Genomic DNA, 115,638 nt, shown 5'->3' on the forward strand with positions numbered 1-115,638 from the left:
ACAGTAGAAAGTGGCAAAATGTCACGCACGTATCTCAGTTGGGCGCTATTGTTACCATAACTTCACCCCAGGGAAAAAACACAGCATCGTCCTCAAAGTAAAACTCACACTTCAGATTTGATTTTCCAACAGTTTGTTAAATTCGGGGTTCTGAGTAAATTTTAGGTTTGGCCTCATGGTTTTATTACACAATAACATTTTACTATCTTTTTAAGTAAATGGTCTTTGTATTGAAATGCCCTCAGATGGAAAGCATTCCCTATCGTAAAACTTTTACCAATTTACTTTTACGATTTTTTTTTTTAACGAGGGCCGATGTTACCATGTTGCAAGGTACCACCTGCCCTGTAATTTATTGTAGATGGAGGTGGCTTCAAGCCAAAAGTCTGATTTTTTTTAACTTAATAAAGACATAAAGAAGTGACTTTTCCATTCCCCACTTTCTCAGGCTGCACTGATAGGAGAGAAAACAAATTATGTGAAAAAAAATTGGATTATCATTTTTAACATTCAGCATAAATTGTAATAACATTTTAATCTTTATTGTTTGAAATTCATCCTGAACTTGAAATGTTATAATTAATAGCTTTTTACCCCAAAATATCTACATATATTTGTTCTCTCTTGTCCGAGCACAATATTTACTTATTAAATGGAAGCTTAATTTTTTGAGAGAGAGAGAGCGCGCACAAGCCAGGGAGGAGCAGAGGGAGAGGGGGAGAGAGAATCTTAAGCAGGCTCCACACTCAGCATAGAGGCCAACATGGGGCTTGATCTCCTGGCCATGTGATCATGACCCGACCCAAATTAAGAGTTGGATGCTTAACTGACTGAGTCACCCAGGCACCCCAGTGGAAGTTTAATTATTATTATTATTTCAAATGTTTATTTATCTATTTTGAGAGAGTGTGAGCATGAGAGGAGGAGGGGCAGGGAGGGAGAGATTGAATCCCAAGCAGGCTCCTCCTTGTCAGAGCAGAGCCTGATGCAAGTCTCAATTCCACGAACCATGAGATCATGACCTGAGCCAAGATCAAGACTCTAACACTTAACTGAGTCACCCCTGGAGGCTTAATTATTAATACATAGCTTACTTTGATATCCACAAGCTACCTATTTCAAGAATAAAGTTTTGGATTTTTTATAAAGTCTGTCCTTTAACAATGATTTTTAATATTCATTTAATATGCTTACACACATCTTAGGGGTTGGGTTTTTTTTTTTAATGTTTTTATTTATGTCTGAGAGAGACAGAATGTGAACAGGGGAGGGGCAGAGGGAGAGGGAGACACACAATCCGAAGCAGGCTCCAGGCTCCAAGCTGTCGGCACAGAGCCCGATGTGAGGCTCCAACTGAGCCACGCAGGTGCCCCTACACATCTTAGAGTTTTGAAATCATACTCTTTCACTTGGCTTTCTGGAAAATTGCAAAGATGGGCACCCTCAGACTGCAGGGACGGGGGAAAGAACAACATGTTCATCAAGCCTTTGGTTGTTATGACAATGAGTCAGGAATCCATAAGTCACTGTACTGTCTATCTGAATACCTCTGGAGTATTATTCCACATCTTTGGATAGATAACCGCATGTGGCCATGATTCATATGTGCTGGGTGAGAATCCCCAGAGACACACCCTTCTGTCTCTGCCCACTTCACTGTGTTCCTGGGGAACATCTTGCACACTCAAACAGTGGCAGGGAGGTACTCAACCCCGTGCTGGGAGGGCCTCTCAACCCACATGACTTAGTCGAGTATGAGGATTTTCTGGGGGTGCAAAGCAGACAGTGCAATCCAGAGAGGGAGCTACGCATCCTGACACATACACAGCAAACACCTCCTTTTTGTTCTGGCTCCTGAACCGGGGGCCCCATCGTTTAAATGTGAATGGTGCTCCACACAGATGCCCTGTGCACAGTTAAGAAAAGAGACAATGTGATCAGAGCTGACTCCTGTTGAAACAAGTTGGGACCAGAAGCGTGAAACCCCATTTGTGGATCGGTACATCCCCTTCTTCCTTCCTGTCCTTGCCAAGGGCCCAAAACAACAAACATTCAAGCCAGCCGGCACAGCTATCTTCTCTGACTGAGGCTTTATCCTCTAGCTGCAGAGAGGCCCCACAAAGGAGGCCAGCGGGTGCCAGGGGAGCCCCGAGGAAAGCCTGAACCTCTACCTTGGTCTGGGACAGCGAGAGACCCCGCCCAGGTGGGGGCTTCCGATCAGAGTAATTCACACATTCACAGCTTTGAAATGGAAACCTCAGTTTCTACAGTGTGAGGCACTGTAGAACCTCACTGTTGAGCTGGACACTTTTCTAGCTTTCTTAATCTTACCACCCGTGGTAGGCTAAATGATGGCCCCCAAAGATATGTCCATGCCCAAATTCCTGGAAGCTGTGAATGCTACGCTCTATGGCAAAGACTTTGCAGATGTAATTAAGGATCATAAAATAGGGAGATTATCCCGGATTATCTGGGTGGACCCTAAATACAACCACAAGTGTCTGCTAAGAGGGGGGCAGAGGAAGATCACACACAGAAGAGAAGGCAATGGGAAGAAGTAAGGAATGATTCTCCCCTAGAATCTCCAGAGACGGTGTGGCCCTGCCGACGTCTTAATTTCAGCCCAGTGATCCTACTCTCAGACTTCTGGCCTCTAGAACTGTAGGAATACATTTCTGTCATCCTCTGTTGGTCAGAACCAACTCTGACCGAAGTGGTGGTCATTGATTACAGTGGCCGCAGGAAGCTGGGACACTACCCGTCAACCGGAACCCTGCATTCTCAAAGAAAACCACCTTGTGACCGAGCTTCTAAAATTTTGGTCCTCAACCCCGTTGGCTGGCGGGCAGGCAACTCCTTCTGTATATGATTTAGTGGTTATACAGCAAAATCAACCCCTCATAGCTCTGAGCTGGCAGGGAAGTATTGTACCCTTGGCATCCCACCAGATAAAGCTCCATGCTGGGGAGGCCAGGCAGCCTGTCCCTCTGGCCACACTCCATAATTGTCATTAAAGACACCCTATGTTTTCTTTTTAAATGAATATGCTATAAATTCTTGCCTAAATATGTTTAAGGAAGAAAGCTTACCTTCAATTTCGTATTCCACAGACACTCTCCTTAGTTTATAAACCCAGATTAATTATAACAAGGTCAGAGGGGACATAGTCTAGGATTACTTGTCAAGTGGTTGTGAGCAAATCAATTTCCTACCCCCTATATAGTTTGCAGCTCTGGGTGAACATTCATAATTTTTTATAACGAGCATCTTGATAACTACTTTTCTCTACCAGACATACAAGAAATAACACTTTTCTGTACTACACATACAAAATAAAACAAGCATTTCAGTTTCTAAGGCCTTAAGGTGAGAGGTTACATTCCCAAGAAAATTTATGGTAATTCTAGAGTTAAACTGTAGAAGATTACAGCACACTCCTGCAAATAAACTACTTACAGTAGTGATAGCAAGATTAGAATGAGCAGATAATTTAAAAATTTTTTTCTTTTACATGAAAGAAAACCAGTATGAGTTTTGTAAAAAGAAGGCATACATATTATAAATTATTCAAGCACTGCATGGAGGTTAAATAATTTCAAATGCCACTGCTCATAAATAATTAGCATTTACATTAGGAGGGTCTTCTCATGTGTGTGTTGCAGAAAGGCTAAATAGATACATCAAAAGATTTTGATAAATATGTGATTGTTTTATATATGCTATTTGTAATGTCATTCCATTTAATTTCATTTATATTGAAAACTTGAAAAAGAAATCAAAAGGAATCTAAAAGATTACATCTAATTCTAATTGTTATGCCTAATAACATCAAAATATATAATTATATACATTAGATATATATTTGAGACTAGGTTGAGAAATATATATTTCTCAGATATTAGATATATTAGATATATTTTTTATTAGCTATGTTAGATATTAGATTTTTTAAATTTTCTTTAATGTTTATATATTTTTGAGAGAGAGCATGAGCGAGGTAGGTGGCGGGGTGGGGGGGTGCTGGTGCAGAGAGAGAGGGAGACACAGAATCCGAAGCAGGCACCAGGCTCTGAGCTGTCAGCATAGAGCCTGATATGGGGCTCGAACTCATGAACTGCAAGATCATGACCTGAGCTGAAGTCGGACACTTAACCTACTGAGCCACCCAGGAGCCCCAATATTAGATATTTTTTTTAAAGATCTTTTTATGATTACAAAAAAGACTTGGGAGGAAAACACATTGAGATTACAGTAATTGTTTTTACATTCCATACTTCAATTTAGGCATTATCCTTTGATGCCTTGATATGAAAAATGGGGACATTAGATCCAGAGCCTTCTTTTCCCCTCCCCCACATCTTTACCTACTGTGATATTAATATTCTTACATAAATAGCATTTATATTTTATTTTGTAACTATAATTTGTAAAGTGTTTTGTAGTAATATTAGTAAATAGTTAAATGTTTCCAAATCTTACAAGCTTCTCTACTCCTGAAATCTTCATTTCAGTTGATGGAAATTTAATTTCAAATAAGATCTTTATACCCTCCCAGCTAATGATATTTATTTCTTGAATGTTTTTATTTTCAGAAATAGTTCTTTTCAATAGTATTTCGCCTTAAATTTTTTACTGTAACTTGTGACTTCCATTTTCTTGAATATTTAAATTTTTCCCAAGGCTGAGAGGAATTAAAGGCTTTTACCCAGTGTCACACAGCTAGTGTGCCAAGTCAGTATGCAAATTCAGGCATCATTTCTTTTTCTTTTCCTTTTTTAAATGTTTTTAAATTTATTTTGAGAGACAGAGCGCAAGTCTGGGAGGGGCAGAGAGAGGGAAAGAGAGAATCCCAAGCAGGCTCCATGCTGTCAGCGCAGAACGCAACACGGGGCTTAATCTCAAGAACAGTGAGATCATGACCTGAGCTGAAATCAAGAGTCTGACCTTCAACTGTCTGAACCACCGAGGTGGCCCTACAGGCCTAATTTCAAAGCACACCCTGTTGTCATCTATCCATTATCCACTGACACCGTTCAGTTATACATTCGCTCATTATCCATCACTCCTCACCTGTGTAGCTCTGTTTCTATCTATCTGTTACCTCTATCCATCCTTCAGACATCCATTTACCTGCTTCTTCATTATTCCATTCACACACATATGATACAAACTTACATACATATATATACATAGTCATTCACCTATCCAGACATTCTACCTGTTGTACCTGTCCATCACCCCTTCATCCTTCCATTCACCTATCTATCCATTTTTCTATATTAATATACTCCAACATCCATCCATCTACCTATACTTGGATACATACATAGATACAACCACTCATCCAGACATTCATCTATCCATCTACTCACCAACAAAGCTACCCTTTCACAAATCAGTCCATTCTTTTCTCTTTAAAAATTTTTAATGCTTATTTTTGAGAGAGAGAGAAACAGAGCACAAGTGGGGAGGGGCAGAGAGAGAGGGAGACAAGGAATCCAAAGCAGGCTCAGGCTCTGAGCTGTCAGCACAGAGCCCGATGTGGGGCTTAATCTCACAAGCTGTGAGATCATGACCTGAGCTGAAGTCAGACGCTTAACTGTCTGAGCCACCCAGGTGCCCCCAAATCAGTCCATTCTATCTCCTATGGATCCTTTTATTCTTTCTATTAATTCATCTACTCATTCAACCAGTTTATCAATTTATCCAGTCACCGACAACTCTGAAAACCACACCTTCCATAGAATAGGGAGCTGTCTCCTTCTAAGATTCTTTTCTGATCTTGTTCCATTTCCTAGCCACCAAGAGAAGACCACAGTATTCCATGAGCACAATAAGGAGGCTGAGCCCCTACCTGTCTCTCACTCATATGAAAATTCTTGGAACAGACTGTGGGTCTTACGGTACCCTGTAACACCCTAATAATTGAACCTACTAATCTCGTACAGTAACCAATCCTCTCTTTATTGAAGAGTCATCAGCAAAGATTATAACCTAAGACTATGAGGCAGAAACTTTGCCTACATTTGGAATCCTGTAGACCTCCTTCATCATTGCCCTAATATTTCTATTGCAGTCACAACCTTCTATCGATTGACCCACTGCTTAGCTCTCCGACCACCCACACCCAGTCACTAGAAGTGACTTGCCAATTTACACATACTTTAACTTTCCCCACCCCCATGGTAGGTTAAATATTAGGGACGCACCACTTTAATGGATCTCAATAAGAACTTGACATGACAGAAGCTCAATTGCTCACTCAAACAAGCGATTCACAACTAGAATGATTGGATCAAGGCTATTCATGACAAATACAAGTCAAAACAAATCAAAAGAGTAAAGAAATAAAAACAAACTTTAAAGACTCTCTTGCAGAGTATTTTGCAAAGTAGAGATAAAGAAACTATAATCAAACAGAGTAAGTAGAAAAAGAAAGACAAAGAAAAAAGAAGAGGACATTAATCATAATGACAAGGAGTTCCAGGAGAAAAGGTTGGAGGAGAAAGAGGGATAGTAGTGCCTTACAACATACAGAACTAGCCTTGTCTTCTGGCTGCTTCCAAAACTATCAGTGATAAAAAAATTACAGAAATGATGTCACACAACTAATATAAAAATTGTGACTGGTTCCTGGAGCGACTAAAGCTGGGGTGAACTAATGTGAAAAGTTAATAGCAGTCTCAAGTGGCGGTGGGAGGTACAGAGGTGGGAAGAAATACTCAGGAGGGGAGATTTAAAGTTCTGTTCATTCCTCTCTCCCATATTTCCCAGGGAAGGTGGCTGGTAGCCTCTGCCACTGGAGGAAAGAAGTCAGTGGCAATAGCTTGGCTGCTCAGGAATCGCAGAGTAATATTGGAGCCATGCTGACTTGAGATTCTGATAAAAACACATGCAGGCTGACCAGATGCCCAGGCATTTACTCTTCCATCCCAGTCTCCTCAAAACCCTCATGGATTGACACATGAGCATTTCAATGACAGTGAGATGATCTCCTTGTGAATGGTGGCTGACCATTCTAAAGATCTTGTCTTCTTTCAGTGCTGTTTTTTTTTTCAAAGAATTTAAGAGGAATCTCTGACTAGGGAAAGTTCTCTGTGACACGATGGCAAGAGGGATGTTGAGTAGCAATTCTGGAGTCCCTGAAGTTCTCCATCCTAGGGCTCAACTCCACTCTTTCCTTCATATTCACTGGAGGGACAACAGCAGACCTCTACCATATCCCTACCCATTATCAGACTGGGCAGCTGATAACCACAAGGGAAACAGAAGCTCACAAGCCACAATCAATAGAGACCCAAGGAGTAAAACCATTATACAAGATTATACAACAAACCAAACACAATGTAGGTCTAGGACAGATCAACGGTATAAGATTGTATAATAAATATAACAAATATATTCAAAGATATAAGAGAGAATATTGGTAAAATTAAGAAGGAACAAGAAGCAATAAAAGAAGACAAACCTGTGCCTCTTCTGATAGAAGGATAGGAAATTCATTCAGGACAACAAGAGGAACTAGGCACAGAGTTTTAAAAATATACTTGAAGATACTGGAGAGAGAGCAAAGTAGTAAAGAAGTGGCAGACCTAGGGGCGCCTGGGTGGCTTAGTTGGTTAAGCATCCAACTTCAGCTCAGGTCATGATCTCACAGCTCGTGGGTTCGAGCCCCACGTAGAACTTTGTACTGACAGTTCAGCGCCTGGAGCCTGCTTGGGATTCTGTGTCTCCCTCTCTCTCTGCCCCTACCCCGCTCATGCTCTGTCTCTCTGTCTCTCCATCTCTCTCTCTCTGTCAAAAATAAATAAACTTAAAACTTTGAAAAAAAAGTGGCAGGCCTAGATCTTGGAGAAAATGAGAATCCAGAAAAGTGTGCTCAACATTTGAACTACTTCTGCCCCAGAAACATTTACTGATTCTGGACAAGTCAGCAGTGTTGGTAATAACCAAACACTGGAAACAACCAAAATGTCCCTCTACAACTGATGGATAAATGAACTGATACAATCACACAATGCAATACTACACAGCAGGGAAATTAATCAACTGTAACTACATGCAACACCATGGGTGAATCTCAAAAACTCAGTATTTAATGAAAGAAGCTAGATGTAAAAGAGTACACATTGTTTTATTTGACTTATATGAAGTTCAAATATGGGCACAACCGATCCATGCTGACATATCTGAATAGTTATTTGCTTTGTGGGAGCAGCATAATGACTGAAAGGGTGATGGAGACTTCCAGGGTATTGGTAATATATACGTCGGAAGGTGGAGCACACACACTTTTCACTATTCCTCTTGCTAAATATAAGTGAATACTCTAGATGTTATGTAGAAAACAAAGCTAAGAAAACTGAAAGGTGGAGAGAAGAAAACCTGTTTTGGACCTTGGGACACAAGGAATGACATGGTGATGAATTCCCTATGTTTTCTTTTTACCTCATATATCCTAGACTTGGAGCAGAAGAAGCTGGTGACTCAAAACACCACTGAGGAGTGCTTGGGTGGCTCAGTTGGTTAAGTGCACAACTCTTGATTTCGGCTCAAATCATGAGATCAAGCCCAGTATCAGGCTTTGCACTAACAGCGCAGAGCCTGCTTGGGATTCTCTCTCTTCCTCTCTCTCTGCCCTTCCCCTCTGTGTTCTCTCTCTCTCTCTCTCTCCTTCCCTCCCTCCCTCTCCCTGTCCCTGTCCCTCTCCCTCTCTCTCTCTCAAATAGTAAATAAACTTAAAAAAAAAAAAACACATTGCCTAGTACAGAAAAAAATAAAGCCCCAACGAAAGCCTGCTCTCTCTAACCAATGGACCAAGAAAAGGAGAGCCTAGCAAGAAAGAAAACATTAGTCAATAACTGCTCTACTCTAGTCAAATACCACAGAAAAAAACTGAGATCTCCCCCAATACCTACCTATCCTGGCAAATGTCCAAGCTGTGAGTATGGACTTCCACCACCACCAAGCAATATCAGAGCTGCAATGGTGTGTCAAGGAAGGCCAAGATGGGAGACAATGCCTTTCATCCCCACCAGGCAGGACTGAGGGCTTCAACCTGTGCTATCAGTGGAGACCATGCAGGAAGTCTGGACATTCACCCTTCCCCTACAGTAACAGGGCCCAACCTTTGGCAAAGGTGCAAAAGTAATTGAATAGAGAAAATATAGCCTTTCCCAAAAACTGGTACTGAAGAAACTGGACATCCACAGCATAAAACAAAACAAAACCCTCCAACACACCTCATACAAATGTGATTCAAACTGGGTCATAGACTTAAATGTAAAACATAAACCTATTTTTAAACTTTTAGAAAAAACATAGGAAACAACCTTCGGGACTTAGGATCAAATGAAGCATTCTTGGACATGACACCAAAAGCACCAAAGGAAAAAAATCAGTAAGTGGGCTTCATCAAAAGTAAAAACTTTTACTCTACAAAAAAATGAAAAAAACAAACAAAAACAACCAACCAACAAAAACCCTGTTAAGAGGTTGAAAAGACATTCTGCAAAGTGAGAGAAAATATTTGCAAACCACATATCTGACAAAGGACTAGTATTTAAATATATAGAGAACTCTCAGAATTCAACATAAAAACTCCCCACAAACAATCCAATTAAAAAATGGCCAAAAAACATGAGCAGATATTTTACCACAGAGAATGTATAGATGGCAAATAAGCTTTGTTCAGTATTGTTAGTGGTTAGGGAAATGCATATTAAAACCACAATGACATATCACTTCATACCTCTCAGAATGGCTTAAAAAACAAATGAAAAGTGATGAAAACAAAGGCTGGTAAGGATATGGATAGACTGAATCCCTAACACATTGCTAGTAGAAATGTAAAGTGGTAAAGTGGTACAGCCACTCTGGAAAATAGTTTGGCATTTGATTTAAAAAAAACAACAACAAACAACTAAATGCAACATGCAACTATCATATGACTTAGCAAATGCACTCCTGGGCATTTATCCCAGAGAAATAAAAAACTTACAGTCACACAAAAACCTGTATATGATTGTTCACAGCAGCTCTATTGGTAGTGGCCAAAATATGGAAATAACCCAGAAGCCCTTCAATAGGTAAGTGCTTAAACAAACTGGAGTAATCCAGGGGCACCTTGCTGGCTCGGTTGAACATCCAACTCTTCTTTTAATGTTTATTTATTTATTTTGAGCGAGAGAGAGTGAGAGAGATTGTCCATGCATGTGAGCAGGGGAGGGGGGAGGGGCAGAGAGAGACAGAGAGACAAAATCCCAAACAGGCTCCACACTGTCAGCATAGACACTGACTCGGAGCTCAGCACCATGAACCAGGAGATCATAACCTGAACTGAAATCAAGAGTTGGACACTTCATTGACTGAATCACCCAGGTGCCCCATGACTGACTCTTGATTTCGGCCCCAGTCATGCTTCTGGGGTCATGGGACCGAGCCTCGTGTCCAGCTCCATGCTGAGCATGGAATCTGCCTGAGATTCTCTCTCCCTCTCCCTCTGCCCCTTTCCCTGGCTCATGCTCTCTATCTCTCTCCCTAAAAATAAAAAGTAAATAAAAAAATAAAAAACAAAAATCAAAATACAAAAACAGCTGGGGTAATCCATACCATGGATTCAGCCAAGCAGTAAAAAGGGAGCCAATAACTGATACACACAAACTGGAAGAATCACCACAGAATTATACTGAGTGAAAATCAACCCCCAAAAGGTTACATACTGTATAATTCCACTTATATAACATTCTTAAAATGACAAAATTATTGAAAAGAAGAACAGTTGGTTGGTTGCCAAAAGTTAGGAAGGGGTTAGGCCAGGAAGAGAATATAATGACAACATGAGGGACCCTTCTGACAATGGAAATTTTCTTTTTTTTTTTAAATTTACTTATTTAAATTCAAGTTAGTTAACACAGTGTAATATTATTTTCAGGAGTGGAACCCAGTGATTCATCACTTCCATATAACACCCAGTGCTCATCCCAACAAGTATCCTCCTTAAGGAGGGCATTAATGCCCATCACCCATTTAGCCCATCCCCCCACCCACCTCCCCTCTAGCAACACTCAGTTTGTGCTCTATATTTAGGAGTCTCTTATGGTTTGTCTCCCTCTCTGTTTTTATCTTATTTTTCCTTCCCTTAACCCATGTTCATCTGTTCTGTTTCTTAAATTCCACATGAGTGAAATCATATGATATTTGTCTTTCTCTGACTGACATTTCACTTAGCATAATACACCCTAGTTCCATCCACATTGTTGCAAATGATAAGATTACATTTTTTGATCACATATATATATGTACATACACATATATACATATACATATATACATATATGTGTGTACATATATATATGTGTGTGTGTATATATACACATGTATGTAACTATATATATACACATATATATGTGTATATATATACATATATATGTGTATATATATACATATATATACATATATATGTGTATATATATATATACATATATATATAAATACACACCATCTTCTTTATCCATTCATCAGTCAATGGACATTGGGCTCTTTCTGTAATTGGCTATTGTTGATAGCACTGCTATAAACATTGGGGTGCATGTGCCCCTTTGAATCAGCATTTTTGTATAAATGCCTTTGGATAAATACCTAGTAAAGCAATTGCTGGGTCATAGGGTAGTCCTATTTTTAATTTCTTGAGGAACCTCCATACTGTTTTCCAGAATAGCTGAACAACTTTGCATTCCCACCAACAGTGCAAAAGTGTTCCCTTTTCTCTGCATGTTCCCAATACCTGTTGTTTCCTGAGTTGTTAATTTTAGCCATTCTGACAGGTGTGAAGTGGTATCTCATTGTGGTTTTGATTTGTATTTCTCTGATGATGACTGATATTGAGCCTCTTTTCATGTGTTTGTTAGCCATCTGGATGTCTTCTTTGGAAAAGTGTCTATTCATGTCTTCTGCCCATTTCTTCACTGGATTATTTGTTTTTTGGGTGCTGATTTTGATAAGTTCTTTATACATTTTGGATACTAACCCTTTATCCAGTATGTCATTTGTAAATATCTGCTCCCATTCAGTTGCTTTTTAGTTTTGTTTATTGTTTTCTTTGCTGTGCAGAAGATTTTCATCTTGATGAGGTCCCAATAGCTCTTTTTTTTTTTTTTTTTTAATATCCTTTCCTTCCAGAGTCATGTTAGTAAGAAGTTGCTATGGCCAAGGTCAAAGAGGTTAGTGTCTTGTTTTCTCCTCTAGGATTTTGATGGTTTCCCATCTAACATTTAGGTCTTTCATCCATTTTGAATCTATTTTTGTGTATGGTATAAGAAAGTAGTCCAATTTCATTCTTCTGCATGTTGCTGTCCAGTTTTCCCAGCAACATTTGCTGAAGAGACTGTTTTTTCCATTGGATACTCTTTCCTGCTTTGTTGAAGATTAGTTGACCATACGCTTGTGGGTCCATGTCAGAGTTATCTATTCTGTTACATTGATCTGAGTGTCCATTTTTGTCCCATTGCCATACTGTCTTGATGATTACAGCCTTGTAATACAGCTTAAAGTCTGGAATTGTGATGCCTCCACCTTTGGTTTTCTTTTTCAACGTTACTTTGGCTATTCAGGGACTTTTCTGGTTCCATACAAATTTTAGAATTGTTTGTTCTAGCTATGTGAAGAATGCTGGTGTTATTTTGATAGGGATTACATTGAATGTGTAGATTGCTTTGGGTAGCATAGACGTTTTGACAATATTTGTTCTTCCAATCCATGGAATATTTTTCCATTTCTTTGTGTCTTCGTCAATTTCCTTCATAAGTGTTCTATAGTTTTCATTGTACACCTCTTTTACCTCTTTGATTAGGCTGATTCCTAGGTATCTTATGGTTTTTGGTGCAATTGTCAATGGGATGGATTCCTCGATTACTCTTTCTGCTGCTTTGTTATTGGTATGTAGAAATGCAACTGATTTCTGTACATTGATTTTATATCCTGCAATTTTGCCAAATTCACATATCAGTTCTAGCAGTTTTTGGTGGAGTCTTTCGAGTTTTCCACATAAAGTATCATGTCATTTGCAAATAGTGAAAGTTATTTCTTCTCTGCCAGTTTGGATGTCGTTTATTTCTTTTTGTTGTCTGATTGCTGACACTAGGACTTCCAGTACTATGTTGAATAACAGTGGTGAGAGTGGACATGCCTGTTGTGTTCCTGACCTTAGGGGGAAAGCTCTGTTTTTCCCCATTGAGCATGATATTAGCGGTGGGCCTTTCGTATATGGCTTCTATGATGTTGAGGTGTGTTCCTTCTATCCCTATTTTCTTGAGGGTTTTCATCAAGAAAAGATGCTATATTTTGTCAAGTGCTTTTTTGCATCTATTGACAGGATCATATGGTTTTTATCCTTTCTTTTATTACTGTCATGTTTCACATTGATTGATTTGTGAATCTTGAACCAGTCCTGTAGCCCAGGAATAAATCCCATTTGATCATGGTGAATAATTCTTTTAATGTTCTACGGAATTCAATTTTCTAGTATCTTGTTGAGAGTTTTGCATCTATATTCATCAGATTAGTGATCTTCTTTCAGTGGTATAATTCCCCCTTTTTAGTGGTATCTTTGTCTGGTTTTGGAATCAAGTTAATGATGGTTTCATAGAGTGAGTTTGGGAACTTTCCTTCCATTTCTATTTTTCTGGAACAGTTTGAGAAAAGGTATTAACTCTTCTTTAAATGTCTGGTAGAATTCCCCTGGGAAGCCATCTGGCCCAGGACTCTTGTTTGTTGGGAAATTTTTGATAACTAATCAATTTCTTTGCTGGTTATGAGTCTGTTCAGATTTTCTCCCTCTTCCTGTTTCAGTTTTGGTAGTGAGTGAGCTTCTATGAATTTTTCCATTTCTTCAAGATTTCCCAGTTTATTGGCATATAGTTTTTCATAGTATTCTCTTATAGTTTGTATTTCTGTGGTGTTGATTGTGATCTCTCCTGTTTCATTTGTGATTTTATCTATTTGGGTCCTCTCTCTTTTCTTTTTTATAACTCTGCCTAGGAGTTTATCAATTTTGTTTATTCTTTCAGAGAACTAGCATTTAGTTTCGTTTATCTGTTCTACTGTTTTTTGTTTGTTTGTTTCTATACTATATATTTCTGCTCTAATCTTTATTATTTCCCTTCTTCTGCTGGCTTTAGGCTTTACTTGATGCTCCTTTTCTAGCTCCTTTAGGTAGAAGGTTAAGTTGTGTATTGGGGACCTTTTTTTACTTCCTGAGATAGGCCTCAATTATAATGTACTTTCCTCTTAGGACTGCCTTTGCTGTATCCCAAAGGGTTTGGACTGACATGCTTTCATTTTCATTTGCTTCAATGTACTTTTTTTTCTTTAATATCCTGGTTAACCCATTCATTCTTTAGTAGGATGTTCTTTAACATCCATGTGTTTGAGGGATTTCCAAATTTTTTCCTGTGGTTGATTTCAAGTTTTATAGCATTGTGGTCTGAAAATATGCATGGTATGATGTCAATCTTTTTCTACCCATTGAGGGCTGATTTGTGACCCAGTTTGTTATCTATTCTGGAGAATGTTCCATGTGCACTCAAGAAGGTTGTGTATTCTGCTACTTTAGAATGAAATGTTGTGAACATATCTGTTAAGTCCATCTGGTCCAAGGTGTCATTCAAAGCCATTGTTTCCTTGTTGATTTTCTGCTTTAGTGATCTGTTCATTGTTGTAAGTTGGGTATTAATGTCCTCGACATGTTGGTATTATTATCAATGAGTTTCTTTATGTTTGTTACTAATTAATTTATATATTTGGGTGTTTCAGGTTGGGGGCATAAATATTTACAATTGTTAGATCTTTTTTTTTTTTTTAATTTTTTTTTTCAACGTTTATTTATTTTGGGGACAGAGAGAGACAGAGCATGAACGGGGGAAGGGCAGAGAGGGAGACACAGAATTAGAAACAGGCTCCAGGCTCTGAGCCATCAGCCCAGAGCCCAACGCGGGGCTCGAACTCACGGACCGCAAGATCATGACCTGGCTGAAGTCGGACGCTTAACCGACTGCGCCACCCAGGCGCCCCAGATCTTTTTTTTTTAAACATTTATAAATTTTTGAGAGTGAGAGAGATAGAGCATGAGCAGGGGAGGGGCAGAGAGAGAGGGAGACACAGAATCGGAAGCAGGCTCCAGGCTCTGAGCTGTCTGCACAAGAGCCTGACGTGGGGCTTGAACTCACGGAGTGAGAGATCATGACCTGAGCCGAAGTTGGGTGCTCAACCGACTGAGCCACCCAGGTTCCCCAATTGTTAGATCTTCTTGATGGATAGACCCCTTAATTATTATATAATGTCCTTCTTCATCTCTTATTACAGTCTTTGTTTTAAAATCTAGTTTATCTGATGTAAGTATGGCTACCCTAGCTTTCTTTTGATGTCCATGAGCATGATAGATGGTTCTCCACCCCCTCACTTTCAATCTGCAGGTGGCTTTAGGTCTAAAATGAGTCTCTTGTAGGCAGCATATTGATAGATCTTGGTTTTTTGTATGTTCTGATACCTTATGTCTTTTGATTGGAGTATTTAATCCATTTACATTGAGAGTGATTATTAAAAGATATGAATTTAGTGCCATTGTGTTACCTGTAGATTTGGTGTTTCTGGTGATGTTCTCTGATCCTTTGTAATCATTGTTGCTTTGGTTGTCTTCCCTTCCACTCAGAGAATCCCCGCCTCCTCCACTCAGAGAATCCCCACTAAACTTTCTTGCAGTGCTGGTTTAGTGGTCACAAACTCCTTTAGTTTCTGTTTGTCTGGGAAACTCTTTGTCTCTTCTTTTATTCTGTATGAACAGCCTTGTTGCATAAAGAATTCTTGGCTGCATATTTTTCCCATTCAGCACATTGAATATTTCTTGCCACTCCTTTCTGGCCTTCCAAATTTCAGTGGACAGATCTGCTAATCTTATGTGTCTCCCCTTGTAGGTTAAGGACATTTTGTCCCCCGCTGCTTTCAAAATTCTCTCTTTATCTTTGTATTTTGCAAGTTTCACTATGATATGTCATGGTGTTAACCTGTTTTTGTTTATTTTGAGGGGAGTTCTTTATGTCTCTTGGACTTGAATGCCTATTTCCACCCACAGATTTGGGAAGTTCTCAGCTATAATTTGTTCAAATAAACCTTCTTCCCCTTTTTCCCACTCTCCTTTTTCTGGAACTCCTATGATACAGATTTGTTTCATTTCATAGAATCACTAAGTTCTCTAGGTTTCCCCTCATGATGTAATAATTTTTTCTCACTCTTTTTTCAGCTTCATGATTTTCTATAATTTTATCTTCTATATCACCTATTCTCTCCTCTGCTTCTTCAATCCTCGTTGTCACTGTATTGCATCTCAGTTATAACGTTTTTAAATTCAGCCTGACTAGTTTTCAGGTCCTTGATCTCTACAGCAAAGGTTTCTTTGGTGTCTTCTATGCTTTTTTCAATCCAAGGTAGTAGTCTTATGACTGTTCTAAATTCTTGTTCAGATATATTGCTTATATCTGTATTGAGCAAGTCCCTAGCTGTGATATCTTCTTGACCTTTCTTTTGGGGAGAACTCCTCTGCCTTGTCATTTTGGCTAAGTTTCTGTCTTCTGCGCATTTTAAAAGTTGGTTAGGCTTTCTGTACCTGAGAGGACTGCTATATTAAAAAAGGGCCCTATACACTGTCCAGGGGCTGACACTTCAGGAAGTTTTTCTAGTGCATGTTGTGTGCAGTCTGCTGTTGCATCTTGGCTGCTCTTTCCCACTGGTCAGTCCTCTGCAGAGCTCCTCCTTGCTTGCAGTGGGGAGTGTTTGAACCTTTAACTAGGTGTGCTTTGATTTATTTGTTGAAGTAAGCCTGCCACACTGTCTCCCTCCAAATGTGGAGATCTTTCTGCCACCTGTGGTTGGTTTCCTGGGTGTTCAAAGTGATCTGACCTCAATACAGCTGTTTTTGAGAAACAAGGAAAACCCAGGGTCCCCCTACTTCTCCATCTTAACTCATCCCCAGTGATGGAAATGTTCTATACCATGACTGTGTGAGTGACAACACCCTAGCTGTGGCATTTTACTATAGCTTTGCAAGATGTTACCTTTGAAGGAATCTGGTTAAAACGATACACAGAATCTGTCTTATTTATTACAATTATTTGTGTATCTACAATGATTTCAAAATAAAAAGTTTAATTTAAAAAAGTATATATCACAGCAAAGGGCTGAGAATATCAAGACTTTCTTGAAGAAAATAAAAAAACATAGGTGAAGATGTAGAAATACATGACCTGAGGACTATCTTTGGAAAACAGTTTGGCTTAAAATCAAAGACATATTTCTTTTTTTTTTAATGCTTATTTATTTATTTTGAGAGAGGGAGAGAGCGAGAGAAAGAGAGCATGAGCAAGGGAGGGGCAGAAACAGAGAGAGACAGAGAGAGACAGAGACAGAGACAGAGAAAATCCTGACATGAGACTTAGTCTCACAAATTGTGAGATCATGACTTGAGCCAAAATCAAGAGTCAGATGCTTAACTGACTGAGTCACCCAGGCACCCTACATATTTGATTCTATACCTCAGTTCATCTACTTGATAAATATCTTGGAAAAACGTCTCCCAGGTGCATTAGGAAGCACATAAGGAACATTCATAGCAGCATTTGTAGTAGCAGAAAGAAACCTCTGTGTGTTTCCCAATGTTAATTTCCTTGTTTTACTAATGTATAATAGCAATGTGAGATGTTATCATTGTGAGTTAAATGTATGATGGTGATGTAAGATGTTATCACTGTGAATCTAAAATTATTTTAAATTAAAAAACACCCTTTTATCTGGACACATTTTACTGAAAATGATTTAAAAACTGTATTTAAAAACTGTAAAAAGCATACAGTGGAATACTAAACAGCAATGAAAACAGAAGAACCACAGCTATATGCAGCAACAGATATATCTTAGGAACATAATGTTAAGAAAAATGCAAGTCATGGAGAGACAATACAGTTTGATACCTTATATAAAGTTCAAAGGATGCAAACAAAAGTATTGTCGAAGGACATATCCAAATGTGATAAAACCCAAAGAAAAACCAGAGTTCTGCAATTCTGCTTTGAGGAGGGAGGAAGGGAAAAGGGCACAGGGGAGGGAAACAACTAGAGATCTCAAAAGTACTGTAACTTTGAGGGCTTGGAGGTGCCAAGACAGGCCTGTGTTCCATCCACCCCCCCCACTGCCCACCACCTTGTGTGCAGAGGACCAGGTGATCAGAGAAGGTATACGACTTGCCCAGGCTCACCTAAAAGATGGTACACTTCCTGTCACATCTCAGCTGCTTTGTCTCGCCACTGACAATGTCCCCAGTAAAGGCTGAGACGGTGCAGGAAGACAGCACCAGGTGGCAACTTGACTATGATTCCTCTGGAACCTTGGTGGAGGGACCACTCAGAGGTAGGAAGGGCTGCGGCATGGGAGCGTCTTCCAGAGCCTCCTTCAGCCCCATGCTGGATGCAGTCTCCTGAGAGAATGAGAACCCCAGAGCGGAAGTACAGTGGGAGTTTGGAGGGTCCCCCTGAGCCTGATGCCGGGCACAGTGGAGTAGATATCCCAGAGTGCTGGCCTGCAATCCCTGAGGCTCCAAACCAAAGGTGACTGAGAAATAGAACAGCTGTTCTGATTTGCGTTCTAGACATTAGCTCAAACGTTCTACAACTATTTAGTAGGCTCTCAGCTAGATCCTTGAGATCCTATAGTGGAGCTTCAACACCTGCTTTCATGGAACTCACTTTCTAGTTTTTAAACAAGCAATGAGAGAGGGAGGGGCTTTAGGTCAACAAACCAGGGAGACACCCCAGTCAAGCCCTGTAAGTCAGAAAGTGGGTAGCAAATGTTCCTTGGTAATACCTGGGGATTAAGATTGTTTCTCATTCTTTCTTTCTCTCTCTGCGCGCGCGCGCGCACACACACACACACACACACACACACACACACAGCCTGTTCCCAAATTAATGTTCTTTGAACCGCTGTAAGGAAGGAGGTGGTAGGAGAGTAGTAGGCAGCTTTGTGAAACCTGCATTAACCAGAATGCCTTACCATATGGCTGTCCTGAGAATGCTTCTAACACTTGGGATCCCTTGTTCTCACCCACTCACAACCTGTCCTTTGTGCCTCAGTGGGCCAGTGATATACAGGGGGTAATGGAAGGCCACCCTCCCGGCCTCTGGGAGCGCATTGTCCAGATACAACTAATTGCCAGGGCAAGCAGTAGTCTTGTCAGCCTGGTGGCCCCAGGGTCAAGAACTCCAGAGCACTGTCTGGAGTCGGCCACACTGATATTCCGGACGTCATTGCTCGTTCTCACCCAGGGGACAACAGACTTAGGGTAAAATTCTCTGTAGGAGAGGTTGGCTTCAGAAAGGCACACCTTGGACTGGTCCTCTTCTCTTGCTGGCCAGGTCTGAGGTGACACCTATGACCCCACAGAGGCACCCAGAGGAGGGATCTGGACCTAGAGAGGGGAGGGCAGGCTAGAGGCCCCACGGGGTGACAGTCGAGCCAGTCTACCCGCACATGGTCCACCACACAATCTGGCTCTCCCCCAACCTCCTTTCCTTTCTGTCTTCTCATAAGGCCCTGCATCTGCGGCGTCGCGGGACGTGGAAGAAGGGACTGGCATCTAGGTTTTAAAAGACCAGAAACAAACGTCCCCTGACAATTTCTCAGTTGCTCCTGTCATTTTTCTGGATTCAAAGGAGGGGCAGAGTTAAGAGTGGGGAAGACAGACGTAGTGGGGCAACGAGAGACGGCCCGATCCGGGGGTCCCCCGGAGGCCGGGCCAGGCGGTTCTCTCCCGCCGAGTGTGGGCTCGCGGTGGGCGGGCGGACGCCCCCAGCCCCGCAGCGCCGCGGGCCCCGCATGACATCAGAGGCTGGGGAGCGCGCAGAGCGCAGGCGCCGACCGAGGAGGGAGACGGGAGGGGGCCGCGGCGCGCGGCTCGAGAGAGCGCTCCTCCGCCCCGCGCGCCGTCCCTGCGCCCCGCTCCGCCCGCGCCTCTCTGTCCGCGCCGCGCCTCGGGCGTCCAGAGCGCGCCCCTCTCACCGCAGCGAGCGCCGCCCGCAGCAGCCCAGCCCCAGCCGCCTCCTCCTCCGCCGCCGCCGCCGCCGCCGCCGGACACGCAGCCGCAGGCCGGGGCCGGGACGCAGCTGGGGAGTCAGGGACGCGCGCAGCCAGCCCTTCCCCCTCCGGCTCCCGCACCGCCGGCCGCCTCCCCTCGCCCTCCTCCTCCCTCCCTGCTCCTTCGCTTCTCCTCCTCCTCCTGCACGGCCCGGCTGCCAGCACCATGTCCGCAGGGGGAGATTTTGGGAACCCACTGAGAAAATTCAAGTTGGTGTTCCTGGGGGAGCAGAGCGGTAAGTACCCCGCTTATTCTCTTGGCTTGGCGCCGCGCCGAGGCGACCCCTGCCGCCAAATCATCCGCCCCGTTAGGGCCCCGGCGCCGGCTCGGAAAGGCCCCTCCAAGCCCGGGCGGAGGGAGGGATGGGGATGTGGGGGTCGAGGCTGGCTCGGGCGGGGCCAGGCAGGGGAGGGGCCCGGGGTAGGGATGGAGGGGGCGCTGGGCCCCAGGTGGGAGTGAGGGTGGGAGGTGGGGTGCGGGGCGAGAGCTGCGGGGCCGGTGCGGCGCGGCGGGGGGCCGGAGGGCGGCGGCTCGCTCGGCGGCGCCGGCCGGGGCGTGAAAGCGCCGGGCTCGCGGGCTCGCTCGCACTGCGGCACCGGCTGCGGGCGACCGCGCAGGTGGAGGGGTGCCCGCGGGGGCCGGGAGAGGTTTGGCGCCCCTCTTCGGAGAACGAGGCGGGGCCGGCGTCTGGTCGGAGGGCTTCCTGCGGACCCTGCCGGACCCATGTTTAATGACGGGCACGTCCGGGCCCTGGAGCCCAGGGCCGCGGGGGAAGGCCAACACCTGTCTCCTGTGGAAGGAGCGGGCGCAGGCTGTAGCGGAACCGGGCGCCTACCTCCCCTGGCCTGCGTCCGACTGGGCACGGAAGGTTCTAGACGCTGCCCTGTGCCAGCGTGCGTTAGTGTCTCTCGGGCTCAGGGTCTGGGCGAGGACAGCTAGGGTTCCCTGGTGCGAGGCCGATTTGGGGGATGGTACAGGGCGCCGCGCACCAAGAGGCGGCGAAGCCTGGCGCTGGGCAGAGAAAGGACCAGGCGACACGCCCTGCCTGGCTTCCCAGCACCCCTCCTGAGAGCGTTGTCGGCGGAGGAGGCTTCCCACCCCCACCTCCCAGCTCACCGCCAGTCTTGGGGGAGGGGAGGTCACCGTGGCAGCCGGCCAGGGGCGGGGGGGGGGGGGGCGGGTTGGGGGAAGGAGACAAACGGCTTCCCTGCCGCCCAGCAGCCTCCCCAGGGAGAGCATCTCTGAAACCCGGGTTGGCCCCAGGGTGGGACGACCAGAGTGAAGAGTGTGGACCCCTCTGACACCTGTAGGAAGGAGTGGTTCTCAGTGCACCTCTCCAGAGGCCTCTCCCCTGGGGCTGCAGAGGCGCAGGCTGGGCCTTGCCCAGCTCACCTCAGGAAGAACGTGGTTGCTGGGGACAGCACCCCCAGCTCTTGTTTTGCAGACCAGTCCAGTTCACCTGGTTTGGTGCCTGTCTGTACAAGGATCTGAGACACAGGCAACCTTAGGAGGACATTGTGGGCTCAGGAAACAGTGCTACTGTGGTGTGTGTACATGTGGGTTGTGAAGGTCGCATGGCAGTCTCCTGTGTTGCTGCTCATTACCTGAGATGGATGGTTGAGAGAAGGATGTCAGACATGGTTAGACCCTAACACGGGGGTGCATCCTGGGGCCAAGCAGGGCATTTCAGAACAAGATCAACTGAGCCAGCCAGTCCTGTGCCCTGGACTCTGAGTTCCTGATTTTAATAGAGTCCAGTTTCAGAGCTCACTTTTCCCATGCTTGCAGGGATTTCAGGGGTCTTCACATCCCAGTGCTTATCCCAGCCCGGAGCCCTGGGAGAGAACTCTGAAGGGATCAGGCATCCTGGGAGTTGAATTCCTACGTGGTTTGCCTTGAGCAGAGTTTGAGGCCTCTCTGAGCCTCAGTTTCTGCCTCTGTGAAATGGTTGCTTGAGGGCACTTCTCTTCCTCCTCCGTGTTTCCCCTGTGCCTCTCAAAGGGCCTGGACCCTGGTAGGTTCTCAAGAAACATTTGTTTATCCCAAGTCTGAACTTGCTTCAGTAAAGGACCAGGGCTTTGATGAGACTGTCTCTTGTGAGTTTGAGTGAAAACTCTGGACTCACTCAGAATCTCTTATGGGTTGAGGTCCCTGAGGAGCCTTGCAAACCCCCTTTGTTCCTAAATCACAGAAATGAGAGTTTAGGGCCTTAGAGATAGAGCCCCCACCTTGCATGTGTAGATTAGAACTCTGAGCCCAGGGGTGGGGAGGGCTTGGAGAGAGAGAGAGAGAGAGCCCCCATCGGTGTGTTGCTAGCACTTCTGGGGCTAGAAACCACATCTTCTGTTCCCAATCACTAATGTTGGGAATCAAGATGACCTTGAATTGGGGAAACAAAGAATTGGGGAGCCTTCCAGAGTTGAGGTGAGGATTGCCATTCTCTGACCAGACTTGTGGCTGGGTTAGGTGACCTGGGAGGAATGCTGGGCTATTTGGTTGGGGGCAGGGTTTGTGGGCCCTGGGAACACAGTCATTAGAGACAAAAGACTGCCATCAGTGAGTTTGGCTATTGGCTACTCTGGTTCCTTCTGGCTGGGATCCCTAGGGCCCTGAGAAGCCCTGAGTATATCATTAGTGGGTTGTGTACCTTGTATTCTGCATGGCTTTTGGGACCCCCCAAGTTAGGTGGGGATCATATGCATCCCTGAGCCTGATGGGATGGGGGGGATTGCCTTCATAGCCGTTGCTTCTGTCTTGCCTGCACACAGTTTTGTATGTGTTGATCCTTTGTGCCACTGCAGTCTCTGCAGTGCAAGGAGCCCCTGAGGTCTGGCCCTCCTGCCACCCTGGCTCTCCCTCTCTATGTGACCTCGGAGGGCCCTCACCTTCTATGCCTGGGACACTTGGGCCAGCTGAGCTTGACAGAGCCTTCTAGAGGAGCATGCATGGGTCTTCCTATATGAGCTGACTCCCTTGGATAGAGGCCAGGGGAAAGGGCTGGGGGGATGTGGCCTTCCCTTGTTTCCTGTGCCTGCTATAGTGGTGGCATCTCCCTAGACCAGTAGATGAGGACAGCTAGATTCCAAAAAGGAGTACCCAACCCGGAGCCCAGTGATGAGAAGAACACCCTGAAATAGATAATCCCAAGAGGGCATCAAGCTTTCAAAGATACCAGGGCCTGGTTTGAGTGGGAAGACCTTAAGGAACCACTCTAGAGAGAACACCTCTAGCCCAGGAGAGAGCCCACTTCCTGGCAGCAGAATGACGCTGTCCCCTGGACCATGGACTACAGGCTTGCTGTCTGTGTCAATCTGGCAGGGCGTGGGGTTGTGGAAAGGGTGCTGTGGATCTAGAATGAGTAGATTCTTTGCAGTAGGAAGGCTGTGCAATGCTGCTGGTGTTCAGATGGCTCTCTCTGGGCCTTTTGGCCATGCCCTTGTGCTGATGGCAGTGGCAGGGTATGGTGTGGAGGGTGAGGCACACTAATCTCAACTGCGACTCTTGGTGACATCCAGAGAAGAGAGGCATGAGCAGGTGTCTTAGGAAAGAGAGGGGGCCTGGGGGACACATGCCTTCCTCCTAAGTTCAGACGGCATTCTGTGGGGGTTTAGGCTTCCTTCAGTGCATCTGGGTGTGTGGTGGGGACTAGGGATGTGGGATATGCCTGTTGGGTGTTCTAGCCTCTTCTGATCTCCCTTCCCTTTGACTCCTCCTGCCAAAGCAGGAAGATTGAGGGACACCACAAGTTGGGTCTGTGTTCCCAGGCTGAGGCCAGCAGGACAGCTTCTCTCTCTGACCTGCCTTCTCCTTGTCCCTGGCAGTTGTGCTCTGGAGGTGCCATCACAGTGAGCATGATGGGAATGGCATTCTCAGAGTATACAACACAGTGACTGTGCACACAGCTTTGGCCATTTAGTCATTTGTTCACTCATCCCTCTCCCCACCCCCACCCATCACTCTCTCCTTTCCTCCTTCCATCATCCATTTATTTATTTAGTCAGGCCTTTGAGTGTATCCCTGCCTCCCGGAACTTATGGTCCACTGGGGACTTCAGACATTTGTGGATATAATTACAGTAAAGGTCTGTGCAAGCGAAGACAAGAGAACAGCTGCTATGGAAGCACACAGCACGGCGTCCCACCCACCTTTGTCGGCAGGTGTCAGAGATGGCTTCTAAGGCTTCAGAGGAGGAGATGCTTCTATAGGCAACTGGCTGGTGCTCCTTTGGTGGGCTGAGTACAGGGAGTAGGTCTTGCGAGGGGCCCACCCTCTCGAGGGAGCTTTGTTCTCCCTGCTGTGGAGAAGAAGTGTGTGGGGGTGGGGAGCAAGAGGATGAGGGTGTCTGGCTTGCCAATGCTGAGGAGGGGCTATCCCCGACTGTCATCCCATTCCTCTGGGTTAAGGAGTCTTCAGTGCCCCTCCACTGCCTGGAGGGCTCCCTCCGCCCCTCCCAAGGCCTGGCTCAGCCTGACCCCTGCCCTCCCACCACACACCACCCATAACCACATAGGGCGCCCTTGGTTGGCCTGGGGATTGTATCTGAAGCCCATCCCGATGTCTCCTTCCCAACACCTCCCAGATCCCCTCCCTCTGCTGTGCCCAGCCCACCTGGGCACTCACCATGGAGTAGCTTTGGTTTCTTTCTGAGCATTTTAAAAAAACTATCACATGTTGCCCCATGACCTGTCTGTTGTCTCAGTTATTCTGGATTTTTAAATGTTTATTAGCTTTTTAAGAAACAAAACCCCTAACTGAATTTTAAGCCCCTCAAATGTGAATTTAAGCACCTGAGAGGACTAGATCTTAGTTCCTTTCCCCTTCTCCCCATCTGCAGGAGACTTTTTCTCATTAAATATCTGGATTTAAAAATGATGAGATTGGGGCGCCTGGGTGGCGCAGTCAGTTAAGCGTCCGACTTCAGCCAGGTCACGATCTCGCGGTCCGTGAGTTCGAGCCCCGCGTCAGGCTCTGGGCTGATGGCTCAGAGCCTGGAGCCTGTTTCCGATTCTGTGTCTCTCTCTCTGCCCCTCCCCCGTTCATGCTCTGTCTCTCTCTGTCCCAAAAATAAATAAACGTTGAAAAAAAAAAATTTAAAAAAAAAATGATGAGATTATCCTCACTGTTTGATATTTACTGATGGTCCATCAGTAGATTAAAAGTGAGGGGAGTCAAGGCAGTTTGAAGCAGGATTCTTCATCCTGACACCTGCTGCTTTCTCAAGCTAGGAGATTTTTACCAGAAACACTTAAAAATCTTTCACACTGGGTTGAAGCCTTTAGCCTTGGTTGTGCCCAACCCATAGTACATCTCACAGAAGGTGAAATTCACAAGGGACTCTTATCCCCACCACCTTCTCTAAAGAAATAAGAGAAAGCAGTAAGGCCACCAGAGGTGGGAAGGAAGGGATATGCCCAAATGGGATGTTGCCAGAGCTCACTGCGAGATTGGACATAAATCCAGTTGCTCTGTTCCTCAGTTTCTGGGTCTTGTTTTTGCTCCTCCCACTTTTTTCCTTCCTTTCCTCAGTGTCTGGAATGATGGCGGGGTACCTTGGATGTGGGCCCAGAATGTTGGCTTTATTTGTTTAAAGAGGTGTGCATGAGATGAGAAAATCAGATGAGACGCCATGATGAGAATTAACCTGTACTTGGTAGAAGACAAACGTGGCACCCTCCATGCTAAGGGTCAGAGACAAGAGAACTAACCAGAAGAGAGAAATGAGACCGTTAGATTATGTTCTGGCTATGCAGATGTAATAGTACCATCTTTTTTGTGATCCCATTATCATTTGCAGCCCCCAAATTATAATGAATCCCACTAAAATACAACAAAATAATCTCATTGTCCTTTTTTACTTATAACATCCATAAACTCAGCCAATGAATATTTAACTTGGTAGGTGTTACCTTGACCTTGCAAACTCCTTGGGGGCAAATCTGAGGGTGGTACCATCTGTGTCCCATCTAGGCTGTGAAGTCTCTCTGTCCTTTACACTCTGTGTCTTCCGCTGTTGCTGAATGAATGAACCATTGAATGTGCAGTGCTGCCTGATCTTAATGTAATGACTTAAAGAAATTATTGGGCAGAACCATTGATCAAGGTGAGAAAAGATTAGGGTAAAAAGCAAAATCCATAGACATCAGAGGTGAACTGCTAGAAAAACTGTGCTGTTGGGGCGCCTGGGTGGCGCAGTCGGTTGGGCGTCCGACTTCAGCCAGGTCACGATCTCGCGGTCCGTGAGTTCGAGCCCCGCGTCAGGCTCTGGGCTGATGGCTCGGAGCCTGGAGCCTGTTTCCGATTCTGTGTCTCCCTCTCTCTCTGCCCCTCCCCCGTTCATGCTCTGTCTCTCTCTGTCCCCCCCCAAAAAAAAAAAAAAAAAAAAAGTTGGAAAAACTGTGCTGGGCATTTTCTCAACTGTCCACTATCATCCTTTTCCATTTCTCAGCACAGAGAAGAGAAGATGGGGGAGGTTGCCAGGGAGAAGTATCAGACTCACGTTGAGATGGGCAGCTTTGTTAGAGCCAAAAAGACAGGCCCCAGGAAATGGGGCCCCAGGCAAGGCCTGAGGGCACTGAGGCATAGGCCAGTCTCTGCTGCTTGGGACTCAGAAGGAGAGGAGAAAGATTCATAACACCTATAAACTCCTAGGGGTTCTTTATTGTATCTCAGGGCTTGAAATTTCCAGCTTTCCTTCTTATTTTCATAACTTTTGTCCTAAACTAAGTGGGATCTTGTTTTAAAAGTAAACGTTCACTGCTATGAGTACTTTGTCATTTTGGTGAAGTGATTTATTTTTAGTAGAAAACAGATTTATTCTGGTCTCTTGGTAACAAGACCAGTGGGAGCCCAGGTGACTCAATCACGTGTTATGGGCCAGGCACCACCTGTTCCCAGGTGGGGGCCTACCCAAGGGACAGGGCAGGGTCCAGGAAAAAACAGATGATATCCTGCTCCTGAGGGCAGAAAAAAGCCTTAAAAGCAAAGGTTACTTCCAAGAAATGCATTAGAACACTGGCCACCTGATGCCCCATAGTTGCTGTGGGTAGTGGGCCAGGGAAGAAGGAAGACTTCAGTTGTGTGCGTTCTGTGATAGAAATCACAGCTTTCTTCCAAGAGCTGGATGGACAGTTTGGGAAAGGGCATGATGCCTTAGTGGGATTTCCCCCAGAGAAAGGGACTCCCAGCATTAGGTTAACCAGCTCACCCAGCTTCCCCTGTGGCTGGAGATGAGGTATGAGGGCAGGTCACAGAGGCTGGCCATGAGCTGGGGCTTTATTCTGAGGGAAGTGGGGAGCTGGTGGAGGATCCTCAGCTGGGGAATGGCTCAGTCACATCTACACCTAGGAAGGATTCTTTATTCTAAGGGTTTGGAGAGGATGATGGGAAATGGAGCTAACCTTCCTGGGTTTCCGTGTTCTTCCTCCAGTTAACCTCAGATGGCATTTAAGAATACACTCTATGCCCTAGGCTCCACACAGGGCACTTTTCTTTCCAGCATCTTGTGATAGATGTGAAATTCTCCCTGTTTTGCATGTCAGGAGACAGGGGTTCAGGGAGAGCAGGTCATGGCCACAGACTTACTGCTAGTGTGAACCCAGTCCTTGAACCCATAGTCCATGAACCCAGGTCACTATGAGAAGCACATAGTGATCTGTTAGACCTCATGCCTCAAAGGCAGGTTCAGGCCCTGTTGTGGGGAAAAGAGGACAGAACACTGAGGCCTTATAGACAAGAGGTCTGCCATAAATGTCTCCTCGGGAATCATGTGCCAAGCTCTTTGCTGAGGAATGGATCACAACATGGGGATGGGTGGGAGGAGGTCTTTGATTCCCTTAGGCTGGTGAGAGGGCACTGGGGCCCTGAACAGAGAGGAGGGCAGGGGGATAGCTCTAAGAAGCAAGCAGTCTCTCCAATCTGATTGAGCTGGATTGCATATCAGACACTGCATTCTTACATAGAATGAACTGCTTATTTGGGGTGGTTTGAAGGGAGTTGGTTGGAGAGGATGTGGGGCAGTTAAAGCCTTCCCAAGTCAGTCCTGCACACCATGGACAAGATGTCATCTGGGTTCTAGCTGAGAACTAAATCCTAGGAAGGGAAGAACCAATCAAACTAAGTGGCTGGTTCCCACCTGCTCTGGGGTAACCCTTCTCCTGGCCTCATCCTCCCTTCAGGCCTGGAGATATCAGGGCCCGGAGATCCTGATTCTGTTTGGGGTCAACCACCAGCAGCCTCTGTGGTTGGATAAGCCCACGGTGTTCTCTGGCTTTCTCAATATATCCTCAGAAGCTGCTGGATGGATGACCACTTAGGCTGATGGAGCTCTAACTCTGGTCCTGTAATTCACAGCTAGCTCAGGGTATGATGCCAAGCCAGTAACACTCTCAGCCTGGAGATTGCACTGCTGGCTAGAGAGGTCAGAGGAACTGCAGAGATGAAGGCATGTAATCAGGGCCTCTGCTAATTATATCTCCCCAAACTCCCCTGGACAGCCCCAGTGCAGAGTCCTCTCCAGTCTGCTACCTCTTTTTCTGGGAGGCATTGTTGGCCTTCTTCCCTGGTGTGCCCCAGGGCGCTGTGGCTCCCCTCTTCTGACGGTGTGTTTGACTCAGGTTGCCAGGCAATCGGGATGGGGCTATCCTGCCCTCCCTGCTGGCGGGCAGTTGTTCCATACCGAGGAGCTTTGGTGAGGACAGCAGAACAGGTGACAGCTCCCAGGTACCCCTACTCCAGGATACTTCTTTCTTCAGCCCGGTGGGTGTGTGGTAAGCAGAGAGGGCTGGGAAAGGGCTGGCACCAACAGGGGTGTGCAGTCACCCCACCAGACCAGCCCCAGCTCCTGCTCCAGCACCATCACTTACTGGTGCTCCTAAGCCCTGCACTTCTGTCCCAGCCCCACTTCTCACTCTCTGGGTGGTGCTGGGATATAACAGGACCACCCTCTGCTCATTTTTCTCATCAGACAGCAGGGCAATCCTTACCTTGTTGAGGTTGCATGAAGATCTAATACATCACTACATGGCGCACGGTGAATGCTCAAGTGATAGGTAATTTTGTTAATGAAACAGTGACAGCAATCCCCCCTTTTATAGATGAATGAGAGAGAAGTAGGGTGGAGGTTTTGAGAATCACCCATTGGTCCTCTTGTGTAGTGAGCTGCATAGCCTACATCCTTGTGATCTGATGAGTGGAGCTGTGTACCCATTTTATAAACGAATGAAAGTGCGTCTCGGAGAAGGAAAGGTTTTAGCACAGATTGCAGGACCCAGAACGGTTACTGCTAACTGGGAGGAGCTCCCAGGCCTCTGACTCCCTGGTTGGCATTTTTCCACTGCCCGTCCCTAGCCTTTCACCTAGCCTTGCTCTGCTGGGCCCCCACAGCTGCTCCCAGGAAGAGCACCTCATCTTCACGGCTCTGTAACTTCCCCAAGGACAAGGAGTGCAGTCTGGGTAGACCACAGGGGCTGAGGCTTTGCCATGTTGTGATTAGAACAGTGCTTGGTGAGGTAGGCAGGTGATAAATCTCAGCCAGTGTTAATGTGACTATTAAAGCACACAAGCAAGGCTGTGGGTGTGGTCTGCTGGGGGAGTCAGGGAAGGCTTCCCAGAGGAGGTTTTGCATAGTGAGAGGGAATTCATAGGCACACAAGGGAGGCATCTTGAGCGGAGGGCCCAACTATGCCAAGGTTGGGGGCTGGGAGGGGCTTGGAGCTTCTGGGGGAATTGGGTGTAGTTCAAGGTGACTGGACTCTGGCGTAGGTGTGGGAGGTGAGGTCGTGAGCGTAGTTAGAAAAAAATCATTGAACCTGGAGAAGTGGGCAGGTTCAGGCCTCAGAATCTTGCTTCCACAGGGTCTGTGTCTTCCCTGCAGGCAGTGGGGACCCCCGGGTGGTTTTGACCAAGGAGGGACATGCTCATGGATTAGAAGACAAAGATGAATCTGGCCCGATTGGAGGCAAGAAATGCAGGCAGCCTGAGCCAGGCCATGCAGGGAACAGTCAGAGAATGGAACACAGAGGAGGGTTTGTGAGCCTGAGCTTCCAGCTCTGAGATTTAGACCTCTGGGTACATAGATTTTATTGGTTCTTTCTCTATGTGGTGAAAACTTTGGGGCAATGAAGGGTTGTACAGGAGGGGCTCCTTTCCTTCTCTACAAGGCCACACTGTACTCAGATGTAACCAAACTGGCCTCCTTGAACTCCTCTGTCCTTCCTGCCTCCACAATGCCCTGGGTCCCCTGACTGCTTCTGTCCACCAAAGGGGTGCTCCAGGGCTTCTGGCTGCCCTTCCAGACTCTTCCCCTCTGCCACCTGCTCAGGTTGGTTATTAGATAACTGTACCCCTAGCCTCCTGGTCTTTGGGTATGTGAACTTGCCTGCCTCTCTGGTCATTGGGTGTGTATGCTCCCCTGGTCCTTTGTGCAGCCTCTCATCACTCCTTCCCTTTCTGGGTTCCTCTTCCAACAGATGCTTGACCCACTGTCTTTGCTTTCTCCCATGGATTCCCTTGCTCTTCTCTGATGAATTCTAGCTCCCCAATAAGCTTAGGGGCCTGTGAAAACTTGAGGGAGGGCAGCATTATATAAGGGAGAGCCCCTCTCCCTGACTTGGAGACAGAAACCCAACCTCACGTGGCTGCACAAAAAGTGAATGGCAAGAGCCAGGGAGCCAGAGTAGAGGCAGGGGACTGCCATCCTGAACCCAGCCCTAGACCAGAGAGGGCAGCCTGTTCAGGTCAGTTGATGCAGTCCCCCGCCTGTGGGTCAGCTCATGGTCTCTTCTCAAGGACTGAAACCTCACCCTGCAAAACCCTGGTGACCCCTGCTCCCTGTCCCTCCTGTCTTCTGCTCAGGCAGTGCCCATGCACATTACTAAGCACCCAGCTGGGTATTCCTTTGTCAGTGTGGCTAGTGAGTGAAGAATATCCTAATTGTCAGTAATCAAGCACATTTTAGTCACTGCCCATGGCCCCTCTGAGCAGTGCCAGATTAATCGTCTGAGGTCACAGTGGGTAAGGAGACCCGTCCCCTTGCTTGGTGCTCAGCAGAGGTGTCACCCTTGCCTGGAGTTGCTGGCCTGGAGAAAAATAGACCCCGAAGCTGGCCACAAGCAGCTCAATGCAGCTTTGACCATTTGAACCCCTTCTGGTTCCTCCATTGCCCCTACCCCTGGGGCAGAGGCAGGACCAAGAGACCCATCCCTGGTTCAGGACTGAAGAGCTGTGATGGTGGCCTCCACACGAGAGACAGGTCCCACTGAGGATTGTGTGCTACTTCAGAGAGACGTGGAGAAAACGTTCTGTTCTGACCCTGTTGATGAGCAGGGAGTAAACACTGTGCAGAAGAGATTAAGTGAAGCATTTAGAACAAGTGTTTCTTGTTTCCCCATCCAGTGAAGGGAGAGGGCTAGGAGGACAGAACGGGGAAGGGAGAGCCATGGAAGTGCTGAGATGGGGAAGGGATGTGCTCTCACCAGACACAGATGGACCTAGGTGTGCCAGTCACAGGGCTTGTGGGCCAGCATTGGTGCCTTGGGAAAACCAGGGTGGTTTGCAGCTCTGGGCGGCAGTGCCGTGCATCCCAGGTTCTGTCCAAATAGAATGGAGGGCTGGAGGTTCCCGTGGAGGCACTGGTGTGTGCTGGGTACAGGAGTGAGGGGACCCATTCTGTGTTCAGGTCGAGGACAAGGTGAGGAACCAGGACTGTGGCTGCTGCTGTGAGGAGGGTTGAGGACCGCCAGCCAGGTAGAGCCGGAGTGGAGAGAAGGGCTCTTACCTTGTCCTGGGGGATGAGAGAGGATGTTCAGCAGCACCAGTGCTCCAGTGCTGGGCTTCAAGGAGCAGACGCAGTTTTGTCCCTCCCTCCCAGATTCAGGTTGGCTCTGCCCCACTGGGACCCTGCAGTTCCCAGCTCAGGCGGCTGTGAGTAGGGTCAAGTCTTGGGACCAGGAGATCTTTGTTTAGTTCTGCTCTTCTCTGAGTAGAGAGCACCTCTGAGAAGGTTTCTTTTTAGGGAGAAAAAAGGCTCCTCCCAAATTAGTCAATTTTTATGATTGAATACCTGTAGCACCAGGATCCAGCAGTTCTCTGATTCCAGTTAAGTCTCCCCTCCCTTCCCCCACATCCAGCCAAAGCACTGCGGCTGCTGCCCAGATCGGAAGATAATACAGTCCTGAAAAAGTGCCCAGCTAACCTCCCACCTTGGTTCTCTCACATTTATGTCAGAAGAGGGCAGAGCCCAGCTCTCTCCTGCCTCCATCATGCAGCAGAAGGGCCACTCAGCCAGCGTTCTGGTCTGGAGAGCTTGTCCATCCACCTCAGCTTGGGGAGGGCTGGATGTGATGTGCAAGAACTGTGCAGAGCAGTGTGCAAATGCATGATGTAATCGACACAACAGGGGCCCGGCTTTGCCCCCATCCCCCCCAGCCTCTGTCCCAGGCCATCTTTTAGCTTCTGCCTTGAGGCAGAGAGACCCATGAGATTCTGCTGCAGGCGACCAAGCCACCTCACCACTATAGGAGAGGAAGCAGAGACTGAGTGAAGAGTAGAGGTGGTGTCTCTTAGGAACGTGTAAATGTGAGTGTGGCAGATGCGACCTCAGGTGACGCTGAATGAGTCATGCCCTTGCATAGCACTCCCCTTGAATGCACATGAAAACTGAGGCTTGCCTCTGGCCAGTATGGTATGGCAGAGGTGATGGGTGTCCCTCCCATGGTTATTTCTGCAGAAGACCCCTCTTGCTGGCCTTGAAGACATGAGCCGCCATGTGTGAGAAGCCCTGTGAGGGGTCATGTGGCAGAGAACTATGGGTGGCCTCTAGGAAATAAGAGTGGCCTCTGGCTGGCAGCCCCACCAAATTGGAACAAGCCACAAGGAACTGAATTCTGTCAACAATCACAGGAGCTTGGAAGAGGATGCCAAGCCCCAGAAGGAAGTGTAGCCTTGCTGATACCATGATTACAACCTTGTGAGTCCCTGAGCAGAGGACCCAGCTAAACCATGCCCAGACTCCTGCCCACAGAAACTGTGAGATAATCAGTGTGTGTTACTTTAAGCCGCTAAGGTTGTGGTGTTTATTACACAATAACCAATAACTAATACAGATGGGGCGAAGATTTTCCAGGGAGCAGACACCTTAGCGATGCCTTTGTTTTGCAGACAAGGAGTTAGAGCATCTAGGAAGGGGCCAGGACCTGCCCCAAGTTAAGCAGCTGGCTGAGGCCACCCAAAGCAGATAAGAGGGAGGCCCCTGGGAGTGGGGTCCTGTTTCCTGCTCTGCTCTTGCTCTTTCTTCATGTGGCCTTGAACAAGCCCTCTTGCTCTCTGGGCCCCCAGTTTTCCTGTCACATGCTGCATCATGTCACATGTCAGGACTGGATCAGACTTTTATCTAGCTGCTTTTTTGCCATGATTTGGTATTTTGCGGCCACTCAGATCTGTATTCCTTCTAGAACCCAGGCTTTTGTGCCTTAGTGCAGTTTACTCTGTGCTGCTCCTTGGCACTTCCTGTGTTGCGTGTTGCTACTGGGACTTTAGGAGGCTGGATCTCCTTGTCCTGAGCACACTTTGGAAAGCCTTATGGGCTCAGAGAAACCTCTGAAGTGGAGATCTGACTGTGAACCAGGAGAGATCCTGTCTGACCATGACCCTGGTGCTCTATGATTCTGGGCAGGTAGCCCCCTTCTCTGACCTCACATCTCCTCAGCTCAGTGAGGGACTTGAACAAGATTAAATCTAGAATCCTTGATGACTCATGCCACTTCTGGTGCAGCTTTTGAGAGGGCTTCTTAGGGAACCAGAGCTTGTGGGATGGGGACTGGATGAGCCTGGATACCATCTCCTTGTCCTGGTCCCCAGGCGTCCAAGTCCAGAGGGCAGACCTCAGTATTGACTCAGGTCCCGCTGTTCCCTCCCTCCAGCCTGGCCCTCTGGCCACCCCAGTGCCTGGCCAGCAGTTGTCCCTAATTCACAAGGGCTGGAGACACAGTGCACCTCTACCTGCTGGGTGGTCCTGTGCCCACTCCCAGGCCTAGGGTCCTGGAGATCTAGAAGCCTTCTCTACCTCCATAACAATGATCCCCATCTCTCAACTTCACCAGGAAGGCCATCCCCGCTTCCCAAGTGAATTGTGAGCAGGTGACCTTGAGTCACCTCCTAAGAGTAGGAGGAGGCTTCTTTGTTTTGACGTAAGGGGGAGTCTGCATGTCCAGTCTTCCGCCTACAGCTGGCTCTAGAGGTGCAGGGGCTGGGATTGTGCCTGGTTGCCCCCTTGTCAAAGCAACAAGGCGAGCAGCAGTGGGCAGGCTGTGTGAGAGTATACACAGGAGAGAAGAAGCCATGGCCAATGGGAGTGCCAAGAACAGTTCCCTATGCTCATGGAGACCTCAGAGACCACACCTGTGGATATCCAGCCCAGGGGCTTCTCAAGGGGGCTGGAGATCCAGGAAGGTTCCCTGCCTACATTAGCCTGCACTCTGAACTGCCACCTTCCATCTGCCTAAACAAGGTTGCTCTCTTGGCCAGACCATAGCAGTGCCGTCATGGATGGGTGCTGGGGGTCCATTGTCACAGGATCACTCTCATTAGTCCTCAGCTGACAACCTGTGAAACACACACCATGCCTCTCAGCACTGCCTGACCGTTCTCACTACCCCACCCTTCTCTCCCTGTTAGTGAGGCTTTTACCAGCAATATGCTTCAGGAAGAAAGGATAAACATGAGCATGTATACTACTTTGCCAAACTCCATGCTGTGGATGGGCCAAGAGTTCCTATCAGTTAAATAAACTACCAAATTGCATTAACACCAACCTTGTCAAAAAATCAGCTGCTGGTGGGAATTTAGCGTGTGCTCTCTCCTTCTCTCAAACAAACATACATATCCTCACTATGAATTCATTTTTCATAGCACCTGTGCTGCTGCTCGGGCATGTGGACATGACTGGCCTGTGTAGGGTCTGAATGGAGTTAGGCTGAGTTTCAGGCTGTTCTGCCTACCCCACCCTGGCTCTCCAGGGAAGCCATGCCAGAGGGTAACTGTGTGTGCTGTGTGGGGGCTGTAGCTGGCACTCAAAGCTAGCAGGTACTGGTGCTGCCGTTGGGACCTGGAGGGGAGACCCTGCACCTTTTTGAAGCTGATAGGAGTGTTTGAGATGCATCAGTGAGGCAGAGAAGTTCCTGACAGCAGGTGCACTAGTTGTGGTCTGGACCAGCTCTGCAGTCCACACAAGCTGTATGGTCAGGTCTCAGGTGGTTGTCAAGAGGTCCTGCAGATGCTGTCTTGACAAGGTTCTTAGTTTCACAGCTAAGTCACCAGGGGGATTGGAGAGTTCCCCCACACACTGCAGGATTGACCATGCTGGATTGACCATGGCACCTGCTGGATGGACCACGTGTGTGTGTGTCTCTGTGTATGTATTTGCATGCATCTCGGTGCACGTGCACATGTGGTGGTTACACATGGGCTCTGCCCACTGAGCTGATCTGTCCAGGATTTCTCAGCCTCCTGGCCCATGGTTAGAAGGGTTCACAGCAGCTTCCCAGCTAGGTTCTGGTTCTGTAGAAGACTAAGTTGATGCCAAATACACTTACATTCTGGTTTCTTAGGAAAGCATCATGTGGACCAGAATGTTTAATAAATCAGAACAAGCCATTTGCTGAATGTGCCAGGAATCTGAGAGTCATGGATGTGTGTGTGTATGTGCATAATTTTAAAAAAATCACCATATTTTTTTCTTTAACTTTTTATTTTGACATAATTTTAGGCCTTTAGGAAAGTTGCAAGAATAGTACAAAGTCTTCCCATGTGTGTCTTTCACCCAGAATGTTAACTTTTTACTGCTCTCGTAGAATTCATAATATGAGAGACGAGGGTAGGCATTTCTGCCCACATTATACATATGAGGAAGCTAAGCCTCAGAGAGGATAGTAACTAACCCAAGCAAATAAGTGACAGAGCCAGGATTAAAATCCAGATCTCTCAGATTTTTAAGTGCATGTACGCATGAGTGTGCAGGTGTCCTCCTCTGCCCAAAGAACTTTCTTCCCTTGTGTTGTGGGTCTGCTAGCAGTGAATTGTTTTGGCATTTGATTCCTTTTTTCACCTTCATTTTTATTTTTTTTTATTTATTTTTAAATATTTCTAAATGTTTGTTTTGAGAGAGGGAGAGAGAGAGAGCACATGTACATAAGCGGGAGAGGGGCAGAGAGAGAGGGAGACAAAGAATCCCAAGCAGATTCCAAGCTGTCAGTGCAGAGCCCAGTGAGGGGCTCAATCTCACCAACTGTGAGATCATGAACTAAACTGAAATCAAGAGTCAGACACTTAACTGACTGAACCACCCAGGCATCCCTCACCTTTTTTAAAAGACTTTTGCTAGGTATAGAATTCTGTGTTGACAACATTTTTCTTTTAGTACTTCAAAAATGTCACTTCATTTTCTTACAGTTTGCATGTTTCTGACAAGGTAACAAAAATTCTTTTCTTCCATGTTTTGTTAGGTCTGTGATCCAACCTACTGTTGTTATTTTTATTTACAAAGCCAATGATCTTTTAAAGATGTTTTTCAAAGATGATATTTTTAAGCCCCAACATGGGGCTTGAACATACAACCCAAAAATCAAGAATTGCATGCTCTACCAACTAGCCAGCCAGGCACCCTGAACATTTTTAAATAATATGAAAGAAATATTACATATTTCACCGTTATTAATCATTTGTTGTGTTCATCATTCCTTTGTGTAGATCCACATTTCCATCTGGTGTCATTTCACTTTTTCCTGAGGACTTCCTTTAACATTTCTCATTGTGAGAATCTGTTGGTGATGAAATCTATCAGTGTTTGAATGTTTGAAAAAGTCTTTATTTCATCTTTGTTTTTGACAATACATATCTGAAAGTTATTAACCTCGAGTTTTAGGTTAATAGTACTTTATGGATTTTGCTCCATTGTCTTCCTGCTTGCATTGTTTCTGAGGAGAAATTGCTGTCTTTTTATCTTTGTTTCTATGTACATAATGTGTCTTTTTTCCCTGGCTCCTTTTGTGATTCTCTACCACTGATTCTGTGCAAATGGGTTATGATGTGCCTTGGTTTCTTTTATGTTTCCTTTGCCTGGGATTCATTGAACTTTTTGGATCTGTGTGTTTAAAGTTTTATTCAAGTTTCAAATATTTTTAGTGATTATTTCTTCAAATATTTTTCCCTGTCACCACTTACATATATGTTACATATATGTTAGTCCACTTGACATCATTCCACAGCTCACTGGGCTTCCAATCATTTATTTCTATTCTCTTTTTTTCTCTTTGTTTCATTTTAAATATCACTGTGTCTTTAAATTCATTGATCTTTTCTTCTGCAGTTAATCTGGGATTAATCTCTTGTTAATCCCATCCAGTGTATCCAGAAGTTTGATTTATGTCTTTTTAAATGTCTTCCACATCTCTGTTTAACTTTTTGAACATATGAAATGGAGTTATAAAAATTCTTTAATGTCTTTGCTGATTTGTCAAACTGTCAGTTTGGGGCTGATTTTCATTGTTTTTTTTCCTCCTCATTAAGGATCTATTTTTTTGGTTCTTTGCATGTCTAGTTATTTTTTATTGGGTGGTAGACATTTTGAATTTTGCCATGTTGTGTGTTGGATAGTTTTCATATTCCTTTAAGTATTCTTAAGATTTGTTAGCTGGGACTGAAGTGGTGCTTAGTCTGGTGCTAATTACCACCCACTATGGAGGTGTTCTTTGCATGCCTGGTAATTTTTTTCTTGAATGCTAGATATTGTGAGTTTTGCATGGTATGTGTTGGATAGTTTTTGTGTTCCTATAAATATCCTTAAGATTTGTTAACTGGGATTGGAGTGGTGCTCACTAGAGTGGGGCTAATTATTGCCCACTACTGAGGCACAGCCCAGTGTCCCACAAATGATGAGGCTTTCTACTCTGACTGGTAGGAACAGGCACTATCCCCAGGTCTGTGTGGATGCCAAACAGTTTCCTTTAATCCATATGGGTGGCTCTTTCCCTAGTCTTGGTAGTTTCCTTACACACATTTGCTGATGCATCATCAGCTGAATACTGAGAATGTTCTGGAGTTCCCTCTCTCTCTCCCTCTCTCCCTCTCTCTCAGTGTGTGTGTGTGTGTGTGTGTGTGTGTGTGTGTGTGTGTGTCTCCCTCCTCTCCAGCACTGTGTCCTGTGAACTCTAGCTGCATTGTTTTCTCTGGACTCTAAGCACTGTCTCCTCAACTCAGGGAGTCCACCTGGCTCCACCCTCCATGTGCTATGGCCCAGATTATCCTCAGAGCAACAATTTGAGTTGTGGGGTTCACATACTTTGTTTTGTGTCTCTTAGGGTTTACTGTCCTTTATTGCTTACTATACAGTGTCTTGAAAATCATTGTTTCATATATTTTGTGTGCATTTTAGTTGTTTCAAGTGAGAGTATATATCTGGTCCCTGTTATTCCATCTTGATCATAAGCTTAAGTCCTGGACCTTGGTTTTCATTTAATCATTTATTTGTAGGAAACACTGGTCTGGGCCCATGACTATGAACGGTGACTTGGGTAGGGGGTGTTATTGGGGCTGGTTAGCATCTTTGATTTTCATCAGTGATGGTCATCCAGTTGATTATATAAGTATGTAAATTTCTGCCTCATGATTTCTGCCCTCCAGACTCTTTTCAAGAACTTTATGCTGCCCAGCTCTTATAAAAACTCAGTATTGGGGTGCCTGGGTGGCTCAGTTGGTTAAGCATCAGATTCTTGATTTTGGCTCAGGTCATGATCTCACAGTTCATGGAATCGAGCCTCACATTGGTCTCTGCCAATGTGGAGCAGCGTGGAGCCTGCTTGAGATTCTCTCTCTCTGCCCCTCCCTCTCTTGTGTACATGCTTTCTCTCTAAATCAATGAACATTTTTTATTCTTAAAAAAGCTCAGTATTAGCAACTAGTTTGTTTTTTCTCGTGAGTGCTGTGAATCTTACAGTTGGTCATGATTTTGGTTTTGAGTGTTTTTTGTTTTTTGGTTTGTTTTTTGTTGTTGTTGTTGTTTTGTTTGCTTGCTTGTTTTTGCTTTGACTGCCAGGGAGCTCAGATAATTTCTTAGTCTCACTTCCTGGCTGGGGTAAGATATCATAAGATGTATTTCTGTAAACAAACTCTTTACTCCAGCCTTCTCTTTTTAGCTTACTTATTTTTTGCCTTATATCTCTCTCAGAATTCTTAGTTAGAAACAAGAGACATCTGCTCTCACTATCCAGCTGATTTGAGCAAAGCCAACAGTAAATGTATTAGAGCAATGATTGGGAAGTTCAGAGTCTCTGGGAGGGTCAGAGAGCTAGGCCCAGAGCACCAGCCTGAGTCACACCAGGACTGGTCCAGGGGGAGACACGGTTCCTGTGCTGGATATGGGCAAGAGCTCTTGCTCAAACCCACATCAGGGCTACCTCTGTATGCAGACCCAGAGGGGGTACCAGCCCCCCCTAGATTCATGTTGGTCATTTTTGGTGGAGTCTCATGTGAGGGTCCAATGGGAGAGCCTAGGTCATATGTCTATAACATGGCTGTAAGAGAGGCTCCTATACTGGGGGGGGGGGGGATGGCTTTGGACCTCCTCAAACATAGGAGGGGTATTCAAAAAGATTGGGAGGCTATTTAGTATTGCTATTGATACATAGCTATGATATCCTAATATTATTTTAAACACTTATATTTTCAAAAGTAACCAGTAATCCTTTGGGAGGAAAAAAGGTAGGGGTGGTTAACCCCAGCTGTCATAAATGCAGGTACTCCTTGTATGTAACCAGTCACATGCCAGACAGCACAGACTCTCCCTCCATGCCAGCGCACCCTCACTGGCTCCAGGGCCCCTTGCCCCTCCTTACAGAGTAGACAGCCATAGCACAGCCCCATTTTGGGCTCTCAGGGCTCCAGGCCACTTGGGGGTGGTTGTGGGATGGGATGAAATGTTTGAAGGTTGGCAAAGCCCAAGGGCCAGAGGGATTCTGGCCAAGCAGGAAAGGAGCCCGTGTTAGTGCTTTCATCCAGCTGTATTTCAGGCTTGGTAAGCATTTGTCACCAGCTCCAAAGTAGAAGCAGGCCTTCAAAACCATCTAACCCGACCTCATTGGAATAGTGACCTCTTAGTCTACTGAGTGGCAGAGCTGAGATGTATGTTGGTAGGGGAGGGAGGCAGTGGATCACACCCTGTGGCCCCTGACTCAGAGCAGACTTCCCTAAGATCACTGGGTTTGCACAGAGGGGATAGGGATGGGTGGAGGACAGTGGGGAAAGTGAGAGGGTCAGGAACAGGTCAGGTTCCCAACTGGAGCATGAGGAAGGGCTTCAGCCAGACCAGCCCCTAGCACTGTCCTGCCGACCCCTCCTCCCAATTCCTCCTCCCTCCTCTGTCTGTCTTCCCTGGGTCCCTCAGTGAGGCCCAGGTGGCTGAGCATCCTTTGTCAGAGGGAATTAACACACTTAATTAAAGTGTCCAATGAAGAGCTTTGCATATTTCTTAATTACTGTCTGAGTCTTTGGGGGGACGGTTTGAAATGGGATTTTTCACGTTTCCTCATTTAGCCTACAGTGAGCCAGCTGGCCCCTCAGGGCTCCAGTAGGAGCTGGCAAAGCCCTGGTCTGGAGCTGCCTTTGTGAACACAGGGTGCAGGATCGGGTGTGGAGTGGGAAGCCTGGTCCCCAGCCCTCCAGGCTTGTCAACCTTGCAGGAAGGATAGACCAGGCTTTTCTGTTTTGTAAAAATAGCACAGAAGGAAACAAGGATCAGACAGATGTAACTGGTGTCTCACCAGTTCCTCTCATCACCATAGGGCCCAGGAGCTGTGCATCCCATGGTCAGGACAAAATGGGGGACCTTATGGGCAGGGGGATTCAAGGGAATAGTGGAGTCCTCTCCCCAGGCCCCTGCAGAGCAGGGACAGTGGCCTAGATGGCCTTGCCTCCTTCCTAGCTGCAGGGCAAGGACTGCGCCCTTTAGCAGTCAGGCCCTTCCCAGCATTCATACAGCTTTCCCCACTTGTGTTCTGGAAACTCAGCTGACAGAATATCTGAGTCAGCTGGGCCCACCCTAGGAACAGGTTATTATTGGCCTCACCCTTGGGGATGTAGATTTGCCTTTTCAATCCCGAGGACCACTTCTGACAGACAGCTGCAGACAGTCTCTGACCTGGGCCTGGCAGTGAGCCAAGGATGCAGAAGCCCTTTCCCTGGCTTGGGGACTGCTGTCCTAAAAACACAGGTATCAAAGAGATGGGTCTGCCAGGGTGGCCTAGAAATGGCAGGGGCTTCTTCCAGGTCTTTCCTGCCTCCCACTCTGGGCCTAGCTCTGTGAACCCAGGGAAGATCAGGCAGAACCCCACTGTCTGCCCAGCAGTGTCCTGTAGCTGGTGTGGGCGGTAAATGTGAATGTGTGGCCTAGAAAAGATTATAGGCCAAGGTTCTGGCTTAATTCGCAAGAAGGCTACCGTGGGGGTGGTTCATGCTCTGCCAGGTCTTTCCAGACCTTCCAAATTCTCCAGCTAATTTCTTTTGCTCTGCCTCATGTTCTGCCCCATTTCTGGCCCTCACGGAATCTCTCCACCACACCCACATCTACCATGGACATGACAGGGAGGAGAGGGGTCCTTCATGGAGGAAGACAGTGTTAGACCAAGAGTCTGGGGGCTTATGGCCCACTCAACTATCATTCAGCCTGGGCACAAGCCAAACCCAGGAGTTCTCATAGGCACTGACCCCAGAGCCCTGGGAGACTTTGGCTTCACGTGGCAGCTCTATGCTCAAGTCTCTAGCTCCATCCAGTCCCTCCCCTGGGGACTGTGTTCCCCCTGATGCCTCGTCCCCATCAATCAAGACCCAGCCCAAATGGCCACCTCCTTTAGGAGACCATTGCAGTTCTCCAGCAGAGCGGCCTTGCCTTTTCCTCGGCTCTCAGTAGCCCCTCCCAGGTTACTTCGTACTTTAGGTATCTGCACCTGAATGGCTCCACCACTGGAGCAAAGCTGCTGGGAAAAGCAGGGGTTCATCTGTTTTTCTCGCTGTGAATTCTGTGCCCAGCACGGGCCTGGCATAGAGTAAGCCCCCAGTGGGTGTTTGTTGACTGCATAGAGAGGCCTCTGCAGCTATCTAGAAGCCACCCAAATGTACAAAAAGCTATTTATTTGGATCGGCCACTGAGATGGGGACTGCAGCCCATGGGAGGCTGGCTGGTGGAGTGAGGTCCAGGTGGGTGCTGGTAGCTAATTGTGAAGGGCCAGCATCCAGTCTACACTGCACTGGTGGAATTTCCAGGGTGTATGGGACTGAGCTCATCTAGATAGGCTTGCAAAACTCATGGGCCAGCAATCACACTCAGGTAAGAAAATCACTGTTTAATGATCATGGCAATAATGAAAAATAAGCTTAGGTAATCATGGGATTGAAAAATTAGTATTAGTTCTTTTTTAATGGTTTCCTTTCTGAATTTAGTGCCGATATCTGTGCTTTGGCCTGACAGTTTTAAAGACCGCTTTTATGGATGACCTGAATCCAGGTGATTTTACTTACTTGGTGTTTGCTCCTCATCCAGTTTGCTTAGGGTTAAGGAATGGCTCCATCATCTGCTGGTCACAAAGCCAGGTGGCAGGGAGGTATCTGGGGCTCTCCTCTGCATCTGACCAGTCACTAGATCCTGCCACCCCCAGCTCTGTTTCTCTCCAGTGTCACTGCCTCTGTTTTAACTGAGATCTGCTGTCCGTCACTGGACTGCTGCCCCCGGTCTGGCTCCTGTGAGCCGTTCTGCCCAAAGCAGCATAATTTTTCTTCCTAAAGCACAGATCTCTTGCCTTCATAGAGGTGGGTAGCCTGCCAAGGTGGCCTACTGCCACCTTGGTATAACAAGGTATAACATACCACCCCAAGTGTGGGGTATAACATACTTGGTATAACAAACCACCCCAAGACTTAGTGGCATATGAAATGTGAATGTTTACTTTGCTCAGGAAACTATGGTTTGGGCAGATCCTGGCAGGAAAACTGTGTTTCTTTTTTCTTTTTTTTTTTTTTTTTTTTTTTTTTTAATTTTTTTTTCAACATTTATTTATTTTTGGGACAGAGGGAGACAGAGCATGAACGGGGGAGGGGCAGAGAGAGAGGGAGACACAGAATCGGAAACAGGCTCCAGGCTCTGAGCCATCAGCGCAGAGCCCGACGCGGGGCTCGAACTCACGGACCGCGAGATCATGACCTGGCTGAAGTCGGACGCTTAACCGACTGCGCCACCCAGGCGCCCCTGTGTTTCTTTTTCACTGGGCATCAGTGGCTGGCTCCAAGGGTGAGGGCTGGAGTCATTGGAAGGCTCACTCACCCACAGGTCTGCTGCTGTCAGGTGGGTGTCTGTGTGGTCCTCCCTCATGTGGGCTGCCATGGGTTTCCACACAGCATGGCGCTGGGCCGAAGAGACAGCTTTCAGAGTGTGAGGGAGGGGAAGCGCTCCAGACAGAAGCTGTGCCACCTTTCCTAACCTAGCCTTGAGAGTCACACGGACATTTCTGCCATAGTCACAGGCTCACCTGGCTTCGCCCCTACACAGAGCATCAGTGGTACATGGTAAAAAGAGCATGTAGGATGGGGAATATGTGGTGGGCCATCATGGAAGTTAGGAAGTGCCACACTTGCTCCCCCCACCTGTCTACTTAAGACCCTTCAGGAATGGCCACCACCCTTGGGAGAGAATCCATGCTCCTTGGTGTGTTCCCTGCCCTTCTGGCCTTGCCTGTCTCTGCCTTCCCTTCGCTCCCTCCCTCCGTAGCTGGCCCCAGAGATGGATTTTGGTTTAAATCAACCCACTGGCCACATGGAACTTCCTTGAACAGGCAGTGGGTTCTTGAACTTCCTTGAACACTTACCCCTCTCCTGACACACTATTTGGGCTGCATTTTCTCTGTGACAAAGCTCAGATGTAGAGGCTCTGAATGTATCTACCCGATGGCTCCTGGACACACCTCCACTCCCCCTGGTAACCTGGCTTATTGCCTCCAGCCCCTTGTCATGAGCTTTCTGTCTCTGCCTCTGTGCCTTTGTTTCCTCCACCTGGAACACCCACTCTCTCTCACCCTCACCCTTCCACAGCTGAATGAATGCCCTGCCTCCTCCTTGTGGTCTTCCCGACTGCCCAGCCACCTGGGCCCCTCCCTGCCTTTTGTGATCTCCTGCAGTGTCTCATGTACAGTGTTGCACATGAGACATGACTGTGGTGTCAGATCTGGGTCTGTATGCCAGCTCTAGTGCTTGCCAGCTCTATGACCTTGGTGACAATAGCTCACTCGTTGGATTGGAATGAGGATAAAATGAGCGAACCCAAGTTAAGCACCCATTTCTTGTCTGGCACCAAGTAGAAGCCTAGTAATAGGGTTTCCTTCTTTCTAAAGCCTCTGGCAAATGCTCAGTAATGAATTTCCTCACCCTCATTTGGTTGAAAGATTGAAAATGCATCTCCCTGCTTAATCACATGGGACTAAACTACCAGAAGATGTTGCTGAGCCCTGAGCAGAGAGAAGAGCTCAGTAACAATACACCTGCTTATTTAATAGAATCCTGCCAGTGGAGCTGAATCTTTGTCCTCAGAAAAAGCTCTGCTGCTGCAGTGGTGTCCAAGAGCTGCAGTCAGAAGGCATATGGGGCAGTGTGACCTTGAGAACAGAGCTGCGAGGCAAGGGCAGTTCCCAGAGGCCGCAGGGGCCGGTGGAGAGCAGGAGCTGGTCGGATGCCCAATGCTGCTGCCCCTCTCAGGCCGCCCCCGGCTTTGGCCCAGTGGTAGTGCCCTGTCAGGTGATGGCTGCAGCTGTCTTGCCATCCTTCATGGGAAGACTGAGAGAACAGGATGGCCAAGGAGGTGGGTGGTGCAAGCTGTCCATTCGCAGGTTCCCGTACCTTCCACCCAGGGCAGTTGTGGAGGATCTGAGCCACGTTATCCTGGCACCCGTGGACAGAGTATGAGTGGTCTTGGGGAAGCTCTGAGGCAGGGAAGGGTGGGGGAGCTTCTGCTCTGAGAAATGAGAAAGGCAGACCTAGAGGAATAGTAAGAAATTATTCCCCTTTGCAGCAAATCAGTAATGAACCCCTCATTCAGTCCAGGCCTCAGTTGGGGTGCTGGGCCTAGGTGTTCATGCCCACCCACCCTCACATTCTGATCCCCTCCTTGTCCCCCTTACTTCCCAGTTTCTGACCTTCCAGATTGGGTCAAACACGGCCTCAGTGCAGAAAAGCCCCCCCCCCCCCCCCGTCTGGTCCCAAGGAAAAGGGCTTGCTGGGGCCATTTCCAGAGTTCCATGACATCCATAGTGGTGGCAGCAATGACCTGGAAAAATCCTGAGACCCATTGTGACCCCAAGATGCTGAGGAGGGTCAGGGATAGGAGCTCATTCCCTGGTCAGACTACCTCAGCCTGGTCCCACTCGGTCTGACCCTGACAGCAAATGGCTGTCAATTCATTTCCCCTTGTATAAAATGAGGATGATGTGAGCACCTGTTTCAGAGTTGAGGCCCCCCCCCCCAAACCGTGTTAAGGGCTTCGTGCAGTGTTGCCGCAAGCACAGAACTCCTGAAAACTTGAGGTGGGTAGGGGTCTGGTCTCTCTTGTTCACTCACTGTTATCAGGTAAATCTGCACCTGGCACAGCTCCTGGCATGTGCCTGGAATACACTCAGTAGATACAGGAGGCACGTGCTATCATGGTTGTTGTGGGAACACTCAGAAAGACCGGCAGGACCCCACACCTAAACGCTCCTCCTGTACAGCCCCAATAAACAATTTGTTGTCTTGGGGCTTTCCTCCACCTGGAAGTCACCCTGTGAGCCAGTTCTAATCCACTGCCAGTGGCTATTGTCTGGGGATGGGGTGGCTTGGCATTCGAAGTCCTTGCAGGGATTTCTAAGTTCTCAGCCCCTCTGAGGACCTCCTGCGGCAGTAGTTGCTTTTTGCCATTCCACAGCCTCTTCCTTGTGTGCTCAGCTGCCCCGGGGAAACACCCCTTGCAGGGAGAGAACTGTATCTTCCTGCCTTCTCTCCATCCTGCTCTCTGATGCTCGCCCCTCCCCTCCCCCCCAGGTGTGAGATGGGATGTGTCACTACCTAGGGAAGTCACTAGCGAGTGAGCCCTGGATCCCCGTCTTCCAGGGGAGGCAGTAACTTTCCACCGTCTCTTGGAAAAGGAGGATACTGCGTTCTCTTCGTTCTCTTTGATTTCATCTGCCTCTTGCTGGCTCTGTGGTCCCCTTAGTATTTTGCAGCCAGGCCTTTCCATGGGGGAAGCCTCCACTTCTCACCTACATGTGAAAGTTAAGGGGAGATTTAATGCAATTGGAAAGCACTTAACAGATTAATACCTAACAGTTGTCAAGTAAGATTAGAAGAGATTGTGGGTGTGTTACTGCTCACCCCAGAGAGGTTCAGAATAGACATGTGGCTATTCTGATGCCAGCTCGTAAAGGATCTGGCACTACCAGGCAGAGCTGGCATCAGACCCCTGGTTTAAGGGCGTGCCCCCAATGAGACTGCCCCACACTTGAGATGCCACCACGAGTGGACTCCCCAAGGACACCACACTTCTGATCAACAGGTTGCAAATTCGAGGGGCCCTCATGACCCTCCTCAGGTTCCATAATTTACCACAACAACTCACAGAACTCAGGAGTGTGTTCTACTTATAATTATAATTCTGTTACAAAGGATCCAAATCAGAAATGGCCAAATGAAGAGACACAATGGGCAAGGTCAGTCCAGTAGCCATGGTAGTATTTTTTTAATCTGATATTCTGGAAATCGTCTCAATATCTCAGTTGCCTGCTGTCTGCTTCTACTTTTAAGCATTTCCTGTATGCCTGGCTGGCACTTTTATTTAATTCTTACCACTGCCCTTTGAAGTCTTTGAGGTTATTATACCCATTTTAAAATGCAGAACTGAGGTCCAGAGGAATGGTGACCACCTCAACATGACAGGGCCAAACAGCAGCCCAGCTAGGATTGGAATTCAGCTAAGCAGTTCTGAGTCAAAGATGGGGCCATCCCAGTTTGCCCCAAACAGTGTGTCAGATGTCCTTCCTGGCTAAAAGATGGTGGCCTTTCCCTTACAAATGTTGGCTGTTTGGAAGGTGGTTGCTCATCTCTTCTGTGGTGTATGACTAAGGCTTCAAAACCAGAGAATGACCCTTCCCAGAGGAGCCAAGTAGGGCTGCCTTGCTCCATCTGGGCAGTGACCAGCCACCCCAGCAGGCCCAGCCTTGTGGACATCCCGTCCAAGAGTCAGGGAGAGGCAAGAGTCAGGGAGAGGGCAACCTTCAGGTGCTGGCTCTTTTGCTTTCCCTATCAGGGTTGCCTGTGTCTAGCAGTCCAGAGCAGGAGGGCCTCTGAGCCAAGCTCAGCTGGGCCGGTCCCCCTCGGAGATTCCCAGGCCCATGGCGGAGACTTGATGGGACAGTGTAGACAAGCACTCCATGCTGGGCCTGACCCAACAGTTGTTCCTTCGTCACCCTTCCTCCCCTCCCAGATAATTAGAAATGCTGCCTGCAATAGGCATTTCTGCCACTGCCAGGCCCCAGGGGACCTGCACAGGGTTAGGTCAGAAGCCAAACCCCACACAGTTTGGGAAATTAGCATTTGTGGAATTCCCAAGAGATGGCCTGGGTTCTCTCAGCCATACTGGTAGGTGGCTCTTGTTTGGGGTTTACTGCCCCTTAGAGGGCATTTGCAAATATGGAAGGCGGTCCCGTCAGCATTTACCTGGTAAGATCCAATGATGCTAAACATTCTGTGAGGAGATAGACTGTCAGGCACACACTACAAAAAAATAGTCCTGCCCTTGAGAGACACTGGGGGTTAGCCCATTTACTTCCCCTGCACCCTGGTTCCTTGGAAAGCCACCTCCTTACTAGTCCCAGGCTGAGTGAATAGGGAAAAAAGAGTATGCCTCCCTCCCAGCCTGTGGCCAATGGCAAGGCAGTATTTCCAGGTGACCATGGGCCCATGCAAGAGGAGCATCTTGTCTTATGCACATACTTGCTCTGATTCTTCTATATGCTTCTTGCCTCACTTGCGCTCTTGGAGGTCAGGGAAGACCTGGATGCGGGTGGTGAGAATTCTCCAGACTGGGGAGGCCTCTTGCTTGGTGCTGGCAAGTATTCCCCTATAACCTACCCAGTGTAGACTTGGCCACCTCACCTTAGGGTCCATCTCCGAGGGTCTGGCTCCTGCTTCTGTTTCTGAATTTCATCCTTCCTCTAGGCTTTTTTGTTTCCTTATTTGTTTTTTTCACATGATATGTGTTTGGAGGATTCTAGTTTGCATGCCACAGCTGAACCCCTTTCTTCTTGTTGTTTTGCAGTCGGGAAGACGTCTCTGATCACACGGTTCATGTATGACAGCTTCGACAACACGTACCAGGTGAGGTCCTGCGTTCCCCTGCCTCCCCCACCATGTCTGCAGCCATGACAGCAACCAAGAGACTATGCTGGCCTGTCTCCAGGGCTTGCTAATGCTGGCCAAGAGCAGCATGGTCCTGGGTCCCCTGGGCATCCGTTTTGCCTTGGAGGAGCTTCCTACTTGTGCACAAGCCCCAGCCCAGTAAAGACCCTGAGCCCTTCTGAAAATCCAAACCTTGGTAAAGGAAACATTTTCTAAAAACAGAGAGGACACATTTCAGTCTCTGTTCTCTTGCTCCCGGTGGGCAGGTCTAAATCATTATAGTGTGTGGTTACTTGGAGGGTCATCATGTAGAGGAGGATGGGTAGGCAAGATGTAAAATGAGGGAGATGAAACTGAAAGCAGTAGGATAACTTGTTTCTCGAGCATGGTTATGTTTGCTGGACACTTATGCACATGCACGTGCACACACATGGTTGCTGAGGCAATTCCTTCTTGGAGAGGCTGGTGTGATGGGCTTGTACTGCTGTATGTGGACAAGAGACAGACAGAGTGACCTCTTGGCTCCTGTCTATGGAGGGTGGGCTGAAGTCAACTGGTGGCCTAGAGATGGCCACAGGTGGCCCAAAGACTGAGCTCCTGGGGGGGGTAAGTAACATTTCATTGTCCTGGCATTACTGGTGAGTCAGGAGGTTTGTGCAAATGAAATGAATTTCCCTTGCAACTGTAGCTTTTCACAAAAGGCACCAACTTCAATCATTTCAAATATTTTTTTTAAGGAAAAAAAAAGATACTTTCTTCCTTGACAAAGAGACAAATATTCTTCTAAACCATTGGGTTCTGTAAGATACTAGTTCCAAGAGATTATTAGCTGGTGTTACTTGAGAAGAAAAGGTAGGGAGGGAAGGTCAGTGCTTGTACAAAGTTAAGGAGCACTGGTAAACAGAATTCAGTCAACTTTTCTACTGCAGGGCTTCTCAGGGCTTTTACTACATCAGTGTATGGTTTTGATTTGCTAACAGGAATATAGTGTACAGGATCTTCCGCACGTATTTGATCAAAGAATCCTTTTGTTCCTGAGTCCTCAGAGGACAAGCACTTATAGAACGAACTGGGGAGTGCTATGCTAAGAGGCCCCCCTTCCCTGGATTTACAGAGGATGCAGAGTATAGCTAACTGTGGATTACAGTTCCGTGTCTGCTCTGTAGTCTGTCTTCCTCCCTCAGGACCAATCATCGTCTTTGCCTCAAATACAGCCCCTCTCTCTGCCTCCTCTAATTCCCTGTCTTTTTCTCTCCTGTGTGTGAAATACCAGATAACCAGTGGCCTTGGGAAGAGCTGATTGAAGGGTGAGAAGATGAGGCCCTGGGAGAGGGGCCCTGAGTACTCTGCACAACCCTGGGCATGGGCTATGGAATATCTTGGCCACACTTTGTCTTCGCTGTGTGCTTTCCAGGCCAGGGCTTTGTACTACTGCAGGCTTGCCAGAGACCTCCTCCCCATAAGGGAGTTCTACCACATTAGTCTTTGTTTGAGATTACAGTTCTAACAGACTTCAGTTCTGAAGTCTGACTTGGTATTCGTGTGTGTGTGTGTGTGTGTGTGTGTGTGTGTGTGTGTGTGTGATATGAATAATCTCACAGATACTATTTTGATTGATTTTTGAAAAATACTGAGTTATTTATAATGCCTCTTATTGGTGTCCCATTGAAAACAAGGGGACTTTGGGCTGGCTACTGTTCTTGGCAGTAGGTGGCAGCAGATACGGCCCCAGGGCCTATGCAGTGAAGAGTGATTCTCATGGGCATGGATCATAGTCTCCTGTCCTTTGAGTTTCTTGGAATCTCCTCCTTCGTCTCCAGGGTCCTCTTGTATTGCTTATTGCTAGTCCTGTATCCTGTGGTCCAGCAGGCCTCTCTGCTAGCTGCTCCCCACCTAGGCGACAGTCATGCCTCCACACTTGGGCTCATGGTGTCACCTCTGCTGGAATGACCTTCCCTCTCTTCTCTGCTATGAAAAATTCTTCTGACTCATTGAGACTCAGAGCACATGTTTGCCCTGCAGGTCGGGCCTTCCCTGTGTTCTGTACCACGGCCCCCTCCACCCTAGCACGTTGTCCTCAGGACTCCTTTAGCTCACCGCCTATGTGCTCTGGCTCCTTGGACGGGCTCTGAGTCTGAGGAGCCAGGATCCCTCAGATCCGCCGCTGCATTTGTAGGCCCGCACAAGGCCTGGCCATAGCTGGTGTCAAGTACCTACTGGTACCAAATTGGCTTGGAAAGGGCTTGGTTTTCGGACCCCATTGGGCCGAGAGGCCACAGAGGCCAGATGTCTTGGTGAGCAGGGGAGAAAGCCCAAAGGGAAGCAAGACCTTCTTGATGGTGAGCTTTTTTGACTTTGTTATTGCAGGAGATAGAATGTCTTTCCCAGTGCTCTTTAAAATAGTAATTAGGCTGGGAGGCCAGGGATCCAATTCTGTGCATACACAGGCCATTTTAATGAACTCTCTGGAGAAAGAGAGGGGGAAATGGTACTGTTTATTTTGTTTTTCTTAACATGGTGGCAGAGACATTTGGGAAGTAGACAAGATCCTCAAGGGCTCTGGGGAATGTTGGTTGTCCCTGACCACTCCCTGCCAACCCCCCCAAACATCCTCTCCATCTCACCATTAGCTGAGACACTCAGTTCCCAGGACAGAATCGTCCCTCCCTCCCATCCTTTTGCCTGCCTCTGGCTCTGTGTCTCATCCCTTCCCTTCCCCCATTCACTCATTCTGACAACAGATGTTTGTCAAGTACCTCATCTGTGTTGGAGGGACAATAGGAGAAAACAGTCTGGCTGCAGAATCTGGCCCTGCCCTCAGCTGGGGCATGGAGGGCAGAGGGGGTTCAATCTCATCCTGGGTGGCAGTGAGCCCTCCCTTGGTCTGGGGCTGAACAAGCCTGAGGCCCTGAGGGGCTCGCGTGAGGTCCCTTGAGGACCCTGATGGGCCCCCTGTCTTGGCTGTACATTAGCATCACCTACTGGGGAGATGGCCTGGAGTTTCACAAGCTGGCTCAGGCAGTAGCATTCTTTTAAATCTCTGAGGTGATTGAGATGAACGCCTAGCCGAGGCCAGAGCCAGTGGCCTGTCCCTAGATCTCCCACCACAGCACAAGTTAGGAGACCGCTGACCTACTGGACTGCTCCCGGGAGAGGACCCCGACCTGCTGGAGCTTACTCAGCTGCTTCGGGAGTGGAGGGCCATTTCTGAAATATTGGGCAGTTTGCCTGTCCTGGGTCACTCCCGGGATCCCATGGAGCCCCTGGGGGAAGGAACAGAACAGCTGTGTCCACTGTGCCAGCACAGGCCACGGGGTTGCCCCGAGGAACCCTTACCCCCTCAGTGACCAGACCAGATGGCACTGTCATTCCTGGCCACTCTGCCCTGAGGCTTTCGTCTCCCCTCTGGGCTCTGAATTCATTTCCTGGGGCTGCCATAGCAAATTATCACAAACGAGCAGTTTTAAACAACAGAATTTATTCTCTCACAATTCTGAAGGCCAGAAGTCTAGGATCCAGATGTGGCAGAGCCATGCTCCCTCTAAGGGCTCTGGGAGAAAATCCTTCCTTACATCCCCTGGCTCCTGGTGGTGGCAGGGCTCCTCGCCTCCTCGTCCCTTCACCTCCTCACCCTGGGGCTGCACCTCCTCATCCTCTCACCTCCTCACCGTGGGGCTGCATAGCCCCAGTCTCTGCCTTCATCTTCATGTGGCCTTCTCCTCTTGGGGTCTCTGTGTGTCCTCTCCTCTTCTTGTAGGGACCCCAGTCATTAGACTTAGGGACCTACCCTAAATGCAGGATGAGTTTTCATCTTGCAAAGACCCTATTTCCAAATAAGGTCACATTCTGAAGTTCGAGGTGGATATGAATTTGGTCGGGGGCGGGGGCATTCTTCAACCCACTACGGCACCTCCCACTCTGATCCCACTGGGGACCAGTCCTTCTGGCCTTGGGCCTCAGAACCATCAGACGAGGTAGTGATCAGTGGGCACCAAAGGCTTCCTGGAGGACAGGGCGGGAGGATTTAACTGTAGCTGCACTGGAGGGAGGGATGGTGACACAGAGGAAGGATGATGTCTGTGGAAGTCCAGAGTGTAACGTCCAGCACTGCATGTGTGTGGTGGGGGGGGTCTGCTTGTTGCAGTGGAGGGTAAGCGTGGGGCCTTTGGATGGATTATTGGCAGGCTGCATTTTGACGTTCATGGGTCTTTCCCCTTTTGCCTTCCTGGGTACTCTGCTCCTTCCTTCATTATATATATGTATGTATGTGTGTATGTATGTAATGTGTATATATATGAAATTATATTTTGCAAGTGTTGTACATAATCCAGACTAGATTCATTATTATATATTTATTATTATTATGTTCGTTTTTCTCTTGATTTTAAAAGACATTAAAATTTAAAAGTTAGAAAATATTTTCATGGCCCCCTGAAAGTACCACAGGCTCCAGGCTCTGAGCCTGCCATACCCTGTGGATAAGTGGGCCCAGAGGGTTGGCACTGGAAGGCCCTGGATGCTCAGAGGGGCTTGGTCTCGTGGGGCAGGAAACACAGGGCTGTTGAGGGTTCCTTCTGTGGGTACTGATGGGATCAAAGGCATCCGTTTGTAGGAGACACAGGTGGAGCACTGCGTTGGGGCAGGGGTGACGGCTGTAGGCGGGGTGCACACAGACCTGGATGCAGCTGTGTGTGGAAGGGCAGGGCAGGGGAGGGAGGAGCGTCACTGAGCATTTATGCAGGGCTGTGTGGGAGGTGAGTGAAGGGCCTGGGCCTAGGACAGAGACACCATAGGGCAGTGGAAAGGATGAGTGAACAGAGTGGATCTGTGGGGTACAGAGGAGGGAGAGGCCTGAGTGGGCCCTGGCTTTCTGTCCAGACACCCTGGAAGACTATCAGTGTCATCAACACACACACAAAATGAAGAGTCAAGTGGGAAGTAATGATGGAACAGCCAAGTGAAGGTGTTTGAAACTGTTACATGGGGTAGCCCCTCGACTGGTTGCACAAAATCTGGATTCCTGAAGCTCTAAGAACTAATGAGTCTTCTGGGTTGGAGTGTGGGAAGGAGGTGGAGGACCAGAAGGAGGGGCCCTTTTCTATAGAATCTAAGATGCCACATGTCTCCGTGTGGCATCCGGGGGAGACAGGGATAGGCTCTTCTGCCCCTGGTAGAGGGGGTCAGAGTGAGGTCACACACCAAGGAGAAAGGATTCGGCATGTTCCGTTCTATCTCAGCTCTCTTTCTCTTTCAAAATGATGCTACATGCAGAGGAGGCCTGGGTTCAAATCCCAGGCCTGTCACTTAGATTATAGACCCTGGACCAGCATCCCAGTTGCATTTTCTTTTAACCTGGAAATTATTTGGGTAGGACTTAACCCCTATATCACCTAGACCAGTTGCCTCAAATTTTAGCAGTAAGAATGAGGTTAATTTGTATTTAGACCATAGCTCACCTTGGTCTTAAAGTCTAGATGATGGAAAATCATTGGCCAAAAATACTGTTGACATAGATGTGCATTAGGATATACTATAGAGAGAAGCAGAACAGGATAAAACCTGGAAGACAACAACCTGCCACTAGCTCGGTTGATAGTGATGGAATGGAGCTAACAAGAGTGTGCTACCAAAGCGTCCGGCTGGAAACTGTGGGCCTCCCAACCACCCCTGCATTTGCACCTGGGCAGTGCTAGCCAGCTCCGCCAGATGACTCTGTGCTTCTAGCAGAAGACTGAACTTTAGTCCTCATGTAACTCTAGCAACACGATGATTTTATTACATTAATAGTGTGGAGTTCAATCTTTGCAGACATCAAGCTCTGTGGCCAACCTGTGAGGTGATGGTCTTCTGTAGTAAAATCCCCCTGAATGCCAGGTAGCTTGGCGAGACGCCCCTGCCCTCAGAGACGCACTGGGGCACCAGCATTCATCCAAGTGCTTCCTCTGGAAATTATCTGGTTCTGGACTGAGGGCAGACTTGCCCTTGTGCTAACATCTTTTCATTCCCTCCCTCCTCTCCTCTGCCCTCTTCTCCGTCTCCTTTGTGAAGCATGTACGAATTAGCAGTGTGGTCACCTTCTGGTACAGAAGGCTGACAAGTGGTGGCTTCAGAAGAAGGGTTGAGGTTTTCCAGGTGCAAGCAGTCACGGTGGGACTTCAGGTGGCACAGCTGCACAGTGATGCTGTCAGCTCCCGGGCTCTTGCTATCGCTCTGTTCCTCCTTCTGGTGTGTGGGTTCTTATCTGCAGGCAGGCTGGCTGTTGCTGCTCCAGACATCACTTCTGCATTCAAGGCAGAAAAAGAAAGCAAGAGCTTCCCTAGAATCCCCTCCCCTCCCCTCCAGCAGACTGTGGCTAGAATTGGGTCACCCGATGATCACCCTTAGCCTCTGGAGAGGCTGGGAAAGCAGAATTTCACTTTTACAGTTTTCAGGCAAACAAGGGAGTAAGAGGTGGTCAGTGGGTAGTGGGTGAGTCCATCAGCAGCATCTGCTATGTTTCATAAGTTTAAAGAGACTCATGATGTGATTCTCTGTCCCCAGATGTCCGTAGTCTGTCCTGTTCACTTTGTAGGATGCTCCTCAATGGCTCTTAGACACCCTCAAAAGTCCACCACTTGGGGCATCTTTCACCCTGTTAAGAAGAGGCCTTTCGTACTTGGATCCTTTCAAGGCCCTTCAGGAAGCCTCCCAGGGAGCATCAGGCCCCATATCTATGGGCCTCTGCATGGCTTTTGAAGGGATTGACTGATTTTGATGAAATTTAACCCCTTATTTAAAGTTGCAAGGTACATACTGTTTGCTTAATGTTCCAGACCACAGGAGATAAGAAAGCAATGGATATTTATTTATTTATTTTTTTTTTTTTTAATTTTTTTTTTAACATTTATTTATTTTTGAGACAGAGAGAGACAGAGCATGAATGGGGGAGGGTCAGAGAAAGAGGGAGACACAGAATCTGAAACAGGCTCCAGGCTCTGAGCTGTCAGCACAGAGCCTGACGTGGGGCTCGAACTCACGGACCATGAGATCGTGACCTGAGCTGAAGTCGGATGCTTAACCGACTGAGCCACCCAGGCACCCCTGGATAGGTATTTAAACTGGGTGGTGGCAAGCCCAAACCACTCTCCACTGGGAGGGAAGTGGCCACCAGGACTGTGTAGACTTTGAGGCTGAAGTACTAAAAGCACCCAGGTACCTGCACTGTGGCCTCCCGAGTCAGCATCCCCTCCCCCAGAGCTCATTGCCAAGCTGCTGGCAGGGACAGACCCTGCCCAGCATGTTTTCCAGAGGCTACCGCCTCCTTCCCCCACAGCGCCCACTTGCCAGCCTGAATCCTTAAGTTTTGCCAACCTCATTTGCATGCTAATTTGCATGAGTCTACCCTCTACTCTCATCTGATGGTTGGTGCAGAGCACCACAAACAGCAGCTTCATTGTCAAGGGCTTGTCATGCCCAGCTGCTTTCTGCCACTTATGGATGCTTCCCCAGCCATGGGCCGAGGCCTGGCCAAGGCTAGTAAAAGGCACACATACACTCCTTTTCGTGATTTCTCTTCCCGAGAAGAGTCTTGAGTCAATTTATGCAAATCACCATGCAAATTTCCACTGCAGACTTTATTACTGTGTCTTGTCAGAATGTGGATGGATGCAAAATTATATTTCATAATAAATGCACATAGCAAAAAAAATTTCAACAAGTGCCTCAGGAAACATCTTCTTTGGGGATCCAATGGGCCAATGGCTTTTTTGTGCAGAGGGAGGCGTGTAATGTACTGTCAGTCTGTGCTTTGTGTCTGAGCCCCTGTTGACACTGTGTAATACCACCTTCCGAAGAAGATGAATGTGGATGTGGCTGGGAAGTCTGTGTTTGTTAAGATTCTTCAGAGTTTGCATAAAATGAAATGCCTGCCATTTTTCATAAGCAGTGCTGTTTGTAAGCACATTATTAAAGGAATAAATAGCAGAGTGTAGAGTGCAGCCTGGCCTCCTGGGAGGGGCATCAGGCAGTACAGGAGGCTTGTGCAGCACAACTTAGGAGCAGGGCGGGTATCATGGGGATCATGGACTGGCTGGAGGGCCCCCAAAGTCAAGTCTGCCACTCATGTGTCTTGATATCCTCTTTACATTCCTATGATGTAGTTACAGGCAAGAATAAATTTACTTGTAAAAGGAAATGAAGTACAAGAGAATGAGTACTTTGACTCAGACTTCATGACAAACTAGAAGAGGGATGTGGTCTCCTTTAGAACCCAGTTAACCTTTCCTGAAGCCCTGGGAACACTAGTTTATTAATAAGGGATGTTAACAGGGATTATAAACACAAAGTTTCCTAGAGCAAGGAAGCTTGGGAACATTGGGTTCCATGAAATTATTCATGTTTCTTTAGTGCAGGACTTCTCAGAGCCTTTACTGTGCCAGTATGTTTTCTGGCTCTCCACTAGGAGCTAGAACATGCAGCCTTTCTCAGAAACACTTGATTATAGTTTACCTTTATCCTGTAGATTGCTTCATGGGGATGTATTTCACATAACCAGTCTGAGAAACATGTTGGAGGGTCTTCTATGGGTGGGTTTCTACAGTTTCTCTTGAAAATCCCCCAGTCAGTTGGTCAGTCCTCATTTTTGTTTATACAGGGTACCTTCATGTGGTCTAACTCCTGTGATCTGCAGTCTTTGAAGGAAGCTATGATTATCCCCATTTCAGAGAGGAGAAGCTCCCTATCCATTGTTCTTTGGAACCCATCAGAGTACTCAGACCTTGCCAAAGCACTGGCAGAGGTCACTGAAAACAACACGTGACCATCCAGGTCCATTTGATGATGGTAGGGCACTTTGCTAGTGGCATGCCAAATCTTCTGGGACTGATCAGCACCGGGAGACATTGAAGGAAGCCTACGTTTGCTGGCAGAAACCTGCCCTTCCCTCCTGGTCACCTCAGCCTCTTAGCCTTCTGGCATGGCCAGAGCTATGTGCATATCATGGATTTGGGCTTTATCTCCCTACCCCACACTCACCCACACAAGCATAGTATACCCACTCCTACCCACATACACATACTTGTACATGCAAATGAATACATAGCTGCATCACGTGTGTATGTCTTCACTTGTCCATGGGTCCACCCCACACAGTCATACACATGTTCCCATCAACACACACACACACACACACACACACACACACACACACATGCACCTTTGTGACACGTGCTGGCCTTCAAGAAGGAGAGTGGCTTGTGGCAGGTACCAGGGAGTCCCTGAGGTTTCTGGGGCCTTTTGTGGGAGGGGGTGTCCTGCCTGGGTGGCTAGTTGTTCTTTTTGCTTGGTGTCCCCATATTATCCTGTCAGATAATTTCTGTTGATGTGTTTTCAGGTTTGCTGTTTCATCTTTTGTTAAGCCTGTCAGTGATTTAAAAATTTCCGTTCTAAGTTTGGTTCTTCTTTCTAGTTTCTCTTTCTCTGCTGAGATTTTTTAAATCTGTGCCTTCATTATGAGCATATTTTTCTTTATATATTTGAGCATTATTATGCTGTATTATATCATATCATATATCATATCATATCATATCATATATATTAAACTGCTTGCTACTTTCAGTGTCTGGGTCACCTCAAGGTTGGTCTCCCTTTTTTTTTTTTTCTTGAGTATGGCTTTTACTTCATATGCTGAGCGATTTAAGGTTTATCCCACACATTGTGATTAAGACTGTGAATTCTCTTTGTCCCTTTGGAAGAGTATTGGTTGGATCCAGATTCTCTATTCTGTTCCCTGTGGTCGGCAGCAAATTAAAGTTCTTTTCAGGTTCGTTGGTTTGGTTTGCTTTGGTTTTCAGTTTTAGGTAGACTGCTTGGCAGAAACCTGCCCTTCCTTCCTGGTCACCTGCTTGGGTTGGTCAGAGATTTGGGAAGCTTTAATTTGTAGAATTTGGGGTGCCCTTCCTGTAGCTATCTCACGTTTAGGATTTTTCACACTTTCTGGCTATTGAGGTAGCTTTGGGATCTGACTTATTTCTCAGATAGGAAGACTGTGGGTTTCTTGCCAAATTTTAGCCACCCCTGATCTCCAGCCAGGGCTGCCCTCAGTCATAAAAACGGGGACCTCACTCAGGGCTGTTCCATTTTTTAAAAGTTGACATCCCTCCAGTTTCTGCCTGCTTTTGGTTACTTTCCAGTGCTTTCAGATAGTTGTTTTATTTTGTTAAGAGTTCATAATAGTAATCTGCAAGAGGTTGGTCTGATAGGGACTCTGCTGTTAAGGAAATCAGAACTGGGGCACCTGGGTGACTTAGTCAGTTGAGCATCCAACAGTTTATTTCAGCTCAGGTCATGATTCCAGGGTCATGGGATCGAGCCCCGTGTGGAGCTCTGTGCTGAGTGTGGAACCTGCTTAAGATTCTTTCTCTCTCTCTTCCTCTGTTCCTTTCCCACACAAGCATTCTCCCTCTTTCTCTCTCTAAAATGAAAAAAAAAAAAAAAGGAAATCCAAACTCTCCCATTCCCTCCATCTGGGCTTTTTTCCTCACACTTCCCATCCTCCACTACACCCCCATTTCCACCTGCTGGGAAGTTAGTATTCACTGGAGGGCTTGCAAGAAATCAATTAGAAACAGGGTTCCCCTCCTCTTAGAGTCCTTCTCACTATTCTTGTCTTTTCCATCCATCAAAAACCATACTTCTGTATGATAATCTTAGCTCCTCTACAAGGTTGGAAGTTCAGGGCTGAATCTGAAACTCTGACTAGGCATTAACCATGTGGAAGAGCATTCCAGGGGAGGGACCAGCTCCTCATGGGCAGGGACAAGGGCTTGTTCTGCTCAGTGACTAACACATAGTAGGCATTTGAGGATGTGGAAGTGAATGAGTATTAATTACTTATGGCATTTTCCAGAAAGGGCCTGCCCAGGGAAGACCATATCTAACTTCTCCTTGCAGATCTGGCCTGAGAGAGATGGGCTCCAGCTGGCAGTGCTGTGGGGCCAACTGCTTGTGCCTCATGTCTGGGAAAATAGATGATGCCAAGGAGCTAGAAATTTCCTGGTAACCAAGGCCCAGCCAAAGCCATCTGAAAAGTTCTTGTTTTTGCTCCATCCTTAGAGAGCTGACTTTTGTTGTCCTTGTTAAAATGCAAATGAAGTTCCTCTTAAGTGGGCTCTGCTGAGCTTTTATGGCTAATGACCGTAAGAGTCTGACAATAGGAAGCCAGACAGGATCTGACCCCCACGCAAACCCAATGACAGCTTCAGGGCACAGTGACAGCTTGAGAAATGAAGGGATTTCAGGGAGCAGAGGGAGCACAGCTGAGTAGTCCAAGTAGAGGCTTTGTAGTAAGGGAGACTTGGGTTCAAATCCCGCTTCTGCCACACAGGTCACGTGTGTGGCCTTGGTTTCTGAGTGACCCTTAGTTTTCTCATGAATAGCACCTTCTGTATACATGGGCATCTCCCTCTGTCTGTCACCCCAGGTAGGGAATCTGCCTCTCCTTCTGGATGCCACAGCCTCCTCAGACTGATTACAGCACAAGCTCAGAGTCTAGGAGGTTGTTTGCAAACTTCACTGCACAAATGAGTTATCTGTAGGCTTGTCTGGAATTCTGATTCCCTGAGCGACACCCCAGAGATTGTGATTCTGTGTGTCTGAGTGGGGGCTCAGGAATCTGCATGTTTAACAAGCTCCTGATGTGGCTGTAAAGCAAGTCGTCTGTGCACTGCATGTTGAAAAATCACTGAATCACTGGCCAGTTGGAGAGACTGATGGGTATGAGATCTTTCCAGTTCCATACAGAAACTTTTAAATGAGGGGCCCTTGAGGCCAACCTGAGGGCTCAGAAGATGACTTGCAGAACATGACTTACAGGGGAACTGAATCTGAATAAGTTTGAACCACATGGAAGAGCATTCCAAAGGAAGGAACAACATTAGATAAGGCACAGATACACAGAGTGACTTTGTGTGTGTGGTGTCTTGACCAGAGGATTACTACTAAAGGATTAAGTAAAAGCTGGACATAAGGGAAATGAGACCAGAGAAAGTGAGGGGCAGGCCCTGAACAGTTTGTAAGCCAAGCTGAAGTGATTGGACTATCTCCTAGGGACAGTGGGGGAGTGAAGTGGTCAGATTTATGTTTTAGAAAGAGCCTGGTGCTGGATGAAAGACTAGTTATAAGGGGAGAGCCTGAAAGGCAGAGAGATCAGTCAGGAAACGGTTGAGGTTATTCAGATAAAAGAAGTTGGAGGTCTGTACTGGGGCAGTGCTGGTGGGGGTGGTAAGAATGGAGAGGCTAAATGCTCAGGGGGCAAAGTCATCAGCTTGAGGATTCTTCTGATGTGAGGGAGTGGACGAGAGAGCAGGTGAAGAGCAGGGAATCGGGAGGGCTTCCAGAGGCTTCGGCACTGGAGTGGTGGAGTTGCCTTTTGTGGAGGGAGGGAAATAGAAGCTGGTTTGGAGGGATATGATGGGCTCCGTGTGGGACACACCGTGTCTAGTGAGATGTCTAGTAAACAGTAAACAGTAAAATGGATACCTGGATCTGGGGCTCAGGACAAAAGTAAGGCCTGGGATGTACATTGGAAAGCTGTCGGCACATCCTATTTGAAGCTGTGAGAATAACGAGGTGCCCTGACACAAGCAGGGAACACCAGTATTTTAGGAACAGGGAAAGGAAGAAGTTCCTGCAAGAGTTCAGTAAGGAACAGCAGTTAGAGAGGCAGGGAAGCCAGAAACAAGTCATGTCATGAAAAGCAAAGGAAGAAAGGGTGTCCAGGAAGAAGATTGGTCATCAGGGTCAAGTGCATCAATTGGGGATTGGCTCAACAGTGTCCTTATAATTTAGAGAGGCGTCTAGGTGGCTCAGTTGGTTGAGTGTCTGACTCTTGATTTTGGCTCAGGTCATGATCTCATAGTTGGTCAGTTTGAGCATGGAGCCTGCTTGGGATTCTCATTCTCTCTCTCTCTCTCTCTCTCTCTTTCTGTTTCTTTCCTGTTCATGCTTGCTTACTCTCTCTGAATGAATAAATAAATAAACAAACAAACTTAAAAAAAAAAAAAGAGCGTCCTTACAATTTGGAGATGAAATGTCACCTGGCAATGGTAGCAAGTGTACTTTCAGTGGGCGGAGGGCAGAAAGTGGACCACCCTAGTCAAGTAGGAGGTGGGAGGAGAGAAAGTGGAGACTGGGTTTGGGGTCCTTTTCCAGTAAGCCTACCATTTGAAGAGAGCTGAGAGAATGCCAGATGGCTAGGGAGCCACTTAGCAACAGGGACATGAGAATTTTGAGAATGCTTCTTGGACAAAAGGAAGGAGCAGAGCATGGAAGGTTGAAAATACAGAAAGGAGATGGCTGAGAGAGCATCACCTGGGAGGAGGGGGCCAGGAACCAGGGATCTGCAGAAGCTTGCTTTGAACAGGAAGAGCAAACATGCAGAGCCCAGAGGGATGTGGGGATAAAGCTGGACACTTGTAGACAACTTTGCAAATAACCTTTTCAATCCTGGCTCTGCTTCTTCCAGCTGTTGACACTGGGCAAGTAACTTAACATCTCTTCTACTCAGTTTTCTTATTAAAATTTTTTTTAATGTTTATTTATTTTTTTGAGAGAGAGACAGAGCACAAGTCAGGGAGGGGAAGAAAGAGAGGGAGATACAGAATCTGAAGCAAGCTCCAGGCTCCTAACTGTGAGCACGATAAGGGGCTTAAACTCACGAACTGTGAGATTATAACCTGATCCAAAGTCGGATGCTTAACCGACTGAGCCACCCAGGCGCCCCTTTTACTCAGTTTTCTTAGCAGTGACATACAAATACTAAAGAACATAACTCATAACATAGATATCAGGATTAAATTAAGTAAGGCATGTAAAGCACTCTGTACAGTAGCTGGCTCATGATAAGTAGTCATGTTTAGTCATTGTTACAGTGCTTACCAGTGTTGTTGTATTAAGGGTTAAATGCAAGGAATTGAAGTAGTTTATACCTAATGTTGTAAAGTAAGATTTGAGACCATTTTCTGAGAGAGAGCCATGCTGAGGATGGAAAAACAGGGGAGAATGTTATGAACTATTGCTGATATGGATGCAAATAGGAGGCAAAAGCAAGTCACATGTTTTTATATTTACCCATAGATTTACCATTTTTGGTGCTCTTATATTCTTTAAAGATTCAAATTTCTTTCTGTAAAAGTTCCCTTTAGCCTAAAGCATTTCTTATAATTAGGTCCCAATGGTGACAAATTATCACAGCTTCCCCTTACTTGAAAATGATTTGCCTTCATTTTTGAACAAAAGTTTCACTGGCTATTGAATTTTAGGCCAACATGATGGTGGTGGTGATGCTGTTTCCTTGAAAGATGCTTTTCCGTTGTCTTCTGTCCTCCATTGTTTCTGAGGAGAAATCGGCCATCATTTTTGCCATTATTCCCTTGTGTTCAACGTGTCTTTCCATTCTCTGGCTACTATCAAAGTTTTCTGTGTATCTTTGGTTCTGGCAGTTTGACTATGACATGCTTACGTGTGGTTTTCTTTGTATTTTTCATGTTTTAGGTTTGCTGAGCTTCTTGGTACCATAGGTTGATGTTTCTAATCAAGTTGCAGAAAAGTCTGGCTATTAATTTTTCAAAAATGTCTTTGCTGATTCTGTCTACTCTCTTTTTGAGACACCAATTGCATGTTAACAGATCACTTGATATTGTTCTAGAAGTTCTGGAGACTGTATTCATTTTTATTGTATGTTTTTTCTCTGCGCTCCAATTTGAACAGTTTATTTTGTCCTCTCAAGTTCACTGACCTTTCTTTTGCAGTGTTCTAGCTGCTGTTGTACAAATCCAGTGCATTCCAGGTATTGTATTTTGTAGTGTTAAGAGTTTTGGTTCTTGTTTTTAGAATTTCCATGTATCTCTTCAAATTCATCATTCGTCTTTCCCTTTATATGTTTAACATATTTATAACAATGATTTTGAAGTTATTCTCTGCTATTCCAACATCTGGCTCATTTAGGGATCTGTTTTCTTGATTATGGCTTGAACTTCCTGCTTCTTCACATGTCTAAACCTTTTTATTGTATAGTGGACATTGTGAATACAGGCATACCTTAGAGTCCCTGCAGGTTTGGTTCCAGGCCACTGAAATAGAGTGAATATTGTAATAAATGAATCAAATTTGGGGCACCTGGGGGCTCAGTCGGTTGAGCGTCTGACCTTGGCTTAGGTCATGATCTTGCAGTTCATGAGCTAGAGCCCCACGTTGCGTTCTGTGCTGACAGCTCAGAGCCTGGAGCCTGCTTCGGATTCTGTGTCTTCCTCTCTCTCTGCCTCTCTCTCTCTCTCTCTCTCCGTCTCTCTCAAAAATAAACATTAAAAAAAGAAATTTTTTTGCTTTCCCAGTTCACATAAAAGTTATATTTATATTATACTGTAGTCTATTAGTGTATAATAACATTATTTCTAAAAAAAATAATGTAGATATCTTAGTTTAAAAACCTTTATTGCTATAAAATGCTAACCATCATCTGAGCTTTCAGCAGGTTGTAATCTTGCTGGTGGAGGGTCTTGCCTCAACGTTGGTGGCTGCTGACTAATCATAGTGGTGATTGCTGAAGCTGGGGATGACTGTGGCAATTTCTTAAAATAAGACAACAACGAAGTCTGCCACGTTGGTTGACTCTTCCTTTCACAAATGATTTCTCTGTAGCATGTGATGCTGTTTGATAGTGTTTTACCCACAGTAGAGCTTCTTTCAAGAGTGTAGTCAATCCCCTCGAACTCGGCCTCTGCTTCATCAACTAAGTATATGTGGTTTTCCAAATCTTTTGTTGTCATTTCAGTAGTCTTCCTGGCATCACCAGGAATAGATTCCGTCTCAAGAAAACACTTTCTTTGCTCATCCATAAGAAGCAAGTCCTCATCCGTTCAAGTTTTATCCTGAGTGCAGCAAGTCAGTCCCATCTTCAGGCTCCACTTCCAGTTCTCTCGCTGTTTGCACAACATCAGCAGTTCCCTCCTCCACTGAAGTCTTGAACCCCTCAATGTCATCCATGAGTGCTGGAACCAGCTTCCAAACTCCTCATTAATACTTACGTTTTGACCTCTTCTGAATGACAAATGTCATTAATTGCATCTAGCATAGTGAATACTTTCCAGAAGGTTTCGATTTACTTTGTCCAGATCCATCAGAAGAATCACTGTCTATGGTGGCTATACCCTTACAAAATGTATTTCTTAAATAAGATAATAAGACTTACAAGTCAGAATTACAACTTGATCCTTGGGCTGCAGGATGGATGTTGTGTTAGCAGGCACAAAAACGGCATTAATTTCCTTGTACATCTCTATGAGAACTCTTGGATAACCAGATGCATTGTCAATGAGTAGTGGTAATATTTTGAAAGGATCCTTTTTTCTGAGCAGTAGGTGTCAACAGTGGACTTAAAATATTCAGTAAACCGTGTTGTGAACAGATGTGCTGTCATCCAGGCTTTGTTGTTCCATTTACAGAGCACAGGCAGAGTAGATTTAGCAAAGTTCTTCAGGATCCTAGGATTTTTGGAATGGTAAATGAGCGCTGGCTTCAACTTAAAGTCACTAGTTGCATTGGTCCCTCACCGAGTCAGCATGTCTTTTGGAGCTTTGAAGCCAGGCATTGACTTCTCCTCTCTAGCTATGGAAGTCCTAGATGCCATCTTCTTCCAACATACAGCTGTTTTGTCTACATTGAAAATATGTTGTTTATTGCAGCCACCTTCATTAATGATCTCAGATCTCCTGGGTCACTTGCTGCAGCTTCTCTATCAGCACCTGCTGCTTCACCTTGCACTTTTAGGTTATGGAGACAGCTTCTTTCCCTAGACCTCATGAACCAACCTCTGCTGGCTTCCAGCTTTTCCTCTGCAGCTTCCTCCCTCTCTCAGCCCTCGTAGAATTGAAGAGAGTCTGGGCCTTGCTCTGGACTAGGCTTTGGCTTAAGAGAACGTTGTGGTTGGTTTGATCTTCTATTCAGACCACTCAGACTTCCTCCATATTGGCAGTAAGGCTGTTTCATTTTCTTATTGTCCATATGTTCACTGGAGCAGCACTTCTAATTTCCTTCAAGAACTTCTTTGCATTCACAACTTGGCTGTTTGGTGCCAGAGGCCTAGCTTTTGGCCTGTGTCAACTTTTGACATACCTTCCTCACTAAGCTTAATCACTTCTAGGTTTTGATTTGAAGTAAGAGATATGTGGGGTGCCTGGGTGGCTCAGTCAGTTGAGCGTCCGACTTCGGCTCGGGTCATGATCTCACGGTTTGTGGGTTCGAGCCCCCCGTCAGTCTCTGTGCTGATAGCTTGGAGCCTGGAGCCTGCTTCAGATTCTGTGTCTCCCTCTCTGCCCCTCCCCCGCTTGTGCTCTGTCTCTCTCTGTCTCTCAAAAATGAATAAATGTAAAAACAAAAAGTTTTTAAGTGAGAGATATGTGACTCTTCCTTTCACGTAAACACTTAGAGGGCACTGTAGGGCTATTAATTGGCCTGATTTCAATATCATTGTGTCAGGGAGGCCTGAGGAGAGGGAGAGAGATGGAAGAGTGGCCAGTCTGTGGAATAGCCAGAGAATACACACAACATTTATTAAGTTCACTGTCTTATATGCATGCAGTTCATGGCACTCCAAAACAATTACAATAGTAACACCAAAGATCACTGATCATAGATCACCATAAAAATATAATAATGAAAATTTTGCAATATGAGAATTATTAAAATATGACACAGATATACAAAGTGAGCAAATGTTGGAAAATTGGCTCCAATATCCTTGGTCTACATAGAATTGCCATAGACCTTCAATTTGTAAAAAAACAGTTATCTGCAAAGTATAATAAGGTAAAGCATGGTAAAATGAAGTATACCTGTAATAAGTTGTAGGAGATTCTTGGATTGTGTTACCTTCCTCTGAAGAGTGTTGAGTTTTATGTTAATAGGCAATCAAATTATGGAGAGTTCATCTTTTGGGGGGAATGGGAGTAGGGGTTACTTACCATGTTTCAATTTTGTTAAGACAGGTCTCTTTGGGTTTTTCCCTTAGTCCTCTGGCATGACCCTTAGTCCTGAGATGATACCCTTTCTTCCAAAGCCAGCCTTTCTGGGTTTCTCATGGAAAGCCTGAAATGTTTCCCAAGTCCTTATAACTTATATAACTAGGCAGTTACCTCAGGGGAAAAATTGATGAAATGTAGGATCTCACTTTGTTCTCTTTCGTTCCTTCAAAGATTGTAACCCCTCCCATTTTATGCCTACTTTTGATCACTCTTCAGTGCTTAAAAATTACTTGTATTTTTCCACAGTTGATAATAGTTATCTGTGGGATGGTTCATTTGATAAAAACTACTCAGCCATTATTGGAAATAAAACATAGGAATATATTTTTGGGCAGAGCTAATAGTTCAATCATTCCCAGGGACAGTGTTTGTGCTTTGGCAAGAATCTGTACAGCTGTTGGAGGATCTGCTGTGGCTCAGTAGCCTGGCTTGGTGGGTACAGAGTGGTCACTTAAGGAACCAGATATTTCTCTGCTGTGGAAGAACCATGAGAGTGGGACTAAAGGTGGGAGAGAGCTGAAGAGGTAGGAAGTTGGCTTCTTCCAGCCTTCATTTCCTCAGTACCACTGATGTGGTCAGGCTTTTGTGAGGGGTGATTGGAGATAAACTATGTGGCTGTCCAATAGTGGGTGTTTATGATTGTGGAGGCCACTGAGTTGAGCTTTGCCAAGGCTTGATCCAAATGGCACAATTCTTGTCATGTCATCTGGTGACTTTTCAGTCCTTCATGGAAGCAGAAGTGCCTTGTTCCCACATGAGGTAAATTGGAGTTGTCATTGTTACACCATAATCAAGAATATCACCATCACATCCATGCTGCCTACCTTTGAGAGATATGTTTCCCCATGGTTCTTTGCTCTATTGGTTAGGCTATTGTTGGTGTTAAAAGAAACCTAAGATAACAGTAGCTTAAGCAAAGTAGAAGTTCTTTTCTCTCTCACACAGTAGTCTGGGTGTAAGCAGTCTAGGGCTATTGAGGTGGCTACTCTGGGTCAGGGACTCAGGCTTTCTCCATCTTGTTGGTCTGTTATCACTACTCTGTCACCTTCATCTGGATGGGCCAATATGACTCAACACCACCCACCTTCGTTCCAAGCCACCAGAAGAGGAAGGAGGGCAGCTGTGGGCATGTCAGCCTACCCCGCCCCCCCCCCCCCCCCGCCCCCAGGAAGGACCCATCCCGGAAGATGCATCCATCACCTTCATATCCCATTGACCAGAATTTAGCTCCCCACCTGCAAAGGAAGCTGGGAAATACCATCTTTATTTGGGGGTAGCCATGAATCCGTGTACACATCTAGAGTTCTACTACTAGAAAGGGAGACTGTAGGAGAGCCTGGGTGGCTCAATCGGTTAAGCATCTGACTTTGGCTCAGGTCATGAGCTCACAGTTCATGAGTTTGAGCCCTGCATTGGGCTTTGTGCTGATAGCTCAGGGCCTGGAGCCTACTTTGGATTCTGTCTCTCTCTCTGTCTCTCTCTCTGTTCCTCCCCCTCTCGCTCTCTCTCAAAAATAAACATTAAAAAAAACATAAGGGAGACTGCATATGGGAGGATAGCCACCAATCCAAGGTCATGTACCTGGGTTTTAGCTCAAGGGTCACTTTACAGAAGGAACCTGGCACTCGCTGGAGAGCCAGTGGAGCACTGATGAAGTGAGAGATTTCCATGTGGTCGGCACATTTCTCCTTAAGGGTATCGGAAGACAAGGACTGTCACTCTAATGTAGATCATTTAGTGGATATTGTGTGACTTAAGGAACATGGCTGGGTCCATAAGCCACTTGTCAATTCCAGACTTGTTCCCCAGTGACTACACCATGTAGGAAAGGTGTGCCAAGCTGAGGTAGAAAGAACCCAAGTGATACCAGTGTTTTAGTGCTGACCCTTCCAGCTTCACCCATGACTAGTAAAGTCACACCAGGCGTGCCCTGGTCTTTCATCTTCAAATTAAATTTGGGTTTGGATTGAATTGGGGTATGTCTAAGGTGTGTGGCTAGCACCCATGTTCTAGAATTGTAAGATTCCTCAACACTCCACAGCTTTGCATTAAAGCAACCTTCCATGGGGATGCAGCCACTTTAACTCCTCTGTAGAATTGAGTTGGAGGTCTGAATGTATGGGTACCTGGCATGCTTGCAGACCACCTGGGACCTGCAGACATGGGTTCTGTTTCCTTGGGCTTCCCTGGGTTGTGGTCTTTGTAATCAGAAGTCACTGCACAGCTTCCCATACAATTAAGCTTAATTTTTAATCTTTATTTTTGTTTCAAAATACTCTATTTCTGCCTTTAGAACTATTACATGTTCATTGTAGCAAGTGTAGAAAATAAAGGAAAGTATAACAAAGGAAGCAAAAAAAAAATTACCCACAATATTGTTACTCATACTGGAATTATTAAGGCTTTACTGTAGTCCCTTAATTTTAGTATCTAAGAAAATATGAAAAATACTTATGTCTCTATTTCAGTTCATCAAATTGGGATCATACTATTCTATATACATGATGTTTACAACCTGCTTTTTTTCATTTGACCATTTCCTCAAATCCTTAAATATTTTCAAGAATCTGATTTTAAATGACTGCCAAGGATTCTAATCACATGGATGTACCACACTGTACTTAATCAGTGCCGTGGACATTCAGGCTGTGTCTGAGTCTTCATTATTGTTAACTACATAGCAGTGACATCTCCATTTCACACGGACAACTTCTTAGCTCCTATCATAGATGCTATCATAGCTCCTATCATAGATGCAGGTGAGCTCAGAGAGGTTGGATGGCCTGCCCAAGGCCACAGCAAGTGAGTGATGGGTCCCTGCCATCTGGCCACAAGGCTGACTGCACCCTGTCCAACCGCCTCTCCCCAGTGCCAGGAAAGAGAGGGCATAGGTGTGGCATAGGTGTACTGGGGACGGTTGGCTCCTAATGTGTTGGTTTAGGTAGAAAAGAGTCAGCGTGGTTTCCCCAGGACATGCTGTTCGGGGTGGTTTGTGATGCCCCTGAGGAAAGCCAGCTGACCACACAGCAGCAAGTCGCCCTGCGCCCACTCCACTCCTGCCTGCTGGGGGCAGTGATGAACCCAAGCCTGGGTGCCTGAGTTCCAGGAGGCTGTGAGAGTGGGAGGCAGGTGAGGCCAAGCGGGCTTTGGCAGGGAGACCACTCAGCTCTTGCTTCTCGAGGCCCCCACCCAAGGAGGGCAGGAGATACGCCTGCCAGTGGCCTTGATCCTGGGGAAGCCTTCTCACCTGGATCTGTCGTCCCCTGCGCAAATACTTTTGTCATTTCCTGAAGACCCGTCCTCATTCTTACTTGGCACCAACCCGCTTCCTCTGAGAGGGACCACTGGGCTCACTGTCGAGTGCGGGGGTGGGGGCAGAGACAGCAGAGCAGGACCCGCCTTAGGCTTGGCATGGGTATCCCCTCTTTTGCTGGCTGTCACCGCCTGCATCACTGGGCTTTTGCCCTTACCTGACACCTTTGAATTTTAACCTTTCTTTGCTTTTCTCTAACAGGCAACCATTGGGATTGACTTCCTGTCAAAAACTATGTACTTGGAGGATCGTACGGTGAGTGCCAGACTTTAGAACTAGAAGGCTAGGGAGGGCCTGCCTCGGAGCCCGTCACCGGGCTCCACTGAGAGAGCCCACTCCTGCCCCAGAGTTGGCAGTGCCGGTGTCACAGAACCAGGGCCTCCCCCAGCCCCCACCCCACCGTGAAGACGGCACTGAACCCCTTGTCCACGGTCCCACCCCTTGTGACAGGTGCGGCTGCAGCTCTGGGACACGGCCGGCCAGGAGAGGTTCCGCAGCCTGATCCCCAGCTACATCCGAGACTCCACGGTGGCCGTGGTGGTGTATGACATCACAAGTGAGTGTGGGTCCTGGGGGCAGAGGGAGGGTGGCTCACAGAGGCTCCAGGGCCTGTGTGTGTGTGTGTGTGTGTGTGCGCGCGCGCGCATGAGCACACATGCATGTGTATGCCCACGTATGTGCTTGTCTACTGACTGCAAGAAGACAGGTCCTTAGTGGTGGGGTGAGTTGCCTTCCAACACCAGCATGTGTCCACCTCCCCCGACTCTCCTGTGTACAGGACTGAGCTGGCCCTGCTCAGCAGGGACCTCTATGTAGAACTGAGCAGAGATGCTCAGGAGGCTGGCCCTACTCCCACCTGCCCTCCTTGGCCCTGACGGCCAGAAAGACCCTTGTGGAGTGACTTCTGTGTGTGTGTGTGTGTGTCAGGATGGGAGCAGACACTGGTCTTTGGACCAGTCTGACCTGGCAGCCATGGTTTTACCAGCTGGCATCCCAGCTCCTCACTGGGTCTGCTGGAAGGAGAGGCCAAGTGGGGCTGGGAGAGCACTTCTCACACAGCGCAGCTCTCGTAGCCAGAACAGCTGTTCTTGAGAGCAACTGCACAGCCCTGAGGGAGGCCCGTCCCGGGGGGGCCCAGGGCAGGTGCAGAGCTGCAGCTGCCCGGGCGGGTGCAGCAGACCACACCCGGTGAGCCCTTGTGCTGTGGTCGCGCTGGTGGCGGGAGGGCACCCTGGGCGCCAGCCACAGCACTGAGATCATGTGGGGAAACAGTGTGCGTCCCACTGCTTCGAGTCGAGTCCGCGGTCCCTGGCTCCGCCCGGCCCCTCTTTCCATCCCTCCCTGACTACAGGCTCCCCACCTACCCTGAATACGGGTGAGAGATGGGGCCTTCAGCCTGGGTTTGTGCAGCCTGACGGGAGCAGGGGAGAGAGCAGGCTGGGGGAAACCGAGGCTTCCCGAGATAGGCTGCCTCCCCTCAGCCCCTCAGATGTGTGTGCCGCCGAGGGGTGGACATCACCCTGCAACTACTCCCCACGTCTTCTGACTGAGGAAGGGGCTGCCCTGAAGCGGACTTATCTCTCATTGCTCTTGTCTCTCCTGGGGCCGCCTTCCCCCTCCTGCTCACAGATCCTGAGGGTTCTCTTTGGAAATCTGGCCTTTCCCGAGCCAACCTGAGCTCCCCTCAGTGGGAAGCCACTCGGTAGGGCCTTCCTCCCCAGGGGCTCCTATGGTCCCCTGCCAACACACACGCTTCCAAACTCAGCCAAGTCCAGTGTACCCATTTCTCATGCTCTTCTCTGAGCCCCCAAAGTCAGTTCTGATTCTCAGGTGGGCCCCTAAAACCACTAGTCCGTGTAGCACATTATGACAGTGACCTTCCAACAGGGTGTCTTCCAGGGAGTGGGTCAGCCACATGAGGGTCTCTGCAGGGCCCAGAGGCAGCAACTCCACAGACGCATGGGTCCCCAGCCTGGAAGGCCCAGACCCAGTGGTCTGGGTATGAGGATGCACAGTCCCCCTCCTTCCTGCTGCCCCTTCCCACCTTCCCCCTCGCCCCGCTCGGGCTGGCTCTCACTCTGTTGTGTCCCCACTCCGCCTCCAGATCTCAACTCCTTCCAGCAGACCTCGAAGTGGATTGACGACGTCAGGACAGAGAGGGGCAGCGATGTCATCATCATGCTGGTGGGCAACAAGACGGACCTGGCAGACAAGAGGTAGGTGTGAGGGTGCAAGGTGCAGGGTGCTGGCGGGCCCGGCCCACCCTCCACTGCTCCGCAGCTCCTCCTGGACAAGGAGTTCCGGGATCGCGTGAGTGGCGAGTCTGTGCTTCTGATCTGTCCCCATGCGCCTGGGGCGCTGGAGGCTCCAAGAGCACCTGGTAGACCCTTGCCCCACAGTGTCTCAGCTCTGAAGCCCCACCTTCCACTGCCAGTAGAGACACTGCTCTGAGGGACGTCTGCATGGAGTGGTCTGGGGCCTGGCCGTGGCCACAACACAGCTGCAGACAGCAGTCCCTCAGGCCTCCGTGGGCTTCTGCTTGTGCTTTGTCTCTGCCCATGAGATGCCTGCGCTGGTGTGAGGGTTCTGGTCCCCAGGTGTGAACATGCAGAATTTCCTGTCTGTTGCTGTGTCTGGTTGGGTGGGACACTTCCTCCAAAGAGGCTGCTCCGTGGCCGCCTCCAGTGCACAGACAGGGCTGACTTAGGTGCCACCTATGTGCATTCGTCCACTTATCTCATGGGACCTGACTCAGTCAGATAAAGCAACGGGTCCTGGACTATGAGCTTCGTGAAGTGTGCTCTGACCATCTACAGAATTATCTGACTCAGAGCCTGCGTTATTGGGGTCCTGTCCTTGACGTAAGGGGAATGAGGTTCAAAGCACAGGTCTGTTGTTAAGTAAGCCCTAAGTATGAGGTTGAGGCAGTCACTTCTAACCTCACTGTCCTCCTGTGGAACGGGGACTGTTGACACCACCCCAGAGGCGATATGTGGCTCAAAGTGCTTTCTAGATGTGGCTGCACGGGATGGTGGACCCCTTGGGGGGCGGGCAGGTATGGGAAGGCCCGCTGCCCGCTGCAGGGCCTGCTGCTGAGAGGGAAGGCACTGTGGAAGGAGAAGGGGAGAGCTGGTGTCCGGCCGTGCTCTGTGCCCTTCGTGCTGGACGGGGGCCCTGGATCGGAGCCCTGTCCCCAGGGCTGACTAGTGGGCCAGGCCCTCCTCATCTCAGGGTGTTCCCTTTGCCTCTACCGGGGGCTCATTTCCCCCCCTCCCCTCACTCGCAGGCAGATAACCATCGAGGAGGGGGAGCAGCGTGCCAAAGAACTGAGCGTCATGTTCATCGAGACCAGCGCCAAGACTGGCTACAATGTGAAGCAGGTAGGATGCGCCTGGCGCTGAGTCCAGCCAGCCGGGCCACAGGGCCACATCACTCGTGGGCCTGAGGGGCTGGTGACCAGGCTGGGGCAGGCAGCCTGGGCACTATAAACCCCACCTAATGGGAAACAAGATGACAACTTTCAGAGCTGGGAAGGCACACGAGAGGGAAAGAGTGCTCGCTGTCGGGGGGTGTCTGCAAGTACGTCATCATTAGCCATTATTCAGGCAGCCAGTTGCGTGGCCCATGTAACATGCTGTGTGTCCAGCCACCAACTTCCAGGTGAGAGGAGCAACATTTCCCTGGCATCTTACCTCATTTGGGAAGGGGGTACAGGAAATTCAGTTCAACCAGTATTTTGGCGTTCATGGCCTCGTGCTCGGCAAGTGCTCCGGGCTGTGCAGGGCCGGGTGGGCTTGGAGAAAGGAGTCCGCCCATGGTGCGGTTGGAGCTTGCAGGAAGCGAGGCCTGGGAAATTGAGCCCATCAGAGAAGCCATAGTGGGGGGTTACTCGCCTCACAGCAGGGGGCTCCCTAGGTCCCCAGACCCCCAAGGAGTCCACCGGTGGGAATCAGCAGGTCAGTGGACTTGGGTGGGAAAAAGCTACTCCTCCGTCTTCACTGGCCTCTGACTGCTCTTCAGCCCTTCCTTCAGCAATGAATGCAGGCAACAGGACTCCGTGATGGGGGCAGTGCCTGTGACTTCATCACAGTAGACATCCCAGCCCTGTTCTTGTCACCTTGCGGTGTGACGGGTCCCTCGGCCTTTCCCCACATTGCCACTGCAGTTCAAGGGGTTACTACGGGACCTGCTGCCAGCTCTTGCTGTTTAACATGCTCATGGGGAAGCAGATTCGCTGCTGTGTAACAAACTTGTCTTTAGAGATTTTATAAGTGTATTTCAGTTCATTTTTAAACTCCTGTAGAATTGATGTCACACACTTACAAGGAGCCCATAGGCTTCAGCAGACTGCCAGAGGGGGTCTTTGGTTCAGGAAAGGTTAGGAGCCCCTGCCTTCAAGGAAGAGAGGGCTTGAAGAGGTGAGGAAGGAGAGTGTTGCAGACAAAGGTAACCCGTGAGCGCGGGTGCAACAGGAGGGGTGCTGCGGCATAGGGAGTGGGCTCAGTGAAGAGCATGGCTCCACAAGGGTGTCACTTCCACCCTGCCCCCCACCCCCCACCCCAGCAGTGCCTGGGAGCGCTACATCAGGCTGTCCATGCAGCAGCTGGTCTGGATGCGGTGACGGTTCACCCGACATGGATGGTGCCCGGAGTGCCCTCGTCATGGCTCTGTTCACGCCCATGCCCTTCCCAGCACTGCTGTGGCATCTCCTGGAGCAGGGGCTGCCTGTCCCTGGAGCATGTAGGAGGCACTGAGCTGCTGCTGTGTGTGGCCCTGATGGGAAGTCATGGGCAGCGGGGAAACCACAGGCAGCATTCCATAAGGCGGGTAGCTTCTGCCCCAGGGGTCAGGCGCAGGGAGATGCTGATGCCTCTGTTATCTTACCATGCTCTGGAACCCAGATGATGGTCTAAGCAGGAGTTAAATGTGGTCTGTCCAAACCCCATTTAGTTCAGGAGTCTTCATGCAGTGCAGACTCCTGGACTCTAAGCCTGATTATTTCTGCTCTCAGAGACCCCACACGGCACCCCAGGAGGTTCCTTCTAGCTGCCAGTTTGGCTGGTGGCAGAGGCTGTGACCATTTTGACAGGCAGAGCAGGGCTGCCTGGGGAAGGCCATGAAGGAAAGCTCCAGAGGAGCGACCGGACCCTTAGCACCCTCGCTCACTTCTTCCTGCCCGACTTGGGGCCTCCTCTGCGGCCTGCCCAGAGGGTCCCAAACACCGCCAGGCCCACCAGTGACTTCCCCACTCGGGTCCTCACCACTGTTGGCCCTGCTACCAACCTGGGTGCTCTCATAGAGCTGGGCTCTAGGGTGAGACCATGAACAAGACCTACCTTATCTCACTTGAGTCTCCGGAGTCAGTGTATGTGGTGGAGGAGAAGGGGGTGTTCAGAATCTTCCGGTGCCTTAAACTTCTGCTTTGTGCTTGTCACCTCCTAGGTTCCATGCCTGCCGCACCTGACATCCCCACGCACCCATCCCCATGTGCACACGGGCGTACACACCACACACACACAATTCTCCCTGTGCACTTACGCAGACTTACACAGAAGCCCCACATGTGCACACGCCCTACAGACATTCTCTCACACACTTACACAAATTCACAGATACCGCACATCCACATACTCCACACATATGCCTCCACATACAGCATACGCATCACACTAACACCCACACCCAAGCCCACAATTTCACGGTCTCACCCGTGTGCTCTTCTCTCAGAATTCTCTTTCCGATGTGACTGTGTGGCCCTGGCTCCCGGTACCCTTCTGCCTCGATGCCTGTGGACTCCTAGAACCCCCTAGGGAGAGGGTCATTTGTCTTGAGGGCAGGTTAAAAGTTGGTGCCCCACATGGCCAGTGGGACAGGAGCCCACCTAAGGGCCTAGATTTTCTGCACTGGGGTAGATCCCTCACAGTCACCATGACTGATACACAGCTCCTGGTGACCCATGGCCAGGCTGCCTGGGTGACAGGCCTGCCAGGGCCCAGACCTGTGACAGGTGCTACGGGCAAGGGAGAGAGGTTAGGTGCAGCCCCTGCCCTCCAGGGCACAGTTAGCAGGACAGACAGGAAAGCAAGGCCCGGGGTCAGGACAAGAAGAGGCAAGAGGGTAGAGACGTAGCTGTGGGGACAGGAGGGATGGGTTTCATGCTGCATCTCCCCCTCTCTCCAGCTCTTCCGACGTGTGGCGTCAGCTCTGCCTGGAATGGAGAATGTCCAGGAGAAAAGCAAAGAAGGGAGTATCCTTTTCCTTTGATAAGTTGTAAGTGAGTGAAAGATGCCGGAGAAGCCATTTATCCATTGATGTATTCACTTAGTATTTTAGAGCAGTGGGCGAGCCTCGCCTCGTCTCCAGCCCATCCTTCTCTGCTGGTGAGTATGATGTGGGGCCTCCTCTGTGCCAGGACAGGGCTGAACTCCAAGGGCTTGAACACCTCATCCAGCTCTAACAGCCTAAGCTTCTACTTGTAAAGCAGTGGGGGATTGGGTAACACAGGGATGTGAGTGACAGTGTAGGGCGGGGAGTGAAAAATAGTAACTCTGCCCATGTTTACAGTGAACATCACTTTGTATTTCATGGATACAAGTAGAGTGTCTGCTGCACAGGAAGGCCGTGTACATCCAGAACATGGTTCAACCTGCTCTACCCGACACACTTCCTACCACGTCCTGCCTGCTTCCTCGGCCCAGCCCTGCACAGCCCCATAGTGTCCACTGCTCTGTGGGACAAGGTCCGCGTGCCGCTTGCACGGTCTATCCCAAACCTCAGGTGACACTCAGAAGCTGAAATTGAGGTGCAGAGAGGTAGTCTTGACTTTTTCCCAGTGGGAAGGAAGGCAGTTATTTATACATACTCTGCCATGTTACAAAAAAAAAGTGTTCATGCGTATATACACAAGATAAACAAGATAAAAACGTTATTTGCGTACACACACATAAGAAAACTGAGGTGTAGGAAAAATCAGAGATAAATGAATACTCAAAATATACGCCATGGCCAAAAAGTGGCAAGGAGAGAAAATGTGACCTTTAGAAGAAGCATGGCTCTTTATAGTACTTAAAGCCAAAAGAGTCCCTCCCCTAGTCCTTAAGCAGGTGCCACAGAAACATCCCGGGACGCCTGCAGCAGGCCTCAAAGCGCTGCCCAGGAAGAGGCCTTCTGTGCGGTGATCAGGCCAGTGTGGGAGGAGTGGCAGCCTGACTGTGCATCTTGAACCCATTCCTCTGGTGGTTCTGATCAGTGCTCCTCCAGCCCACAGCCCCCGGGCACCCGTGGGAAGGGCTGGAGAGGGGGCTGTGCGGAGGCCCTGCCCTGGGGAAGTGGCTTCCCCCGGCAGCATCCTCAGAGTCTAAGTGACAGGCTCTGACTAGAGCCTGAGGGGTCAGTGTTGCTGCGAGGGACTAGAGCAAGGCACACTTAGCCCCGTGCTAAGAGATGGAATCCATGCCTGGCCAGCGGGCTGTCCACCTCCAGTGCACATCTATAGGGTGGGATCGATAGGTAAACAAGGCTGAGGCACTGGTCACCAGGAAGGCTTCTGAGAAAGGGCCTCTCTTGCTTGTGTTTACAGTCATCCCACAGCCCAAATGAGCTTTGCTTCAGGTGGGTAGGGGTGAGGAGTTGTATGAAGAAGAGGGGTGGGAACTGGTGACCCTGCATCCTTCCTCCCCAGGCCAAGCACAGAGCCAAGTCCCTAGGTGTTTGTGGAAAGACAGAGGATCTGTGTGGGGCAGCTGAGGGATGCACAGGGACATGAGCCAGGGTGGTAGTTTCTCTGTGAGTCATCTTCCTTAGCGCAGCTCCCTGCAGTGATCGACATCAAGCTGGACAAACCCCAGGAACCCCCAGCCAGTGAGGGCGGCTGCTCCTGCTAATGCAGCCTGACCTGCCAGCTTCCTTTGACACTACTCGCTTGTTGTGTTGCTTCCTATTGGTTAGCTTCCTAAGGGGGGTGGGAAATGAGCTTATCAAGATGGGAGGATTTTTCTTTTCTCTCTGTCTCTAGGAGTAGGGTGGGGTGGGGAGGGAGGCTGGGCATCAGGGATCACGTCACTCTTAACAGCTGTTACTTAAACAACTATTTTTTGGTTTGGTTGTAATATATTGTACTTTATTAAGATTGCCAAAAACTGTTAAAATTTAAAAAAAATTTAAAATCATGTGTATACAACTTTTTGCCAGATAAAAATGTAGTCATTTTTATTTAAAAGATGTGCTTTTTGTTTTTGTATATTTGTAAACTTACAGAGAACCTTTTCCACACACCTCCTCCTTCCTGTCCTCTTTGAACCGTTAATCACCTCTGCCCTCCTCCCATCCCAGCCCAATAAATTCCAACAATTAACTGGGCAACTTAATTAGGCTCCAATCCCAGACCCTACCAAACAGGCCCTACCTGGTTAAATCAAACACTGAACAAAACAGCCTCTGAAGAGGCAACTTTTAACTCTGTCCTTCTTCCGTGGCCAGAGTGGGACATTAGCCATGGCCCCGAGGTGGAATTAAGACGCTGTGGACAGCAGGGAGCCCGGCAGCAGGCCTCACTGGAATTACTCCTGCCTCTCCCCTCCCCTCTCTGAAAAGCCCTGAAGGGGGTGGAAGGCACTTGCCACAGGCAACCTGTGTTCTCTGTGGTCCACTCAGTTATTGGCAGATCAAGAGGTCATCGGAAGGAAGGATGAGGTGCTGTCGGCAACCGTGGGCTTGTGTCCATGTGTGGTTTATAGCCTTGGGGCACCGTGTGTGGTTCTGAAATGTTCTAACCAACCTTCCCATCATTCAGCCCACAAGTGTGGGTTGAATCTAAGGGAAAGGCAAAGAGAAACTCAGTGTGTGCCACCCTGAAGCCTTCCTCTTTGGACGTCTGGGAAGCTAGAGCCTGTATCACACAGTATTTGTGATTGGGGAAGGGAGGGTGGACTGCGGTACCGCCACCTTGAAGATGCATGTGCAGATCCTCGGTTGCTGATACTATTGAGTGCCGTTCTGGAAAAGCTGACCTGATACATTTCTGCCCCACTGGCATAATGCAGGTGTAATCTTTGTGCACTTACCTTTGTGGCTATCGTAGCAGCACTCTGGTTGCCTGAGGGTACTGCTGAGGCGGGGTCTCTAGAAGGCTGCCCAGAGCGCCGTCCTTGCCATTTTGACTCTTTTCTGAGAAGGGCTTAATCCTGAGAACCTGTAAAATCTCTGAAGAGAATTCTAAGTAATGTAACCCCATTTGGCCAGCATTCCAAATAGACCCACACTTACTGAACCTGTACCTGCACAGAGCCAGGCAGTAGGCAGAAACTCTGTCCCCACTTGGTAAACCCTATCCTTGAGGCTGGCATTGACTCTGCCTCCACTGCTGGGCGCATGTCCTAGGTGAGCTAAAGGACCATCTGGAAGTGGTAGGAGGGGCACCTCCACAAAGGAGAACTCTAAAGTTGTTGCATTAGAACTTCTCAGAAACTAATCCAAAATGGCAGCCGAATTAAGTGGAGTAGAGCCTGGCAGGACTCACTGATATTTGTCTCGTGGGCCTGCCACACACTTTCAGTTTAAGGAGACTGTATGTCAGAGCTGATCTTTAGAGAGGAATTGATCTTCAGGTGAAGAAAAGAGGAAGCAGGATTCACATTGAGCTCTTCTAGTAGGCAAAGACCGATGTATGAACGTAATTCCGATGTCATGTGTTTAGTTTTTATATGTGTGTACATAATTATATATAGAGATAGACTTGTGTATACACCTTCCACACATTCTCACAGAGATACATGTGCTCAATGTATATTCTTGTTTTTCCTGCTCTCAAGTTGGAACTTGCATTGTGATAACAGTTTTGGAAATTCAGAAGTACTGCAACGTGTTGAAATAAGAAATACTTAATATTGTCAAAAAACTTGTGATTGTCTTGCCATCAATAAACTAATGCATAGATGTGTTAAACTACAGGCAAAAACAGCCATGGGAATATGTGCACCGTATCTCTCTATACTTATATGCACAGGTGTGCACGCCCATGTGGGCCAATACCCCCCCCACTGTGGCACACCCCCAAGTGGTGCTTGTTGGAACAACAGAGTGCTTACTTACCTCGTGAGAATTTCTAGGAGTCCACATTACAGCACCTGGCCTGGTTGGCAGTGAGGGCCATTGTTTGTGGCCTCTGGGACAGCCCCATTTGCTGGGATCTGCATTGGGTCCCAGTGAATGAATGTATGGTGGATTATAATTTTCTTGGTACTAAAGAGTAGCTTTTCTTAAATATTACTGTAAAAACAGAGTAGAAACTCAGTTACCTTCTCAAGTGCACACACAGTTTAAGGCACCACGAACATTTTTTCTTTCCATCACAGCCTAGGAGCAGTAAGAGATGCAGATGTCATTTGGCTTGATGTGGCCTCAATGAGCCGTGCCTTCCTCACACATACACAGGGTCCTCTCTCGAGTCCAGGCTCTCCCTAGCCCTGGGTCTTCTGAGGCAGGGGCAGTTGTCTCCTCTTGTCCTCCCATCTTAGTGGTGCCATGCCATCCCATGACGCTCCCTCCCTCAGGCCTGGTTTCCACACCTCACTCTCTGGTCTCTTGGGGCAGCCAGATCTCTCACACAGACGTGGGTTGGTTCCTTGGCTCTAGTTTTGAGCAGGTGCCATCACCGTTCTCTTGTCTGTAGATGGTATCTTGACTTGGAGTTAAGGTTCAATCATCAAATGGCCAGATTCCCTTGAAGAAGAGGTGATGAAATTGCCTCTGCATCCCTAGTGAGTGTTACATCCTAAATCCAGATGGGCCAGCACGAGGCAAAGCCGTCGTTCAGTCCTCCCTGAGGACTAGCCCTCACCTGGGAGACGGCCAGGGTCATTGTGTTCAGGTCCCCTTTTTTTAATTTGGGGGTCTCAAAGAAAAGCTGGCAGTAAAGCTCCTATTCCACAGACATCTGAAAAGAGCATGAGATGCAGGAAGCAGAGAGCATATTTATAGATGTACACACATGCCAGAAATGAACGTGTGACATCAGCAGCTTGAGTGTGTAGTCCAAGGTTAGCAAGCTGGGTGATTGTGAGCAAGTCTCTTTGGGTCAAGAGGCCTCTCTGCCATCACTGTCCCCACTCTCTTCCCGTAGGCACCCTCAAACATCCTGAAACACTCCTGGGTCTGAGGAGCAGTGGCCAGATCAGTTCAAGTGTCTCAGGCAACAGAAACCAGGATTCAAATGTCAGCAGCTAAGTGTACAGACATATCTTGAGTGCAACAGCTCTGTCCTCCTGATGGCAAGGCGGTGCTGGGCGTCCCTGCCCTCAAGTACCAGGTGTGACAGAATGGCACCGCTGGCTTCGGTGTCCTGCAGGTAGAGCAGCCTCATTCCTTCACACGGCAGAAGGCAGGTGAGGATGTCAGGAAGTGAGAACAGGTAGCCAAGGACGGAGTCCGCTCTGAGCCACGTGAGGGGTGACCTAACAGAAGTATGTCTTTGTGCAGCGACCAAGCAGGGCCGTGTGCTCTCTAGTCTCCAGACTACCTCTCCCCAGGCATGGGAGGCGTCGCCACCCAGCAACAGCAGCATGAGGCAGCAGTCTCACAGGCACCCTTCCTGCCTCACAGGCAGGGAGACAGAGGCAAGAGGGCGACTTGCTCGTGATCACCCAGCAAGTCAGAAGCAGTCAGGGCCAAGGTGTCTCCATTCTTCATCACCAACTTGTGTGTACAAACGTGTGCACTTGCACGGGAAGGGCTGCTGTGCATGGGGGCTCCTCAGACCAGCTCTTCTCCGGTTAGCGTGTAAGGTTCTGTCCAGCATATCCGAGCAAGCTGGGAAAGAATGCACATACATTTCATGCTCCTCCATTGCCAACAAGGCCCGGTCTCCAAGTACGTTCTGATCGTCATGGGCGCCTGCAGACCAGGGCACCCTTTGAATTTTTGAGATGAACTATTTAGGTGTTCCAAAACATTGGGCTCTCATGTGTAAACTCTGCTCCAGAGCCCTACGTGGCTGACGCTCCCCGCAGGACATGGTTTCTCCTCACAGTGGGGTTTGGGAGCTTCCTTCCAGTGGGAAGGCTCCATACACGGAAGGCTAGCCAGCATCGCATGGTGTGTCGACTTGTCCCCTCACTTTCCCTCCCCCATCTCCTTAAAAGTGGTTGGCCACGAGGAGCACAGAGGGTGGCGTTTCCATCTTTTACTGGCTCAGCAGGCGTAAGTGGCCACATTGACTTTACATAAAACTGTGTAAAATGTGGAAGATTCAGCATGTTGATCAAACAATAAACTGTCCTGATTCTCAACACAAAACCTCTTGTCTGATGTTTCTAAGTGGTGCAGTCATATATGGGGTGTGGGGTGCAAAAACAGATTTCTTCAAGTGCCTGCTCCACAAAGACCCTCTTCTCTCTGGGCGCTGGGCCTACCACCCAAAGCCCACTGCTTCTTCCTCCTCTTGACCTGGGTCCTCCACATACTTGGAAGGGGGAAAAGCAAGGCACACTGATGAGGTTAAAGCCACACTCATTTCCATGATCTCCACTCTCCCTAAAGACTGATGGAAGGGAAAGCCCCAGGCAGCATTGAGACTCAGGGGTGTGTCACCCCTGGTCTTCACTTACCATGGCTGGGGGTTTGAAGGGTGGGTACAGGGACTGAATCTCTCTTCCTTCTGATCATTTCCAGAAAGCCATTTAAAGAATTTAAGGTGGGGCGCCTGGGTGGCTCAGTTGGTTGAGCGGCTGACTTCGGCCCAGGACATGATCTCACGGTTTGTGAGTTGGAGCCCTGCTTTCGGCTCTGTGCTGACACCTCGGAGCCTGGAGCCTGCTTCGGATTCTGTGTCTCTTTCTCTATCTGCTCCTCCCCTGCTCATGCTGTCTCTCTCTCAAAAATAAACATTAAAAATTTAAAAAAAAAAAAAAAAAAAGAATTTAAGGTGAACCATAATCATTCTTGAGGGGACACCAAGCAGCCACAAACAACCTCCCACTCCTCCTGCACTAAGTAGAGAATATCCTTGAGAGGCCCCTTCAGGGCTCAGTCATCTCCAGACTAAAAGATGCCTTGAAGGCCAGGACAGTTGTGGGACCAATCCAAAGAGGACACAAAGGCCAAGATCAGGCATAGAACTGCCCCAGTCCGAGAATGCTGGGATTCCTAGAGTACCGGGTCTCATTCTTGTTCGAGTTCAATTTCACTACATATCTCTTCCCTTCAAAAGTTCTAAAGTTTCTGGAATATCTTCTAATCTGCCACCTCAAGGAAGGTACCTCTAAATTAGGAGGCACAGGAAATAGATGTCTGTGCCCACTAAGCCTAACTTTCCTGGCTGCCAGATATAAAATGTGAGGTAGAGGAGGTACAGGGGATGTCAAGGGGCAGAGGCCTGACGACAGCCAAAGTGCACACACCAGATGAAAGCCAGAGTCCAGCTGTTCTAAGACCAGAAGCCATTTCCCAGGATTATAGTGCTCAGGGTGACAGGACTTGAGACAGCAAGGAGAAGGAATAATCTCCCTGAGGAGGACACAGCATCTACCTGCACGGCCGTCCGGCACCCCTCCCCTTGCCAGGTGAAGAGAGCACAGCTGGGGCTCCCCAGACACCAATGGGAAGATTACAGAGCGCTGGTGAACGACCTGTCTAAAGTGCCCCACATGGCACTGAGGGATGCTGCTCAAGGTGGCCTTCCTTATCACTGTAGCTGTATTGGTGTCCAGTGAGCAAGAGTGGAGAAAGGAGCTTTGGTAATCCTTTGCTAATCTCAAATGAAAAACTACCAAAGTAAGTATACTGATACACACAAATATACCAAAAATACCACAAACAAAAACACGTATTTCAGTTCAAACATAATCTTAAGTCAACAGAACGTCAGCACCTTGCACATTAACAGGACCACAGGGGGACATTGGGATCCCAGGAGGTGCCGAGACAGAGACCGTGGGAAAAGAGAAGTGGCAAACCCAGGCACTCCCTGCTAACAACAGCTGTTGTTGGCTAGGACCCCAGCAAACTGGCAGGTGCCTGGCAGTGGAGGGGCCCCCTTGGAAAAGGGCTTGAAAAAAGAGCTGGGATCAAGAACAGGATGGCCAGCCCCCAGAGCCCCCAGTCTGTAGTGTGCCCCATACCTTGTGGAAGACTGCATGCCAGAAGCAATGGTGGGCCGAGGGCGTATTCATCGCAGCCACCCCCCTACAATGGCATCTCCCGCGGCCTGCACCTCTCCCTCATCAAGGAACAGGATCATTCGTATCAGGTGGCAGCCAGCCTGGGGGCAGGTCTCAGTGCCCATACACACCCAGTGGCTCAGACACTGCTATGTTCCCAAGAAGGAGCTCTTTCAAGCCATGACTGTCTCATCTGTGACATACAGTTGTGCCTTGTCTGCCAGCCCCCGTGATTGACATCTCTTTCCACTCTGGCCACACTTGCCTCCCACCTCATGAAGAAATGGCTGCAGGGCCACAAGAGGATACCAACAGAGGAGAGAACACATGTCACCTATCAAAACTCCTACCCAGCACCCGAGGGAAGTCCCCTCCTGATCTCATCCTGGCCCAAAATGCACAAGAGTGGAATGACTGTAGCGCAGGAGTAGGAAGCAGGATGAGTGCTTACTTCATCCTGTTAGAAGAACTAAACAGGGCTCATGGCCCAAAGACTTAAAAACAAAACCTACTGAAGGTGCATGTGATACTCCAGGGCAGAGGACTTCTGAGGGTGTTCCTAGGAGCCCACGTACCTGGTAAAGCATATACTAAGTACGCGGATTCCTGACACCACACCAGATCTGCCACTGAATTGAAAGTTTAGGACCAGGATCCTCAGAAGGGCTAACAAGCAGCACGGATAGTTCAGACGCACACCAGCATCTGAGAATCAGTGTTTGAGGTACGACATTACTTCTTCGGAAGATCATCTTTCAGCCTTGAAGACAACTCAACCTTGCTCCCCTTGTCATTTTTTTGGTATATTGCCTCCTCCAATAAAGTATAACAATTTATTAACCAGAAAAAAACAAAAAAGCAAAACTGAGAGATTACATGCCTCTTAACAGAAGCATCAGGCCATTGATTTTTATTCACACAAGCACCTGTGATTATGTGAACATGTCACATTTATCACAACCCTTTTTGATTTCTGCTTCGTTACTCTTACCTATTTCCTTAAATCACTGCTAGCTAATAAGGACAAAAACCAAGAATCCAAAGGACAGAAAGAACACTAGCAGCACTGAGGCTTTAGGATAATAACTCTACCAGGGTCAAGGTCCAAGGTCTTCCCCGTGTCAGCCTGCACTTATTCCATATGCGAGCAGCGAGGTGTAGGAAACAGGGTTGAGGGCAGAGGGGAGCTGTAGTCTCACGTGGAGCTAGAATCACTCAAAGGAAGACGTGACGGCAGCCAGAGGCTTGGGCTGTAGCACATGCGGGGACCTCCCGCACTCGGATGTTATTGGCTCCGTGTTTATACAGACTCCCCCTGACCCCTCAGAGCCAGGGTGGGTGCCCGTGCTGCGTGCTTTCCGAGCACCCACACCCCCATCATGCTCTGACCACACTCTTCTGGGATTACCTTCTCACTTAGCCACAGCCACCCTGATCTCATCTGAAGCTTTGGCCGAGCTTGTCCCTGAGTGTGTGAAGTAGGGACAGCTGTTTGTTCCTGTGTATGCTGCAATCTGCAGGCCCTGGAGATGTGGAACCAGGCCTGCACCCTTCCTAACACATGCTCCCATTTGTACTCACCATACCGTTCCATTTCATTGCTTTGAGCCAGACAGGTTATTTTATTTGCCAAGAAACGCATTAATAATTTATAAAAGCCATTTAAAAAGCCAACATTCAAGAAGACAACAAAGAGCATCACTTTGAAGAGGCTGACTTTTCTTTTTTAAAGTGTATATTCACTGCTGGTTAAAACTATGGAGAACTTCTATCATTCCTATGTGTTCCACTGCATTCTAGCTAGGAGTACAAAACAGGGGCCAAACAGCACACGAACACATCCAGGAGCCCTTGGCCATCCAGAAAACCACAACAGTTTCTAAATCTCCACAGACTCCTCAATTAAGGGAAACCACCAGAACACACAAGGCCCTTGGCATTGGGGATTTAGCATTTACAGTTCTGTCATCTGGGAATGACTCCAAGGGTTCAGGGCATGTTTTTGAAACCTAAGTGTTATGAGGCTGGAGTGTGGACAAGTCACCAAGCTGATGAAAAACAGACCCGCTATCAACACAGCCTTGCTGTTTTCTACCTGTCTTCACACGTCAGGAGACCACCTTGTAACTACACCCACACATCTGAGAATTCACAAAGGACCAGATGATGTATTGACCGTGAACCAGCCAAGGACAAATGGAAATCAACTAGTTCCATACACAGACAGGGTTTGTTTTCAGCAAAAGGGACTAAAGCACAGAGGCAGAGGATAAGAAATTTTCAGATGATAATCATATTCTCATAATACCCTTCTAACCTTACGTCAAGCTTATGTTAAAGGGACAACACCTTAACAAAGGGAAGCACACAAATAAAAGCAAGCAATGAGGGAAAACTAAACTTAAAAACAAAAATTCCAAGTTACTTTCGACAGTAATTTGTTTCCAGAACAAGAAAATGTTTCTTATTACATTCTGTACCCCTTCTTTATCAACTCAAGGCTACCACACCCTTTTCCACACACATACAAGTTCAACTGTCCTGCACTTTAGCTCTGCCCCTCAGGCGATTTTAGCCAGCCATTTCTCCAGGTCCCGGATGTCAGCAGAGCCAGCGTCCCCTCTTCCGCCCTTGGCACTGCACTCCAGGAACTCCACTTTGAGGGGCAACTGTGAGAACTCAAATTCTTTGCCTTTCTTTCCCAGCTGAACAGGGGCAGTGCTGGAACTGTCCAGTGTGCTGGGGGCAGCAGAACGGGTGACTCGTAAAGTGTTGCTGTGACACAAAAGAAAAATGAGTCAGGAAGGAGAGAGTAACTTTTATATAGTGATTAAAGGCCTTTAGAAAACCACATTCATTCCTAAATATTTCAGTATTCATTTAAATACTTAATCATAAACCTGTCAATTACACTATTAAGACTGTTGAATAACCCTTTGCATTCATATACCGTTCTCAGCTAGGAGAGATGTGGGTCCGGCCTGACTTCGCTTGATAAAGAGTAGGTCAGTAACATCCCCAGGTCATACCAGTGTCCCCTTTATATATCTGCAGAAAATCAAGAGTCGGACAGTCAAATGACTGTGCCACCCAGGTGCCCTGAACACATTTTTTAAATACACGTTGTAAATGTTATAATAACTTAAGTCTCTGAAATTACATTTACATTTATCACAAGTCTATGTGGATACAGAGCTTAGAAATCCACAAACTCCAAATTCTGATATCCAGTTTGGGCCCAATCACTATTCTCCAACCTCTTTACCCACTAAAACCTTCCCAATTTAAGTTGTCTTACTGCCACCTGCTGGCCCCCAAAAAGAGTGCATAGCAATGCTCATTTGTCTACTTCTCCCACACTTTCTGCTATCCAGAAGCAGAGGAATACATGCTCCCCAAAGTGCTTTCTTAACAAAATAAAAAGCATTTCTTGAAGCTGTAAGGCTGCATGAAAATTAGTGAAGAATCTCCAAGAAAAACTAAGCAATACCTTGCTTAGAAAAAGACACATATGAAAAAACTATTTTTAAGAAACAATTAATACAAAATTCAAGATACTACTTACCTCTTGATGGAAAGGAAGAAAAACTTTTGGGGAGAAACCCCTAGGACCTTCTAAGCAAGGTGGTGGGTCCATGGATATTCATTTTAATATTCTTTAAAGTCAATATATGGGTCATATCTATCCCTTTATATATAAGATATTTTAGAGTAAAAAAAAAAAAACAAAAACCTTAGGGGAGGCTGGGTGGCTCAGTCAGTTAAGCATCCAACACTTAATTTTGGCTCAGGTCACAATCTCATGGTTTTGTGGGTTTGAGCCCCACACTGGGCTCTGTGCTGAAAGCATGGAGCCTGCTTGGGATTTTCTCTCCCTCCCTCTCTCTCTGCCCCTTCCCTGCTCATGCTGTCTCTCTCTCTCAAGTACATAAATAAATAAATTAAAAAAAAAAAAAGACTTAAAAAGGAAAAAAGGCCAAACATTAAATATGTACTCAGCTCTTGCCATAAAGCCACATGAACATAGTTAACCTTGTTATTCAGGAGACTATGAAATGCTTCAAAGCTGATAGGGCCTAATTCTCACAAACACAGGATTAATCTAAAGTTAGACTCCTGGGATGCCCCGCTGGCTCAGTTGGAAGAGCATATGACTCTTGATCTTGGGGTCATGAGGTCAAGCCTCACATTAGGAGTAGAGATTACTAACAGAAATAAATAAACTTTAAAAGTAAAATAAAATCAGGCTCCTAATTTAACTGATATTAACCTTCCTAACTTTTAACATTTTGCTAAGTTACCTTGTAATGCATTTTATTCTGTATTGCTTTTATATGGCTCTTTAGAGTAAAAAGCAAATGGACTAAGGAAAATATGTACTTTGAACACAGGAAGACTTGGGACTATACTGCTAAATAGAAAAAAAAAATGGGATACACAAATATGATCACTTCTTCCCCCAATTCCCAACAATTGCAACAGAGTTTCTAGAAAAAATAAACTAACTAACTGTTCCAATTTCCTTAGTCTAACAATAAACAATTTACAGTCTCAAGAGAGAGCATCAAGAGTAAGGGAAGAGATGAAAAATGTGCAATTTCAGAAGGGACAGAAACCACTAACAGTGACATCAGCAAGAGGGCAGAATAGCAATTTCCAGCACAAGTCTTGTCACAGAACCATCAATCTGAATAACCACCTATGCATGAGAGATAAGGGATCCAGGTCAAAGATCACAGGACCTGGGTATTATACAGAAATAAAAAAAGATGCACTGAAGAGAGTAGGAAGGACAGCTTCACATTACCCACATTACTTATCCTGCAAGCATGGAGAGATATGCTTCACTTGGGGGAAGGACAGTGAAGTAAGCACTCACTATCCCAGAAAACCCAGCACCAGGCTGACCCTCATGGCCCCAGCCCACGCATATGGACCCAAGCTCCAGGACCACCCCAATGGACCCCAGCACAAGGCCTGCCCCAGGAGACCCAGGCACCTGGCAAGACAGGAGAGATTCAGGTTCAAGCCTGCGTGAGTGGACCCTGGTTCCAGGCCCGCTTCCGTGGACCCAGGCAGTAGGCCCAACTAACCATGGATCTAGGAGCCAGGCCAACCTGCCCAAGGGCTCCAGCAGCAAGCCCACCAAAGGAACAAAATAAAGTACCAATAACTAACCTTAAAGAAATGGAGATCTACTAACTGACAAAGAATTCAAAATAATCCTTTGAAAGTTCATTGAGCTATAAAAGAAAAAGACAACTCAATAAAATGAGAAAAACAATATATGAATAAAAATGAGAAGTTCAGGGCATGTGGCTGGCTCAGTCAGTAAAGCATGTGACTCTTGATCTCAGGGTGGGGTGTTCAAGCCCCACATTAAGCATGAAGCCTACTTAAAAAAATAAAGTTCAACAAAAAGAAACCATGAAACTTTTTTATGATATTCTGGAGCTAAATAACACAATGACTAAGGTGAAAAATTCAGAGATCTTTAATAGCAGATTTGCCAAAGCAGAAGAAAGAATCAGAGGAGCTTAAAATCAGGAATTTGAAGTTACCTAGTGAGAAGAACAAAAAGAAAAAAAAAAAAGAGTAAAGAGAGCCTATATAAAGCACCTGGGTGGCTTAGTCAGTTAAGCGTAGACTTCAGCTCAGGTCATGATCTCACAGTTGGTGAGTTCGAGTCCCACCTTGGGCTCTGTGCTGACAGCTCAGAGCCTGGAGCCTGCTTCGGATTCTATGTCTCCCTCACTCTCTTGCCCCTCTCCCACTCACACTCTGTGTCTCTTGGAAAAAGAAGCAAACATTAAAAAAAAAAAAAAAGCCTATATAACTTATAAGACATCATTAAATAAACGAAGTACATGCATTATGGTAGTCCCAAAAGGAGCAGAGAAAGACAAAGAAACAGAAATCTTATTCAAAGAAATAAAACAACAACAACAACAAAACCCAAATCTAGAAAGGGAAATGAACATCCAGATCCATTAAGCCCAAAGAACCCCAAACAAATTAAACATGAAGAGAAATTTTTTCTCTCTCCTTCATGTCTGATGGACAGCTTTGCTGGGTATAATATTCTTGGTGGCATTTTTCTTCTTTCAGCACTCTGAATATATGATTTTACTCTACTGGCACATAAAGTATATGCTAAGACTAAGAAATCTAGTCTTACAGGGTTTCCCTTGTTTGTGACAACTGGCTTCTCTTGCAGCTTTCAAAATTCTCTGTCTCTGACTTTTGTCAATCTGATTATAGTAGATGCACAAAATAAAGCACCACAAACAAATAGCACCACAAACAAATAATTAAATTATAAAGAGAAGAAAGGGACAAAGGAATTATAAAACAAAACAAAACAGAGTAAATCCTTACCTACCAGTAATTACTTTAAATGTAAATGACTTAAATTCTTAAAACAGAGTGGATGAATGGATTAAAAAACAAGATTGAACTATGTTCTATCTCCACGAGAGACATACCAGATTTAAGGTTCTACATGAAGGGACAGAGATAGATATTCCACGCAAATGGTAACCAAAACAGAGCAGGGCTGGCTAGACTTATTTCAACAAAACAGACTTTTAAGTCAAAAATTGTCACAAGAGACAAAGAAGGTCATTATATAAAGGCATAAGTTCATCAAGAGGATATAATAATTGCAACCATATATGCACCTAACATCAGAGAATCTAAATACATAAAGCAGATTAACAGAACTAAAGGGAGAAATAGATATCAACACAATGATAGCAGGGGACTTTAATCCCACATTTCCAACAATGAACAGATAATCCAGACACAGAATCAGTAAGAAAACAAAGTATGTGAACAAGACTAAACACAAATATAACTAACAAATATAGAACATTCCATCCAACAACTGCAAGAACGCATTCTTTTTTTTTTTTTTTAAATGTTTATTTACTTTTGAGAGAGAGAGAGAGAGAGAGAGAGACAGAAAACGAGCAGGAGAGTCAGAGAGAGAGGGAGACACAGAATCAGGAGCAGGTTCCAGGCTCTGAGCTGTCAGCACAGAGCCCAACATGGGGCCCGAACTCACTGCGAGATCATGACCTGAGCCGAAGTCAGATGCTTAATTGAATGAGCCACTCTGGTGCCCCAAGAATGCATTCTTTTTAAGTTTACACAGAACAGTCTCCAGGATAGATAACATGTTAGGCCATAAAACAAGTCAACAAATTTAAGACTGAAATCACATCAAGTATCTTTCTGACCACAATGGTATGAACCTAGAAATCAGTAATAGAAGGAAAATTTTAAAATTCACCGGTTTGTGGGGAGTAAATAACATGTTTCTGAAGAACTAAGAAGTCAAGGCAAATAAAACAATATTTACACAAATAAAAATGGAAGCCCAACACACCAAAACTTACAGGATGCAGCAAAGGCAGTTCTAAGAGGGAAATTTGTAGCAATAAACGTCTACTCTAAGAAAAAAGAAAGATCTCAGAAAAACAACCTAACTTGACACCTCCAGGAACTAGAAAAAAGAACAAACTACCACAAACTTAGCAGAAGGAAAGAAAAAATAGACATCAGAGCATAAAGAAATGAAATATAGACTAGAGAACAATAGAAAATATCAATGAAACTATGAGCTGGTTTTTTGAAAAATAAAACTGACAATCCCTTAGTGAGGAGGAAAAGAAAGAAGACTAAAATTAATAAAATCAGAAATGAAAGGGCTAACTTACACCACAGAAATACAAAGGATAAGACACTATCAACAAATTAGACACCTAGAAGAAATGGATAAATTCCAAGAAACACAAAACACACCAAAGCCTAATCATGAAAAAACAGAAAATTGGAACAGACGGATAATGAGTAAGGAGACTGAATCAGTAATTAAAAGCCACCAATAAAGAAAAGCCCAGAACAAGATGGTTTCACTAGTGAATTCTACCAAACTTTTTTTTTTAATTAAAAATTTTTTTTTTTTTTTTTTTTTGAGAGATAGAATGCAAGTGAGCAAGGGACAGAAAGAGAGAGGTAGAGAGAGTGCAGAGCCCTGGAGCAGGGCTCAAGCTCACCTGATGCAGGTCTTAAACTCACAAACTGTGAGATTATGACCTGGGCCAAAGTAGGATGCTTAAAACATTGAGCCACCCAGGCACCCCTCTACCAAACATTTAAAGAAGAATCAATACTAATTCTTCTCAAATCTCCTAATTAAAGAGGAAGTAACACTTCCAAACTCATTTTATAAGGCCAGCATTACCCTGATATCAAAGCAAGAGAAGGACACTACAAGAAGAGTATAGGCCAACATCCCTAATGAACATAGATGCAACATTCCTCAGCAAAATACTGGAAAACCAAATTCAACAGTACATACGTTAAATGGATTGTACATTATGATCAAATGGGATTTACTCAAGATGAAAAGTTCAACATATCAATAAAGGTGATACACCACTGTAAAAGGATGAAGGATAAGAATCATATAATCATCTCAATAGATACAGAAAAATCATTCGACAAAAATCAACATCCTTTCATGATCAAAACTCAACAATAGGTAGAGAAGGAATGTAGTTCAAAATAATAAGGGTCATATATGACAAGCCCACAGAAAATACTCAACGGTGAAAAGCTGAAAGCTTTTCCTCTAAGATCAGGAAAAGGCAAGGATGCTCACTCTCACCACTTCTATTCAGCATAGCACTGGAAGTCCTAGACAGAGTAATTAGGCAAAGAAAGAAATAAAAAGCATGCAAATCAGAAAAGAAGAAGTAAAATTATCACTGTTCACAGATGACTTAATCGTATATACATAAATCCCTAAAGACCACTAAAAAGCAGAACTACTAAACAAATTCAATAAAGTTACAGGATAACAAAATTGATACACAACAATCAGTTATGTTTCTATGTATTACTAACAAACTATGAGAGAAATTAAGAATTAACAATCCTATTTACAATAGCATCAAAAATAAAATACTTAGGCACAAATGTAATGAAGTAGGTGAAAGATCTATACACTGAAAATTGTAAGACATTCATGAAAGAAAGTGAAGACATGAGTAAAGGAACAGATGTCCCTTGTTTCTGGATTGGAATAATACTGTTAAAATGGTTATACTATGCAAAGCCGTCTATAGATTCAATGCAATCCCTATTGACACTCCAATGGAATTTTTCACAGAAATAGAAGAAACAAAGGATGAAGGGACAAATAAAATGTGGAACATACATAGTATGGAATATTATCCAGCCCTAAAAAAGAAGGAAATCCCACTACTTACAACAACATGGATGAACCTAGAGGACATTATGCTAAGTGAAATAGCAGACACAGGCACAGTAAGACAAATACTGTATGATCACATTTATATGTGGAATCTAAATCAAACACAAAGAAGCAGAGTAGAATGGCAGTTACCAGGGGTGGGGGAGGGAGAAATGGGGAGCCTTTGACCATTAGGTCAAAGGTTATAAAGTTACAGTTATGCAAACAAGCATATGCTAGAGATCTACTATACAGGATAGTATCTATGGCTAACAATACTACCTTGTACACTTAAAATCTGCTAATAGGGTATCTTAAGTATTCTCATGAATCTCTCCTCTCACACACACACACTTAAGGGAGCAGGAGGAAACTTTGGGAAGTAATGGATATTTTGATGGCCTCAATGGTGGTGATGGTATCAAAGTTGGATATTTATCCCCAAATGCACTGAGTTGTATATATTAAATATGCACAGCTTTCTAAATATCATTTACACCTCCATTAAGGGGTTTAAAAAAATCTCTTGATATTCAACTTGAATATCTTTGATAAATGATATCTTTGATAAATCTGATTGAAGAGCTAACTTTACTCTTTATATTTTAAGAAGTTTAAAGCATATGGAATTAAATATATCATTCTCAAAGAAAAAAAAAAGAAAGAAAGAAACCACAGAAAATGGCAGACTAGGCCTGGTAAAATTTTTCTGTCAAGAGCCATAAATTAAATGTTTTGGGCTTGTAGGTGACATTTAGTCTCTGTCACATTATTTTTCTACTTTTCTTATTATTTTTTTTTTTACCTGTCCTTTAAAAATATAAAACTAGGGGCGCCTGGGTGGCGCAGTCGGTTAAGCGTCCGACTTCAGCCAGGTCACAATCTCACGGTCCGTGAGTTCCAGCCCCGCGTCGGGCTCTGGGCTGATGGCTCAGAGCCTGGAGCCTGTTTCCGATTCTGTGTCTCCCTCTCTCTCTGCCCCTCCCCCATTCATGCTCTGTCTCTCTCTGCCCCTCCCCCGTTCATGCTCTGTCTCTCTCTGTCCCAAAAATAAATAAACGTTGAAAAAAATAAAAATAAAAATAAATAAATAAATAAATAAAAATAAATATATAAAACTAAAAAAAAAACAAAACAAACAAAAAAACCCATACATACATACACACATACATAAATACATAAATAAATGTAAAACTATTCCTTGTTTGCACATCCTGAGCAGGAATTTGTCAACCCTAAGCTCCTGAGTACAGGAACCACATTGTATTTCCCCCTGTAGCTACATTCTAAATGCAGGGCTTACCATATACTAGATGAATTATAGGTGCCTGTTAAATGAATAAAGGAGTAATAAGTAAATCCTAGTGGGAAAAAATGTGCTCAAAGTTGAATTTATGTAATTTTTCCTCATCAGGTTCTTTTCTTTAATAAAAGAAAATCCTGGGGCGCCTGGGTGGCTCAGTTGGTTGGGTGTCCAACTCTTTGTTTTTAATTTTTTTTTAATGTTTATTTATTTTTGAGAGAGACAGACAGACTGTGACGGGGGAGGGGCAGAGAGAGAGAGAGAGAGAGAGAGAGAGAGAGAGACAGAATCTGAAGAGGCTCCAGGCTCCGAGCTGTCAGCACAGAGCCTGACGCGGGGCTCGAACTCACGGACCGTGAGATCATGACCTGAGCTGAAGTTGGATGCCCAACCGACTGAGCCACCCAGGCGTCCTGGTGTCCAACTCTTAATCTCAGCTCAGGTCATGTCCTCACGAACCATGGGAATCAAGCCCTGCGCTGGGCCCTGCACTGATAGTGTGAAGCCTGCTTGGGATTCTCTCTCTGCCCCTCCACAGCTCTCTCTCAAAATAAAAAAAATAAACATTTGAAAAAAAAAAGTCTTTATACACAGCAATAAGAAAACAAACTTGCTTCATTATAAGGTTGATGTTATCTCCTAGGTAAGCTAGCTCTTACAAAGTGGCAGAGTACAGATATGTTAGATTCCTTAAAATTCAAAAGGTTACAGCTCAATTTACATATGTTTAAACATTAAAATCAAGCTAAATAATGTCATGTAGCTTGAAAACAATAAAATAAGCTATAAAATATAGTATCATAGATGTTTAAATTCTTCCAAAGTGCTCCTTTCTTACTCCAACAACAAAAATTTCCATGGCTTTCAAAGTCTGTAGTTTCTAAAACCTTTCATAACTACTATAAATGAACTAGAAACAGTGGGAAAATACACTGAATTTATAGCCTCAAAAAAGCTGAGATCTTCTATCCATGTTTTTTTTAATTTTTTTTTTTTTTTAACGTTTATCTATTTTTGAGACAGAGACAGAGCATGAACGGGGGAGGGTCAGAGAGGGAGCCACAGAATCTGAAACAGGCTCCAGGCTCTGAGCTGTCAGCACAGAGCCCGACACGGGGCTTGAACTCATGACCGCGAGATCATGACCTGAACCGAAGTCGGCCGCTTAACCGACTGAGCCACCCAGGTGCCCCTATCCATGAATTTTTAAAGTATCCATGAACATCCCCTTGAGGCTTTTTAAAATTCCATTAATTTTGTCATTTAACAAATATATTTCACACTATTTATCAGACTATAATAATCATATACAACCAGACTTTAAGCAATATATCTGTATTTCCTAAGAGTTAAGATCTACATTAACCAATATGACTTATTCATACTTACAGTTCTTTCTCAAGCTGCTGCTGAATTAATTTTGCAGATTTTGCCATTGTAATGTCTGTACAGAAATAAAGACACTGTTATAGTTTAAACCAGAAAGGGTCTCTTCCCAAAACTTCTTGCACATATGGAAAATTCCTATTTAAACCAGTAAGTTTCTTTTCCCTTTAGTTTTTTATTTTTTTATTTTTATTTTTAAAAAAAATTTTTTTTTCAACGTTTATTTATTTTTGGGACAGAGAGAGACAGAACATGAACGGGGGAGGGGCAGAGAGAGAGGGAGACACAGAATCGGAAACAGGCTCCAGGCTCTGAGCCATCAGCCCAGAGCCTGATGCGGGGCTGGAACTCACGGACCGTGAGATTGTTACCTGGCTGAAGTCGGACGCTTAACCGACTGTGCCACCCAGGCGCCCCTCCCTTTAGTTTTTTAAAAGAGCTTTTTACCATTAGTAGCTCCACTATCAAAGTAATAAGCTTTATATTTGCATGCATGGGTTTTCCTACAAAAATGCTTACAAATGTATTAAGCTTGTGACCCTAAAATTGACTAGTTCTTTCCTGAAAGTTTTCTACATCTTACAGACCTTTTAAATTAATATGTACAGAAGTCCAGCCAGTGTAACAGAAAGAACACCTACCAGTTTTTTTATTGTAACAAGAGCCTTCACTCTAACAGAAAAACCCTGTCATATAAAAGTAAACTAAGCATATTTCCAGCTGATACTAAGATGGTATGTTACTCAAGTGCACCTTGGTAAGAGATAAACACTGGTTTGGCACATAGCAGAACCCAAACAAATATTACTTTCTCTCTTTATACTGAAGAGAAAAAACAGAGAGGTCAGGTAATGATTCTAAGACCGATTCCTGATTAGACATCATTAAGGTTATTACTACCTGATCACTTCTGAGAAATGCAATGGGCTCTTCATAGAATCAGAATTTTAATTTGAAAGAGGACCATAAAATCAACTAGTTTATCTTATTTTAGAGGTAATCAAACTGAAGCCTGGTTTTACTTGGTATGATGAAAAGTTTTTAATGGCTATGAGGTTAAAGAAAAACAACTTCTGCAAACTCTCCTTGATGAAATGTGCTGGAAGGTAAACTTGTTTGAAAGGAGAGACTCCCCCTCTGGCCCTCCACAACTGTGTGTGAGATGACATATTGTCAATCTACAAAACAGCTTGGTAAATAAAGTAAAATGATTTATAATTTTAAAAAAATGCAAAATACTGTATCAAAGAAAAACTGATCATAGTCACTCCTTTGTATGGTACAACTAATGAAAATGCAGATGTATAAACAATTTTAAGATTTAAAATTCTTCATAGTCCATTAACAATTAGCTCTCTTGCTCAATAATAACATTCACAGATAAATGTGTTAACTCTTAGTAGCAATCCCACAAAAATCTCAATTATGATTGCTGGAAAACATGACAGCACCTTGCTTATTGCAGGCGATTAAGAATGACGGTGTGTTCTTCAAACTCATACTGTCTATGAGAACTTGATAGAGAAACTCTGCCACATCTTTCACCTCTCGTTGGAAGGCTGCACTATCCACAACAAACACAATAGCCCTGGAGGGGGAGAAAGAAAAAGCAGCATGTGAGCATGCAACAGTGCAGCAGTGTGTTGAAAAATCATATCCTTAACCTCAGCCAGTTCAATGCTAATGAATAACACACAACAGACTCACATGCAGATATGCACACATGTAATCACACCACACAAATGCTTAACAAAGGACTGCTGAGGAGACGCCAAGTGAAGTGTGTGCTTTTTTGATAACTGTGTACTTCTGGTGACTGTACAGCTTGAAATACTATTTTTTATCGAGTTGTATAAAAATGCAAAAAAAAAACCCAACAACAAAACAAAGGACTACCAAGTGTTACTATGTATCAATGACTGATCTAAAAAGATCAGTGCCTGGGTGGCCCAGTCAGTTAAGCATCAGACTCAGTCTTGGCTCAGGTCATTATCTCACAATTTGTGAGACTGAGCCCAATGTTGGTTAACACACTGACAGTGTGGAGCCTGCTTAGGATTCCTACCGCCCCACACCGATCTCCCCTGTGCGTGCACGTGCTCTAATATACATACGTTAATATAATACATATGTATACGTACATATATACACATATACACACTTATGTATACACACGTATGTGCATATATATATATACATACATATATACCTATACATATATATACATATATATATGAAGACATTAATAGCAGAGCTGAATTTTAGCCAGACACAAAACTGGGACACAGATAGTCTGCAAAGTAGTGCGTGCAGAGCACAAAGGAGTGGAACAGCATGGCCTAGAGAACTGAAGGTGGGAAAGGGGAGGGAGGAAACCAGGTAGCAAAGGGGAAAGACACACTGAGCTACAAAATTTATGCTCTTCCATTACAAAGAATATTGGTGCTTAATGGAAGACAGATACATGTAAGAGGGTAATCAAACTAGAAGCAAAGTGACCAAGTAGGGCCCAACCTAAGGCAGCAACAGTGAGAATTCTCATGTGCTAGAAATAAAGAGGTATCAAAGCTTAAGCAAAGCAGTTCAGGAAAAATAACAGATAATAGACTGTAGGGACCAGGGTTTGAATACTCAGGTGTAGCTGGAAAAGAGCAATGGCCAGAATGCAGTTGGGGAGCTGGAAGTGAACACCTAGCACAAAGCCTAGAACTTAAAAGCAGTCTAGTGGAGTCTGATGTGGGAAAATAATCCAGGAGGAATTGAAGTATCAGGTATCTTGAGCCTCACACAGCAGGGGTATGAATTTACATTCTGTCATGGTGTAAGATTCTCAAGCAGAAAGAGGGAGGCTCCCAGAAGGTGGGGCCAAGATGGCAGAACAACATGAAAGTTTTTTGTGTGTGTCTTGTCCCTGAAATGTAGCCAGATCAACACTAAACCATTTTGCACACCTAGAAAACTGATTTGAGGATTAACACAACAATCTGCACAACCTGAATCACAGAACTCAGCAGGTACACGACACAGAGAGGTGAACTGGAGGAGAGAGAAGCCACAGAAGGCAGGGAGCTGTTTTTGCTTGTGGAGAGAGGACAGGGACAGGGGGAGACTATGGGAAAGCAACCCCCCCCCCCAACAAAAGCAGTTGGGGAGAAAAGGAAGGGTCTGCGAGGGACTGAACAAAGAAGGGAGAAAGGAGAAAAGAGGGGGGTTAAATTCCATTAAGACAGGGGGAGCACAGAGTCTGAAACTCCGCAGCTCAATACCTGGCAGTGCTCCAGTGGGAAGAGTGAATCCCCAGGAGCAGAGAGTGAGGTCCAAGGGATCCTCGGGCCACATGTGGAGAGGCAGTTCCCCTCCTGGGAGGACATTTGGTAGAGGCTGTACGGCCTCCCCACAGGCAAAGGTCCCAGCAGACCCCAGAGAATAACCACATTCATTGGTGTTGGGACAAGGGCATAAAGGGGAAAATCTGGTGCCAAATGTGTGTTGTGATTTACCATAATCCCTGAAACTCTGCTGCTAGATGATCACACGAACTTCTTCTGGGGTGGGATGGCACCCAGCCACAGTCTCTGGGCATCCGGCAGCAGCACGGTCTCCCGAAAGTTCCTGAGGGTGGGCAGGCACCCGGCCATTGCTCAATGAGACCCTCCCCAGACAGAACGGGTCAAAGCTGCAGTCCCTCAAAAGTGAGGGATTGGGAAACACAGCCCACCTTAGATAAAGCTCAGGAGGAAGGTGCCGCCTAGAAGCCTGACAGTTTGGTCACGGACAGTGTAAACACGGGAAGTGCACAGGAGCCAGAGATAAAGGAGGGAGGCTTAACTGATGGTCGGGGAGAGAACAGAGTTCTGATACTACAGACTGAGTAGCTGGATGATGCCATTTTCACTCCTCCCACGCATGCACATACACGCCTACATGCGCCACAACAATCTACCCCAGTAAGCTAAGCAGCACCACCTAGTGGAGAATGGAGTTGTTACACTAGGCCCCATCCAACTGGGCCAACTGGCCTCAGGAGGACCACCACAAGTCTCTGCATGCTTAGTTTACAGACTATAAAGTGCTTCCTAGTTTGACTTCTAGGGGAAACCAATGTAATTTCAATTGTATTTTCTTCACTGATCCATCTATTCAATTTTTTTCTTTTTTTGTTTTCTTATTCTTAAATACAGAAAGAGAAAATATTTATTTTTATTTTATGTTTTTATTGAAAAGATTTTTTCTTTTGTTTACTATAGTTTTGACTTTTTGGTAAATTTTTAAAATTCTATTTTCCTTCCATCATTTTATTGTATTCTATTTTATTGTGTTCATTTTTTCAAATGTTTTCTTTAATCTTTGTCTTTTTTTCTCTAATATACCAAGCTCCTTTCAACAACCAGACCAAAACAGATATAGCATCTAGTATCCTTTGATATTTTTGTGTTGTTTTTAATTTTTATATTTTTTAATTTTTATTAATTCCTTTTCTTCCTTCAAAATGACAAAACGAAGGAATTCACCCCAAAAGAAAGAACAGTAAGAAATGACAGCCAGGGACTTAATCAACACAGATACAAGCAAGATGTCTGAACCAGAATGCAGAATCATGATCATAAGAATACTGGCTGGGGTCGAAAATAGGTTAGAATCCCTTTCTGTGGAGATAAAAGAAGCAAAACCAGTCAGGATGAAATAAAAAATGCTATAACTGAGCTGCAATCTCAAATGGTTGCCATGGTGGCAAGGATGGATGAACCAGAGCAGTGAATCAACGACACAGAGGACAAACCTATGGAGAACAGTGAAGCAGAAAAAAAGAGGGAGACTAAGTCAAAAGAGCATGATTGAAGAATTACAGAAATCAGTGACTCATTTAAAAGGAACAACATCAGAATCATATGAGTCCCAGAAGATGAAGTGAGAGAAAAAGGGGTAGAAGGGTTATGTGAGCAAATCATAGTAGAAAACTTTCCTAACCTGGGGAAAGACACAGACATCAAAATCCAGGAAGCACAGAGGACTCCCATTAGATTCAACAAAAACAGACCATCAACAAGGCATATCATAGTCAAATTCACAAAATACTCAGGCAAGGAGAGAATCATGAAAGCAGCAAGGGAAAAAAAGTCCTTAACCTACAAGGGAAGACAGATCAGGTTTGCAGCAGACCTATCCACAGAAACTTGGCAGACTACAAGGAGTGGCAGGATATATTCAATGTACTGAACTGGAAAAATAGGCAGGCAAGAATTCTTTATCCAGCAAAGCTGTCATTCAAAATAGAAGGAGAGATAAAAAGTTTCCCAAACAAAAATTAAAGGAGTTCATGAGCACTAAACCACCCCTGCAAGAAATTTTAAGGGGGACTTTCTGAAGGGAGAAAAGAGGAAAAAAAAATAGACCCAAAGCAACAAAGACTAGAAAGGGCCAGAAAACACACCAGAAACTCCAACTCTACAGGCAACATAATGGCAATAAATTCATACCTTTCAGTACTCACTCTAAATGTCAATTGTCTAAATGCTCCAATCAAAAGACAGAGTAGATAAGAAAACGAGATCCATCTATATGCTGTTTATAAGAGACCCACTTTAGACCTAAAGACACCTTCAGACTGAAAGTAAGGGGATGAAGAACCATCTATCATGCTAATGGTCGCCAAAAGAAAGCTGGACTAGCAATACTTACATCAAACAATCTAGACTTTAAAATAAAGACTGTAACAAGAGATGAAGAAGGTCTTTATATCATAATTAAGGGGTCTATTCACCAAGAAGATGTAGCAATTGTAAACGTTTATGTTCCAAACATGAAACACCTAAATATATAAATCAACTAATCACAAACATAAAGAAACTCATTGATAATAATACCATAACAGTAGGGGACTTCAACACCCCATTTACAACAATGGTCAGATCAACTAAAAAGAAAATCAACAAGGAAACAACGGCTTTGAATGACACACTGGACCAGATGGACTTAACAGATATATTCAGAACATTTCATCCTAAAGCAGCGGAATACACATTCTTCTCCAATGCACATGGAACATTCTCCAGAAGAGATCACATACGGGGTCACAAATCAGCCCTCAACAAGTACAAAAAGATTGAGATCATACTATGCATATTTCAGACCACAACGCTGTGAAACTCAAAATCAACCACAAGAAAAAATGTGGAAAGATAACAAAACTTGGAGACTAAAGACTATCTTACTAAAGAATGAATGGGCTAACCAAGAAGTTAAAGAGGAAATTAAAAAGTACATGGAAGCCAATGAAAATGATAACACCACAGCCCAAAACCTCTGGGATGCAGCAAAGGCAGTCATAAGAGGGGAGTATATAGCAATCCAGGCCTTCCTAAAGAAGGAAGAAAGGTCTCAGATACACAACCTAACCTTACCCCTTGAAGAGCTGGAAAAAGCACAGCAAATAAAACCCAAAACCAGCAGATGACAGGAAATAATAAAGATTAGAGCAGAAATCAATGCCATGGAAACCAAAAAAAAAACAAAAAACAAAAAACAAAACAAAACAAAACAAAACAGATCAAGGAAACCAGAAGCTGGTTCTTTGAAAGAATTAACAATATTGATAAACCCTAGCCAGTTTTATCAAAAAGAAAAAGGAAAGGACCCAAATAAACAAAAGCAAGAGTGAAAGAGGAGAGATCACAACCAACCCAGCAGAAATACAAACAATAAGAGAATATTACAAGCAATTATACACCAATAAAATGGGCAATCTGGAAGAAATGGACAAATTCCTAGAAATATATAAACTACCAAAACTGAAACAGTTAGAAATAGAAAATTTAAACAGACCCATAACCAGTAAAGAAATACAATTAGTAATAAAAAAATCCCCCAAAAAACAAGAGTCCAGGGCCAGATGGCTTTCCAGAGGAATTCTACCAAACATTTTTTTTTTTTTAATGTTTATTTATTTCTGAGACAGAGAGAGACAGAGCATGAGTGGGGAAGGGGCAGAGAGAGAGAGGAGGCACAGAATCAGAAGCAGGCTCTGAGCTGTCAGCACAGAGCCCAATGTGGGGCTCGAACTCACAAACTGTGAGATCATGACCTGAGCCACAGTTGGTCGCTCAACCAACTGAGTCACCCAGGCACCCCTCTACCAAACATTTAAAGAAGAGTTAACACCTATTCTCTTGAAGCTGTTCCAAAAAATAGAAATGGAAAGAAAACTTCCAAACTCTTTCTATGAAGCCAGCATTACTTTGATTCCAAAACCAAAGACCCCACTAAAAAGGAGAGCTACAGACCAATTTCCCTAATGAACATGGATGCAAAAATCCTCAACAAGATACTAGCAAACTGGATCCAACAATACATGAAAAGAATTATTCACCACGACCCCAAGTGGAATTTACACCTGGGCGTCAGGGCTGGTTCAATATCTGCAAAACAATCAATGTGATACATCACATCAATAAAAGAAATGAGAAGCATATGATCCTCTCAATAAATACAGAGAAAGCATTTGACAGAATACAGCATCCTTTCTTGATAAAAACCCTCAAGAAAGTAGGGATAGAAGGGTCATACCTCAAGATCATAAAAGCCATATATGAACAACCCAACACTAATATCATCCTCAACAGGGGGAAAAACTGAGAGCTTTCCCCCTAAGGTCAGGAACATAACAGGGATGTCCATTCTCGCCACTGTTATTCAACACAGTATTGGAAGTCTTAGCCTCAGCAATCAGACAACACAAAGAAATAAAAGGCATCCAAATTGGTCAGGAGGAGGTTAAACTTTCACTCTTTGCAGATGACATGATATTCTTGTGGAAAACCCAAAGATTCCACCAAAAAACTGCTAGAACTGACCCATGAATTGAGCAAAGTCGCAGGATATAAAATCAATGCAGAGAAATTGGTTGCATTCCGATACACCAATAATGAAACAACAGAAAGAGAAATCAAGGAATCGATCCCATTTACAAATGCACCAAAAACCATAAAATACCTCAGGATAAATTTCACCAAAGAGGTGAAAAATCTATACACTGAAAACTATAGAAGGCTTCTGAAAGAAATTGAAGAAGACACACACCAAAAAGGAAAAATATTCCATGCTCCCAGATAGGAAGAATATTGTTAAAATGTCAACACTACCCAAAGCAATCTACAATGCAATTCAATGCAATCCCTATCAAAATAACACCAGCATTCTTCAGAGCTACAACATAGAATCCTAAAATCTGTACAGAACCAGAAAAGACCCTGAATAGCCAAAGCAATCTTGAAAAAGAAAACCGAAGCTCGGGGCACCTGGGAGGCTCAGTCAGTTGAGCGTCCGACTACGGCTCAGGTCATGATCTCGCAGCTCGTGAGTTCGAGCCCCGCGTCGGGCTCTGTGCTGGCAGCTCAGAGCCTGGAGCCTGTTTCAGATTCTGTATCTCCCTCTCTCTCTGCCCCTCCCCTGCTCATGCTCTGTCTCTCTCTGTCTCAAAAAAAAAAAAATAAATAAATGTTAAAATAAAAACAAAAAACAAAACAAAACAAAACAAAACCCGAAGCTGGAGGCATCACAATCCCGGACATCAAGCTGTATTACAAAGCTGTAATCATCAAGACGGTACACTACTGGCACAATAAGAGACACTCAGATCAACGGAACAGGACAACCCAGAAATGGACCCACAAGTGTATGGCCAAGTCATCTTTGACAAAGCAAGAAAGAATATCCAATGGAATAAAGACAGTCTCTTCAGCAAATGGTGCTGGGAAAACTGGACAGTGACATGCAGAAAAATGAACCTGGACCACTTTCTTACACCAGACACAAAAATCAACTCAAAATGGATGAAAGACCTAAACGTAAGATAGGAAGCCATCAAAATCCTAGAGGAGAAAGCAGGCAAAAACCTCTCTGACCTCAGCCGCAGCAACTTCCTACTCAACACCTCCCAGAGGCTAGGGAATCAAAAGCAAAAATGAACTATTGGGACCTCATCAAAATAAAAAACTTCTGCACAGCAAAGGAAACAATCAGCAAAACTAAAAGGCAACTGACAGAATGGGAGAAGATATTTGCAAACAATGTATCAGATAAAGGGTTAGTATCCAAAATCTACGAAGAACTTATCAAACTCAACACCCCAAAAAACAAATAATCCAGTGAAGAAATGGGCAGAAGACATGAGTAGACACTTCTCCAAAGAAGATATCCAGGGGCGCCTGGGTGGCGCAGTCGGTTAAGCGTCCGACTTCAGCCAGGTCACGATCTCGCGGTCCGTGAGTTCGAGCCCCGCGTCAGGCTCAGGGCTGATGGCTCGGAGCCTGGAGCCTGCTTCCAATTCTGTGTCTCCCTCTCTCTCTGCCCCTCCCCCGTTCATGCTCTGTCTCTCTCTGTCCCAAAAATAAATAAACGTTGAAAAAAAAAATTTAAAAAAAAAAAAAAAAAAAAAAAAAGAAGATATCCAGATGGCCAACTGACACATGAAAAAAGGCTCAACATCACTCATCATCAGGGAAATACAAATCCAAACCACAGTGAGATACCACCTCACACCTGTCAGAATGGTTAACATTAACAACCCAGGCAATGACAGATGTTGGCAAGAATGTGGAGAAAGAGGATCTCTTTTGCACTGCTGGTGGGAATGCAAACTGGTGCAGCCACTCTGGAAAACAGTATGGAGGTTCCTTAAAAAATTAAAAATAGAACTACTCTATGACCCAGCAATTGCACTACTAGGTATTTATCCAAAGGATACAGGTGTGCTGTTTCGAAGGGGCACATGTACCCCAATGTTTACAGCAGCAATATCAACAATAGCCAAAGTATGGAAAAAGCCCAAATGTCCATTGAGGAATGGATAAAGAAGATGCGGTATATATATATAGGATGGAATATTACTCAGCAATCAAAAAGAATGAAATCTTGCCACTTGCAACAAAGTGGTTGGAACTAGAGAGTATTATGCTAAGTGAAATTAGTCAGAGAAAGACAAATATATGACTTCACTCATGAGGAATTTAAGATACAAAACAGATGAATGTAAGGGAAGGGAAGCACAAATAACATAAAAACAGGGAGAGGGACAAAACATAAGAGACTCTTAAATATAGAGAACAAACAGAGGGTTGCTGGAGGGGTTATGGAAAGGGGATGGGCTAAATGGGTAAGGGGCATTAAGGAAGCTACTCCTGAAATCATTGTTGCACTATATGCTGACTAATGTGGATATAAATTTAAAAATAACTATAAAAAATTATCTTCTAGAAAGTTAATACTTATCAAATATTAGCTTCTTTCATATGAGTAACAGTATATGAGAAGCAAAATGTCAAGAAACAAAAGGGGGCCAGAACCATACAATGGAGGCAGAAATGCCCCCCCCCCCCCCGCCTTTCTTTAAAATAAAGAGGCTAATTGAGGAAAAAAAAAAAAAAAAAAAAAAAAGGGCCAGACTCCATAAACCCCTAGGGCTCCCAACAGGAGGAAATATGAATCCTTTCTAGAGAGAGGCTTTCATATCCTAAAGCAGTAAAAAAAAAAACAACAATCATAACAACAACAAAATATTAAAAACACAATACCATTATCATCCGCCCCCCCTCCCCCCCCCCCCCCCCCACCCCCCCGCAAATGAACCTTTGGTATAAGTCTAATAAAATATGTCAAGATCTGTATCAGGAAAACTACAAAACTGATCAACAGAATCAAAGTGTAACTAGATAAACAGAGACATTCCACAATCATGGATACGAAGACTAAACAGTTTCAAAATGTCTCTTCTTCCCAACTCAATCTATAGATACAATTAAATCCAATCAAAACCTCAGCAACTTATTCCATGGATACTGACACATTCTACAGTTTATATGAAGAGGCAGAAGACCCAGAATAGCGAACATAATAATGAAGAATAAAGCTGGAGGACTGACTCTGCCCAACTTACTATAAAGCTTTAGTTAACCAAGACAGCAGGTCCTGATGAAAACAGAGATCAAAAGAACAAAGTCCATTAATATAGTCAAGGGCAATACAGATGGTCCCTGACTTACAATGGTTCAACTTAACAACATTTTTTTTTTTTTTTACTTTACAAAGGTGTGAAAACAATACCCATTCAGTAAAAACCAGACTCCAAATTTTGAATTTTAATCTTTTCCTGGGCTGGCAATATGCAGAACAATTTCTTGTGATACCGGGCAGCAGCAACAAGCCACAGCTCCCAGTCAGGCACTCGACTGCAAAGGTAAATAATCAATACACAGAACCAGCCTGTTTTTCACTTTTACTACAGATTTCAACAAGTTACATTAAGATTTTCAACACTTTTATTATAGACTTTGTGTTAGATGATTTTGATGAACTGTAGGCTAATCTAGGTGTTCTGAACACATTTAAGGCAGGCTAGGCTAAGCTATGACATTCGGTAGGTGTATTAGATGCATTTTCAATTTACTATGGGTTTATCAGAATATAATCCTATTATAAGTCAAGTAAGATCTGTACAACAAAACAAAGATAATCTTTTCAACAAATGATGCTGGAACAGCTAAACACCCACATGCAAAAATATGAATACATACAATGAATAAATATAGGCTGTATACTTTTCAGAAAAATTAGCTCAAAATGGATCACATACCTAAGTGTAAACCACAAAAGCACAAAACTCCTCAGAGAGAACACGGGAGAAAATCAAGATATCTTGGGTCTGGCAATGATTTTCTAGATACAACCCTAAAGGCACAATCCATGAAAAAAGATCAATAAACTGATCTTTTATTGAAAGATACAAATTTCTGCTCTACAAACGTCAGCATCAGAAGAATGAGCCACAGACTGGTAGGAAGTATTTGCAAAAGATAGATCTGATAAAGGACTGTTATCCAAAATATGTAAAAAACTCATATAACTCCATTTAAAAATAGGTCAAGGAACTTTTATAGACACCTCCCCAAACAAGATTTATAGAGAGCAAATAAGTACATGAAAAGATGTTCCACATCATATCAACGTCTTCATGGAAATGCAACTTAAAGCAGTTAGGTATTACTACCTATGTATTAGAACAGCTAAAATCTATAACACTGACAACACTAAAGGCTGGTCAGGAAGAGCAACAGGAACTCTCGTTTATCGCTGGTGAGAATGCAAAATGGTGCAGCCACTTTGGAAGACAGTTTGGCAATTTCTTGCAAAGCTAAACATACTCTTACCATATAATTCTTCAATTGCACTCCTTGATATTCACCCAAAAACTAATGTCCACACAAAAACCTACACGCAATTTTTATACCAACCAAGAAGTCGTTAGGCAGGTGAAAGGATAAATAAACTGTTTACATCCAGACAATGATATACTATTCAGCATTAATAAGAAATGAACTATCACACAATGAAAAAATATGGAAGCAATGTGAATATATATTAGTAAGTAAAAGAAGCCACCCTGAAAGTCTACATACTGTATGATTCCAATTATATGACACTCTAGAAAAGGCAAAGCTATGGGAACTATAAAAAAGATGAGTAGTTTTCAGGGATTAGTGGACAGAGAGGGATGAATTAGCATAACACGGAGGATTTTTAAGATGGTGAAAATACTCTGTATGATACTGTCAATGGTGAATACATGTCATTACACATTTGTTCAAATCTGTAGAATGTACACCAAGAGTGAATCCTAATGCAAAACACAGACTCAGGGGCACCTGAGTGGCTCAGTCGGTTAAATGTCTGACTTTAGCTCAGGTCATGATCTCACAGTCCGTAGGTTCGAGTCCAGAATCAAGCTCTGTGCTGATAGCTCAGAGCCTGGAGCCTGCTTCAGATTCTGTGTCTCCTTCTCTCCCTGCCCCTCTCTCGCTCGCTCGTTCGCTCACTCACTCTCTCCCTCGTTCGCTCACTCACTCTCTCCCTCGTTCGCTCACTCACTCTCTCCCTGTCTCTCACAAAAATAAACATTAAAAAAAAACCACACAGACTCAGAATGATTACCATGTGTCAGTGTAGCTTCATCAATTGTAACAAATGAACATTCTGGTGGAGGGTGCTTATAACAAGGAAGGCTGTGCATATGCTGGCTCAGGGGCAGGGGGATGTAATACGGGAAATCTCTACATCTGTTGCTCAATTTTGCTCTGAACCAAAAACTGCTCTAAAAAAGTTTATTTTTTAAAAAATTCACACAACAGTCTCATCCATGATAGACTGCTCATCATCACCATCTTGTGGGCAAGGAAGAAACAACAAAATAAAAGTCAAGACATCTTCATAAATAATGAAAGAAATAACTATCACATTCCATCAAACCTAAGATTCCTCAATTAAAAGACACATTCTTATTTCAGGTACAACTAAGAAAGAGAAAAATACTGCCAATTAAACTATGACACAAACAACCATAAAAAGCATTCATTCTAATTTCATAGATAAAAAAATGTCTTAAAATCAATGAAATGTGGTATTAAAAAAAAAAATCAATGAAATGTGATATATTTCCCTCCTAAGTTTTCACCAGTGTGAGAGACAAAACAAGAATAAAGCATCTTCAACTACAGCACAAGAATTTCAGGAAATAAGAGTAACACTAGGACAATACTAAAAGAAATAAGAAAATATTGTTCTGTACTTTTGAGACATTAAATTTGGGTAATTTAAGAACAGAAATATATAATGTTGGATTTAAATAACTTCTAGGATTTCACCTAGCTTTAAAATTCCTTTTTCAGATTTTAATAGCTCTACATGTAATTACAATTTGTCCTCAAAGGAAATGAAAATTTTATTAACATGGTAAGTGTTAACACTTTCTGAACACTCTTGAGAAACACTTTCAAACATTATCTCATACAATCCTCATAAAAACTAGTAAAGGTGGGCTTGCAAACCAGAAATGGTTGACGCCAGGGTCTATGCTTTCCTTGGCAGGGCACCAGGCTGCCTCCTGAATACCACCAGAGCAAATATGGGTGACCTTGATATACAGATTCAGGCAAGTTCACTCTAAATCCTACTTACCTGGCTGAAGCCTTAAAACGCTCTAAGAATTGAAGTCTCAAGCTCTCATGGCCAGGGAGATCAATCAAGGTCAGGCTAGCACCCTAAGGATGACAGCAATAACATTAAATGAAAATTGTGGTCCTGATTCACATTCATAACATAAACTTTTCATATCAGATTTCAAGTACCAGAACAGTGTCCAATTCATTAATGAACAAAAAAAGGTTCACCATAATTAATGAATCAAACAAAAGTTCACAAAGCATCTTCTGTTTATAAATCATTAGTAGAGGCTCCAGGGATTTAACAGGGAGCAAAAACAGACATGATCCCTGTTCCAACAGGGTTTATAATATAATATATAATAAAAGATCAACACGGGGTGCCTGGGTGGATCAGTCTGTTAAGGGTCTGACTCTTAATTTCAGCTGAGGTCATGATCTCTTGGTTTGGGAGACTGAGCCCCACGTTGGGCTCTGTGCTAACAGCTTGGAGCCTGCTTGAGATTCTCTCTCTCCCTGCCCCTCCCCCACTCAAGTGCTCAGGCACTCTCGTGCGCATGCACTCTCAAAATAAATAAACTCTAAAAAAAGAAAGATCAACACAATGCAAAATTATACATAAATGTAAAATTACAACTTTGATAAATGCTCCAAGGGTACCTAAGAAACCTGACCCTGTGAGGGAGTCATGGAAGTGTGGTCCATCTGAGGCTGGAGAAATATACCAGTATGAATAAAAACAAAAACATGTGAAAAGAGTAGTAAATTCTAACAAAGTAAATAAATTAATAGGAGACCTACACTTTACCACAGCATGTTACCATTACAGGGATCCCCAATCTTCGTAACAAAACATTCCTTTACATTCCCACTATAATTTAATTTTTAAATATTTGTTGACAAGACACACCATTTATTTGTTCCAAATGTCAATATTTTGTGTCAATCACGGAAACAGGGGGGGGTTGTGTCCCTCCTGAGTTGACTCATTAAGCACCCACTTAAGGGCTATTCATTCCAGGTCTTCATTCTTGAGCTCAGGTTCAATATGGATATGGCCTTGCTCATAGACTCTCTGGTATAATCCTGATACACTTATCAGGCCCATGGAACCTTTCTCCGATGTTCTACCTTATCCACAGCCAGCCTTAACCACTGTTCAGCAGGAGGGAGTCAGTATCATGCACAGATCTGACATGATTACAGCTGGATTATGACCTGTCACTTTGTGTAGTCTTTTATGGGTAAAAATATGTGTGCTAGCTTAAAAAAAAAAAAAAAAAAAATTCTGTTAAGAGTCTAGGGACCTCAGGTTGGGACCCACTACCACATTTCATAATCAGCACTACACCACTATAAGCAATTCAGAAAAAATATTAATGATACACTGAGAGAGGGACTAGATCTAAAACATACTGGGGTGGGGGGGGGATGTGGAGAGAAGGATTGAAAAAGAAGGCAGGAATGTTCTACATTTTCAAATAAAAATATGCAGGCCTCATATGTAATGTTAAGTTTTCCAAAAGCTATATTAAAAAAGTAAAAAAAAGATATAGTAAATTTAATTTAATAAATATTTTAACCCAATATATCTAAAATATCTTTTTAACAAGTAAAAAACTCAAGAAATTGTTGCCATTTTACTTTTTTTTTCTCATGCCAAGTTCAAGATCTGGTGTATACTTTACACTTACAACAGCCCTCAATTTGGACTAGTCACATTTGAGGTGCTCAATAGTCACACATGGCCAATGGCTATTCTATTGGAAAAGCACAGGTTTAAAGTATACCCTGGGATATCCCACTTAAAAAATCTGGCCCAAGTGCCCCAAGAATTAAAGATCTCCCAAACCTAAACTTTCAAAACCTAAAATCTTGGGAGTTTAAAAATGACTGGGCTAGAAAGAGTGCTGTTATTGAAAAATGCAAAAAATACCTGTAAGACATTTAAAAGAATATTTCTTTATCTTTGTTTACAATGTTTAATTCTGGAGGCACCAAAAAAGCAGAAAAGGTCTCTAAGATAACCACTTTAATTCATCGATCTATACATCTACCCCTCCAACCAGCCACCTAGCCTTTCCTCCACTCACCAAATACCTATGCATTACAATCGACTTGGCAGTCACTTTCCACATTCTGGGGCTACACAGATACACAAAAAGTCCTTCTCATGATTCCTTACTGGTATTTTTGAAATATACTCATATATACTAAGGTAGCCATTGCAATATTGTAAAATAAAGATTATAACAAACTGTTCATTAATAGAGCTCTTACTAAATTAGAACTTAATTGAATGGTACAGCCAAATACTCACAAATCAACCAGGCAGACTATGTGTACAAATGAGGGAGAAAAACAAAACAACCCAACCACATCATATTGTTTAAAAAACAAACAAACAAACAAACAAACAAAACAAAACAAAAAACAGTGGGCAGAACAGACTATTAAAAAGAAAAAAAGGGGCACCAGGTGGCTCAGTCAGTTAAGCATCCAACTTTGGCTCAGGTCATCATCTCATAGTTTTTGAGTTTGAGCCCTGCATCAGTCTCTCTGCTGTCAGCACAGAGCCTGCTTCAGATCCTCTGTCTCTCTCCCTGTACCCTTCCCTCGCTCACACACTCACACTCACACACACACACACACACACACACACACACACACTCAAAAATAATAAATAGTTAGAAAAAAAAGAAAAAAAAAATTGAGGTGCCTGGCTGGCTCAGTTGATGGAGCGTGTAACTCTTAATCACGGCACTGAGTTCGAGTCCCAGGTTGGATACAAAGATTGCTTAAAGGGGCGCCTGAGTCTCTGAGTCGGTCAAGAGCCCGCCTTCAGCTTAGGTCATGATCTCATGGTTTGTGGGTTCGAGCCCTGCATCAGGCTGTGTGCTGACACCTAAGAGCCTGGAGCCTGCTTTGGAGTCTGTGTCACCCTCTCTCTCTGCCCCTCTCCTGCTCGCACTCTGTTTCTCTCTCTTTCAAAAATAAATAAATGGAAAAAAAAAAAAAAGGCTGCTTAGAAATAAAATCTTTAAGAGAAAATTAAAGGGTACACAGATATATCTGCATATACATAGACCATCTGAAGGGTACACAGAAAAATGGTAAGTTATTACCTCTAAAGAGAAGACCTAGTAGGGATGGGAAAGGCAAAATTACTTTTCATCTAATATTTTTTTTGTTTATTTGAGAGAGAGAGAGAAAGAGACAGAAAGAAGGAGAGCAAGAGAACATGTGGGGGAGGGGCAGAGAGAGAGGGAGACAGAAGACCCAAAGTGGGCTCCATGCTGACAGCAGAGAGATTAATGCAGGGCTTGAACTCAGGAACTGCGAGACTATGACCTGAGCTGACGCCAGACGCTCAACCGAATGGGCCATCCAGGTGTCCCAAACCGAATTTTCTTTTTAACCTTTTGAAATTTGGTCCCATTACATATATTACCTATTCAAAATATAAATGAAAAGGGTTAATGCTCACCCTTAAGAACTCATGGTAAAGTTGGAAAGACAAGAAACAAAAACTAGTAAAATGTGATGTAACATCAGTGTGCATGAGGTACAAAGCAGGGGATGGTATGATTAAATCTGCTGCTTGGATGACAGAGAGCAGAATGTGTTACATGGACTCTACTTATCTATAAAAATAAGATATGAATGGTACCTACACCCTCAGACTAATTCATCCTACAAATGTCCTTTCCTGACAGACCAAAGTAAAGTAACATTGTCAGACTTCCAACATTCTAGGAAACCCTTACCCTGGTATTGTTGACTCTGTACAGAGCAGAGCTGTCAGTGATCGATGTCTGAGTGTCTCTATAAAGGCCAGTTAACAACTGTTAAAAAAACAAACAACAATATGAGGGAGATCAGAGTAAATATATAAATAGCAAATATAAAGAAAATAATTTTGTTCTAACTCTCTAATGGGTCAGGTCAAATAAATGAGTATTGCTTGCAACAACTGAAAAGGACTATACTGTTTTTTCCTTATAGAAAAATCTAATTAATTGCATCTTCATTCCCCTCTCCACAATGAAAGGATGGGGGTGGGGGAAACTAGTTTCAAATGGTTAGTGGCCAAATTTACCAACATTCCATAAATATTTTTAATCATCACAAATGACTGCAAATTGTATTTCTGTAGTAGAAAGGAAATAATTTATCCTCTCAAATGGAAGAATAAGAAGAAAACCTCTGCTATGCTCTGTAACAAAAAACGGTTTAAAATACTAAAAAGATTAAATATTCGCGAAAAGATGGCTAAGTAGTCCAATATGTCAAAGAATCAATCTTTTAAAAACCTTCCTTGACAAGTTCTCAGAAAAGTTTGTTACACAACAAATTATACACCCTACAGACATCACTGTCTTTAATCTTTCCACCTTTTCTGGCATCCTTGGCCACCACAAGAGAAGGGTTACATAAAACCCTTAAATGGGATAAGGACTAAATGTCAGTATCTGGCAAGTGCAAGAAAACAGAAATGGTGAAAAAAAATTCAGTTTATGAGTTTTTCAAGAGTCTTAGCAAGTTTTTCAAGTCTTTTCAAGTGAGTCAAGAATTAACTCCCCAGTTATCAGCATCAGCCTCCTTTCCTTTCACAAGAATATTAGGATGGCCTAAAATTTTCTATCAAGTTTAGGAGAGAGGTAAATCAAAGCATTTACTCTGACAAAGAGCAATGTTTTCCCAGAGTCACACAGGCCAACAAGAAGAACAGCTCTTTGACTGCTCCTCCTGCTCCGGATGAACTTCCAGAACACTGTGGAACAGAGAAAAACAACCAAAGTTATGCCTTGCAGTATCACTAGTACGCCTGTACAGTTGGGGTAGGGAAGTTAACAGAAGTCTACCACAGAACACCTCATTCAGCTGGATCTCAGTTTTTATTGTATTTTTACCACCATTACAATCGTTTTTGTCGTTGTTAACAGTGGGAAGGGCTGAGTTGTGTAAACAGACTTCTCGGTTCTTGGATTCCCATAAAAGTGGGATGTTGTGCCCCCAGGCTTCTAACGTGTAACCTATTTAACACCGTCCAGGGACTCCACCGAGTGCCTGCCACTATCAACTGCCAACCTTCCTGTGTCTACACCCCCATCCCGACTGTGGACTCCTCAAGTGCAATCTTGTCTTACTATATACTCTCAGTTCCCAGGACACAAACTTGGAATAAAGAGCCCGAGAGTCTTGGTAATAAGAGCAAAAAAAGGAAGAGGGGGTGGGGGTAAGGACCACGCGCTCAGGCATAACAGGGGCCGATGAAGAAAGAGTAACCCGTGCACCCAAGGACCAAGACGTCCAAGGGTCGCGGGAGATCCTCTTTAACGCAGCACTACTCCCGCTGCTTCAGGTAACAGGGCAGGTTGGTGTAAGAAGTTAGTCTCCCTCTACAGATGCCCCTCAAACGCCTTCGCCTCCCGGCGTCGGCGATCTGCACAAGCCGAGTCCAAGCCGGGACCCCGCCCGCCGTGAACCCGCCAAAACCACCGGCCACCTCTTTACCCAGCGTCAGCAGCACTGCGAGAAGCGCCACC

General features: G+C 45.5%; 1 protein-coding gene across 1 annotated transcript; it reads left to right on the plus strand.

The window, feature by feature from the left end:
* The first annotated feature begins 19,971 nt into the window (after positions 1–19,971).
* Positions 19,972–82,288, plus strand: RAB6B (RAB6B, member RAS oncogene family). The gene is made up of 8 exons (XM_043595371.1): positions 19,972–20,411; positions 48,549–48,607; positions 70,199–70,252; positions 70,448–70,553; positions 72,102–72,213; positions 73,284–73,377; positions 76,178–76,244; positions 77,816–82,288. The coding sequence occupies exons 1-8, from the start codon at positions 20,342–20,344 to the stop codon at positions 77,878–77,880; spliced, it is 627 nt and encodes a 208-aa protein (XP_043451306.1). The 5' UTR covers positions 19,972–20,341; the 3' UTR covers positions 77,881–82,288.
* Positions 82,289–115,638: the final 33,350 nt, after the last annotated feature.

This window comes from Prionailurus bengalensis, chromosome C2 (assembly GCF_016509475.1).
Source record: "Prionailurus bengalensis isolate Pbe53 chromosome C2, Fcat_Pben_1.1_paternal_pri, whole genome shotgun sequence".
Taxonomy (NCBI): domain Eukaryota; kingdom Metazoa; phylum Chordata; class Mammalia; order Carnivora; family Felidae; genus Prionailurus; species Prionailurus bengalensis.

Coding starts and splice junctions, on each gene's coding strand:
- RAB6B (XM_043595371.1), top strand. CDS start 20,342: ATGTCCGCAGGGGGAGATTTTGGGAACCCACTGAGAAAATTCAAGTTG. Junction 48,608..70,198: donor GCTTCGACAACACGTACCAG/GTGAGGTCCTGC, acceptor TTTCTCTAACAG/GCAACCATTGGGATTGACTT. Junction 72,214..73,283: donor ACGGACCTGGCAGACAAGAG/GTAGGTGTGAGG, acceptor CCTCACTCGCAG/GCAGATAACCATCGAGGAGG.